This window comes from Lonchura striata, chromosome 11 (genome assembly GCF_046129695.1).
Source record: "Lonchura striata isolate bLonStr1 chromosome 11, bLonStr1.mat, whole genome shotgun sequence".
NCBI lineage: Eukaryota > Metazoa > Chordata > Aves > Passeriformes > Estrildidae > Lonchura > Lonchura striata.
The window spans coordinates 18,612,104-18,753,799 of NC_134613.1; the positions used below are offsets into that span (position 1 = coordinate 18,612,104).

At 46.8% G+C, this 141,696-nt stretch overlaps 2 protein-coding genes across 6 annotated transcripts; one reads left to right on the forward strand and one right to left on the reverse strand.

Moving 5' to 3' along the window:
* The first annotated feature begins 11,959 nt into the window (after window positions 1–11,959).
* Window positions 11,960–82,886, forward strand: CHD2 (chromodomain helicase DNA binding protein 2). Of its 5 annotated transcripts, none has more exons than XM_021530330.2 (43): window positions 11,960–12,075; window positions 14,667–14,739; window positions 15,434–15,520; window positions 19,616–19,676; window positions 24,979–28,118; window positions 28,454–28,587; window positions 41,446–41,653; window positions 44,378–44,464; window positions 50,068–50,129; window positions 51,432–51,554; window positions 51,852–51,998; window positions 52,845–52,978; window positions 53,603–53,828; window positions 54,533–54,633; window positions 55,299–55,343; window positions 55,497–55,672; window positions 56,355–56,479; window positions 57,095–57,311; window positions 57,892–57,981; window positions 58,824–59,014; window positions 60,037–60,225; window positions 60,700–60,862; window positions 61,235–61,387; window positions 61,851–61,922; window positions 63,007–63,156; window positions 63,760–63,908; window positions 64,401–64,497; window positions 65,248–65,340; window positions 65,814–65,987; window positions 66,870–67,045; window positions 68,493–68,534; window positions 69,503–69,642; window positions 70,373–70,511; window positions 70,650–70,800; window positions 72,075–72,197; window positions 72,538–72,666; window positions 73,395–73,535; window positions 74,660–74,794; window positions 75,842–76,020; window positions 76,618–76,717; window positions 77,176–77,392; window positions 77,773–78,022; window positions 79,406–82,886. In XM_021530330.2, the coding sequence occupies exons 6-43, from the start codon at window positions 28,526–28,528 to the stop codon at window positions 79,737–79,739; spliced, it is 5,490 nt and encodes a 1,829-aa protein (XP_021386005.1). In that variant the 5' UTR covers window positions 11,960–12,075; window positions 14,667–14,739; window positions 15,434–15,520; window positions 19,616–19,676; window positions 24,979–28,118; window positions 28,454–28,525; the 3' UTR covers window positions 79,740–82,886. The 5 variants fall into 5 exon arrangements, with proteins under 5 accessions (XP_021386005.1, XP_077642052.1, XP_021386006.1 ...); XM_021530331.3 differs by lacking the exon at window positions 11,960–12,075 and adding an exon at window positions 12,294–14,449; XM_077785926.1 differs by lacking the exon at window positions 24,979–28,118.
* Window positions 82,887–86,079: 3,193 nt separating this feature from the next.
* On the reverse strand, window positions 86,080–111,095 carry RGMA (repulsive guidance molecule BMP co-receptor a). Its single transcript, XM_021530329.3, has 4 exons — window positions 110,837–111,095; window positions 103,744–103,859; window positions 91,421–91,932; window positions 86,080–89,247 (listed from the first exon to the last, which is right to left on the reverse strand). The coding sequence occupies exons 1-4, from the start codon at window positions 110,848–110,850 to the stop codon at window positions 88,552–88,554; spliced, it is 1,338 nt and encodes a 445-aa protein (XP_021386004.1). The 5' UTR covers window positions 110,851–111,095; the 3' UTR covers window positions 86,080–88,551.
* Between the last annotated feature and the right edge of the window lie 30,601 nt (window positions 111,096–141,696).

Below are 141,696 nucleotides of genomic sequence, written 5' to 3' on the forward strand. Positions count from 1 at the left end.
ATTTCACCCTGTTGCAGACAGGATTAGTCACTGGTGTTCTTCATGCCGTCCGTAACTAGGGCATCGCTGCTGCCTCACTTCTTGCCCGAAGGGACCTGGGTGGTGTTTGTGCAAACCCGATTGGGCTGGGGAAAGGGTGGAGAAATGCAGCTCTCAGCCCGGGATATATTTAGTGAATGCAGCTGTGGGAGGCAGCAGGAACAAGAGAGCTTTTGTATTGCTTGTGCTCTGATGGCTCACATGCTTAAATAATCTTCTAGTTTCTTACCCATATGTTTCCTCCCCTCGGTCCCCAGTGTTTTTAATTTGAATGTAAAGTTATGCTTCAGTCAGAATACTTCCTAGAGCTTAAAAGTGAGATGTGTTACAGTGTCAGCCTTAGTACAGCACTTCATATGTGGCAACCTGCAACTTTCAAGGGCACTGGACTTTCTCCATGGCGGCAAAGGAAATTTGACTTCATCTTTTAGGGAAGGTAGTGATGTTCCAATATGCCTTTTATGTGCACTGCAGAGCTTGCCTAGGGTGGGAGCAGATCTGCAGTGCTGCTACGGCCCCTCCCAAGCAAGTAAAGTCTGCTTCTTGCCACGGCTCCTGAGCTGCGGTGCAGAGCCTGCTTTGGCACCCTGGGCACTTCAATGAGCTGTACAACCTCTGCTGGTCCTCCTGGCATCCCTGGGAGTCTGATCCAATATTCACTGGTACGTCATGGGATAAAAAAGGAGGACAAAAATAGATTTACTGACCCACTGGGTCAAGCGGGAGCAGGTTACTGTTGCTGCGCATTAGGACTAATTTGTCAGTGCTCTCTGGCAATGTTCAGACTTGCTCCCAGAGGAAAAGATCGAGGCTGAGAATTCCCTGTGCGCCTTCTTCCCTGGCTTGTTCAGTGACACACAACAAGCTACGAGCTGGCCTGCCTCAGGCTTTAAAGGCTTATAACAAATTATACTGCAGTATATTTAAAAAAATTTTTTTTTGTCTTGTTCTGATGTGGTTAAGGAGTTGAAAAAACAAGATTGGTGCAGGGTATTGCTGTCAGGATTGGTGGAGACATTACATTTGGAGGGAGACAGACGCTGCCATGGCTTCCCTAGAGCTTGTCCCACCTTAGGTGTTTTTCCACGCACAGCAGCACTGCTGGGAAATGTTGCAGTGGCACATCCCTTCTCTGGCAGAGCAGCACGCTGATCCTTCCCAGCCCGCCATGGACAGCATGGATTTGCTGTTTCCATTTGCTGATATCCGTATCGGAAATGCACCTCCTGTGGGTGGCTTTTCTCGTTCCACCACAGGCCAGCCCTGATCCTCAAACACATCCAGCTTCTTTCAAAATTGTGCGGGGTACGTGTGCAGGATATAGCTGTCCCTCTGTGATCTAACAGAGTTTCAGTAGCCAGTTTGTCTATCGAAAGTAAAAGGAACAAATGCATCTATGCAGAAATCTGTAGGAACAGGATGCCTTGGGAACCCACACAGTCTTTTCAGTCTCGAATCCCGCGGATTGCGTGCCCGGGACTGGCTTTGTTTCCGCAGTTAAATAGTTAACAGGAGCACTAATTGGCTCGGAGCGCTTCAGCCCTTTGCAACAGATTATTGGCATGCTGGTAGGAGCAGCTCCCTTCCTTCCCTTCCCCCTTCATTATAAAAACATGTACTGTAGAGAAACCAAATACCACATGGCGCCCTGCGCCGAGCCCGTCACCGCTCCCGCTCCGTGTTCAGCACAAAAACTCCTTTTATATTTGGGAAGCGGAGGGAGAAAATTCTGGAAAGGCGAGATGGTGGCGATAGCGGCTGAATCGGCACATTTATTGGCAGTGTGCAGGAGCTGGAGCCCACAGCCCCACCGCCCCACGCCCGTGCGGGGCGCGGTCCCGGGGGCTCCGAAAGCGGAGGGGGAAAGCCGTTTAATGGAGGAGAATCTCCCCGTCAGGTTTCGGCTTTGCGGGGGGCTCTCGGGACGTACCGAGGGGCTGAATGTGAAGAGAGAAAAATAAAAGCCTTGCGGGGAAAAGCTAAGCAAACAAAAAAGAAGTTGCATTTCTGTTTTCCCGAGGAGGCGGGGGCGTTTTGAGGCAGCTGTCTGCAGAGGCAGGCGCCATTTCGTGAGGCGGCATTAATGCAGCGAGAGGAGACATGTTGTGTTCGTGCAGTTCGGATTTTAAGGGTTTTCTCCTTAGTTTGAAGCAAGAGGCTTATTCATCCCGCCTTCATCCTCCTTTAGTCCAAAGGCTTTCGTTTTTTAAACTTGAAGGAAAAAAGTTATGACAAGCGAGGAAATCCAGGGAAAAGGGGGAAAGTTCTGAGGGTATCACAGTGTGCAAGCAAAATCAGGTTTCTCTCCAGGAGACAAAATATCTTAGAGGTGTACATGGTTAGAAAAATGCCACGAACAGTGCAGGGGGGATAACAAGAATGACAGCGTGGCTGTACACCCAGCCCAGGTGTGCAGGGAAAATGGGGTACATCAGGCGTGTTTTAAACAGGACTTTTTTTCCTGGTAAATAGAACAAAAATCTGACTGGTCTGTGCACATACAAAACCAGCCTTTTGTGAGTTACACGAGCTGACTTGATTTCCAGGTTTTGAGATACTAGTTTTGATCTAAAAGCCCAGACTATTGCTAGTGCTGCAGAACTGCTCTTTTGATCAAAGGAGAAAATAGGAATCGTGGCAGGAGTGAGCTCAGGCTGATGCCCTTCAGCGCAGAACTCCTGGAGTAAGCTGCAGCATTTTCATTAGGTACGGGAGTTGACTTTTTACCACTCCAGACCTTCACTTGCAAAATGCATTATAAGGCTCATTTGTTTAACAAGTCTCTGGGAGTTGGAAGAAGGAGAATTAATGCTGGCATTTGGGAATACAACTGATAGTGCTGCATTTGATTTTGGTTTCATGTCATTATTTTCTGGTTTCAGAGTCAGGAAAAGCTGCTCATTTATTTTTCATGTAGCTGTATTTTTTCTCCTGGCTTCTTAAGGAGGCAGAGCTCATGAAATGGTGCTGTTAAAGGCTTGGAGCTTTTGATCTGATGTTCAGTTTCAACAAATTTCTGTTCTAGAGGTTCTGCGCTTTGGGGAAGGCTGCACATTATGGAGATGAATCGGTGCATCTCCTAAAGGAAGAGCTACAAAATGAGTGCAGAGGGTCTCTGTTCATCTTCCTTGCTGACCCATCCTAATGTGTAGCTCGGAAATGTTGCAGCCTCTGAGGGAATATGGTGTGGGATTGGGAACGCTGCAGAAGTGCAGCACGCTTGGGTGTGGGGCTGCTGACTCCCAGGAACACAGCCATCGTTATTTCAGCTGCTCACAAAAGACTTGAAAACTTCCAGCAACAGTATGCAAATCCCAGCTATGTTTTCAAGGAGTATTAGTCATATTTAAGACTCCTCCATGTTATGTGCAGCTGAATTTTGCAAGGTCTTTGATCTCCTTACTCTGGGTCTAAACGTTCATTTTCAGTTTGTCACCTGCAAATAATTCTTTGAGACAATGATTTCTTGATTACAGAAAAGCCTCTTTGCTACCTCACGACCATTATTTTTCTTGATTGCCCTTTTTTACTCTTCTAAGGTTACATTCCATCTACAGTTTAAACATAACCTGGGTGCAGTGCACTGATCACCAGCAATAAATGCAGAAGAACTCTAGCATGACATTAATGCATATGCTTGGTTTGTTTGTCTAAGACTGTGCATTATAATGAGAAGATAAAGCATAAAATAGTTTCCATATATAAAAATCACTTTTTCAGCATATACTAATGTGCCTTTTGGAGCCTCTCAATTAGGCTATGTTTTCCCCTAAACTTAATTCCACATTATTAACAGTACTTGAGTAGACTTCAACATTCCAATTTTGGTTACAATTTTCATTCTGTTCAGTGTGTGTGTGTGTGTGTATAAATATATATATATATATATATATGTATATTCAAGAAGATAATCCTCTATTAATCTTTTCAGCAGAACAGTTTTCGTTTGTGTAGCAGAAGTCTTGTGCCTGAATGTTCATTATCAGCACCTGATATGCTAGCCTGGAGCATAATAGCTTAATAATTGGAGTTTAAGGGGAAAAAAAAGCTAGTTATTAAAGTCACAGTGTTTCATTTTTGTACATGTTATGATTGTAAATTATTCAAGCATTTGCCTTTAGCTCCTACACATATGAACTTATGCTATCCACATATTTTTCCCCCCCAAAGTGCTCTATGGCTTCCCCTTACACCCTAGGTTGGAGTATTCAAAGGTGCTGTTATTAATACCAGTAGCGTGTGTGCCTCGTTACAAGAAAATCTGAGATGGTTTCTAAATTAAAAGCATTTTATTTTGACCTATTTTTGTTTCTACTTCTGTCTCACGTTTGGTCTCTTCATAGTCAATATTCTGTTTTAGGGAAAGGTTTTAAAGGTGTACTGAAGGAGAGGAATAAGAGGTGAAGTACCTAGTGCAATTTATTATTTCTTTTGCCATTATTAATAAGAAGATGAAAGAAAAATAAGTGTTGGGGGAAATTAAAAGAATGGTGATACATTATATCTGTATGTGCAAAGTTACGACGTGCTTGTTCTTACTGTTGAAATTTAGACCTCTACTTCAGGTTTTCTTTCCCTTCTACAGACTGGATTAGTTCACTTCAGTTGCATTTTCCAAGTACTGCCTTACATGTTCATCCCTAATTCACTTCATGTGCTTCCAAATCCTTAGGACAACATTTGGTTTAGACACTAAGAAAAAACTGGAGCGATTCCCTAGGCCTAAATGTAATTACTCAGCCTTGAATTAAAAGCACAGGCACATAACTTATGTCCCATGTGTTTGGAGTAACAAGAAGAGATCAAAATCTCAGCTTTTGTCATTAAACTAAATGTTTCTACACTTAAGACACATTTATAGAGAGAAGTGATAGATTCTGGTTAGATGCATGATTAAATCTTGAAGAAAATCAATCTTGTTTTGGCCACATAGAGCCTTGTTGGGATCTTCCTCTGGGTGAAATGGCAATGCAGGTGACTAATTTTTCAGGTGGTGATCGAGCACTGTGCGTGTCTCAGCCAAAATGTCTTGTGTATGCTCTGCTGCTTTAATTGCACAAAAAGCCGTTGACCTAATTTTGTTACAGGATTGTACCAACAGTGTTTTCTACGGCTGCTTACGTTTTGTCACAGCTCAACACCTAATATAAAACTTTGACTATTAAAAAAAAAGTGCACTGTGAATAGTTTTAAGCTGAGACAAGATTGTCACCCTTACTGGGTTGGTCAGAGAGAGGGGAAATATTTGTTTCAGCATAAAAATCTCTTGTCTGCTGGTAATTCTGGAGTTTACGTGCCTGATATGCCCAGAGCTGCTCTAGATCCTGATGAGCTTTCTGAGTTGGGTGAAGTCCTGGCAGGAGCCAGTTTATAATGAATTGACTGTAGGAAGAAAATATAAAAGCTCAGGAGAAGCATCAGCCTGACACAGGAGCTGTTTTTGTTCAGGTGACATTCTAATCCAAGGGTGTCGGTGCCTCACTACAACAAAAATTGGACATCTAGCAAGTATTGACAAATACAAAGAAGTTTGTTTTGAATTATTACATAAGGGGTCTTTTATGTATATGGTACATTACAACAGGGTGATTCAGTACTTTGTCACACTGTCTATGAAATAAAAAACTATATGCTTGTAAGATTTCAGAAAAAAAAGGTACCGTTTCTTTTCCCTGCATGTGGCAATTTACTGAATAATGCATCATTTTGTCAACTTTTATATAGCAATCAATAAATGCCCTACGGTGCCACCTGCACACGGGAGACGAGAATGAAGATCATTATAGAAATAGGCTTGAAACTTGCTTGAAATAAAAATCCCAGATCTATACTTGTGGTTTTGGAGGCCTGGGCTGTTTTTCTTTTCATTCTAGAGTAGCTGTAATTTATCTTGTTCAGCCTGAGTGAAATTCCTCATGTTTGCAAGGCTAGTATGAAACTCTTTGCCTCCAAAACTCCAAGGATATTTACCAAGGAAATATAGTTGTTGTTACAATCATCATCATAACTTTCCAAAGTCTCCACTAGAACTCAAATGGAGAGTGTGTAAAAATAAAAATTTGAGCTTATAGTTAGAAATTTTTTGTCCTCCGTCCTTTGTTTTTGACGTATAAACACCTATTTGTGCTAAATCTGTTTTCCGTTTTCTGATCATATTCCTCGAACAGTTAAACAATCAAACTTTACTGGCTTTTGCAGGAAATAAGTTTCAAGGATGGTCAGGTAAATGCTTTTGGAAAGTGAGCTTTAAAAGCGCATAAGGAAATGATCATGCTAGAATTTCAAATTATGTGAAGTGACAAAAAATATTAATTTCATTGTCTATATCTTCTAAAAATTTTGCAGCTACATTTAAAGTCCAGATATTCTGAAGATTTGGCTTAAAAGTTATAAAATATTCTGACTCATTACATAACAGTTCCATAACATATTGGAAAATGGGAGAACAGTATCTATTTTGAAATGTAAGATGGGATTAGGTTCCCTTAATTGTGCGATATTTTTTGGTTTTTTTTAAACAAACTCTTGTTAAAACAATGACCACAAAACACTCCTGTGACTGCAGACCGTTTCCAGCTGGAATGGTGAGATAAAGAATGCAGCTTCTACCTTTTAAAGTGATTTTAAACCCTATCACCACGTCTAATCCTTGTATGGTTCCAGTCCTGCAAGTTTGCAGGCAGGGAACTTGATCAGTGCGGAGCAGTCCAAGTGTGTAAGCCAGGTGACAGCACCTGCCACGGTGCTCTACCTCTGGCATTACAGTCCTAGGGAAGGTGCACTTCAGTTTCTTATTGCTTTCAAAGGTGATGTCAGCAGTAAGCAGTAATTTTTTCATGTAAGGAGACATGTAATACCTTGTTAACACTTCTATGAATTCCAGTGTCTAAGTGGAGACAAGTAAAACAGTCAGTATTTTTCTACCGTGTCCCAGTCCTCTTATAAAAGTTTTCCAAGCCAAGCAGAAGTTTGTTACCTAAAAGGTGATCTTGAATAAGTAGAACATTCCATACAAGAAGTAGGGGCTAAAAAAGGGGGTAAAGAAAGAGATTTGTTGTTCCAAGCTCCAGTGGTTTACTTTAAGAAGCAATTAAACATATTATTAACCAATCACCCACATTATTGAAGTTTGAAACAGTCTAGAGTTTTAAACTCTTATAAGATTTCAGCACAGTAAGGACTACTGCTTCTTTCTGACTTTTCTTATACCTCCAGGGCTGCCATTTAAGGCAATAGCTGTGTGTTAGACATTGATCAAATACAGCATAAATACTTTGACTGAGATGGTCTCTGTTTCTTACATCTAGTCAAAATGCCAACAAGGGCTAGTTTGAAGATGATCTGTAATAAAACCAAAGAACTTCCAAGTCTCAAACCTCCTTAAGAAAAGTGGATTTGATTTCCCGAGAAAAATGTTTGTATATTCCCTAGTGGAGTTAGTATAAAGCATAATAATTAATCCTCTCACTAGACAATAGTTGCTGGTCTGTTATTTGCTTTATTGTATACAGGAACTAATGCAAAACTGAAACAGTGAGGTGTGTCGGTTGTTAAGGAGCTCTTAGATCTAAACTTTGAGCTCAGGCCACAAGATCACATATACAGTGAATATGTGCTGACTCTTTGATACATGGTGACCAACAAGTTAAAAAATTGCTTAGGAGAGACCATTAAGTCCCACAAAATACGTTGAATCCATTTCTGACTTCCATTTCATCTTTATACTTTTTATTAATAACTTACTTTCCTTTGAAAGCAGGAATAGAAAGAGCTGAGTTTTGGTTAAAATAGCTTCATTTTGAATAAATTGAAAAAACACTGGGGTTTGGCTTAGACTGAAGATTTTTTCTTTACCATATGTTTTTAACACTGATAAGAATTTGTTTCTAATTATTCATAGTAATAAATCTTTTTTTTTTTTTTTGCTGCTCACAAGGTTCATCATCCTGAACATGAGCCCCATAGAGGTGTCAGCAAACCCCCCATATTAACATAATCTCAGTTTTTGGTGTTAAAGCCTAGGAACAAAAAGGGCATATGTAGAAGTTCTCTTTATGTGTGTCGATGTGTTTGCAATTATTCATTACCGGCTGGAGCAAAAGTCTGGATTTCACTTCCAGTTCCAGACTTGGAGCAGAATGAACAGCACAAGTTCATTGCTGGAACTGTGTTTTATCCTTGCTGCTGCTGGGTTTATTGTTTGTCTTGTGACAGTAGCAAAAATCTTTAGCTGGGATCAGTACACCATAATCATCTTCACCAGTCACATGGGGAATGTGGTTCCATGCTTAGAAGGTGAATTTGTATCTACTTGAGCAGTTACTGTGATTTTAATAGTGAATTACTGAGGAAGGAAACAGAAGGGGGAAGGAAAAAAAAGCAGATTGTTTGTTTGGCCAACATATTACAGGTTATATACAAAATCTGAAAATAGAGCCCCTGCTTGATTCAGGACAAAGTGACAATGTCTATAAACACCCAGATCACAGGAAGTTAAATGCCTGCCACAAACAGCTCGCTGTGCTCAAAGGGCATTCCATATCCTGTTTGCATATTCTCTGTCCAAGTAATCCTAACTATTCTGTTTGGCCAGGAGCCTAGGAAATTTGCATTGATTTCTTCTGAAAAGTGAGAGTTTTGGTTGAAGAAAAGTTTGGTGACATGTCTCAGTATTGTTCAGGCTCCTGTTTTCTACTTCAGAAGGCAGATACAACACTTAACCATTTTGTCCAAGATTTGCCTTTCCAACCATTTGCCTTCCAATATTTGCCTTTCCATTATAGTTGCATTTCCAAAGGTCTGTGGGCTATGCTGTATAACAAAGAATAAACTGCTTCACCAACCTTTTGGTGTCCTCTGGTACCAAGGGCAGTTTGGGACAGGTGGGGAAGGCACTACCCTGTCCTTTTTATATTGTCCCTAAGGGATAATAGCATAGGGCTGGGGGAAGGAAGAAAGGTTCTAAAAGAAAATAGAGTACCAGAAAGTCAGGTTCTGTGCCTCCATCTGGCATTCCAGCCACAGAGGCAATCTCAGAAAATAGTTCCCAAATTAGTAATGGAAACATTAACTTGTGTCATTATTTTCAGACATGTGGTTCATAAAACATGGCTGAAGTGTTTGGTCTAATGATACACAAAGGAAGAGAACGTATTATCTGAAAAAGAAAAAGAAGGAATGAACTTTATAGAGGAAATTGCAGTGTAGAAATGCTGAATTTAAGAGGAAAAAAAATGGGGTAACTGCAGAGTAGGAATGAGAATTTTGTTCCACTGTTTCATTAGGAAGAGGGATGCAAAGAGTTTGTTCCTGGTAAGGAACAGAAACACCATGGCTCTGCAGAGTGACTGTACTTGTGCTCACCTCCATGCAACTACTCGGGGCTAAGGAACAGAGGAGGTCATAGAAGGATTTTCAGAGCTGCTTCAGGTCTTGGTGCCCAGGAAGCAAAAGAGCAGTGCTGGACATATTTAATTAAGATATTAGACTTTGAGTAATTTTTTGGTAACACATAACAGCAATAGAGTAACGGTCTTCCAGAAACATTTATCTATAAATGTACATGGGGTTGTTATGTTGGCTTTTCTTTTTAGAGGAACAGTCTATTACACGAGACAGTCTGGAATAGCTAGAGAAAATCAGAAAACAGTCTGAGCACACAGGTTAGGTCTTGTTCAGGCACAATCTCAGCTCTCCTGGCTGGAATCACACTACTCTTACAAAGCACTATTATGTCTAGAATCCCTGATCTCTTTTCTCCCTTTCATGTGGTTATTGCAAGTGATCACACATATATTCTGCTATTAGCATACTTGTGTTTTGGGAAGAAACAAGAGGAAGGCTGGAAATTGTACATGGATTTTCTAATTTTGGTCTTTGCTATGAAGTTTTACCATGCAGGATTGTCTGAAAATGCTGACATAAGGAGAAATGCTGTTGCTGCACCCTGCTTTAATCTGGTTCCTGCCTCATCCCCCTTTTTTCACTGCTGGTGGTTTTCCAAGGAGTACAACATCTGAGTTCTGTCTGTGCAAGTGCCTTTAGATGCAGCTATATGAGAGCAGTTCCACTGAGAGCAAGAGGATTGGCCTTTGCAAGAATCTAAATGGGAGAGAAGTTGCAAGAACAGGCTTTCTGCTATCCATAGTCTCCATAGACTAGAACTTCAATAATTCTTCTTGTGAGAGGGGGAAAAAAAAAAAAGGCATTTTGCCCCTTTTCAGTGAGAAGCTGCATTGGCTCCTTTGTACCACCACTGCTTCCTGGACTGGAGGTTCCTGTGCTGGGGCACCTTTATGTGGGTCACCACCATCCCTTCTCTGAAGATGGTAACACCTCATCCCACTGTCTACAAGTAGTAGATATCCCCTGGTATCCTATACACGAGGTCATCTTTTCTCTGTATTTTGCAAGGAAATACAACTCTTGGCTCAAACTCATAGGGATTGATTATTTTCAGCTGGCCACTTGTGGCTTTTCCAGGACTCGGCTCAGGAGAAATTTGTCAAAGTCCAACTGCGTGATCTCTAGTGCCAGACTGGATCCTGAGGCCTTCCATAGTAATTTGAAGTATTATTAGTTTAATTCTGTCATAATTACTAGGTTCATTAATATGAAAAGGAGGACTTAGACAATTTCTTTGTGCTTTTAATGGAGTCACCTGGGCAAATGAAAGAAGGTGAAAGGTGTGCATATTATTTAAAGTGACTGCTAAAGTGAAACTTTATATCAGTAAAACTGATATAATTATCAGTTCTCTCATGTTTCCTATGTGTGCTTCTTGCAGAGGAGCACCGTAACTGGGGCTGGGCATAGGATTCATGGCAGTGACCAGGAATTTAAGGGATGCCTTTCCATTTTGCTGATATCTGAAGTGGTTTCCATGGCTCTAGTCAAAATAGGAGACAGTGTCCTAGTGAGACTGGCACACCAGAGAGTTTCTAGGGTGTTGGCTGAAAAAAGCAGGATACTTAGTTTTATTTGTGTGTCTGTTTCTGAGCAGCAGTAATGGGGGACTGATGAGGCAGACAGGCAGGTGACTGGGTTGTGTGGCTCTGTGGTCCAGCCGGGCTCTGGAGCTGAGGTGTACAACAGCGTTGTGTATCCCATCAGAACAGAGGGGTTCATGGCCCCCCGACTCCGAGGGGACCCTGGTGGGCGAGCTGTCCCTGGCTCATGTCAAGGGCTGATAAGAGAGGTGGTGTTTCTGGAATGGCGGCAAACGGGGCGCCAGGAGCCAGCGCAGGGGGCTGAACCGCGCTGTGTCAGTGCAGGCAGGAGGAGGCCCGAGGCGCTGTCCGGAGCGGGGTCAGGGCTGTGCGGGCACTTCAGGTGGGACGGCCCGGCCAGGTGGGGCAGGCGGGGGGCGGCGGCCGCGCCCGCTCCCGCCTCCCCCTGAGGGGCGGCTGCTGCCGCCGGCGCGCGAGGAGGCGGCGGGAGCCAATGGGGGGCGGCCGAGGCGGGGAGCGCGGGCCAATGGGAGGCCGCGGCGCCGGGGCGCGCGGGGCCCGGGCGGGGGGGAGGCCAATGGGGAGCGGCGCGCGGCGCGCGCGCAGCCGAGGGCGGGGAGGGGCGGGGCGCGCGCGCGGTGCCGCCCCTTCCCCGCCGCAGTGAGGAGCGACCGGGCGGCCATGTTGTGCGGGGGGAGGGGAGCAAGGAGTTGAGAGGAGACGGCGGAGGCTCCCTCACACACACGGCACAAGATGGCCGGGGAGCAGCCGCAGCTCCCGCCCGTCTCCCGGCGCTGTCCCCATCGCTCGCCCCGGAGACGCCCGGCGGGCGCCCTCGGTGCCGCTCCCGGGCGCCAAATCGGGCCCGGCGCTCTGTGGGCTCTGGGGCTTCGCCGGGCGGCGAGCCGGGCTGCCGAGCGGGGCTGCCGACGGTCGGGCAGCAATGGCGCCGGGCTGCCGAGCGCTGCCCGCGCCGCTCCCTCGCCGGGCGGGCGCGGGGCCGCCCTTGACGGCGGGCAGGGAGAGCCGTGAGCAGCGCCCCGTCCTCGGGGCCCCGGGTGCCTGTCAGCGGGCTGCTCTTCGCCGGGTAAGTGCCGGAGTCTGCGGGCTCCTCATTGTCCTTTGTCCTTGGGAGGAAAAACAAAATGTCCTTGGAGCCGGGAGGGGGAGGGGGCGCTGCCTCCCCCTGCCCCCTCCTTCCCCCCCCGGCGCTGGCTGAGGGGACCCTCGGGGACCCTCGGGGACCCGTGCCCGAGACCGAGCTGGGCTGAGGCGGGCGGCGGGACAAGGGGAGCCCGGTGACCCTGGGCGGCTGCGGGCGCTGCCTGCGCCCTCCTGCAAGCGCCCGGGAGGCTCCGCACGCCCCGTCCCCGGTGCAGCCCCGGGGGGAGCAGCGGCGGGTTTGGGCTCCCCTGTGCAGCACCGAGGGCAGGGGGGGCTGCGGACCGGTTCCCCCCGGCGCCGCGTTCGAGGGGGATATCTGCAAACCAGGCTGGAACTCCAATGCAGCAGTGAAGGGAGGGGGGAGAGGTGAAGTCTGCACGACAGCATCACTGAAATGTTTAGCCCCGTGTCTATGTAAAGAGCGTTTCTTGCCCGTCGCTGGTCGGATGGGGATATGTTTTCGTAGTTTCTAAGAACAAAGACGCCATGTCCTTTTCTCTTAAAAATAAAACTTGGAGTGTTTTTTTTTTTGGTGGGGTGTTGGCTTTTAACTCTTTGTAAACCAGTAAGAGAAACAGGCTGCGGATGAGACAGATTGGTACTTTATGAAACAATAGAGAGAAATTGAATTCACTGGAGAAACAGCAATTCAGGCGCAGAAGTTTAAAAGAAAACTAGGAATTACGTGCAAATTTGATTTTGCAATTAAAACGGCAATGTAGAATCTTAAAAACTTGAGAAAAACAAAGCTCGGTCATGCCAAGTCTACCGTTTAAAGTTGGCAAAATACTACAGCTGTGATTTAGGCGACACTACAAAAAGAAAAGAGAGTTACTTTAATACGAATTACACGATAAGGAAAAGGATGAGTTTGCGTCTGACACGGAAAGCTTTTAAAAAACATTTAATGGTTATCAGGTTTGTTTTGACTATTCAGTTTACAGTTTTTTTCAGAGATTTCACAGTTACTTCTCTTTACAAAACATTTTAATAGTCATTTCGGTGTTCTGATAATTTAGAAGTTGTACAACACCTATTGCAAGACTTCCTAAAAATGCGAGTTTAAATGTAATGGCTGACGTTTGTTTTGGCTTGGCTTGCGTTCAGCAATTACCAATTTAAGGGTAAAATTGTAATTCTAAATATATAAAAAGTCCCTGTAGAAGAGCAAAAGGTAAATACTAAAAACTTCAGGTTTAATTGGAGGTTGTGTATAGCCATGTTTGTTGGATTTTAATGGTGTACGCTTGTGCAAGGTTATAAAACTCTGTGCAGATTTTAAATACTGCAGTTGGAGGTAAATCTACATTTTTCGGTACTTCCTCTGCAATTAAGAATCTGTCATTGCAACAATTGAAGTTAGCCCTTTTTTTGGAAATAGAAATACAAGTTTTAGCAACCACTGGACTTCTGTCACCTTTATGTAAAGTGTTCGGTGTCTTTATTTTAGATTTGGATTATGGTGGTTTTATAACCCCAGCAACAGTTCTGCAGTGTAGAACAGGTTCTGGCATACACACTTTGCCCTAAAGAAAGTTCTAGCTTTAGGTGGGTGTCTGCTGAATTTGTCTTAAGTATATTACAGGATAATTTTAAAATAATTTTGACTGGTTTATTTTAACAGTTGAAAATAAAATAGCAGGTAATTGTCCAGAAAATAAATTACTTGTAATTCATAATGTGTTTTATTTAATAGTTCTGCAGCGGGTTTTTTATATTTAAGATGTAGGTGTTTGAATTTATACATCTTTTAATCCAGCATAAAAACGTTTTATAAAATAGTATATTTACAGAATGATGCTACACTTAGAGTATGAAGTAATGCTGGTGATAAATATAATTGCTGCAAAATAAAATGTTATGGCTTTTCACAAAAGGCAAGAAAAGTTGGCTAGAGGTTGTGCAAATATGGTGTTCCTTGTGTTAAAAGAATATAGTTTGAGAGCTGATTAAAGGTTAAAGAAGTTGAAGGCTTTAAAACTGTATTCTAAAGGGCAAAAAAGATGTTTTTTGGGGGAGATGAAGTAACTTAGGACTTGCAATTCAGAGAAGCTGATGACAGAAGCCATTTTAAAATAACCTTGCTATCAGTAAAGGTTTATTTGATTTAGTCTAGCCTATTGCTAAAGATTTTAATGTGAAAAAAAAAGTTAAAGGGCTGAGGGATATTGTGTAATACATTTTGCAGTAAAAAAACCTTAAATTGGAATTTTAGCTCTAAGTCTGTCAAAATAAAAGTAATGGGAGACAGAAGAGCAGACTGCAGTTATTCATGAAAATCACAGATCATGCATGTTGTATGTCAGTCACTCATCTCCAGTGGGTTTTTCTTCAGCCAGGAATGTATAGCCACTCATACTTTTATTTTTAGAGTTCAGTTTAAGAGCTAGTTACTGCAATCATAAGTTTTTCCTGACTTAATAAATATCTAAAGATTGATAGATTTCAGGTATATGGCTAACGCTGCTTTTCTAAAGCAAAATACTGAAAATTTCAATACTTTGTTTTTTTCAGGTAGGATTTCGAGAACAGAACCTTATTTCCTGACCACCTTCCGGAGGATTCATTCATGCCTTATTTTTCTTAGGTAAGAATGGCTATACCTTGTGTTATATGTTAATTTACTTGTTATTTTTTTTGAAACTGGAATTTGCCTTTTTGCTACTATGCAGATGTGAAGAAAAAAAATATCTAATTTTTATATATGGAGGGGGACACATTTTGTAAATTTTCTGGACTTCTTAAAAGCTTTTTTTGCAGTTACAGGTAGACTGTCTTTATATAATGTCACATTTATGTGCTGCTTGGGTATAAGTTTCAGTTTAGTAAGGCTATTAAAAAAGTTGGTTGTTTATTTTTATAATAGATGGGTACATATATAAATACTGTATTTGGTGGAGAAGGACAGTATTTGCATATAAACTGAAGTTCTGTATGTCCTGTTTCACCAGTGAAAACCTGCATTAAACTTTGAAAATTATTTAGGTTTTTTTACTTAATGAGTTTGTAGCATTAATGTTTGGGGAAATTGTAAAATTTGTATGTAAGGGTGTAACCCAAGACTTCGGGAATTCCTAGAGAAGGAGATTTTTGGGTCCTGTTTCTTCGTTTTGGGAACTAATGCTTAACAATGATAGAATATTGGTTTTGTGCTGTTGGTAAAACTTTCGTTCATTCAAAGACATTTCCTTTACGTGTTTTCAGAAAGTTTGTCAGGATTTAAAGAGCTTGTCTGTACCTTGTTTTAGACAAACCTGGTTTTGTTGTTTTTTATCTTTAAGGGCTATTACTGGATATTGTTCTTCCAAAGATTCAGATGACTGGTTGGGCAAAAGACCTTGAGCAAAATCGTGCACTGTGCGTGCCAGGTATGTTACACTGTGTTGTTGGATTTTGTTTGTTTTGTGTTTTTTTGTTTTTTAATCATCCTGGAAACAATTTTTTCAAAATAAACATTAAACATTGAAGCTTCAGTGTTTTACCTTGTTGAATTTCTTTTGAGCTTAATGCATTTGGAAATTTTTAGTATGTATGTAACACAGCAATGTTAATTTCTCCTGCATCTTTGAAGATTTTATGGTCACTCACAAGTACAACTTTTTAACAAAATCTGCTATGACCATGTTGACATGTGGTGAAGCCAATGGATTGTCATCTCCTAAGGATATTGTCTAATCAAACTTCAGGAATGCTTTTCCTTAGTTCAAGGTATTGGTTTATTAGCAAAGGATGCTCGTAAGATTTTCCTTTTCAAGAAATTGCTTATACAATAAACTTTAAAATTCTGGTTTTGGTGTAAATTTTATTCTAAAAGCCTAAAGTGGTGCCCAGTTGTTATGAGGTATCTTGCTCTTCTTGAAGTGTAAACAAAGCAGCTTTTTAATGTTTATTTTTCGTTTTTACACTTCAGATTCTGCATTTAGGATCAGAGTAACCTTTGAGTCAGGCTTTCACCACTCTGTAATTAAAAGTGGGAGATCCTGTCTGCCTGTCTTAACTGGTTCCTTTTCACAGCTTCCCATGCTTGTGTGCTTCTGTGCGTACTCAGGACCTCAAAGTGTAAGGCGCCTTCACGAGGACACATGTGTCAGGATTCCCAAAAATACTTTTGATGATTTGCTTTTTCGTTACATAATTCATCATGATAACCAAAAAATACAGTTGTGAACCCTCACTTGAGTGCAGCTCGTTTTTTGGGGTTTTTTTTGGCTTGGATGAAGCCTTCAGTCTGTTCATAGAGACTTGTACACGCTTTCCCGTAAGCTTTACAAAAATGTCTCTTCGGGTTGTAATAAACCTTTATCTGCAGTGAGTCACTGCTGATGTGCAAGGTAGGGTTTAGATTATATTTATAGCTATTGGACATGTGCCACCATCATGGATGTCCTGCAGTAAACACAGCTAACAGCAAGGTGATATGTCAGAATGTTCCTGCAACTTCATCGTGTGGCTGTCTGATGGGAAGTGTGAGAACTAGAAGTTTGTGTTAGAAATGATCTCACACCTTAAGAATGACAGGACATATATAAAATCCCACATAAATTTTCAGTTTAGAGGGTCAAAAATCACAGATACTGCAAGTTTATTACGATAAAGGCAAGACCAGCCTGGTTCACACAAAAGTCTAATAACACTGATGAGATTGAACCTGTCAGACTCGACTTAGATTCCTGGTATTAAATTCTGAAATGTCTGAATCTGCAACTTATTACTGACCTGCTCTTAAAAAAAACCATAGAAAAGTAAAAATTAGAAAATCACAGTGCTCAAGAGAGATCTTGCGTGACCTGAGCATTTTATGATAGCTATGAAATGAGCACTTTGATCTTAACGGCCCTGCATCTTTCCAGTATTGTCCTGATACTGATAGTGCTGAATAGACATTAAAGTGAAAGCAGCTTTAATGTCCCTTTTGTGAGCTCTTCAGAGCTGCCTTTTCTTGCAAGAACAACTTGTTTTCAGCTAACAGTGGCTTCACCTTTAGGACAAGTAGATCTCAGTGGGTTAGATGCACACTACTGGGATTTAGGGAAGTTCCAAGTTCATGGCTACGCTACAGTGTGCTCATGAGGATCGAGGCAGGTCAGGAGAACCTCTCAGGTGGAGTCCAAACCCTCTCAGTAGAGGAAGCTGTTCTCTGTGGGGATATGAACCTGTGTTAAGTATTCCCATAGAAGAGACTCTGGTAGCAATGACAGCGTACGTGGAAGAACATTGGTGTGGTGATACACATAATTTTTGCCAAAATACTTTGTTAATTAAATAATAAATGCAAGAGAAAATGTGATACCAGCTCATAGCTTTTGGGTGTCTGACCTCACCTTTTGCTGAGAAAGGAGATGCATTGTGTCATGGTTAGTGCCAGTCTTTGGGGGAAGGAGCCATGGACCTATGGTGCCGGGCATGTGTTGTGTGGTAGGCTGTACTGTACTTCAAGTATCTCTAGTTTCAAAACAAAAATAAGCCGCAGCTACTGGATAACCTAGAAAAAGTAAATTCATGTTTATTTTTAAATAAAGGATGGATTTTTTTTAATCACCCAGGCTACAACAATTACAGCAAGTACTCTGATTAAAGGTTTTGACATTAGATACAGGAAATACTGCTGTTAACATGAATTTCTTTCAGCCAAGACTTGTATTTCCAAGTTCTGGTTTCTGGCTCATGCCATAAACCTGTAGCTTTGGTGATTTATTCTGTAGTTTAAGAGTGAATGTATTTTGGATGTAAAAAATTAAAAACTCCTTAAATACAGCGGTATATTCTATAATAGTGAAAAAATAATTCATGTGAATGAAATGTAATATATTATCAACATCCTCCTGCTGTTTTGACAAAACGGATTGGTTTATCCACTCACTTCCAAGAAGTGTCACTACTACTGCTACGTGATACCACTCTGACACTCCAAAGATTCCTTTTGCACAAGTGTGCTGAGGTCAGAAGAACAAACTCCAGTGGAGTCTCCATAACGCTGTCATTAGAGGAAGGTGCTTTGTGGTGACAGCCATATTAAATATTGCCCTCATTAAAGTTTCTGTCAAACTACCATAGCTGTGTGCTTGCTCTAGAACGAAAGAAAACAAGAACCAGCTCAAATGCAATGATGGATGTGTAGCTGTGCCATGAATTATTAAAAATGGCTGAGAGCTGTAAACTGAGAGGCTTCCAGTCATCAACTTTACCTGTCTTCATGTAGATTGTAGTTCCTAAGTGGCCTTTTTTGAGTGAAATGATTCAAAGGGCCCAAGTAACTATTGTTTTCATGCTTTGGGTGACTGGTGGATGCCTCATGGCTGATCAGGGTCCAGCAGCCATGTTGTGTTTCTCCTAAAATGGTGGACGGCACATCACAGAAGTTCTGTGCTTCCATTTAGTAGCAGCTGCTTGTGCACATTCAAATACATTTTGAACTATCATTAATACATTTTTAAACGTCTAAATTTCACATGCATTGGGATATTCTACGTGCTTATGCCAGCCTAGTGCTATATTTTATTTTGTAATTTCCCTTTCTAAAGGCTTTTTCCATAATAAGAGTTTGCATAAATTACACCAACAAAGAAATTACAATCCTGTTCATCCTGTATTCCTTTTTACACCTCTGGTTAGCTGTGAGATGGAAGAGAAGAATTTAGAGGATTGCACAGTATGCTGTCATTGGACAGGTTCATTAATTTTTATGTATTTGAGGATATATTTCAATGTAAGTAGATTCTGAGAGATTGCAAGAGTATTGGTTTGCTTGTATGTGTCAGGAGGATAAACTGGAACGTCTTATTTCTTGTAGTTGAAATTTACCCTGGAAAGTGGATTTATGAGTTGTTTTAGAGTTTTAGGTCTTTAATCTTGCTACCTTTGCTTAAGGTAACTATGATTAAGAATTTATTGTCACAGATTGCCAGTAGGCATTTTCAGAGTCAGATTTCAACATTTGGACCTTGCCCATACATGAGGAACTTTGAGATAGACTAGATAACTTGTTCCACATAAATGTGTTACGTAATTGTCCTGCATCCAGCAGATAGGTCTTCTCAATAAAAAGAGCATTTTATTTTCTATTGTGAAGGGTGAGTTAGTTTGCTTAAGCATGCTTCCACTTGATGCTTGATTGATCTTTTTCAAAAACTTGAAATAATATATTTTTTGTTGGTTTTTTTCCTCAATGAATTTGTGGACTGGGTTCTGAATTTCTTAGGTTGTTTGCAGGTTGTTTAATAACAGGTTCCTTAGTGATACTTTAATTTTTTTTAATAAAAATAACTTCTGTAGCACATGCTGTGAGCTGGGAGTGGTTGGGTTTTTTGTGTTTGTCGGGAGTGGTTTTTTTTTTGTTTGTTTTTTTAAATGAGGGCTTTTGTAATAAAAGCTAATGCTTAATCTTGTAGACCTTAAGGTCTAGATCTCTTTTATTTTTAAATTTATTTTAATTCAATTTTTTTAATATACTATTTTTCCTACAGATATGTTGAGGAATTGATTTACTCCCTGTAAGCAAAATAGCTGCTCTTGGTTGAAGCACTGGTAAGTTGTTATTCCTAATAACATTTACTTTTTAGCTTTTAAAAACACTTCAGCAACCACACATGGCTGTAATGTTTAAATGGCTGAAGGCTTTGGCTGTACATTCTGAAGGTCATTAGTGTGTGGCCATGTGTGCATGTGCATTTCAGAAAAGCTAAAAGGACCCTGGATCATTCCTGTGGGCTCTGGGGGAGTGAGCAGTACTTGGGTAGGGCTCTCTCCCTGGCTGGCTGGAGAACAGCTTTCAGATCTGATTGTAGTTCTGGGGGCTTCCAAGATTTGACTGCAGATTTCACTGAGAACTTCTATATCATAGTTGTGCTTGTTCAGAAGGGTTTTTGGTATGCAGATGTCTGTCTCTAGAGAGGTACTACACAAAATTCGGATAACAAATGGTTTGGAAAGTATAGTAGGAAGAACTTGCTGTACAGGCATCTTGTGTTGTCCTTATGCTTCTGTCAGGATCAGTGGGAGCCTTTGAGCAGACATTTACTGTCTCCTGTTCTACAATTGTTCTGTTTCTGTTCTTCATTCATAAAGTTCTGGCTTTGCACAAAATGATAAATGCCAGTATTTTTTTAAAATTAAACTGCTAGCTGATAGACTTGAAATCATTCCTCATATAGTCAAAACATAAAATTGGCAGGCTTGAGTAGGTAAATTCATTCAGTTCTATACTGCATGAATATAGGGACAGAATTTTTTTCCCATTGCCTTAACTAAAAGGAATTTGGTCTTGACCTTTTGTTGTCTCTGGCACAACAAAGTCACCTTTTGTGACTTACTTGGGAGTTGCTTGTGGAAATACACAAATCCTTTTGTCTTTTTCTTTGCTTAAAATGCAGACTCCTCGATTCTGCATATTTAATTAGGGCATCCATTGCATTTTGTATACGGATTAACTTTTTTATGTGAAGCTCTATTCCTGTAGTACTGTGCTTTGGAATATATGCTTTTCTTTAAGAGACAGTTTCTTTTAGTCTGACATGCTACCTGATTGAACAAGGCCTTCCTTAGGCTTCAGATAGCTTGGGAAAATGTTGTTCCAAAATGGAAATCCACTCAGTGGCTAAATGAGAGTGAATTTTAGCTGTCCCATGGCTGTGTTTGTTAGTAGAGCCCTCCAGCAGCCACTGTCTTCTGCCCTGCCTCAGGTGCTGGGAGAGAAGCTGGTTTTGTACTCCAAAGTCCTGTGCTTCTCTTCCACTCCATGGTGTGGAGGCTGATGTAGAGCCCTTCTGAAAAGGAATATGTGGTAGAAGGTGCAAACCTTGCCAGGCTTAGTCTGGCTTCCAGCTGCTTCTGGGTCCATTTAATTTTGGACCAATTTTAATTTCATCACTTGGGTTTTCAGTCCTGAAGCAAAAGAAGTAGAAAAAGATGAAGCAAAAGAGTTCATGGACTTTGAGGAATTAAGTTTTTAATGTGTATACACAAATTCAGTTTTGATAAGTAATTAATTTCTTCTACCACTGTGGTCTGTAAGTTTTATTACTTCATTCTTTCAGAAGTCTTAAGCTGTTTTTCCCACTGCAGGTGTGTGTAGAGCAGTATATTTTTTGATATGTTTCTTCTCCAGCTACTCCTCAAAACTCTTCCTATGCTATCCACTGATGCCTTCCTAGCTCCAGTCACCTGATAGAATCTCTAAACATGTGACTCATGTTCCATTTTAATATTAATCTTTGTGTGATTGCTACATCTTTCTGTGTGCGTTTTTGTTTTTTCATTGGGTTGTAAATTAGCTATTGTCAGATCTGGCTCTTTGAATAGAACTTTGAATTTTCAGTTACATGCTGAGTAATTATTCCATCCTTTTCTGGTTTATGATCCTTACCTAAAGGAAGAGGTGAATGTGATACCCTTAAATGACTTAGTTGAAATAGTTGTCTACAAAAGAAGTTATTTCAAAAAACAGTTGTGAAAGCATTCCAATGCGTGGATCTTGAAAGATCTGGTGTTGCATTCTCTGATTAACATGGTGGTTAGTTGAAGCGCTGAGTTTTATTTTTAGCTCTCTTTTTTAAGAGAAGAGAGAAAATACTCAAAAACACCAGGAGCTTTATTAAAGTTGGCATATTTTGCTTAATAAAATCTATTATTTAAAAATAATACCCACAAAAGAGTGCATTTGTGACTAAAATGACATCTGGAATTAACCTTGAAATCTGACAAACCTGGCAAATAGCCTTTCTTACCTAAAAATACCCAAACCTACATGAGTTGTGCTTTTACTGCTCTGCTTAAGGAACATGTAATGGTGGTAAAAGCAGATTTAGGGCTGTCCAGAGCACTTAGTTCCTGCTAAAGATGGTACAGAATAAAATAATGGACTTAGCTGCCAATAAAGGACGCTTCTTTCCTCCAGTGTAAAAGTTACCAGGGATGTTGTTGAGAATAAAGCCTTTCTTTAATGAACTTTGAAGTGTAGAAATTGAGGTTTGGTTTACTCAGAACCTCATTTTGTCCATTCAGCTCCCTCTGTTGGAGTGAATTCCCTTTCCCAAATAGGTCACCTCAGTTAGGAGTTTAAACCTCAGATTTCATTCTGGAATAGTTTGTAAATGTATTGGTATCTTATGCATGGGTATTGTACATGTTGGTCTTCAGTCTCACACTGTAAGGAATGCAGGGTTACAGTGGAGCTGAAATGGCTGAAACCATGGGTTTGGCCGTAAGGGATGTCTACTGTTGCTGTGATCTTTTAATACAGCAACAAATAATTCCAAAAAAGCTGAAGATAAAAACTTTGTAAACTCAGATATTTTGTAATTGTTGCCTTGAACCTTTAGGCAGGTTGGGAATGGATGGCATGGAGTGACAACATGTTACCAGTGGTTTGAAGGAAACTTTGTCAGGATTACGGCACTAGCCCGGTCCCCGATTTATCATGAGTGAAATAACAGAGCTTGGAAACCAAACCAGTAACTAGTAGATAACAGAAGCTTGAAAAATGGGTGGATGCCTAATTCATTTTACAGAAGGAATGTTAGACTTGTGTCACCTAGGAGAAAAAAGGGTTTTTCAGTATCTAACTCAAGTGTAGGATCACTGCATATGTCTTCATGGAGGAGTGTATTTTTGTAACATTACTGAAATTTCTTAGCAAAATGTGACTTAATTCATAAATAAACAAATGCTGGGAAATCTTCTAAAGCAAATGTAAATTTCAAAAGTGTAGAGGCTACTATTAATATTTTGGCCATTCTTATGGCATTCTTTTGACATATAATAACTTGGAGAACAAGAATGTGTTCTTAATTATAATACCTCATCAGTTCTGTTTACTGTTAATTATTTTACAAGATTTAAAGAAGCGTTTAAGATGAAGGTCATGGGGTTACTTGTGAAGTTCTTGGTCCAACCCAACGTAGGTGAACTGAGCAGGGAAATTTGCCCTGAAATTGCTTTTGGCAGGTCCTGTGAGTGTCTGAGGCAGAGGTCTAACCCAACTGGAAAGAGCCTTTTAAGGGTGACTAATACATAACTAAACTACCTTTTTTAGAGATGGGGGAAGTTGATGTCAGTAATTGGAGTTCTATATGTTAAGTTTATTAAAAAGAGCTAAAAATAATTTTAATGGTCTTATTTATGGGGTTTGCACTGTGTATGTATGTTAGTACTTCTGAGTGTTTGATTGTGTCAATAATGGGCAACTTTTTGGTGTCTTTTTGTTTTGATACTTCTGTCAAAGCATTACCATTAAAAAACATACAAAACTTTAATTCATCTTCAAGTGCCAAAATAGATTTGAAATTAATTCAGAGAGAATTGGAAAAAAAAAGAATAGCCAAACCCAACCCAAAGCATCCTGAAACTAGCTTAGTGTGAGGGAAAAACACATTTCAAAATATTTCATACATTGTCTTAACTAAGGATGAGTTGAATGTTTAAAACAGAGCATTTCTTTAAACTTGAAAGTTCTGTTTCTGAAAGCATGAATGTCCTGGGGTTGAATACTCCTGCAGCTATGCATGTTTCCCAGTGCAAAGTGAAATTTCCAGATCCCATATTCCACTTTCATGTGCACTACTTTCCCATTGTATTTAAAACAAGGAAGTCTATAGAACAGCATAAAACAGGACACATGGGTATTGGTGAAAGTCAGACTGGGGCTTGTTGCTCTTTCTTTGCTGTAACTGGTTATCGTGAGATGGGACTGGGGATGCTGAGGCAGAGACCACTAGGTGGCCCCACTGGTTTTTGCTGGGCTGTGGGTAATTTCTGCATCCCTGGTCAGAATCTGCCCAGGACCATCAGGGAGCAGAGTGGTGGTGAATTTGGCTTTCAGACTAAAATGAGGTTAAACCTATAAATATTCAAAAAAATAAATTGATGTTGGAGTGAAGATACTCAAAATCATGAAGACATTTTAAAACCCTTTTTGCATGTCAGCCTACAGTCAGCATTGGTTTCAAAATGATGCTCTTAACACTTAGTAACTTCCTGTACCTAAGTTTTGCATGTGAGGAGGAGTCAGGTTTTACTTGAAGCACATTGAGCTTATATTTCTTGGAAGAAGATAGGAAGATGGGAACATTTGGTTTGTATTTATCCATGTGGATGCTGGTTGTTCAGTTTGGTTTGTCACTCACCTGTGGGCTTGGTTGCAGTTCCATGATGAGTACAGTTGGAATATGGCTCAGGAGCCTTGCTAAAGGTAGTTAGTGTGACTTGTGACCATTTTTGTCTGGTTTCTGGTGTGTCCTTTCCCACCAGGAACCAAACCAGTCATTCCATTTGCTTGTGTGTTTGCTGTTGCACTGTGCATCTTTCATGAGCTGGAAAACTGCATTAAGATGGTGGAATGTCTTGTGTCCAGTCACCATCTGTCTGTAAGAAACCAGTTTTAATTGTTTTTGATGGATCTATGTCTTCGAAGAAAGGAGCTTGAAAAGTACTTAGAAGTTTTGGGTTGTTACAAGAACCTTGGAGTTCTACTAAGCAATGTCAGCTTCAGGGGAAGGGCCAGTTCAACAAAAATGGTTGCAAGAGCAAATTTTTTAGAGTTCCCACCACAGATTTCTCTAGTGGTTTAAAAATTTCAAATTGAATTCATGGATCCTGAAAGGGTTCTTGGACTTCTGATATTTTCTCTCATTTTTTAATGGTTTTGGTTAAACTTTCTTGTTTTGATTCTTGAACTGATTATTTGATACTGTTTCTGATATTGTGGACTGTAACATGGAATGAGGCATCAGTTACATGTTTAAATTTATCTTCGAGGTACAATAGTTGAATGTCTTAGTTTAAAGCAATGATGTGTATTCCAACAGCATTTTTCTTCTAATTTTTCATAAAGAATCCATTCAGATGAAGAGTGTCAAAAGGAGTCTGCGAATGAGACACCAAGATGGCAGTTCCACTGGGGAATGAGAGGTTGAGGAAATGGACTAATGCATGAGTGCTGGGATGTCTGTCCAAGAAAAGGATGTTAAAACGTGGACTCTCATGTTATTAAACCAGAGAAGATCTGGGTTGTGATCATCCTATCAAAATGGACTTTGCATTTGAATAATCAGTGACTATCCAGTGATGGATCTGTTTGAGGACTGGGTGGCAAAATTTTCCTTTTGGGCTGTTTTTGCATGACAGGCAAATTAATTTGGTGAAAGATCTGTTGCTACTGCTTTTGAGAAAATGTAATTTATAAAGTGACTTTAAATAAAAGGTTTTGGTTTATTTCACACTTTGTGTTTGTCCTTTCTGGCTGAATATTTTTTATTGAGTTGATACTGAAGTGGGTTACATTTTTGGTTGCTATTAAACTGAGAAATACTTTAGCTAAGTACTCGAGGCAAGGTAAAATTTTGTGCTATACTTGGTATCAAATGTGGTTTTCATTTGCAAATTATGTTCACTTTGCCATGACTTTCAATGAATTTTTATTCGCTGGCTTGTTCATTCAGGTGCTTAATATGAGGGGTTCTCAGTACTTGGCCTATTGTCAGGGCACTGCTGCTGAACTTTGTGAAGTTATTTTAAGATGGAATTGATACCAATTGAAGGCTGAGAAAATACAACAATAAAGGAGTACTTGAATGTTTTGTGTAACTTTTTTAGGTATGTTCTTGGGTTGTGGGTATAGAAACTTTTCAACAGATTTCCTGGACTACAGACTTCCTGAACAGTCTCTTTGGTCTTAAAATTGTTCTGTGCAAGTGTCCAATCTGCTTCACTGCTCTTGCATGTAGCCTTTGTGTCACAATACTCTGCCATGTGTTTGGTGAGAAAAAAATGAGTTCTTTTTGATATGGCTACATATGACATATTAACCTTTGCAAATGAATTCTAAAATGGTTCTAATATTTGAAGTCATGATTTCCATAGAGGTCTCTAGTGGATCTAATAATTTAACTGTGTAGGCATTTCTTCTATGTATATTTCACCTGAAACTCAAAGTTGTCTTTGTTTTGTGCTGGAGGGTCAAGATGATAAACCTGGTGCTGAGATAACCTTGAAATTATATTTGAAAACTCAAACAAAATCCTGTTCATTGTTTAACCATTTGCCTTGCTCAGACTTTTTTGGAAATACCCATTTTTGCCATGATGAGTTGCTCATACCTTTTCCATCCAGCCATTTTGGTGGTACACGCTTGCCCCAGTTTGGTTTTGCCATGTGTGTTTTTATGGTGGAGTTGGATTCTGAGACCAGTGTGGAGGGTTTCTCATTCAAATGAGTGGATTTCCTTAGTGTTATCAAAAATGCTTGGAATGGTCTTGCATTGTGGCTTTTTAATTCTTGCAGTCGAGGTGCAAATAGTCTTCTGTGAATAATTGGTAAAGTGGAATTTTTTAAAATGGCTTGTGGCATTGGATAGTTCCTCATCAAACCCCTTGTGGAAAGACAATAGATGTTGTAGGAGATAAATGGCAGGTCTGTGGAGGAATGAAAAGGAATGGTGTTGGTTCTACTGGTCAAAGCCAATGGTTTTGGGCTGTTGGGATGCTGTGTCGTGGATGTTCCAATAGAACCCCAAACTAGCCCATTGCCCCTTTGTCCCCCAGTGGCTGATGACTCTGTCTTGTGATGCTTATGAATATGCAGGATGTTCTTGTGCTTTAAGGGGTTGGTTTTAGTCTGGAAGACAACTGGTAGTCAGAATCAAGTGGTCAGGGTATTCATGGATCGCCTCTGTTCCCTTGGTGATACATCCTCTCAATTCCAGGATGTTGTGTTGGAGATGTCCATTGATTAATTTGCAGTTCTGCAGCTTGGTTACTGTGCAGCTTTAAAATTAATTTGTTGTGTTAAAATCTGTTAATGACCATGAATGGGTTAAGCAAGTGCATTAGCAATAAGCAGTTTGGTGGTGGTGGACTGGCTTGACCACATTGCCCTGGGTAGCTGGTGGAAGTGGTGTGGCTGCTGGATTTGAGTTGTTGGGGAACCACTAGGGAGGCGCTGTGGAGCTGGAGGGCAATCTCAGCTCTGCGGGCTGGCTTGGGAGCGGGTGATGCTCCTGTCCCCCTGCCAGTGCCAGCACTGGGGGCAGGGGGAAGAGCTGTTGTCTGGGGATTCTGCCACCAAACTGGGGGGAAGCTGCCCCTTGGGTGGGGTGACCCCCAGGGTGGGCAGCTGCTGCCTGCATGGCTGTGAGCTCCACTTCCATGCCTTCAAAATGGCTTGTAACAGCACCACTTCCTGTCCAGGGAGGAAGTAATTTTAGCCCAGGCACTGAAATATTTAGCAAATCTTTAAAACAAAAGGCACAAATTCCATTTCTTTCTGGCTTCCAAAGGGTGCTTGAGCCACATGGGGTTAAGGTGCCCCTTGAGCTGGGGTAGTTGGAAGGAGCCAGGGCTGTGGGGTAGCAGGCACCCTTTAGGTGGAGGCTCTCTCTTTTTTTGGTAGAAATGAAGGGGTGGGTCTATGGTACATCACCTGAGTTGTGGGGTAAATGTAGAGAGTGTCAATCAAAGGCAGAGCTCAGAGCTGGGAAGGAGCTCTAGATGGCGGCTGTGCCTTAGAGAGAGCGCGCTCAGCTCCGTGCCTTCCCCAACACTTTACGCAACTTTCCCTAACTTTCAGGCAGCCTCAGGGGGCCCCCACAGCCCCTTGCCTCTCCTAGGCACTAATCGGGGGCCGAGCGGACCTTTTTCGGGCAGAAAAGCAGCTTTTGAGGGCTCCTTTTTCGTGCCTTGCTGGAAAGAAGAAGCCGTGGAGAGAGCCCAGGTCGTTGTTTTTCCAGCTTAGAAGCCATGGCGTACCTCCATTTTTGTGCGCTCTCCTAATGAGCTTTTTCCCCCGGACATTTTTGTACTAATTACCGCTTCTTTTGCTTTATCGGCAGCATATTTTTTGGATTAGAATATATATTTTTTTTTCGTTTTCTGAAATTTGTATTTTATCGGTATAATTACAAATATTTTGGATCTGATGTTTTTCCACTACCCGAAACTAATATCGACTTGGTCCTGGCGGCGGTGCATGGATCAGGTAGGTGAGCAATTAATAATAATAATTTTTAGATTTCTGCCGTTTTGAATACTTTGATTTTCGACCGATTTGTGCTGTATTGGGATGACGCAATAAGATACAGAGATTATTTGCATCCAGTGTTACTTTGGGAAAGTTTGCAGGATGCTCCTCTCCTGTGTTTATTCTCGGATTTTTCTTGTAAAAATGATTATTTGTTTTAAATCTCCGGTTTGCCGTGTTGATCAGTGCTGTGTATTGTTGTAACAATATCATTGCAGCGTCAGGACTTTGTTCCTGATAATGAAAGCCAGTGAAACGAACTGGGACCTTACCTTTCTTTCAACTTTTGACAGTAAATACCTGGGCACAGGACTTCAAAGCAAACAGACACCCCTGACCCCCTTTTAATATTTAAGAATAAAAAGATGATGAGAAATAAGGACAAAAGCCAAGGAGAGGAGGGTTCAGTCCACAGCAATGCATCGAGGTATGACCTATCAACTTTCTTTTTTTTTTTTTTTGTAAAACCTGTGAATACCCTGTTTACTTTGACAGCCTTGGGTTACTGTCAGTGCTTAATAGAAAACATTTTACTGATTTTGCTTCCTTTTTAAGGAATGACCTTGAGATTGTTAGCATGCCACACCCTAATTTTTTTTGGTAGCAATTTCTGAAACTTGTGTTGTGACTTAAGGGCCCATGTCCTAGGCAAAAGGTACTGTACCTTTATTCAGGGCAGCCCTTGCCCCTGTATGATGTTTTTCCAGCTTTTGAATTTCAGTTTTCAGGTTTTTTGTGCTGTGAAAAATGACCTTGTCGGTTTAGCCATTGCTGCATTGCACCATTTTACATACAAGGCAGATTTTTCTTTGAAGAATCTCAGAAGTCTAAACTTTAACTGAGGGCCATACAGAAGCCTGGTGTAGTAGTAAATTATAGTAAATAGGCACAAGAAAAAGTTACATGAATGAAAAAAAGCTTATTTTAAAATATAAACTGGAAAGTGCCTGTTTGTTGGATACCTCTTACTTCAAATTTTATTTGAGCTTGTAGAACTTTGATTCTGTGGAGGTATTTTATAATATTTTTATACAATTTAACCAGACTTTCTCCTGCTGGTGATGGCATTTTGTATCATAAAATATACACTGGGACTGTTAACAAGAGACACCAAATGATTTGCTTGTTTTGTTTTAACATATTTTTGCTCAGGGTATTTTTATTTATTTTTGTCAAGTAATGAGATTGTTTAGAGATTTTTAGAAATTTAACCTTGATGTGGGAAAAGTATGAAACACTGAAAATGTTTGTTTGCTGGGAATGCAGAAGTACAATTACCAAATGGCTCATTTTGTATTTAAAAGGTCAGCTCTTCCAAAAATTGGGAATTAAACTATATGCATTTTTGGGTTTTAGTTTGTAAATATTGCTGAGTTATTAATTTTGTTAATTTCAGTTGATTCTTGGTCTGTTTCTTTTTCTCTGGTGTTGTCTTCCTGCATTTTTAACCGACATTAATAAAAAAGAACTCTGAACTGTCTGTTGTATCACATGTGCTCTGTGTGATGTTCAGGTGTTTGAATAGTATTCTTGATGTCCAGTATTTAACCTTCCTTAAGCACATGAACTTGAAATAGTGTGGCAATATATATATTGTCAAATAACTGTAACCTTTTAGTATCAACTTCGATGGTCTTCTGGGTGTATTAAAAATGAAGTAAAATTTTAAATTCTAAAATAAATATGGGTAAGATTGTTTAATTTGAAATTATTAATAACTAGCCTCAGGGATTGTTGAAGCCCATCAACAGCTTTTCTAATAATGCAGTTTAAAAACACATCAGATTTTCATACTGTGCTTTCTTTACTGTAAATGCTGCGCACAAAATATTATGTAAAAAATCACCATTTATAAAAATTACTTTACAGATTCTATAAATTGTTACGCTTTTTTGAAGTGGAGATTATCAACAAGAGCAGCAATAGACAGATTTGTTGAGGAAATTGAAAATATTTTACCAGTGTTGGAAAGGAATAGGAGCTAAAATCTGAGCCATGTAGCAGGAATCCCACAGGGGGTTTTGTCCTAAGGGATATGAGATTTGCATAGTGTCTCATGTGCTTTTGGGGTTTTCATTGAAAGGTTATTTATTGTAATTGATCCATTTACATTTAACACCTGTTGTGTGAGGTTACCCTTCTTCCCCTTCACATATTTTTTTTCTCTAAATTAACCTGCTGTGTGTGACACCAACACACACCTGAAGTGTGGGAATAATTGAGCACAGGATATTTGCAAGTGAACCCTGTTGAGCTTATTTGTGAGGTGTGAGTCAGCTCAATGTCATAAAATGGGCTTTACTTCCTGAGGTTGACCTGAAGGAGGGGAAATGATTTCTAGGAAGTAAAGCCACCCCAAAATGCACCGGTGTCTGCACTTCACATGCTGCTGAGATCAGCTTGGCATCCGTGGAAGTACCTGAACATGGAAGTTGCACAGTCCTGGTGGGAACCCTGGGTGGTGCAGGAGGTGGATATGGCCGGTGCCATTCACCTGGGCTGGAGAAGGGTGTTAAAATGAAGAAAATGCAGTTCTTGCACACCACCATAGTGCCCTCAGGAATTGACTCCTCCTTTTCCAGTTCTAAGGAAATACAAAGGCCTGTGTGGAATAAACAAAAATGCCTGAGAATTGTCCCAAAGCAGATGATTTATTCTTGGGGAGAGAGATTATGTTAACTCTTTACAGTTTGAAAGCTGAGGGTTGTACTCCTGCCTTTCCAGATGCCCAGCAACACCTGTCCTTTGTGCTTTGACAGTAAATTGAACTTGGAGCTGAGTGATTTCACGCAACTTTGCCTAAGGTAAAAGTTGCTCTGGGTCTGCTGCGGTTCCTGCTGACCCCCGCCTGTGTGCCTGGGATTTGCATAAGTGATTGAACACAATCCGCTGTTTTTTCTAGCATCTTCTGTGCTGCATGTCTGAAAGGCAGGTAGTGTGGAGGTACATCATCCATGGTTGGCCCCCATGGGAAGCGCAGAGGCCAGAGGCGGGCTGGGGCCCCCCTGTAGCCCAGGAGCGAGTTCTGCAGGGATAGCGAGTAACAGGCGTGGGATACGGAGTTTTCCTTTCCCTTGGCTGTGTCTGTTACAGTTGCTCTCCCACCTCAGAAATTCCCGGCGGTGGAACTGAGCTGCGGACCCTGCAAGGCTGGGCCAGCCCTTTCCAGCTCTGGGCTTCTCTAGCATAAAGACGTCTTTTTCTGGGGAAAAAATAGGTTGCGATGGATTAGCTCCAAGGCCATTTTCTGTGCAGACCTGGAGCTCCGCGGTCTGAAATGGCGTGTTTTTACTCAGCAGCCACCTCCCAGCGCAGGGCTTTGCGCAGCACAACACCCTCGCCTGACGTGGCAGCCATTTTATGGAGATGTCGGTGCACACCAACCAGCGTTCGGCGGAGGGGCTGGACAGGAGGGAACCGATCGCGGTTAAGCACCACCTGCCCCCGGCGCGTGGCGCTGGGAGCGGGGCCCAGCCCGTTGTGGCCGGGCAGCGGCGGGGCCGCGGCGGGGCCGGGGCGGGCGGCGCGGCCGGCGCTGTCACAAAATGGCTGTTCTTTGTGCCGCGCTGCTCGGGCGCCGCGGGAAGCGGCCGCGGGTTCAAAGGCCGCCCCGCGCCGGCCGCGCCGCCATTGGCTGCGCGCCGCGCGGGCCCCCGGGAGCGCCGCGGCCGCCGCCGCTCCCCCCGCTTCCGCCGCTCCGGGCGTGGGCTCTGCTTGCGTTCGAGGGGCTTCCATTGTAATGCTGCGAGCTATTTCGAGCCCTCACTTGAAAACAAGCAGGGCTATTTTTTTCCTGCGGATTTTTTTCTTTTTTTAAACTTCAAAAGGAATTGTAGAATGCCATAGTATTCCCGGAACATCTGTGGGTTTTGGGGTTTTTTTGTTGTTTTGTTTTTTTTTTTTTTTTCCCTTTTTAAGGAGAGGTACAGCTTTACAGCTTTCAGTATCCTTAAATCACCAAAATTCACTGTTTGCTTTCAGTGTGCCTGTTGCAACTGATTTTCTTTCAGCTGAGTAGAAACATTGAAGACATTTGTTAAAATGTCTCAAACTGTGGGTTTCAAGTTTTTATCCGGGTGATGAGTTATTTTTTAGCTGTTGTGGCCACGTGCATGTGCCGAGGCTTTCAGTTTCATTTGCACGGCTGCATTCTTCAACAGGGTTTTTTTTTTCTCCCTCCCTTTTTAAGCTTTAACCCTTTGTGAAACTGTCCAAAACCTTTTTTGAAAAGGAAAAATGCTTAATCAGTGCGGGACACAAAAGGAATAATGTGCAAGGAATTCATATGGATTGTGATGTAATCTGTGTGCAGCACAAAGGAGATTGTTCTTGTTTTGCTTTGTTACTTCTGTTTCACATTACCCTCGTGAAGGAAGTGTCTCATCTAATTACGCATGCACAATCCTGAGGCTTTCAACTCCTCTGTTCCCTGTTTTGTGATTGCTGCCAGAGATGGATACAGTATATACAGTGCTATAAAAAGAGCTCACCAACTGCAAGAAGCTACATTTAGCTGTAATTCATTGTTTTCTGGATTGTTCTTTCTTTCTTTCTTTTTTTTTTTAAAGCTTAATTAAGCTAATTAATCAAATTGTATAGATTCTCTAAAAAGCATGACTTTTGCTGAATAAAAATTGGGAAATGGGAATAAAGAGCTCACCTGGGTAATTCTGTAACCCAGTTTCTGTGGCACAGGCTGTGCTGGGGTGTTGCCATGGCTGAGGGCGCGTGTGTGCAGGCATGTTCCCAGCTCCATGAGTGCCTCCAGCCAAGGGAAGGTGACGTGGCTCAGATGGCAGATTGGAGCCTGTTCCTCTTTCTGTGTGTTCATGTTTCACCTGCCTCACTCTGAGGGCAACAGTTGCCCTTATCTGCACCTTCCCCCACTTCCTCCAGCGCTGGAGCCGAGCTGTGGCTCGGTGGTGGCATTTCTGAGAACGCAGATCCTGACTGTGCCTCGGGAGCAGCGCTGGGGCTGCCATAACCGCATCTCTGTGTTCAAACAAACACTTCCACTGGCAGCTTTGACACGGCTCAGAAGGAGGGCCAGGATGGCCCTGATGTTTCATTTCAATCTAACTTGCTATAGGGACAAACCAATTCTTGTCTTTATTATCCTATTTCACCCCTCAGAAAGTTGCTGATAGCATTAGCAGGTTACTGAGCTGCCAGACTTGTCTCTGAGGAATTTTTATACTGGGACATCTCTTAATTCAGGTTTATCAGTGCTGGTGTTGAGGAGCAGGGGAGGGTACCAGTGGCAAGTGCAGGTGAAGTACCTGAGACAGCAAGTAGGAGTCCAAGGACTGAACAGAAGCTTCTGATGCCATGGGCTGGCTGCTTTTGAACTGGAGACAGCCCAAGTAAACCTGCTTTGGGAAGGTTTGGCATTGCATCTCCCTGGTACCTAACCTGGAGGTGTTTGTATCCCCTGTATCTTGTTTCAGGTTGCACACAACAATCCCAACAGGAATTGCAATGTTAAATTAGGCTGCTAAGTTCTGGAGATGGAAAATGCCTCTAAATCTCTTCTTGCCTCTAGCTGAAATCCAGCTCAGGAAGGAGCTGATAATGGCTAGAGAAAGCTTCTGTTCTGCTTTATCTCTCCTCTCCTTCAAGGAAAATAAATACAAACAGCACAGCACTGGGGGAGGGGATGGCCTGGATTACCATAATTAGATAGAAGCAGCCTTCCAGCAAAGGATGTGCTGTTCTACTGACATGGTGTCTTACATCAATCTTTCTGGTGTGCTTTTATTAAAAGACATGTGCTGAAATGCCATGTGAAGATGCTCTTTCAGTAGGTGCTGGTGTGTATGTAAAGCCCACCTTCACATCCTATAGAGGGACTTGAAATTAAAGAAAAAAAAGCCCAGAGGAAAAGTTTACCCCTAGTGACTTGCAGTGAAGCTTTTGTAAGTCTGTCACACTGTTAATGCCTCATTTTCTTAGAGCAGGGAGTATCTTTTGGATATAATGAGACAAATGTTGCTGATTCTTTCAAAATGTGCAGCAGCTCATTTTACATTACAGCTTGTGTAGCACTGCTACTAAATTATAATTTTCAATTTTGACCTTCCTTTATATTTACCTGTGGGCTGAGATAACCTACTCTGTACTACATGACTACATGTGCTTTTTTAACCTTGACTAATAAGGGTTAAAAATTAAAAAGTTTTTAACCGTGATCTCAGATTCCTTTCTGGTATTGTGCTGGAAGTGCTGGCATGGCGTTTGATCTTGGCAGGGCTCAGTGCAGTGTGTCTGCCAAGCTCCACAGACGGGATGGGATGCTTAACGCTTCATTGCTCACCAACCTTTACCCCAGCTATGAACAAGAGTGTTGCAATGTCAAGAATCCACTGACTCCAGAACACCGACTCCTTAGGAAAAAGCCGTTTTGCAACTATTTATGTCTCTTGCAATTGTTATTGTTGGTATAGATGACTTAGTAGAATTGCTAATACGTTAATTATAGGAGTCGTTTGCATCTCTCTTATGGGGAAGAATCTCTGTACTTCACTGCAGAGTTGTCACCAGCTGAGATTTGAATGCCATGTGCTGCCTGTAAAACGTCAGGCTTAAATCTCGGTTAAAAACAGCTTTGAAGAGTCACTTGGAATAACCCCCTCAGGCCAGATCAGGCTCCCTTTTTCTGAACTGCAGGTCACTTGGAACCATAAAGGAATTTCTGCACCATCATGTTCCTGTTATAATGGGGTTTGGGTCCTAAATTCCCATATACACTCCGGGTCTTTAATCTGGGAGGTTTTAAAGGAAGTTTACAATTGTCAAGGGAGAAAGAGCACCCACTTTTTCTGTACTAATTGTGTGTGCACACTCCAGCCATCCCCATGCATCCACATGTCCTTTGCCAGGGGGATGCAGCTGCGTCCCTGGCTGTCCCCGGCGGCTGTGACGGCACAGGGACAGCACAGGGACAGCCCTGCCCGCTGTCTGGGGAAGGTGTGCACCCCCGGCTCCTGCTCCTCTCCCCGGCTGGGCGTGAGGAGGAGCTGGGAGCTGCTGACGTGGGATGTGGAGCCCGGAAATGCTTCGGCAATGCTTGGCTGCCTCCCGGCGAGGGAGAGATGGGCCCTTTCAAACCCTGAGAACTGCAATTGTTCTCCCCTTTCTGTGCAGGGAAAGGGAAGGATACTGCCTGGGAGATTATCAATGGTGCTCCTTAATCAACCAGACAGGTTTTGACTCCTTTTGTCCCTCTGCTGTTTGTTTTTTTTTTTTTTTTTCTTTTTTTTTCCTCTTCCCACTAAACATCCCAAGCATTTTCAGCCTCTGGTTTAAAGATCAGAGAGGAGAGAGTCAGCTCTCCCCATCATGAATGAATTGCTCTTTTTGCTTGCTTATGCAAACACAACATAGTGTCTTCCACCAGCTTTTGGAAAGTCAGTATCATTCAGGATAGCCCAATGTGCTTTGCTGAGCTGCAGCAGAGCAGTGAAGGATATATTTAGCTCTGCCTTTGGCATTTGGGAGTCCTGTGCTGGGGTGAGTAGCAGTGGCCAGAATAGGCTGGAAAGTCTCACAGCCTAGTTCAGGTGGGTATTTTGGATAGATACTTCTTGGGTGCATAATTCCTCAGCTAGTACAGCAGCACCATGGCCCAGCTGTGCCTAGTGCTGTGTAAATGGAATTTGCATTAACACGACCCAACCCTGCAAGCCAAGTTTGCAGGCACAGGTGGGAGAAATGTGGATTCTCCATGAGAACTTCTCACGTGCCTGTTTAAGGGGAAAAAAAGTTGCTGATCATAAAATGAGGTTAGGGAAATATTTTTATGCTGCTTTGAAGAACTTGTTTGTCATATGGAAGGGCCAGCCCAATCACCGTGGGTGTTTGCTGTGCCCCTTTAAAGCTGGCCGGGATTTGGACAAATCCTATTTTGAGTATTCAGAATTGTTTGAGACTCACTCCTAAACAGCACGAGGAGCCTGGTTGTGTTTAGGATATTCTAGTTTAAGTTCCTGTTTGGAGATCAGTGTGTAAAAGGACCATGAATAGGTATGGAGAGTAGAGGAGCAGGGGTATTTTTCTTCCTTCCCTTCCTCCCATTTCTATTTTTCCCTGCAGGAAATAAACTGGGAAAAGCTTTTTCACCAAATGACCCTTCTCAAGGTTTCTTACTCAGAAAGTCTTTGCCTTGGGAGACAAGCAAGCACCAGTCACTTTTCAGTAGACTTCCAGACTAAAATCAAGGGAACTGAAAAACTTAGGAATTAATTTATTTATGCTCAGTGTCACAATCTGTCCTTTGCTTGGCTCTCCTGCACACTCCATATGCTGTGTCTCTATGGCCTTGTCTATGATTACTGTGGTATTTGCTCAGTCCTCTGTGGTACCCCTATTATCTTCTCTTTATCTAGTGATCTGTAACTAGAACTGATTTTGTGTTCCTCTCCCTGGCTTGTTTAGCCTAAAGGTTAAATTTAGTTTAGTGCCTTTTTACAGCTACCCTGTGACTTGAGTGCACACACCAACATTCACAGTGCTTGTTTGTATTTGTAATATATGTAGCCATTTCATATATGTTTATATAGAAACATGGAATGGTTTGGGCTGGAAGGGACCTCAAAGATCATCTCATTCCAACCTCCCTGCCATAGGTAGGGACACCTTCCCCTAGACCAGGATGCTCAGAGCCCCATCCAACCTGCCTCAAATGCTTCCAGGGAATGGGGCATTCACAACCTGTCTGGGCAACCTGTTCCAGTGCCTCAGCAAGCTCACAGTAAGGAATTATTTCTTAATATTTAATCTAAACCTACTTCCTTTCAGTTTGAAGCCATTCCCATGTCCCGTCACTACATGCTCTTGTAAATAGTTTCTCTACATAATAGGGAACATCCCATTTATAGATCAGATATTCAAGGAAATGTTTAACAGCAGCCAGTCCTTATCTCAGTCGATGTGTTTGCCCTTTCTGTGGTTTGTCACGGTGGTTGTGTGTCTTTGCACAGGTCACTTTAGGAAGACAGACCTGTTTAAATAAAGTTGGAGACCTGCACTGGCTTTGCTGCTCTGTGCTTTGGAGTGAATCTCAGGTTGGTTCTGCTGGTGGGTGGGAGTGGCTTGGAGCAGCTGGCAGCCTGAGCTGAAGAGCTGTGGTGGCCCAGGAGCTCCTCTCAGGTTGAGTTGGCTCTGCCAGACACCTCTGGTCTGGACCCTGCCATGGTGCTGTCGAGGCCAGTGGGGCTGTGGGGACAGGGCATAGAGTTGGGCTGACCCAGCAGCTCCTCCAGCCCTGGGCTGCTCACCCCCTTCTCAGGGTCTGTGAGACTGGAAAAGACCCCTGAGATCATCGAGTCCAAGCTATTGTTGCATTGTCCACTCTGCAACTCACCTGCACTGCCAAGTGCAGTTTATTTCCACTGTTCTGGTTACTGTAAAGGCTTGGGCTGGGCTGGGCTGAAGCCAGCAGTGACCCGCTGTTTCCCTGCGCTGTCCAGGTGTTATCAGGAAACGCAGCAGGTCCAGCCAGTGCTGGGAACACGGGCTGTGGCGTGAGGAGGGATGGGAGCAGGGAGGGGCTGTGTCCCAGCCACCTGCCTGGGGCATTTTGGTGTCAGTGAGCCGCTGATGTGCACCTGGGTGTCACTTTACCAAGAGCACTCGTGATGCTGTTGCCGACAATGCACAGGAGTTAAATATAACGGTTCTGCTGTCATGCAGCCCCTGATCTTATCCAGCCATGGGATCATCTGCCAAGGTCCTTCTCCAGCCTTTGCGGGGTGGTTTTGCTGGTGCCGAATCCCTGCAGAGCTTGCGAAGCCCAGTGGAATGTTGCTGTTGGGATTCAAACTTGTTTAGATTCAAAACATTCACAACAGTTCTGAAAGCTGGGAGGAGCTTTGCTTGTGGGAGGGTCTTGGGTTATTAATCCTCCTTTATTCCCCTGTCTGAATTCAAGTTCTGTCCCTCAAAAGCCACATTTTAAACACTGAGGCAGAATGGTCCCAGTTAGAGCCATTCCCCAGTCAGTTCTTGGTTTCACAAATGCATATTGGGGTCATTTTTTTCAGCTGTCTCACACCTTCTGGAAGCGTATCTACTGTTTGTTCTTACTGAGAACTTATAAATTGATTTGCTGTTTACAAAGATGATCTCCTATAAAATGAAGTAATATGTGAAATATTAAATGCAAAGTCTGGAGGCTTCAGGCACGTGGTAATTGTTTTTTAAACTCAGATGCCTCATTGTAAAGGGCCTTATCACTGCCATGCAGCTACTTACTTCTTGGAAGGATCATGTCCTTCTTGGTAAGGAATGCTAGTTTTGCTCCCCTTCAAGTTAGGAGCAGGCTCTTAATTAAACCAGACTTAGAGCCTGAAGTATTTCTTGGAAACCAGAGGAATGTATTTGGCCGAGTCTTTGCAGATCTTAACTTTTTTTAGGAGTTTCTCACTTCAAGGAAATTACCAATGATCCATCTGTTGCTTTCATTTGATGTTCATGGATGTTTTTGGAGGAGGGTGGTCTGGCTGAATTGTGATTTTTTTGACAATTAATTATAGCTTATTTCTCACTTTTAGTTTAATTGAAAGTAGGTCTTGTTTGGATGCTAACTCAGGGGCGTTAAACCAGGACAAATTCCAAAAATAACTTCTGAAAAGAGGACTTAGGTCTCCAGGTATATACAGTGCTAGGCCTGATTTGACATCTGATGTTGCTAATACATTATATTCTGTTGGCAGTTAGAAATGCTTTCTGATTGTCCCAATGACAGTTAAAAAGGATTCTTTTATGAAAATAGGCCTTTCTGATATTTTTTTTTATCTGATCAACATGGAAAAGAAGACAAACACATATTTTACCTCAATAACAGATTGTTCATAAAAAAAAAAGAGTTATTTGCAACAGCCTTCAAAAGGATATAACCCCTTCTCATCTGTTTGTTTCTTTAGTAGGGGAAGCAGGTGTGCAGGCAAATACCTGCACATACAGATGTGTCTGTCACCAGAGAAGTCTCCCTCTTTTCAGATGACACAGTTCACAGCCTGAAAAAAAGAATTATAGTGTTCAGACAATGTTGTGGATAAAGCACATGAATTATGGCTCTTGATGTGCAGAGAGCCTGTGTCCCTGTGTCCTTGAAATAAAGCTTAAGGCTTTGAGGAACAAAGAGCTCCAGAGTGGGAGGACACTAATTACTGTTCTGCCTCTAAACAAATACTGTAAGAGCTGTGTGGCCTCAGCCTTGCCTGGGCTGTTAAAATTCCTTCCAGCTATTGCTCAGAAATCTGATTGAAGAAAAAACTGTCTTCCTCTTCCTCTGTCACGGGACGCCAGCATGCCTCAAGCAGAGCCTGATGCTGCCACTCACTGTTGTGCCAGCAGAGGTTTGGATGCCCAGATCCCATTCCTTTGTGGAGGCCCGTGGGATGGTGCCCTGCTGAGCCCTGCCCATGGGCACCATCTGTCCCCAGAGCGGCTGGCGTGCCATTCCAGGAGCAGCTGGCACCGCCACAGGTCACGGCTGTGGTGGACAAGGGGGACTCTCCTGTAGAGCCTGCACAACGAGGGGTGCAGCGGGACACCGCGCGTGGGGCTGCGCCTTTGGTTCTCGTGGATAGCCTCCATCCACGGACAGGGACAGGCAGCAGGGACTGGGATGGCCGTGCTTCAACTTGAATTTCCAGCCCTGCAGTGTGATAACCCCATTCCCTCAAACCCAGGCTGGCACAGTGAAACAGCAGCCACGGGCGATGGCTGTCCCCTCTCCTCGCGGAAGGCTCCGTTTGTGTCCCCTCAGGCTCGGAGGGCCGCGCTCCCCACGGTACCCCTTCCCCGGGGCAGTGCCAGGGATCCATCCCAGGATCCATCCGGGATCCATCCCAGGATCCATCCGGGATCCATCCCAGGGACCGGGCACAGCCCCGCGGTCGCAAGATGGCGGCGGAGGGGCGGCCGCGAAATGGCGGCGGCGCCTGAGGGCGCGCGGGTGCTGCCCCCTGCCCGCTGCCCGGCCACAGCCACGGAGCGGGGCTGGTGCCGGGATGGCTCCTGCGTGATCCCCTCACGGTAACCCCTGCGGCGGCGGGTGTGAATGTGCATGTGCACTTTTTTTTTTTTTTTTTTTTTTGTGTTGTTTCTCCCTTGAGTCGTGAAATCTGAGCAAAGCCTCCTGTGTGCCTTGTCACTTTTGTACAAAAGTAGAAAAAAAGAAATTAAAAATTCTGTTTAATCTCTCTGCAAAGTTTTTCCTGGCTCTTCTTTCATAGTGTTCTACCTAAGTGAATCCTTAAATATCACATCTGACAGCAGAAAGCTGACTGGGAAAGGAGTGCTCCTTGTTCTGGAAGTCTGTGGCATCATCACTGTCTTTTTGGGGTTTGAATGCTGCCTTGCCAGTGCACGTGTTGTAAGGTGTACTGAGATTTCAGTTTGCTTTTTTGGCTCTTCAAATAAAAAAAATATATATGTTGGGAGTGATTGGTCAAAGGTATTTGAATATTTTGGTCACCTAAAATAGTTTGGCCTCTCATTGTTTTGTTGAGGAGCTTTTATTTAAGGGGATACACTGGGTGTTAACTCATTTTTATATACAGATAGTAAAAAAAAATTAAAATGGGGGAACTACACTTAGTATTCTGCTCTCCCATTACTGGCTTGAGAAATTCAGTCTGCACAGCACTGGTATAGTCCTTTAAACAGGAGCCCCAGCCACAAGCCCATATAAGCTTTTTTCTTCTGCCCTGTTGCTGAATTAATTATTTTTGCAAAAAACATTATATTTAACATCACTCACAGTGTTATGGGTATAGTGCTTTTGATACTGGCCTCTTCCAGAAAGCGGATATCAGATTTATTTTGAACCATTGGCCACACTGGGATGCGGAGGAGAGCCGTGCTGGAGCAATTCCTCATCTTTGATGTAGCAGGATGATCTCCGGATGCTGCAGCTCCCACTGTGCCTTATCTGCCCTGCTCCAGGACATCCAGAGCCTCGCAGCAGAACCTGTGCTGCTGGTACTGCTGATCTTCTCCCCACCTGCCACCACTGCTTTTGTTCTGGTGATGAGCAGGACATCCTGGGCAGGGATTTTTGGGGCTGCACTCTCACCAGTGTTCACTGCCAGTCCTGGGAAGGAATTGCCTCTGCTGCAGAATGCCAGTGTGGGGTGTCTGGGCTTGCAGGGTCCACACATGCATTCAGGCTTTTCCAAACCTGTTGTTGTGGCTCGGATGTGTCTCAGGTTTGCTCCCTGCGTACTTCACAGCTGTGTCAGTGCAGTTAAAATGTAACCTCTTCTTTCTCTACCATTAGTCACTCGGCATCCGAAGAAGCCTCTGGCTCTGACTCTGCAAGCCAGTCTGAAAGTGAGCAGGGCAGCGAGTCAAACAGCAGCTCCGAGTCCTCTGAGAGTCAGTCTGAATCCGAAAGTGAATCAACGGGTTCCAAATCCCAGCAGACCCCTCCTGAAACCAAAGAAAAGCCAGCCTCTAAGAAGGAAAGGATAGCAGATGTTAAAAAGGTATTACCCCTGCTGCTCTGCATGGACACATTACTCCTGCACCCACCACGGAAGGTCAGACAGCAGGACTTCATGAAGCTGTGCCCAACTTCCTGGCCACTTTGCAGGTGGACCAAACAGCCTCTGACCTCCAGTGTCCCCAGGGGCTGTTTGGTCCGTGTGCAGGAGCCTTGCTGCTGTCACCCTTGAGAGCAGGAGCTGCTGTATTTGTGGAACAACCCCTGGGGCACCCAGTAGATGGTGACAGGGCTGACTGGTGCGAATGAGGGGCAAGTGCCTGTCATCAGTACATGATCCTGTCATTTCATCTTCTCCCTCTGTCTTTCCACTCCTCTATCCTGTCTCTCCTCAGAAGCAGTAAAGCCTCCCCATATGATACTCAGGAAGAGAGTTTGAAGTTTGTCTAGGATTTGAAGTCTGAACCACTTTGTTTTTTTTTACATCACTCTTCCTCTCAAAAAAGCATTAAAAAAAAAAACAAACTTCCATAATTAAGTCCAGAACAGGACAGTACTTCTTTGTTGTGTTTTTTTTTTTTTTTTTTCCCTGCACCTTCCCAGCTCCTCCCTAGCAATACCCCTCAGATAGTCAGGTTTTCCCTCCACTTGCTGTCCAGCAGGAAAGGGGATTGTAGGTGTTACTGCTCATGGTATCCCTCTGCACACCCCAGGCAGAAGCTGCACCTCAGGTACCTGCTTTACATGAGGGATGGAGGCATCTGACGAACACAGGGAAGTGTGAGGTGAGAAAGAAGAGCCCAAATACCATTTGGAGACAGGAACTCAGTGAGCTGAGTTCACTTGGAAGGAGAAAATTCTGGTTAGGTCAGCTTGTTTGTTTGTTTGTGGTGTGTAACCATCCTGTTGTTCTTAGCCATGGGTTGCACTGGACACAGCTTGCTCCTGAGAGTCAGTTTTATGGAAAAGGTGCTATTTGTGTAAAAGATAAGGAGGAAGGACAGTGCTTCCAGCCTGTGCTCCCCACAGACATGCCAGGGAGAAGAGAAGGATTTTGTTACGACCTTCTGCCTCCCACAAAGCTCCAGGCTGCTGGCTTAGGTAGTGGTTAAATCCTCCAGTGTTCGGACTGGCAAGGGAGGATGAGTATATAAGGCAGTTGTGGTCACACTGTATTAAAATCTATGGTCTATTGTTGATAAGTGGGCACCAAAGGAAATCTTCTCTCCCTCTGAAGGATTCTAAGAGCATGTCTCTAACAAATGTTAACATTATTCTGTGAGGGAGTGCATATACACAGGGTGGTAATTACCACGGGTGAAACATGAAAAGGTCAGGACACCCTCTAATAAGAAAGCCTCTCCCTTCCTTAATTTCTCTGTTAATGGATGTCTTCCTTAGCTAGGTCTGACCTAGGCGTGTTGATACCTCTTCCTCTTGAATAACCAATGCAATTAATTATTATATTATTGTTTGTTTGGTATTTGTCTAGATCCACCCATGAAGGCGAGGTTAATCTGTGTTAGGTGCTATTAAGATTTATCATGGAAGTTGCTCCCACATTCAAAACCCATGCCATTTAATAGAGGAAAAGACAAGTTCTTCAAATGGTTTGGGGAGCATTAAATTTGAGGGTTTATTCTTTCATGAGAATGTTCCTCAGTACTTGCATGCCCAATAAGATATACACTTTCACAGTCTGTCCGTTTTCTCATTAGTCCTTTAACAAAGGCAGAAAAATTCCAGGGCTGCAGCCTTGTATCCATCATGCTTTCAATCCCATCACTGCTGCACCTGGCAGCGTAGTTTGATTTCCTTGCTCTGCCAATGGCTTGCAGAGATATTTGAGGATTGGAGGGAGAGAGAATCAGAAGGAAATGAAAATATGTAGAGAACTAAGAGCTCTGCTGAGGGCGAGAGGAATTGCTGGTGTAGGAATTTGAGGGGCATGGTGGTGGTTTGTGTCTGCCCTGTAACTCTTGTGTCCTGTGTTACCAACACAGCTCTGCATTCATCCCCCTCAGGGCATCTGTTTTTGTGTCCCCTTCTCCTGCCCATTCACAAGAACAATTGCATGCTCTTATACACAGTGTGTTGGACTGGTGAGGGTTTCCTTTTACAGCAAAGAGCACAACCATTGCCAGCAGTCACCTCTGCAAATCCACGTGTCCTGTGCTGCCAGACCACATTCCCATCAGTGCATTTGAGAGAAGAGCCAGTGGCCACTGCCTTGCCTTGCCAAATGACAGGGCATCTTACTCCATTTGCCATCCAGACTGGGCCACAGAACTCACCTTTGAAGCTGCAGCTGGCCATGTCTCCAGGCAGCTGGTGGGGCTTTCCACCAGGAAAGGAATTATGCTGGAAGCTGTTAGTAACAGAGAAGTGCCCTGTTGAGTTCGTAGGTCTGCTCATTGCATGTTGAAGGTATTGCCTCCATTCGTTTGGCACCAGTGCTGCAGAGGGCTGGTTACCTCAACACTCTGTCCTTCAGCCGGAGAGAGCTGGAGAGTGATTTGTACCTCAGTGGAAAGATGGACCACTGTAAAGATAACACTGAGATAAACAAATGCTGCTTTAGAGAGGTGTCAAACATCCCAAAATAATAATAATCCATTTCAGCCAGTTTTTTAAACTGTCCATCTGCTGGTTGCTAATTCCCTAATGGTTTTTGTTTTATATTTTCTTAAGCCACCATCAAACTTCTCTAAAGTGTCAAAAATAATTGGGGTGAAGCAGGCCTTCTGATGGTCTGTTTATTTTGCAGATGTGGGAAGAATATCCTGATGTTTATGGGGTTAGGAGGTCAAACCGAAGCAGACAAGAACCGTCACGATTTAATATAAAAGATGAGGTAAGGAAAAAAAAAAAGGATGAGGGATTATCGAACATATAAAACCAACCAAGCCCAAAGAGGAAAGGGAGATGTCAACTGCATTGCCTTGTAAACACTAAGTCCCAGTTTGGTGCATGGATGTTGGAGCTCACAGTTGAGGTCCCTCCTGCAGCTGGATCCTTGGCCTGAGACCTCTGGAGTTAGCAGGACACTGCCTGCGCTGAGATCTGCGTGCACTGATCTGATTGCTGGAACGGGGCGTAATGCAAGTCCTGCTCTGCTGTAGGACCATCCTGGAGAGGAATCTGTGTAATTAAAAACAGAACGAGACCAAAATGCAACACAAATCCAACCAGGAATAAAGGAAAGTTCCCTGAAACACCTCATAGCAACAAAACAGTCATTATTGCCCATCCTGGAATGGATCCCACTAATAAATGCATTTGTGTGTGTGCAGCTTTATGACCCATCACTTTCTTTGGTTGAACACTGGGGAGTCTTTTATGCTTCAGCTGAAGGTGACAGTGGTGAGAGCCTGGCAGCCAAAACTTTTAATTGTTACTGTTTCAGAACACTGTTGTTTTTTTTTCTGAAGTTGTAGAAATTAGGTTCCAACTTCATTTGCATCTGATAGGTTTTCTACATGGAGCATTTCATGTACAGGTTTTTAGGAAGGTTAAGTAGCTATAGCAGAGAGGAAGGAGAACCAGAAAGAGGCATCTGTGGAGAGTTTGGGGCTTCAGGCTGGGAATCTGAAGATAAGCAGCAGACTTTGAGCAGAGCAGGGGTCCAGTGGTGCTCTCTGACTCGGGCTGTTTGTGCTTTGCCACCAAGATGTGCGTTCGGATGCTCTGGGGGACACGCGGAGGTCTCCAGCTCCTTGCTCTGGTGTGTTACTGCTGAGCCTTGGTGGCACCCCAGTGCCACCAGCTGCCCCCAGACTCCTGTGCTGGCTGTCCCGCAGAGCAGAGGTCAGGAAGGGGCTCGGGGTGCACCATTGACGGAGCTTTTGTTTTCCTTTTCAAGTTGGCAGAGGCTGGGCTGGCCGGCCGCCCCTCTGTGCGATGGCCCGGCATGCACTGTGCCGGCGACCTCACACCCACCCCAGAGCTCCGCTGCACACCCCCCTGCCCTCTTAGGGGCCCAGGTAAGTCCCTGCTTTTTTTGTTTTACAATATTACGTGGTTTTGCAAATGTTGTTTTCTTTTTCAATATCTTTATTTCCTACTACTTAAGGTAAAATTAAAAAAAAAAAAAATCTGAGATGCAAAAACTTTGCTATACCACAAAATATTGTAAAAAACAAAAAAAAAACAACCCCAAAGGTCCTCCAAATGACAATCACTGCAACTTCTGTGAAACAGCTGAAATGAGAATAATTGGAGTATGCCCTCACCCCTCTCTCCCCAAAGCAACACTGACTGGTCCCCACAGGGCAGCTCCCATCTGCAGCAGAGTCTGTTGGAGGGTGTGACATGTCAGGAGCACAGTGCAGGGGCCTCGCAGAGAGCAGGAGGAGACGGAAAGTCTTGCTCTTGGAAAACACCAAGAGCGAGGGAATGGCACAGCTCAAGCTTGTGTGGTGCTGAGCACTCCTTGCTACTGCTGGAGGAGGCAGAAACCCAAGGCACGTCTGAAGATGCTTTTTGCCTTCACAGGGTTAATCCTGTCTCCAGTGACCCACCCACTGCTTAGGACTTCCAGCACAGTGTCTGGGGGCTTGTAATTGCCTTCTTCCCTAATGCTTCTCTGCAGATTAGCAAAGAGCATGGTGCAGACAGTGTGGCAGGCTCAGAGACCAGAGCAAGGATGGATGAGCCATGGCAGCTCCCTGCGCTGCCCCTGACTCACCTGTGTGGGGGAGATGGCACAGAGGTGGAGCTGATTCAGGCTCTGGGGCCCTGCTGTGTCCTCTGAGAGCAGCACTCTGGGTAGGGTTATTTGTGTGTTAGACATGGTTACCTTCTGAGGATTTCTGGGCTCGTTGTGTAGGTGTCTGAGGTGCGATCAGGGAGGGTGATACCTCGTGGTCAATATCCAGGCTGAGCCACTGGGGAAATGAAAGTGCAGCTTTGCATAGGAGCACAGATCTGCTCAGAGGCCCAGAGCTGTCTCCAGGAACAAGAGAACGTGTGAGATTTTTAGTAAAAACACTACTTCCCCAGTTATTTTCTCTGCAGTTAATAAATTCAGCTTCAGGTTTCAACCAGGAGATGTGAGGCATGCAGAACCAGGTGCCTTTCAGAGTATTTTTAAATTGAAATGGGGGAGATTTAGGTTAGATATATAAAGGAAATACTTCCCTGTGAGGGTGGTGAGACACTGGCACAGAGTGTCCAGAGAAGCTGTGGCTGCCCCACCCTGGAAGTGCCCAAGGCCAGGTTGGTTGGGGCTCTGAGCAACCTGGTCTAGTGGAAGGTGTCCCTGCCCATGGCAGGGGGTTGGAACAGAATGATCTTTAAGCTCCCTTCCAACCCAAACCTTTTTATCATTCCATGATTCTGTGATTCTGGGCCAGCTGAGAAATAAGTGTGCCCCAACCAGACACAATCTTTCTACTATAAAAATAATAGTTTCAGATTGAATTTGGTGACAAATGTCAGTGTATTTTTTTCTGTCAGAGGGAAGCCACAAGTCACGCACCAGTGTGTTCTAAAAATACAGCTGGCTTTCTTATTCGAAAAAAAAAATTGCTCATTTGCATTTTGGTCAATGCTCTGCCTTATGTATTTACTGAAAATTCAAACACTACTGGTCTGACTGGAAAAGAGAAGTTTAGCAAACATAAAACTAACCTGGTGAGCTGAGATTCTCCAGCTTTTCTGGAGCACTAGATTTGTCCTCTGTTAAGCCTGAAATGAGCAAATCCTCACTTTGACTTTAGTCTAAAATACTTTTGGCTCTGTTTAAACAAGTCATTATCTCTCCTGATGTGAGCTCCAGAGGCTCACCTGGACCTCCTCTCCAGTGGCCTGGAATCTCCCTTTCTGCCAGCCTGGGCTAGTGACAAGGACACTCCTGGATAATCTATAGGAGCAGAACTTTGAATTGCTCTGTGTTGCTCTGCTTGGTGCTACATGTGCAGCATCAGTATGTTTGTTCTGTTGCTCCATGGCAGAATACAGTGCAATTAAACTGGTAAAAGTGTGTGAACTTTATGTGCTGGGAGAGGGAAAGAATTGATAGGAGGAGTCAGTGAGGCATGGAGAAGGAAGACTGATCCCTTCAGGTGCAGATGAGGAAATTGTAAGAGGCCAGATCCTAGTCCAGCTTGAAGCAGTGGTGCAGGAATAAGTTGGGCACATTTTGATAAGGGGGAGCCAGGCTTGTCTTTCCTCTTGGCCACAGCAGCAGCACCCCAGCAGGGCAGCCTGATTCTAGCACTGGCACTTGGGCTCTGGAGTGAGCAGTGTGACCCCAGCATCTTGTGCTGGACTGACAAAAATCCCTCTGGGACTGGGGATGGACTTTGCCAGTCTAGCTCGTGTCATCTGGGGAGGTGACAATACAAAAATTCAAGTTTCATGTGATTTCCCAACGATTTCCTGACGATGGTGGTAGGCAGACGGCCTCAGGTGCATGCTCTGGACCTGGCATACCCTGACTCTCTGGTAGTCCTCTGTGCTTCCTTAAACAAGGAATTTGCCACCAGGAGACACGAGGGAGTGGGGGGAGAGGCTGAGGACTCCATACTGGGATGGGGAGGATGTGGGAGCACAAGGCAGGCAGATGACTCAAGCTGGGGACTGGTTGTGTCAGAGGAGATAGAGCTGGGCTTGACAAGCATCCAAAACAGACAATGCTGTTTTTGAAATCTGTAAGAGAAGGTGGCTGAGCTGCAATCACAAGTTACGTTTTTCAAGGTGGAAGAGGGGAGGAAAAGTCAAGTCATTTAGAGATAATCATCAGTTTTGTAGAGACAGTGACAGAGCAGGGGGAGAGTACAGCACTGGGAAAATGGACACTAGAAACTTGGAAAATGGGATTTTGGCACAGAAGTGGAGTTCATTTCAAAGAACTAAGTGTTGTATTTGGTTTTCTCCCAGTGTGATCTCTGACGCAGAGCAGAAGAGAAATCCACCTCTCTTTACTTGTGGCTTGTCAAAAGACAGCAAAAGTAAACATGCACTGAGGGGCAGCTGTTAAAATCATGGCCAACGGGAATGAAAAAGTTTCAGAAAGTGGATAAGAGATTAAAAGAGAAAAGAAAATCTGAGGACTTTTAAATTTTGTGTGTCAAAACTGAAACCTGTGGAATGTTTGGCTTGTGTTGCAAGGCTCTCTGTGGTGTTTGCCAGGCACTTGCTTCGTGGTTGGCAAATGAGATGGGGTTTTCATGCAGGGCTGTGAAACAGGTGGATGGACACGTGTTTGTAGTAAGATATGGTGCAAAAAACTGTTATTGTGCCACATGGCAGTCTGACACCAAATCCAGGAAAGCTCATGGTCAAACATAGCATCTGGTATTTTAGTGCATTTTAGTGGATACACTGATGCAAGTGAGACAGAAGTTTTGATGGGTGGAAGGAAAGCTGGAAAATGGGAATGAAGGATGCATTTTGCAGCTCACACCATTCCACAAGGTCCTTGTGTGCATAGCTGTGTGAGTTCTGTCCAGGAGAGCAGTGGGGTTGTCAGGAGATGCAAAATGTGGTACCCATAGTGATGTGCAGACAGTGCCTGGAGCTAAAGCTGAATATTGTGGCAAAAGAGCAGCTAGAAATGGAATATTTCCAGTAAGTGTGTAGAGCAAGCAATTTGAAGGCTGCTTCTGTCATTTTAATACTTCTTTAGAAATCTCACATGGGTTTCTTCAGTTTTGTCCCTGCCTATTTGCGTTTTCTGGGGGAGGCTAAGGAGAAGTCATGTTATCTGTGTGGTGATCTGTTTTCATGCTTGACTAGTTTTTATGAAAATGGGGTTGTGTACAACCAGCATAAAGAAGTTATTTTAGCTATCTTGGTCTGTGGGAATTTGTGACGCCCACTTTTAAAATAGTACAGCGAATAGTTAGAATAGCTCTAGATATATTTAGCCAAAGAGACTTCACTGGTGGAGACTGTAGAACTAGGAGGAAGGAAAGCCACAGAACACAGCTCTGACCCAGTAAGGTCCTTGGTGACTTGCTGTGGGAGGAAAAAACCCAACAGCAAGACAAGGATACTTTTGATAATAATATTACCTTTTTATGACAGTATTTTTATTTCATTCTTTGTAGAAAATTTGTGCAGTGAAGGCAGAGATCATAATGTAATTGTTGGGATAAATTCACCCGTGGGTTTGCAATCCCTGGGGTGCTGCACACACTGCAGGTCTTCTATGATGTCTGTTTGGCACTGGGGGTTGATGCTGGTGGGTCCTGAGCTCAGGGACTTCAAGACAGGTGATGTTGTAGAGCTCTCCAGGCTTCCTGCAGGGTTTTCCTCTTCACACTGAGAGCAGAGCAGTGGGACTGAGCAGCTGAGGTGGCTGTGCTGGGAGGCAGCTGCTCTGCTCCAGTGTCCTTCAGGCTGCAGGGAAAGGACCCTGGCTCAGCCCATGAGCACGTGTTTCACTTGCATCCTTGAGGAGCCAGTCCACAGTGAAGCCTACAACTTGATTTTCTTTCTTTTCAATTAAAGGCAAGTAGCGAATCTGAAAATGAGAGCCCAAAAAGAAGACGCCAGAAGCAGTTGAAAAGAAAGTAAGTTTCTAAGGAAAGGGTTTTGAGAGGTGATGCTTTGGTTTATTTCTCAGAACAGTAGTGCATTGGATTGTTTGATAGGACTTGTCAGCATGGTGAGCTTGTAAAATAAATATTTTAGTAATACTTTGTATTGCTAAAATTGAAGTATGAATATGAATCTATAGATGAATGCAATTTTCCGACATTTATTTGTATGTTCCTGCTGTGTCTGTGGTGGAATCTGAATGAGTCAGGTTCATTTTCTGTTGTTAGTCTTTCACTTTTCCATCAGATTACTGATTCTCCTTCAGCAACACTTAAAACGGTTTAATCTCTTCTCTCCCCACCTTTTTGATAACAGAGAATAAAATCCTGAATTATTATCCTCTTTTATAATCTTCTGTTAAAACAAGAGAACTTCCATAAAGAATACTTATGGTGCCTAAGCACCATAACTTGAGTTCACTTACAGTCATATTTTATTGCCTTTTCCCATCTAGTAAGTACTTTCTAGTTTTTCCCTACACTAAAGTGGAACTATGAGCTGCCTGGTGGAGAAAATCTGAACAGAGCCACATCATCCTGCTTGCTTTCTCCTGCGTCTTGTTTTTTAACTCTTCATTTAGTTGCACCCCTCAGTGCAGGAGGGAAGGTGATAAAGCACAGGGAGGACTGTGGTAGCATGGACCTCTCCTGGGCAAGGGCAGTGATCCTTGTGGACCCTCCTCTAGGAGGGAGGAAAGGCTCCTCCAAAAGGCATTTTGGAGCTGCAGCTTTTTTCCTCGCTGTCCCCAGAGAACGTGCTTCCTTCCACTAATGTACAATGTGACTTGGCTTCACACTTGGAAACTTGAATTGGCAGGAGAATTTCCACGGCAGGAGACTTGTTCCATTTTCTGGGCTCCAAGGAGCTCATGTAACTCTGCACGTTGTGGCTCATGCTCAGTGACAGTGAGCACTTCTCTTCAAATCCTTCCAGCCAATCTCAAAAATGCACAAGTAGAGAAAGAAAAAAATCATCAATCAAAGCCCTTGCCGAGCCAGGTTTGAGCAGTACAGCTCTGCCACCAGCACATGTGGTAAGAGTTGCTCTCACTCAAGGCAATCCTGCCACTGTGTGAACAAAGCCCCAGGTGACTGAGACCCCCCCACCTCTTAAAACCAGAGAATCACAACACCGCATCTCTCCTGCATTGCACTGAACAGCCAAGGATAGAATTTTGAACTTTTTTTCCTGTAATTATGGTCCTGATGGTTTGTTCAGACAAGTATTTGTGTAGAAATATTGTTGTCCTTTGTGACCTACATTTCTGACTATAGAATTAAATGGAAAAGAGAGGTCTCTGCTGGAGAAGAGGATGAAGATGGAGGGGAGCAAGGCACCAGTGGAGAGAGTGAGCCTGAACCGAAGAAAATTAAAGCAAGAAGACCTGTCCAGAGGAGGTAAGGAATGGTTGGTTCAGTCTCTTTTTCTGCCTGTGCTGGGTGGAGAGGAAATCCCTATTTGTCACTAGTGAATTTTTTGTGCAGTATTACCTTTGTTTGTGACCTAGGGCCTAGTTACTCCCTCATCTCCCCATCTCATGCTCCAGTGAGCACTAGAACGGTTTTCATGATAGTTGGAGCAGATTAAATCTCTTAGGAGTCTAATATTTGAGATCCGTGCTTCCTTAAAGCTTTATTAGAGTGGATGTTTACATAAACCATGCTGTATTATGGCTTTGTTAACTCTTATTTTAGAACAGTGGCCAAAACTGGTGTTAAAAAGCCCCACAAAATCCAGCGTGGGAAGAGGAAGAAACCAGACTCATCTGAAGATGACGATGATGACGAAGACGATGAGACCCCCAAGAGACAAACCCGGCGAAGAGCAGCCAAAAATGTCAGGTGTGAAGAAGTGTGGGGTTGCTTGGGGTGAGATCTGGCTGGAGAAGGGGGGCACTGGAGGCCCTGTGTGTCCTGCAGAGAGCCCTGTGGCTGAGGTGTGGCTCTTCTGACAGGTTCCTGCTGGGCACATCTGGGGTTTACTTCATTTTGCCATTTGTGAAAGAGGGAATGTTTACCAGTCCCTCCTAAGAGACATGTGAGGAGGTGTGCATAATATTTCTAAAGTACTCTCAGATGAGATTAATAATTGCAAATAATAGATGAAAATGAGCAAAAGGAAGCAGCTGTGCTGGACTGGACCAACTGTCTGAGAGTGGCTGACAGGTATTGCCTTGGGACAGTGTGTTGAGCCAGGGTGGAGTAAAGATTTATCCATTCCCCAATGTACCATCTCACCTTTCAGGCAGACCCAATAAGGAACTTGCAAAGAGCCATCCAAATTATATTTTGTGGTGGTTAAACATTCACCAAAGATGAGAAGTGTAGTTCCTAGGCACCCATGCAGCCTTTTGATGCTCTGCAGCCTCCACAGAATAATCTTTCCTTCAGTAGTGGGGACTTTCTGTGTTATGGCCTTGCCTCTGCTGCAGGGATTGTTCCACCTTATGAATCATCTGATGTTGGCCATGGTCAGAAAAACTATATAGGCAAGATAGAGGATTAGTCTGGTAAAGTGTAGCTGAGTGTCTTGGGGAAAAATACTGCATGGATGACTTAATATATGTGTGTGTTGAACATGCACTGAACCACAGCACAAATGCTGGAGAAGGTGCTCCAGTCTGAGCCATTCTTGGTTGGTGGGAAGAGTCAAGGGTTTTATATCAGTTTGTTTTTGATCTTACTCAGCTACAAAGAGGATGACGATTTTGAGACGGATTCTGATGACCTGATAGAGATGACTGGGGAAGGAGCTGATGAACAACAAGACAACAGTGAAACTATTGAGAAAGTCTTGGATATCAGGCTTGGAAAAAAGGGAGGTGCGTGGCTCTGGAAGAAGCCTTTATTTCTCTTGAACTGGTGCAATGCTTTTGCAGCTTTAAAGTGGGGCCAAGGATTGTTTCAGTGCTTTTCATCTTTTCCTGCATGCCTCTTATTTACATCTTGTAATATGTAAGAGCTTTTGTAACATATAATATTTAAAATCCTAAAAATCTCTAGAGTTTATGTGCTCGGCAGCTTTCATTTAGCCTGTGCACATTTTAAAGACGCAGCCATTGTTCTGCAATTCCTGCTTTTCTCTGCTTTGAAATATGAAACAGATCTAGGAGAGTCAGTTTTCATAGCCTCAATTGACAAAGCCATAATGAAAGTAAAGCCAATGTTTTCTTCTCAAAGCCTTACAAAAGTATTTTTGTAAAACTGAATGGTTGTGGACACTTTCAAGAGGCCTTTGAATTATACTTAAAGAAAAGCTACTTATGACAGATTTTAAAAGATTCTGTTGCATGGAGAACTTTTGTGTGCCTGCCTTATAGGTTTGCAGAATCTTTTGGATGTTCTTTGTGCTCCCACAAAAGATGTATTAGAAGAGTAACTTTCTGCTGTAATGCAGTTGATGTCAGTGGTGGGTAAGAAGGGTTCCTGTGGTGTTTCTCCTGCAGCCATTGGAGCTTCCACCACAGTGTACGTGACCGAGGCCAACGGCAACCCCAGCGCCGACTTCGACCCTGAGAAGGACGAGGGGGAGGTTCAGTACCTGATCAAATGGAAGGGCTGGTCATACATCCACAGCACGTGGGAGAGCGAGGAGTCCTTGCAGCAGCAGAAAGTGAAGGGCCTGAAAAAGCTAGAAAACTTCAAGAAAAAAGAGGAGGAGATCAAGCAATGGTAGGCTTCACTTCACACAGTGATTTGGCCTTGGGCAAATTGGTTTTAGCCAGAGGTTTGAGGAGCCGTGACTGAAAATGATTTCTTCTTAGAAAGTGTGTTTCATGTGCACTCTGGTCTCTCTTTGCCTATTGAGGAATGTCCTCCCACACAGAAATTATATCTGTGGAGTGGATGGCTGGGAAATGGAGAGGACAAGGCATGAAATCCACACTATTGCCACTTCCTAGGCTTAAGAATTGGGAAGGCTGACATCCAATAATGGTGCACAGACTGACCTGGCCCAGGAGCTGCTTGCCAACTTTTAAACCCTTGTTAACTATGGGCTTCTCTGTGTGCAAGTTTTTGCATCAGTTTATGTTCAGCTTCCCAGGAGCTATAAGGGGAGCTGCAATGTCTTTCCAAAGTGCTAAAGCTGGAGTAGCAGCTTCCATCTCTATCTGGTTCCTGTTTTGAGACTGATTCTTGCATCAGAATAAGGCAGCATTTAACAGGGACACAATCTGAACATCTGTGACATTTGCTTCTCAGTAATAATTTACTATTTTAGGAAATTTAAGAAACACGTCATATAACAGTAATTTGCCCCTTGTTTTGAATGACAGAACCATATAGGAAAGTAGATTTTCTATATGCAACATCCATGAGCACTATAACAGAAACATAGTGGTTTTTTGTTTTGTTTTGAATTATTTTGTATCCAGGCTGGGCAAAGTATCACCTGAAGATGTAGAATATTTCAACTGCCAACAAGAGCTGGCTTCAGAGCTAAACAAGCAGTATCAAATAGTGGAGAGGGTAATAGGTAAGTAGAGCCAAGACTTTGATAAAGATGTGAACTAGGAATGGGAACTTTATTCCATATGACAGCAGAATGAGTGTGCAGCTCTCTCTTCTCCCCTGTCCTCCAGTATCCCTGAAGAAAACCCCGTGGTGTTTACTGTATTTCACTGTGTGATATTTAGAAATTTGGACAGTAGAAATCTAGATTTACAGATTAGTATTTACAAGCAATACAAATCAGTGACTCTCCTTGCCTGGAGTATGGGATGACACACTAGTTTCCAACAGGTTGCTGAAATTGTTGCTACTGAGTTTCTTTATCTTCAACCCTTTGGATGTGAGATATTTGTTTCCAAAGCAGCAGCATGGGCCTGGCTTTTGTAAGGTCCACTTTTCATGGTGTGGTTGAGGATGTGGTTAGGCTGCAAGGCAGCTCAGGGGTGAGATTTTCATGATTAATTAATAAAAATAAAACCAGAACTTACTGAGCACTTTGATAATATCACAGTCGTGTCAGTCAGAGGTGCCAGCACCCAGCTGCTTTGGGAATTGGCTTGGAGAGCTATGTAACCTATTTCCAATACAATTCCTGTAAAAACGTGGGAGTGAGGCAGTGATGGCCTGCCCTGCTCCCTCTGCTGGCTGTCAGCATTCCAACCCTCCCTTCCCTTCTCTCTCCAAACACAGCTGTGAAGACCAGCAAGTCTGCCACAGGACATTCAGATTTCCCAGGTAAAGGCACATTTTTTTTGGTCTCTCTACAGTTTTGCTCTGAGCCAAGACCTGTTTTGTGGTTGTCTGGGCAGTTCAGCCTGTGAACCATGCTTGTGGTTCAGCTGCTCAGCTACAGGTGCTGAGGTTTGGGCTTTTTTGCATATTTTACAGCAAACAGTCGCAAATCATCCTCGAATGACCCCGAATACCTGTGCAAGTGGATGGGGCTGCCCTATGCTGAGTGCAGCTGGGAAGATGAGGCTCTGATCAGCAAGAAATTTCAGCACTGCATTGACAGCTTCAACAGCAGGAACAACTCCAAGACAATTCCCACCCGTGACTGCAAGGTTTGCTGGCTTCTCTCCATTGCTGGGTTCCTCCAGGCTGGGGGAAGATGCAAGCAGTGGGAACATGAAGTTTTGTCAGGATAAATGTCAGGGAACATTTTCCCATCCTCCCACCTGCATTTGAAGTGTTGTTTGCTGTTCTTGTATTGTACTTCAAGCAGAGATGTGAACCCCTTTGAGTTTCATTTACTCTGTGCACAGTGAGAACGTTATGTCCCCCTGGGGAGTGGGAGGCTTAATTAATCCTTGCAAAATGCTTCCTCCTCAGAAGGAGCTGCAGCAGTTTTAATATAATTTGGATGAAAAAACAGCACACCTGGGAAAATAGGAAGCCTGCAAGATGCTGATACAATGAAGGAGAGGGACAGAAATAATGGGGGAAAAAGCAAAAGAGGACAAAGAAGGAAGTGGAGCTTGTTCTGACTCCTGTGTATTTGTGCAGCTTACTACACTCCTGGGGGTCTCAGAGCCCTGATCATAAACCACAGGGCAGCAGGCAAATCACAAGAAATGCAGACACAAGCACAGGCTAGGAAAATGTAGATGGAGGTGAAGTTCTCTTCACTTGAATCAGTGAAGAGATACACACTCTTTGCCGAATTCATAGATTTCTTTGCTCAATTTTCAGCCTTTCAGAGTTCTGTCTTTCTCTTCAGTGGACTTATGGCAGCATCTCTTCCAGGTGTTGAAGCAGAGGCCGAGGTTTGTTGCCTTGAAGAAGCAGCCCTCGTACATCGGCGGGGAGAACCTGGAGCTGAGGGATTACCAGCTGGAGGGCCTCAACTGGCTCGCTCACTCCTGGTGCAAGTATGTGCACAGCCTGTCATGTTCATCCTGTGGCTTTTTTGTTCCTGAAGGATTTGGCACACCTCCATTTCAAGTGAGGTCTTTACCCACCCTCCTTCTGCAGCTCGGAGGATTTCAAATGTTACCATGCCCAGCTGCATTGCAGACACTGCAAGCAGGAACTACCTAAAGCATGATCTTAAAAAAACCTTGTGTGAAAACAAAAAGCATTTTCCCTGTCTGGGCCTGTTCACATGGTGGATTTGGCTGAGCCTGGTACATATAAGCCCTAGATTTCCATTGACTTAATGGGAAAAATGTTTTCTGACTTAGTGTGCTTATTTACTCATTGAAGTCTTTGAGAGATGTCCTTCTAAAATTAGGCCACTGATTCCCCTCTCTGCCTTTGCCGGTTTTCCTCCAGTTGAGAGTCATCATAGTTCATTTTTGCACATTATTGTGCCATGTTCAGTCTGGCTGTCTCTGGGATCCACTTGAAATTGTTCAAATAACTGTTTTTGCACTGCCCCTCTCTGTCCTTGTTGTGGATTGCTGTTCATGTGGAGCACAGTCAATCAGCAGTGGCAGAAACATGCACTCAGACAGCATTTTTTTGTTTGTGCTCCTCTTTCTCAGGAACAACAGCGTGATCCTGGCTGATGAAATGGGTCTGGGCAAGACCATTCAGACAATATCATTCCTGTCATACCTGTTCCATCAGCACCAGCTGTATGGCCCTTTCCTGGTGGTCGTGCCCCTGTCCACCCTCACCTCCTGGCAGAGGGAGTTTGAAGTGTGGGCACCCGAGATAAACGTGGTGGTTTACATTGGAGACCTCATGAGCAGGAACATGGTGTGTAATCAGAGAGCAAAGGGTGAGGGCTCAGGGAGAAGCACTGGGTGCAGAGCAGCAGCTTGTGTGTGATGTGTGTGACACAGCTGGAGCGGCTGGTGGATAATGCTGGCAGCACTGCAGGCAGCTGGAGATGGGTGTGTGGGTGCAACTCCCTGCTGCAGGGAGTTTTCTGCTTTATTTTGCCTCTTGGAGTGAGTGCAGGAGCACTGGCTTCTCTCAGAGTCTGGAGCCAGTACTGATCTGAGTGAAACATGCAGTGTAAAAGTGTTTGGAATTGTTCAGACAATGGGACACACAAGTGTTGGGACTCCAGTGGTGTCTGCAGTGGAGTGATGTGTTCATTAAAGTCACAACAGCAAGTTAACCTTATTTTATTACCTGTGCAAGGGCAGTCAAACCATGTGTGCACTAAAACAAATTGTTCCTTGGGCACCTTGAGCTCATCAAATGACACCTTGGAACAACAGGGGTTTGGACTTGGTTGGAGTGTGTGGCTTACAGCCACACTAAAATAACAATTGTTAGCTCTTTCCTTTTGATAGCATGTGTTCAAGTTAACTTTTGTCTTCCCTCACAGATACGTGAATATGAGTGGATCCATTCTCAGTCTAAAAGATTGAAATTCAATGCACTTATCACAACTTACGAGATCCTCCTGAAGGATAAGGTGAGTCATTACTCCAAGAATGTTTTTATTTAGACTTTTTCTCATTTTCAAAGGAGAAAGCCAGTTCTCAGCTAGTGGGTTTCACCTCTTCCCTCTGTGATGATGGACTATAGCCACTATTTGCTTTTCCTTCCCAGTAATGCAAGCAAATGTGGAAATGTGGGACACATTTTACAGTGTCTTCACTCTTGTACTGCACAGTTAGGCTATTCTTTTTACATGTAAGACATCTGTCAGGATCCAGCAGTACCTGGATTTTTACCTGGTTTAATTTAGGCTTGTTAAGAGGACAAAACATTACACTGAATCTCTGGCTACAGTGTTAACAATATTTACATTTTTACATCTACAAGAAATCTGTCTGCTTAGGAAGTACTGATCAGCCCAGTCAGAGTCCTAGCAGAAAACTGAAAGCTTAAAAAAAAAAAAAAATCAAAACTTGAATTACCTGAACTTTTTAGGCTTGTTCATCTGCTCTCCTGTTCTTGCTCCAGTGGGACTGGTGCTACCCAGAGCCCCAAGGGGGGAATAAAGAGCTGGGGAAGGACTCTGCTTTCTGGGTAAAGCAAAGGAGGATTAGGATAGGTGTACTTGCTGCAGGTGTAATGAGATACAGCATGGATAATTTTCACCTTTTCCTTTCTGGGAAGGGACCCTGGTCCCCAGATTTTGTTAGCAAGAAAATCCAGTGAGGGTGCAGCCGCAAGACTGGGTCAGGACACCCAGGGCAGCACAGACTACAGGGTTTTCCTGCCTTGGAGAGACACACATGTGCAAGGTGATGGGGCCTGTCTGACCCAGCATCTCCTCAGTGCATGTGTTATTTCCTTCTCTTCCTCCAGACTGTTTTGGGAAGCATTAACTGGGCCTTTCTTGGCGTGGACGAAGCCCATCGGTTGAAGAATGATGACTCCTTGCTGTACAAAACCTTGATTGATTTCAAGTCCAACCACAGGCTGCTGATCACTGGCACCCCACTTCAAAACTCACTCAAGGAGCTCTGGTCCCTGCTGCACTTCATCATGCCAGAGAAGTGAGTCTCCTTTCAGGCCTTCCAAGGAATGTCTCTGTTCCATTCTTGTCTGTTAAATAGGCTCAAGGGAGTGCAGAATGGCAGAAATCCCTGAATTAAACTCAGTGGTGTGACAGCAATGATAGGAGAACAGACATTAGTGGGGAAAATCAAAGGTTAAATAACTAACACGAGGAGTATTTCTGGCAGCAAACTGAATGGGGAAACCTGATACATGCCTTTCAAATCTGTCTGCTGTCTTCCAGCCATCTCTAAAAAGCTAAACTTGTTTTAAGCAATCAGTTCAGCCATTTCTGAGGTTTCCAGTACACTGTGGTTCAGGCGCCTCTGCCAACCATTTCATGGCAGCTCTGGGGGTGCCGTCTGGCTGATTGTGTGTCCACAGTGTAACAAATGTTTTGTTTCCTTTACAATAAAATGAGCTATGGGCATCTCTAAAGTTAAGGCAGGTATGCCCCAAAGCTCACTGAAATTATGTTTGATGCAAGAAGAGCTGTCTCCCCCAGATTATTTTTGTTGGATCACAGAAAGAGTGAAGGAGAGGCTTGAGGTTTCCCAAGTGAAGGAGAGCGGATCTCCACATTTCAAAGGAGCTGTCAGAGGAAGCAATAATCCCAGAAGAGCCTTCAGAGCAGGGTAAAACAGTCCAGTTGTCAAAGCCGTGCCTGGGGGAGGCACCGTGGAAAGTTCAGAAACTGCTGCCAGGTAAATGCCAACAGAGTGAAATAGTGGGAAACATGGGATTTTGGGTCCTGGGAGTGCAGAGGTGCTCCACACACACCTCCTGAGTGTGGAGCTCAAATATAAGATGTTAGGAAGGTGTCTAAGCCCAGAGATCTTCTACCTTTGCCAGCAATCCCTTCAGTTAACCAGAGCAGAGTGAATCTGTTATTTTCCACTGTGTTTCCATTAAACTGCTGGTCTCCTGTCTTGGGTGCAGCAGGAGTGTATCCAAGATGTTGTTTGGTGCCATAAGACAAGAGGTATTCTGACACCTCCCTTCTCCTCCTTTGTGTTGCCAGGTTTGAGTTCTGGGAGGATTTTGAGGAGGATCACGGGAAAGGCAGAGAGAATGGCTACCAGAGCCTTCACAAAGTCCTGGAGCCATTCCTGCTGCGCAGGGTGAAGAAGGACGTGGAGAAATCTTTGCCAGCCAAAGTGGAGCAGATCCTCCGGGTGGAAATGTCTGCTCTGCAGAAGCAGTACTACAAGTGAGTCACTGAATGAGGTACTGGGAGATCCAGTAGAAATGGGCACATCTTTCTGTGGGCCTTGGCAATGTGTTCCAGTATTCTGTGCATACTGTGGCCTTCAGAGTGCAATGAGACACCATCACCTGTAGTACCTGGAGCTTCCCAGCAGGAATATGAGGTAGGGGAGTTGATATCTTTCCTTCTGGAAGATGTAGAGTGATACAGTTCAACTGGTCAGTTTTGCAAGATAGAGGTTGTGTCACTGGGGGAGTGACAGTATGCACAAAGTTGGGATGCTGTTCAATATTAAACAGTGATAATATTAATAGGAAAGTCAGGTCAGAGTTTTTAGAGAGGAAAGAGCATCCTGTCAGAGAGATGGAGGGAGGGAAGTAGACTGATGCCTGAATGCGCTATTCCTGAAGGTTTTGTTCCTCCAAGGCTCCACTCTGCACCAAGTAATGATCTGGACTTTAATTTTCCTGCCTGCAGGTGGATTTTGACAAGAAACTACAAAGCTCTTTCAAAGGGAACAAGGGGAAGCACATCTGGTTTCCTGAATATTGTAATGGAATTGAAAAAGTGCTGCAACCATTGCTACCTTATCAAACCTCCCGAGGAAAATGAGAGAGAGAATGGCCTTGAGACCCTGCAGGTGAGTGGTGTCCTTGGTCACCTCCTTTTTTCCTTAAATTCCATTCTTTTGTCTTCCCAACAAAATAGTATCTGGTGAAGCTTTATCTTCTGTGGCTTCTTCTGCAAAAATAGTTCTCACAGCTAAGCCATTTGAACCCCCAGCCCTCCACATCTACTGTAGGCAATATTTTATGGTCTTCTGGAGCAGGAGTTGTGGGCAGTGTAGGATCTGTCTCGTGTGATTCATTGTGTGTGTGGGCTCTGCTGTATAAATCCAGATGATTAGATTAGAGATGTACCAGAGATGAATGACCCTGAAAGGAGCAGGCCTGTGCAGGTCTCTGTGTGATGTACATAAGGGTGAGATCGGAAATGATGGTTATTTCTTCAGTCTTTGATCAGAAGCAGTGGAAAGCTGATTCTCTTGGACAAACTGCTGACCAGGCTGCGGGAGAGAGGCAACAGAGTGTTGATCTTCTCCCAGATGGTGAGGATGCTGGACATCTTGGCAGAGTACCTGACTATCAAACACTACCCTTTTCAGGTGAGAAACATCAGCATGGAAAACAGTGGGATCCCCTTGAAAGTGTGGAAAAAAGTGGAGGGAGCTTGAGCAGTGGGAGTCACTGGGTTCCCCAGAGGCTGGAGGCTGGGAGTACGGGTGGCACTTACTGGGTGGGATGGAACAGAGATGTGACCCCATCTCTGCAAAGCTCCTCTGCCAGGCCCCTGCTCTGGGCTGTGTCATGTGAAAAAGCCTGAGGACAGTGAGCACAGAGCCTGGCTGTAACGGGAGCTGCGGTGTCACCCTGCTCCTGAGCATCCCCCAGCCCTTGTGACACAGCTGAGGCTGTGCAGTTATTTTTAATTGGTGGCTATTTTTAACAATTAAACACCGCAGGCAGCAAAGGGGGGCTGACAACAGTAGGGCTGACAGCACTTGGGTGCAGCAGTGCCTCAGGGCTCCTTCACCTTCTCTCTTTGATCACTGCTGTTGGTTTTTGCAGCGCTTGGACGGCTCGATCAAGGGGGAGATCCGAAAGCAGGCGCTGGATCACTTCAACGCCGACGGCTCCGAGGTACCGCGGTCCTGGGCTGAGGGTTTGTGGCTGAGCCACAGGTTGTGACTGACACAGGGGATTAGCTCAGTTCAGTTCTTTTCACAGGACCCCAGCTGCTTCTAAAGACACGGATATGGCAGGTTTTGCAGCCAGCCATATTGCTTATTTGAAATATCTCACATCCAAGGAACAGGGTGGCAAGTCACATTTCCAGAAAGTTCTGAAGAGGCTGGGAAGAGCCAAAATTTAGCACTTCTCTCCCTATTGGTCTGGAGAATGAGACAGTTGCTGAGTGACTCCAGTCTGAAACTGGTTTTGAATATGAAATGACAGAGGCAAAAGAAGGATTTTAAGTGTTGGCAGGCACTTGAGTCCAGTGCTGGAGGTGAAAGTCTCCAGTGTAATAGGAGAGGACATCTGAAACCTCTCATCTGGGCTTGCTGACTCATAGTGACTGGTGCAAGACACTTGTTTTTGTGTCAGTCACCCCAGCTGTGAGAAATACCTTTCCTCACTCCAGAAGCCTGGGCTGGAACGGGATCCTTGGCTCACACAGAATCTGTGAGAGATGGTGGCTGTAGGATAGTTAACAAAAGGAAGTGTGAGGGGGAAAGGAGCAAGAATGCCATAGAACCTGCCCTTTTCCCTGTCCTGAGGACATGGGGGCTCAGGCATCTTAGCTCTAACCTGGCACAGTCAGTTCTTTGCTGATCTCACTCCTAACAGGATTCAGGCAGCAAAAAGCAGGTGTTTGCCTGCTGCCTTTGCAGGAGTCTGGTGAGCAATGTGGTCTGACCTTCAGAAGTGACTCCAAGGTGCCCTTGCCTTGAGCTGCTTGTGTTGCTCTCCCATATTGATTCATGCCTGGAGTAGCACACCCTTCACCTGGGCCAGCACTGCCTCACCCTGGGTCTGGGCATAATGACTGGTGCTGCTCAGCCTGCAAGAACAGGGGACATGGGAAGGAAATCCTTTTTCTGCTTTAAGAAGCATGAGTGCAGCAGAACCTTCCCTTTTACAGCCTTTGAATCACCACTGCTATTTTATGCCCACAGTTACAAGGTGGTTAACTCATGGATGCTTTTTATTTTTTCCTTTCCAGGACTTTTGTTTCTTGTTGTCAACAAGAGCTGGAGGGTTGGGAATTAATTTGGCCTCTGCTGATACTGTTGTTATCTTTGACTCGGACTGGAACCCCCAAAATGATCTTCAGGCTCAAGCCCGAGCTCATCGGATTGGACAAAAGAAGCAGGTCAGAAGAGCTGCCTGGGTTGTTTCCACTGTGGCTTCAGAGTGTGCATCAAAACATACTCTCACCTCACCAAAGCTTCTGAAAACATGGGCTTTTTGTGCCAGTCCTTGCTCCAGAGAGTGCTGCCCAAGGGAATCTCATTTAAAAAGTAGGAAACAAAAATCAGCCCAGATTTGCCAGATGCCAAGTCTTTCTGTTGGTTTTGAACATACCCAGAGCCCAACCCATGGCATTGCACTTCTCTGCCTAGTCCTAGAGGACTTTGTTCTTTCTTGCCTTGAAAAACTTTAAGAGTAAAGCATCCACCTTTACTAGAGGTTATTAGATATGTGAAAAGCTAGTTTGGTGCTAGTTTGAATTTAGAGTGATTGTTTCAGAAGATTTTTACTCTGTGCTTAGGCACACTACAGGATCTGTGTTAACCATCCTGATTTTAACTGGATCTCCTGAGATACAGAGAGAATGTGCTTGTTTTTCCTCTGAAAAAGCACATCTGTACATGAAGAGACAATGTCAGCAGCCCAGTGAAAACAGCTGAGGGATGCATTGCTGTATGAGCAGAGCCTGTCCAGGAAGTAGCTGTGGTCTCTTTTTGCCTCTCAGGTGAACATTTACCGCCTGGTCACAAAGGGGACAGTGGAGGAGGAGATCATTGAGAGAGCCAAGAAGAAAATGGTGCTGGATCATTTGGTTATCCAGCGTATGGACACCACTGGCCGGACTGTCCTGGACAACAACTCTGGGAGATCCAAGTACGTGGCTGTGTCAGGAGGCAGAAATGTCTGGAACACATGGCATAACCAGATTCCCCTGCTGGCATTTCCCAGTATTTATTTGACAGGGTACAGGGCAGAAAGCTAATAAATAATGGCAGCTTACACTGATTTGGCTTCTGCAGCCATTAATTTGGATACATAGGATAAAGATGGTCAGAAATTTAAAATTAGTTTTTGCTTCTGTCTTCCACCCACAGATCATCCTGGTCTGAAGGAACCTGGCTGTGGAACAGCTGCATTTTGGCAGTGACCTCAGATTCTCTTCATTTCCCCCAGTAGATGGAGGTGGTTCCCATTGTAGTCTTTGTCTGTGCTAGAGCAGGAAAGAGATTAATAACAAAGCTTTTTATAGTGCCAGGTAGAAAACTTAGTCCTTGCTTCAATTAGGAAAAACTTTGGTATGGTTTTGTGCTGTAGCAGTTCTGTCTGAACAGCTCAAAACACCTTTTCCTTCTTTTCTTCTTGCAGCTCAAATCCCTTCAACAAAGAGGAGCTGACAGCTATTTTGAAGTTTGGAGCTGAAGATCTTTTCAAGGAGCTTGAAGGGGAAGAATCAGAGCCTCAGGTAGTTTGAAATTGAAATCACATAGCAGTCTCTAGTGCTCTCCAGGTCTGCACGAAGGACTTTGTGTGGTTGTTCCTGCTTTGTTCCTGCCCTGTGCATAAGAGCAAGTTGGTGAATAGGACATGTGGGAGTCTGGAGACTCTGGAAGCAAAGTCTGGGATTGGTGGATCAGGGGTTGAGGAGAGCTTTGTTGTTAGGGATTAAATAGTAATGGTCACCAAGGGAGTCCCTTGCCTTCTGAGGGTTATTAGCTAGTGATAGCACAGCCTGCTGAAGGCTCCTCTCCCTGCCCCTTCTGAGCACTTGCTCAGCACCCTTTTTTGGTGGTTCTGAGCGAGGCAGGAGTTAGCACAGTGCAGTGAACAGGTTGCTCTCTTTTGCCTCAGTGCAACATTGCTTGACAGTTTAGCATTAAGTGTTTTGACCAGTTCTCTTAATGCAGAGAGCAATTCTCTCAAGCAACAGAGCTTCTTCCCAGGGAGACAGTCTACAGTTCATACATCTCACTGCCTGGAAATTTTCCCCACTGTTCAGCCTTGATAGTCCTTTCCTTCTGTTCTGTCACCTTATTTGTACTTTGTGGTACCACCGGAGATAATTCATCCCTGCCCTCTGGGATGGCACCCTGCAGATATTTGAACTTTATTTAGCTCATATCATCACACGAGCCTGTTCTCAAAGCCTCTTACTTCCTCTTACTTGCTGTGCCTGGCACCCTCTGCTTTATCCCTCCTTCTCCCTGACTGGCAGGAGATGGACATCGATGAGATTCTGCGTTTGGCTGAAACACGGGAGAATGAGGTGTCCACCAGTGCCACCGACGAGCTGCTCTCCCAGTTCAAGGTATGGACCCAGGCTCTGTACTGGGGTGTGGGAATGTGGCTCCCCACACACCCTGCCATGGAGGTGAGGTCAGTAACAGGCAGGAACACCTCGGAGAGATCTCAGAATGGTTTGGGTTGCAACGGAACTTAAAGATCATCCATTTCCAACCCCCCCTGAGGTAGGTATTAATTTAATTTCAGGAAAGTGGTTTTGATGGCTGTGAATAAAATGCAGAATTTACCAAATTTGGAAACAAACCGAATAATTTACAAATACTCAGCAGTACTTCTTAAACTGCACGTACTTCCTCAAAAGCTGTTAGTCCAAAGACGTGGCAAGGAGCCAGGAATGTAGTGGCATAGGGATCAATTATGGAGTAGTTATGGAAGTGTTGGCAGAATTCCTATGGAGAAAGAGTTGAGGCTTAGCAGACATCTCTGGGGTGTTCCTGCCAGGGGAGGGAATTGCTGAAACTTCTTTGCTTGTAAAAGGTTGCCAACTTTGCAACCATGGAGGAGGAAGAGACAGAGCTGGATGAGCGGTCCCAGAAGGACTGGGATGATATCATTCCAGAAGAGCAGAGGAAAAAGGTGGAGGAGGAAGAAAGGCAGAAAGAATTGGAGGAAATCTACATGCTGCCTCGAATCCGGAGCTCAACAAAAAAGGTACAACCCATCTTGAGGGGATGAGAGGCTGGAGGAGGGAGCTGCCAAAGAGAATGCTCAGGGGAAGCCTCCTTGCCATCTGAGCATCTTTCCCTCCTCCAAAGTTGGTTGGGAATAAAGCACAGAGGTAGCACAGTGACCTCTTGTTGGCACTGTGCATTGGGTCAATGGTCTGGGATGCAGCCTGAGGGCCCAGACTGAACTTGGTGCAACTCATCTCACCTTAGCAGACAAAATCAAAAGAATCTGTAGTGACCATAAAGTGCATTGGATTTTGCTGCAAATTTTGCCATTTTCTGGCTGTATCTTTTCCTTGGGCTCTCTTGCTCCTTTCGTGGCTCTTGCCTAAATCTGGATCCTGAGGAGCAAAAGAGATGATGTCTTCCCAAGTTCTTCTTTATGTAATGGGATCTACCCAAATTCAAAAGAAACTGACTGTGCAAGGATGCTCTGCTAGGACGTGGGACTTTAAGGGGTTAGAACTGTTTTATAGGGTGAGCTGGAGAAAAACATTGATGTGAAAAACACAGAGAAGGATAATTCATGTTGGATAAATCCAGATTAATTTTTGAGGTGTCCTGGTTTTCAAAATAGTCTAAGGGACTGTGGCACAAACCCATGGAAATCAGTATTTTAACATCTCTAAGTAGATCAAAATGCAATTGTAAAAGGAGGATGGCCACCACAACGTCAGCCAGCTGGGAGCTGCAAGGGTGTGCAGCCTCTCTGGGCTGGTCACATAGGCTCCTGCACCTTCAGGAAAGGATGCTCTGGTGTTGCACAGTCCATTAAATAGTGCTAGTGCACGGAGGGACAGAAGAGGTTGTTAGCTGATTAGATGAGCAGTTGTTCACTGTCCTGCTGTTTCTCTGGCACGTGCAGGCTCAGACAAATGACAGTGAATCCGATGCAGAGACCAAGAGAAGGCTGCAGAGATCATCTGGGTCAGAAAGCGAGACTGACGATACCGACGACGAGAAGAGACCAAAGCGCAGGGGACGCCCTCGGAGCGTTAGAAAAGACACTGTGGAGGGATTTACTGATGCTGAAATCAGGAGGTCAGTGCTGGGCACGAGAGACAGTCCAGAAGACAAATATAGAAATCCCATGCAGGTGGAGAAAATCCCAGATTAATCCAGAATGTGCTCACCTGTAAGCATGTCAGTGTTAGAGCTTGTTCACTGGCACAGCTTCTGTACCTTTATATAATTCAGTTTGATCCCAGCTGATGACCTTAACATTCAGATCAGTGCAGAATGGACTGGATTGTCTTTAGTCAGGCTACACTGAAGCTTGGTACGTTCTTAAAATTAATCCATGCTGTAACTGCCCTTTGTGGGCCAAGTGGATGGAGCTAATGCTGTATAACATGTGAGGTCTTAGGTGCCATGAGCTGCAGAGCTGGAGAAGCCAAGGGCTCTGGCCTTCCTGACATTTTTCTGGCAGTCATCCTGCTGATTTAAGCTCTCAGTGAAAGGCAAACTCTGGCAAAATGCCTTCATGAGAAGCACTGGTCCTGTTGATCTGAGTGTGTCAGTCTCTGAAGTCAGCTGGAGACTGAATTTCAGAACGTTGTTTTCTTCTCCTACCTTCTAATTCTTGAGTCTTTCCCAGAGATCTTTGTCTTAAAGCTTTACCCAGATGTTCAGCCAAAGATGGAAGAGAGGGAATTATGAGTTTTCCTTATTCTCTGTCTCTGAGCTGGTTATTTTTAAGCAGCAGATAACAGAGTTTTTGGGCTGTGATAACTGCCCCATAACCATCTTGAAACCATGGAGCAGGAAGGACATATTATAATATGCAATATAACAGCCATTTAGATTATTGTGATGTAGCAGAAAGGGGCTGAAAGAATACAAAATGAAAATAAGAAGGCAGAAAATTAATTAATTTAAAAAATAACCTGTTGTTGTAGCCATTGTGTCTACTCCCAGCTCAAGGCAATGTTTGATTGCAGCAACTCTTGCTCTAAAGATGTGTTAGCCACAGAAGGGATTTCCACAATAAAAATAAGACATGAAAATAAATAGCAAACCTCATCTGCAAACCTCAGTGATGGATTGAACCACATTTGGTTCTTCTGTGATGGGTTGCTACAGCCCAAGTTTTATTTACAGCCCAAGCTTTAAAATTACTAATGACATTGATTTAATGCCTCTTTTCTTCCTGGAAAAATGAAGTTAATAATTACCGACATGGTGTGAGCCAATCCTTCTATTTTTTTTTTTGCCCTACAGTTACCACTATCCTTTTATTTTCCCTCATCTGTCAAACACTCAACATTCATAATAATGTTGTGTTCTTCTTCAGCCAAGGTCACAAAACTCTTTGTGGGGGCTAATGGATGAGACTTCCCAGTGCTGAGGGATGCTGAGCTGATCAGTGGGGAATGCAAGGCTGATAATGTGACAGGCTGTAATTAATATATTCAAGCATATTTGTGATATTGGACCTACTTTTTATGGCAGCTAGTTTAGGATATTTTTGGTGTTTTTTTCTCCTTAGGTTTATCAAGGCTTACAAGAAGTTTGGATTGCCTCTTGAACGGTGAGTCCCAAGCTGGCTCTGCTCCAGAGGGGAATCATGGAGGCACATTGTGAGCACAGCCAGGCACACACTGCTCTGGGTGTGTGACACAACCTCCACAGGCAGCACAAGCCTTTCTGCCCTGCCATCAGACCCCAGGCACTGCTGTACACTCCCTGGTGTCTCTGCTGATGGGCACTGATGAACACTGGCTAAAAACCAGCTGGAGCAGTCGTGGTGCTGAGCTGTGACACAGCAGGGTCCTGCTGGCACAGTCCTGCCCTTGGGGCATTCCCACTCTGCCCAGAAAGGAGAGGGAGCAGCTGTCAGAACAACAAATGCTGCCCAAAACACTTGCCAAGCTTCTCTATGCACGTTAGCCTCAGGACTGAATTTGGAGCATCTCTCCATGCTCTGTCCCTCCTGAAGGGAAACAAAGAGAGGCACCATCCTTAAACGTGGATCTGCAGAGCCCTGGCCCTGTGCTGGCTCTGGAAAGGTCTCAGGGCTGAGGCAGAGTTCCCTAAATGTATTATAGGAAAAATTCAGTGCTTTTTCAGCTGGTTCTATTCTGGTATGAAACACAAGGCTTGCGTGTGAGTCTTGATGTTCCTGACTTCAGGCAGGCAAAAGGGACAGCAGATGGCAGCTTTGGACCATCAAATGGAGCTAATGTGGCACTGGAAAAGCCTGAGGGAATACTGGACAGTCACAGAGGGTCCCTGTTATCCCTAAGAGAGACAGTTCTCACCTTTGCTTTAGTACTAAAAAATCCACATGATTGGATCAGTTTTGCTACATCTGCACTGCAGCTGTTAGACCAAAAAAAAAAAAAAAAGACAAAAACCTGAGTTACTTCCTGCACGAACTCAACTCGTGCATGTTTCATACATTCACATTTGTACAGCACTGAGCTGTGACACAATTGAATAGGAAATGATTGAGGGAAGAACTGCTGTATCACACACAAAACTCTCCCTGTTCCCCAGGCTGGAGTGCATTGCCCGGGATGCTGAGCTGGTGGATAAGTCTGTGGCTGACCTGAAGCGTTTAGGGGAGCTCATCCACAACAGCTGTGTGTCAGCAATGCAGGAATACGAGGAGCAGCTGAAAGAAAATCCAGCAGAAGGTAGGCAAGGGGGTTGTGTGCTGCTGTTACGGTGATTTTGGGAGTGTTCCATGGAGCTTGTGAGGAAACCATTCCCGTTCTGGACAGGGAGGCCACATTGTGACTTAGAAGCAATGAACAAGAACACACTTAAACCACCCCATCTCTGCCAGGCAGCTCTCACCCACAGAGAGGAGCCCCTGAGCTTTCTGATGAGACTGGGCAGTGCCACTAGGGTCTGTTGGCTTCTGCTGGACATGGGTTTTTGTGGAGAGAGGCTGAAGTGACCAGCTTATTGAATGCTGGGCCACAAATTAAAGCAGATCTTATTTTATCTGCTCCTGAGACTGGAAATCAAGCTGGTGCTGTGCACTCCACAGTAAAGCTGAGTCCACAGTTAGCAATTCCCAGAGCTGGAATCACCACCCACTCTTTGTCTGGCTGTTCTTTGCTGTTTGTTCGGACATACAGAGTCAGGGATGGATTTCCTGCTGGGTCTGCCTGTTGCAGCTGACCAAGACTGCAGAATCAACAGCTCCAGTGTACTTAGAAGTATTTTTAAGAAAATTATACTGGGAGGTGTTTAAATTGAAAATCTTAAGTGAGTTAGTGGAAGAAAATTTATATTTTTGACCTTATGTTTGAATAAGAGGTTGCAGGCAAGGTCTTGATCACTGTCTGTGAAGTCATTTTACAGAGACACTTCCTTCTGTAAGAGTTCCCTTAATTGTTATGTTTTATTGCTGAGCAGGGAAGGGACCTGGAAAGAGACGAGGTCCTACCATCAAGATTTCTGGTGTCCAAGTCAATGTGAAATCCATCATCCAGCACGAAGAGGAGTTTGAAATGCTGCACAAATCCATTCCCTCGGACCCAGAGGAAAGGAAGAAGTGAGTTTGGCTAAGTAGGCAATGCAGAAAGAGGCTCAGGGAATTTGGATTTTGTAGTGGAAAGAGAATAGCCTGGATGTGTGGATTTGCTTTATCCTCCACAGCATTAAAAGTAGCTCGTGTTTGAAATGCCTTTAGGTACCGCCTGACGTGCCGTGTCAAAGCTGCTCATTTTGATGTAGACTGGGGAGTGGAGGAGGATTCTCGCTTGTTAGTGGGAATTTACGAGCATGGTTATGGAAACTGGGAGCTCATTAAAACAGATCCGGAGTTGAAGTTATCTGACAAGGTAGGTGGCTTTGCTTGCTGCTTCCATTGGGTCCATTGCAGTGCTCATAGCAAACATGCCTCATTTACTCCATAAACAGATGTTTATGTTTGTAACTACTCCAAAAATCATGATCAATAATAATGAGGAAAACAGTGGCCTTCGTGGAATGTTGCGTGCTCGATGGAAAGCAGAGTTGTGTCATCTGGTGGGCAGTACCAGGTGAACCACACTGAAATGATGCAGGCAGAAAATGGCAGTGCTGACATGTGTGGTTCCATGCACAGGACAGAAGAGGCTGTGACATGATGTTTCCTTGAGCATCTCACAAGAAGCTGAGTGTGAATTTCTGAGTGGAAATAATTTCTCAGGGATTTGACACTGCTTATGTCAAGGCTGGTCCGTGTTAGCTTTGAGGGTATGGTTACACGACTGGGAATGGCAGCACAGCCAGCTGGAAAGCCTCCATCTAGTTCCTCTGTTCCTCAGTCATCCCCACAAGAACAGTTTACAGGCACCATGTTGAAATGATCTGGGTTAAAAATAATCCACCATCCGTTGTGTCAGTGTGGTGGAAAGAGTGTGGAAACTGGAGCACAGGGCTGAGGAGCAGTGGGAATCTCCACACCAGCTTTGCTGCCAGCGTGCAGCATTCCCCTGACATCCCTGCTGGTGCTTTTAGCAAAGATCAGGCTCTGCCTGAGAGCCCTCCATGTGTGGAGCTCAGAAAGGCATTTTGCAATGGAAACAGCTGCCTGAAACATGCCACCCATTTTCCAGTGAAGTATGAAGCAAACCTAGCTGGCAAGCTGAGCTATTTCCTCCACAAAGTGTCACCTTTCAGCCTTGTTTTCCACTAAAAATTGTGCATCTGTGCCCCTGCTGTAGCAATGTCTCAGGTTACCAGAGTGACTGGGCTGCTGTGACCAAGCTGTCGCAAACAAATCTGAGGTGTCAAGGCGAGTGGACTCAGTTTTGCAACTGGAGGTCCCAAATATAGCTTGTAAAGGATTTTTCTCCTTCAAGAGAACATAACAAGCTTGCAAGGCTTAGCAAGCCTTAGGATCCTTTAACTTCTGCAGGATTCCAAGGGGGGGGATGCTTGCTTGATAGGAGCTTTGCCTTTGGCCAGACAGGGACAGTCTGAGAAGGGGGAAGGAAGGCTTGTTCTTGTTCCCCTAGAAGGTGCAGCATTTGCTGCCCTTTGCTGGGCTTGGAAGGGCTGCTGCTAATGTGTAAATCTTTTGTCAAGCTTTGTGCCTATGAGTATATATTTTTTTTCTGCTTTATCAAAGATACTACCGGTTGAGACAGATAAAAAACCTCAGGGAAAACAGCTCCAGACCCGAGTTGATTATCTACTGAAACTGCTGAAAAAAGATCTGGACAAGAAAGAAAACATGAAAGATGGGGAAGAGGTGAGATATGGCCTCTTAATTCTGAGGGTTTCAGGGGGAGTGATAGGCTGATGGCAGGAGACACCCTGTGTTCCCAGACATTATTTCTATGAAGGAATACGGAATTATTGTCTGATTGCTTTGTGGTATTTCTCATTTAAATGCTAATTAACTTTCTGGGTGCAAATTGGAAGAAGGGTAAAAGCTTATTACTGCTCTTACTGAAGGATTTGGGCTCATCAGGTTTCCTGCCAGCCTTCAAGACCTGCAGCTGTTTGCACAATGTTCAGGAGATGGGAAATGTCCCCAGGAAGTAGCTGTAGCTGTTTGCCTTCCCTGACTTGTTCTGTGTTTTTACCAGGGCAAGCTGAAGAAGAGGAAACCACGAGTGAAGAAAGAGAACAAGGCTCCCAAAGTCAAAGATGAACATGGGAATGAACTCTCCTCTCCTCGGCACTCAGACAACCAGTCAGAAGAAGGGGAAGTCAAGGTGAGTCAGCCCAGGTGAACAGTGGCTTTTCCAGGTTTCCTTGGGCTGTGCTTCCTTGGGAGGCATTCCCAGCAAAGCCCCCAGGAGTCAGAGGCACTAAGAGTGAATTCCCACAGGACTGGCAAACTCACAAAACCACCCATACAGCTATTGGTGTGAAAGAAGGACCTTTCCCACCTATTCTTTTAGCTCAGTGCTTTAAGGGATTTGGGGCATCCCAGAATGGCCACAAACACCCACACATCAACTCAGGGGAAAGGTTGTCTCAGGACAAAGCCTGTTGCCCTTATAAAGGAGAGAAAGAAGAATTGTTTCCCTCTCCTTTTGGGCACGTCAGCCCGTGGTGAAGCTGGAGTTTACCAAGGTCATGCTGTTGCTTAGAAAACGTTCAGTCTTTGAGTGGTTTGGCTCGTAGTCTGAGGCTTTTTGTTCGTGTGCTGATCAGTATCTACCTCAGGGGCTGATCGTTCTGGAGTGCAGCTGGCACAGGAGAGCAGGGTTGCTCTGCAGCTTGCCAGCTTGTCAGAGTGGGGCTGGTCTGGTTTTCATACCCTTTTGTCACATTTAGGGGATGGCAGCTGCTTGAGCAGGGCTCAATGTCTGCTTAAAGAGGTGTGAGGGTAAATCTGGATGGACCTCAAAAGTTGCCTGTGTTTCAAGGATGTTTTATGGAAGAAAATGTACATGAGTTGAGAGACTCCAACTTTGTGCTGTGACTGATGTTTTAGGAGGATGGCTTGGACAAGAGCCCAGTGAAAAAGAAACAGAAGAAGAAAGAGAACAAAGAGAACAAGGAAAAACAGACATCTTCTAAGAAAGAAAAGGAAAGCGATAAAGAGAAAAAGAAGACAAAAGACAAGAAAGAGAAGGTATGTGGTACTTCCAGGAGCAGCATGATAGGGAAGTCCCTGAGCAGGACAAACTGAGAGACTTAGGAGTCATTAAGGGCCCTATGTGAAGAGACATCAGTGAAGCACCGTGGGGTGAGGGGTTATCCCTTTTTCAGCCCTTCTGAATTGCCATAAAAAATAGAAAAGTCTGTATGTCCTAAAGCTTCATGGAATGTGACCAAAACTGAAGAGATTTTGCCAAGCTGCCTTTAAAGTACAGCTGTCCCTGTGACATGGATATGGTCATGCTAAGGAAAGAGCCTGGAGCACTCAGATCAAAGTTCTGTCCAGCTGTGATTTATCACAGGGTTGGCAGGTCCTTGTCTGTATTCCCCTTTAATTTAAACTCACCCAAATGACCCATGTGTCCACACCATCAAGACTGTAAGTTGTCATTGTCACTGTTCAGGACTCAACAGAATGAGTGTTTCAACATCACTGGTATGCTGGAGACTCAAATATCTCTTGAATTTTGGGTACAACTGCCCTGAGGCTGGGTGCAAATTGGAAGGGGGGTAAAAGCTTCCATAATAATGACCTGAAGTACCTGTCCAAGGAACAGGTATGTGCTACATGCCCAGTGTGTTTTGACACTAAGGTCATAAGTGCAAACGAAGAAGTTTTGTTGCCTATGTAGGGGAAAGTTTGCTTTCCAGTGATTTTTGGTATGTCTTTGACTGCAGGTAAGCCATATAGGCAAAAATGTACATGAACAGGCCATGCTTTGAGAACTAGTGATATCACATAAAGCTGCAGATCCTTGTAGACATGAGACTACCCTGAGCTCTATCCTTTGCAAGGGAGAGATACTCTTCATTTTAACCTCTCTTCCAAGTCTTCAACATTGGTTTTCCCCCATGAGTGTGACTATCGTATTCGTGTCCAAACTGTTGGCTCTGACTTCTCCCTGCTCCCTCATGGATGATGTAAAGCTAAACAGAGCCATTGAAGCTCAACAGTTGGAGATTTTGGGAGGAAAGTTGTAGGAACGGTGCCCAGGTTTAGCAACTGCCAGTAACAATGGTGTGGAGGTTGTTAGCTGGGTCACCGGGGATCCTCCATTCTGGCTCATCGTGTGATGTGTGTAATTTGTCCTTGTAAAGCCTAAAGGTGGCGAGGCCAAATCTGGAAGTAAAGGGAAGAGATCACAAGGTCCTGTCCACATCACTGCAGGGAGCGAGCCAATCCCCATTGGAGAAGATGAGGATGATGATCTGGACCAAGAAACATTCAGCATAGTGAGTATTTTCCTTGGGAAATGGGAGGGCAGTGCCAAGAACCCAGCGAGGCAGCCAGGCTTTGCTCAGATGTCATCCAAGGATGTGTTTTAGGTGTTGGGGTGTGACCCCCACCCTAGTGCCCCACAGGGGTTTCCTCTGGCTGATCTGGGAGCAGGGCAGGGCAGCCCTGGACAAGAGCTGCCCACCAGTGCTGCCAGCTGGTGACTTCCCAGTGCTCAGCTGGCAGCTCTGGGTTATGGATCACCCTGCAGCCTTACATTCCCTCTCTTGTAGAAGCCAAGGAGCCACTGAAGCACTTTCAAGCAAGGAAATGCAGGAGAGTTTTGAGGGTGACCTTGTAGGAGGTGCAGAGCTGTGTAAATGCTCTCACAGCAAACATGCCCACAAGGCTTGTTGTAAAAATTGCCTTTTAGTAAAAGTTGTCATGGCAGATTCTCCTTGGCTGAAATACCACTTCTTCAAAGCAGTTCTCTCAGTACAAATATCTGTATTTGCTGCAGGTCCTGTGGGTTTTTTTGTCTTTTTCTTTAACTTTCCTTCTGTGATGCACAAACTATACAGGCAGGCAGTCAAAAAATCTTTCTGATTTCCTATCTGTGTGCAGTGTTGATGTGGCCAGGCTGAAAAACGTGGTGCTTTCATCTCATGTCTGCCAGTTCGGGTAAAAGCAAGCATTAAAGTGACCAAAGATGGGCTTGGACAGGATTGAATTGAGCAGTCTTTCAGCTGGGGTGGCTGGTTCAGCATGTGGAGGCTTGGATACACTTCTCTGCCTGCCACAGGATCCGTGCAGGGGCAGACCATGTGTGATTAATGCTTGCAAAGCAAATTGTTCCCTCCTAAAATGCAGGGACAGTGGAGGTGGGGAGAATCTTGTCTTCTACTAATTATTGTCTGCAGCTTGTTTAACAATTTGTTATTTTATAGCTGATTTCTCCTTGCCTAATGGCCAGATAAAGCTGAATTAGCTTCTTTTCGATTAGGGCAATGATGTAGAGCCCTCTGCCAAATTAATCACTTTCTCCTCTCTGTTGCTCTTTCAAGTGCAAGGAAAGGATGAGACCAGTAAAAAAAGCACTGAAGCAACTTGATAAGCCTGACAAGGGACTGACAGTTCAAGAACAGCTGGAGCACACACGCAACTGCCTGCTAAAAATTGGTGATCGCATCTCTGAGTGCCTTAAAGCCTACAATGACCAGGATCACATCAAGCTATGGAGAAGGTGAGGGAGCTTTTTGTTTTCTTTAGTTGGTCTAGGATATTTTGAAATGGTAGTCAGAGGCTGCTGGTTTTTTTTTGTTTGTTTGGTTTTTTTGGGTTTTTTTTGGTTTTTTTTTGTGGATGGATATGCCATTTGCCTCTTACTTAACCCATGAAATCTTGTGGTTGCTGGTCCACTCAGTCTGCAGAATCACAGAATCATAGAATGGTTTGGGTTGGGAGGAACCTTAAAAATCACCCAGTTCCAACCCCCTGCCATGGGCAGGGACACAGTTCACTAGACCAGGTTGCTCAGAGCTCCAGTCAGCCTGAACTCTGAACACTTTCAGGGATGGTCTTCCATCACCAGTCTCAGGCAAATTTTTTCTCTTCAAGTTGTCCTGGTTTCATTAAAATTGATTTTAAAGCTAAATCACATAAACCACTGCAAACCTCTTTATTTTACTTTGAAGAATGTGGTTCCAGCCCTCCTGATCATCCTGTCCTGAGCTGAGACTGTTTTCCAGAGAGGGTAGAAGGAATTTGATATTGGTTTGGAAGCTGTTGGCAGTTAAACTGCTGCTGTAACACTTAACAGAAAATGTTCATGTCCTCCTAGGAACCTATGGATATTTGTGTCAAAATTCACAGAATTTGATGCCAGAAAACTACACAAACTCTACAAGATGGCTCATAAGAAAAGATCACAGGAAGAGGAGGTGAGAGCTGAAGTGCTTTCCCTTTGATTTCTGTCCTTAAAAGTTGCTGCACTGGAAGTTCCAATCCTTTCTGCCTCTTACTGTGGGTGCTCTTTGTTGTTGTTGGCAGTGTGTGATTTTCTGAACATCTAAACAGTCTGATTAGACTGATTAGACTTCTTTTTCATGTGGTATTTCTGGTCACTTTGTCCTGGCTGTTCTGACCAAGCAAAAGCATTGTTTGGTGTGGCATGTGATGTTCAGTTGCCCTGTGGAGTGAAAAGCTTGGGCACGCTGCCCTGCAGAGATCAGGTGTAGAAGCACAGCTGCCAAACTGTGCCTGTCCTCCACCAAGCTTTGTGCTGTCCTTGAGCACAGAGCTGGCTCACCTCGAAGAGGCAGGAAAATCCAGAGCCTGGCAGACAAGACCATTGCTCACAGAGAGCAGCTGAGCTGTATCCCTCTGTTCCACCTTGCAGGAGCAGAAGAAGAAGGAGGACATGTCCAACATGAAGAAGCAGTTCCGCCCGGAGCCTTCGGGCTCCAGCCGCGATTCCGTGATGTCCCAGTCCCACGTGCCCCACAATCCCCATTCCCAGAAGATCCACATGCCCCCTTCCCACACCCAGCAGCAGATGCACGGGCACCCCCGGGACAACTACGGCCATCCAAACAAGAGACATTTCAGCAACACAGGTGAGCGCTGGCAAGCCAGGAGAAACCTTCCCTTCTGACCTAATGCTCCTGGACACAAATCCTTCTGGGGCTTGTGACTGCTCAGGTTTAAAGGGGATGGGCTAGAACGTAACACTAGCACTGGGATAGAACACTGCTGGGATAGAAAACATGGTGATGTAGTGAGGAAAAGAACGTAAGAATGGGACAGAATAAGATTTGTGAGGATGATAAAGAGATAGGATAAAGATATTCAAAGGATAAAATTTGGCCCACATTGTTTAGGGAGGAAAAAGTTAAAGGGGCACCAATAGCTGTTATTTCTTGGACAATTCAGGGAAGCAAATGGGTTGAAACCAAAGCACAAAAGAGACTCAGAGGTTGCTCTTTTCTCACGGCAGACCGAGGAGACTGGCAGAGGGATCGAAAGTTCAACTACGGCGGCAACAGCAACCAGATGTGGGGCGGGGAGCGGCACCACCAGTACGAGCAGCACTGGTACAAGGACCACCACTACGGGGACCGGCGGTCGCGGGGGGATCCCCACCGCAGCTCCGGCAACTACAGACCAAACAACCTGTCCCGCAAGCGGCCCTACGAGCAGTACAACAGCGACCGCGACCACAGAGGCCACCGCGACTACTACGACAGGTGAGCGATGGTTTGGAACGACAGGAAGGCAGGAACCTCCCCTGAAATGGAAAGTGTAAGCCCTTCCCTCCAAATTGTTAGAATTTTGAAATTAAGGGGTGACGAAGACCATCCTAGGTCGCGGGGTGGCTTCGTGTGGTGGAAAAATCTCTCCTCCAACCCGTGCTTCCAAAGAAAACTCAGCAGTCTCTTGTTCGGTCTCATGGTTGTTTATTGCAAGTTATCTAAAAGATTTTCCTCTTGGGCTGCTGTGGTTTGCTCACCAGTTCAGACAGAGGCACACACCCCCCTGAAATCTTCTCTGTCCCCTGTCTTCTTCTCTCCCCCCACCCAGGGCTGCTGCTATCTTTTATATGGTACGTTACATGTTAAATGTTTATAATTTTTCCCCAATACCTACTACCTATATTAAATGGTGCCTTTCTACTCTAAACCAATCTGTGAGTGCCAACATCACCAAAAACATGGAGGTAAGGAAGAAGAAAGAGGGATGACAGGACAGGCCCAAATCCCTCCATCTTAAAACCTCTGACCCCCATGTACAAGTATTAAAACCCCCCTGCACAGCACTAAAAAATTCTTCCCTCTACTTTGTGACTACTTCTACTATAATATCTAAACTTTTGTGACTTCTTGTTCTTCATGCAAAGTTGGTAAATCATTCCATGGCTCAAACTCAAAATCACAGCTGTTTCCAGCTGCCTGCCAGGATCTCAAATGCTTCTGACCTGGGCCCAGGACCTCCAAAAATGTCTGAGGGACATTTTGAGTTCCGACAAAGGGGCTCTCAGGCAAAGATATGGGAGCAGGAATAACAGTTCTTTATTAGGGAAGAAAAAAAAAAAAATTAAATAATGCAGTAATACAAAACAACACTGATAGGGTCAGAATATGACCTGACACCCTGTGGGTCAGGGTGTTGGTAACAGTCTGATTGAAATGGTGGCTGCAGCCCTCCTGCAGTGACAGGCATGGATCTGTTGGAGCAGGGATCCTGTAGAAGGGTGGAGTTTTCCTCTGAAGGTGCAGTGGTGGTGTAGATGGGTCTGGTCTTCCTTTTGGAATCCAATGGAAAAGGCTGCCTGTGGTCTCCCAAATCTCTGATTATATCTAGATAGTAATGCTTGGCTCATTCCTCTGGGCAGAGCATCTCACAATGGGATGATGTAATTTTATCAGCCATGCAGGGACACTCACTGGCCCATTAACAGAAGAGATCTCCTGGAGGGAGGATTGGTTGTGGAAGAGATAAACTGTCCAGTTAACAGAAGATAACTGCTCCACAGATAGGAATAGAATACACACACCCATTTCCAACCTAAGGCATTGCCCTCACCTCAGTGGCTTTGCGGAGCTGATCTCCACCCATTTTTCTCTGCACAGGCACCACCACGATTCCAAACGCCGACGGTCCGACGACTTCAGGCCTCAGAACTACCACCAGCAGGATTTCCGGCGGATGTCTGACCACCGGCCGCCCATGGGATACCATGGCCAGGGACCTTCGGACCACTACCGGTCCTTCCACACAGACAAACTGGGGGATTACAAACAGCCCCTCCCTCCAGCCCACCCTGCCGTGTCGGACCCTCGCTCGCCCCCCTCTCAGAAATCCCCCCACGATTCCAAGTCACCTCTTGATCACAGGTCACCTCTGGATAGGTCATTGGAACAGAAAAACAATCCAGATTATAACTGGAACATTCGGAAAGCGTGAAGCGACCGAGAGGGCGAAGCGCACGTCTGAAATACCGGGGTTGATGCGACGGTGGCTGCTTTCTCCAAGCCAGCAACAAGAAACTCTGAACATGCTGCTATCATCTGGCTGGGTCAAGGAGGATTTTGGGGGAGTGGGTGGAGGAAGATTTTCCCTAGTTCTTGATTCTGGTTTAGATTCCCATTTCCTTTCCCCTTTTTTACCATTGAACTGGTCTGTCATGGAACCAGCCTTGCTGCCTCGTTTGTTGTTTTGTTTTTGTTTTCCTCAGTCCAATGGACCCAAGGGAGTTTTCCCCAGCCAGTGTTTCCTCAGAAGGAGAGGGCAGATTGATGCTGCTTAGGATGGTGCAGAAGGCTGTGTGCCTGCTCTGACTTGATGTTACATGACAGATGCTGCTTTGGTTGGGGATAAACTGGTTGGGCTGGGATTTGTATGTCATCAGCATGGGGCTATGGGAGGATATGTTCAAGGAGGGACAGGAAAGTCCCTCAGCAGCCAAACTTGGTTGAAAGAGGGACTTGATGTCCCTGCAGAGTGACTCCAAATGAGCTGGAGCCATGCTGGTGACAATCCATCACTTTCCTGACCACGTTATCATTTTCATGTCTTTATCCATTTCAAGAAACTGGCTCTGCTTTGATTGCTGTTGTGTTCCCTGAAACAGAAGAGGTGGGGGGATCTTCCTCCCATCTCCAGAGCTGGAACTGGCAAATCTTGACTCTGGGGGTAAGTGGGAGCTGGGAAAAAAAGGCCAACATCCTTAGCAAAGGCTTAGTTCACTTCTAACCAGCAGAAGAAATTGAAAGAAATTGTTGTGAGAACAGTATTTCTCAGTGGACAGGGCTCAGGAATTCATAACAAAACCCTTCTCTTCTGGCATGGGCAGCTTGGATGCTCCAGGAACTAACAGATGCTGGCTGGGAGATGCAAGATGAAAAGATGGCTCTGGGGATCCTGGAACTCCTAACCTGCCTGGCACTAAAGTCTCTGGGCAAATCACTTCTCTCTGTACTTCACAAAGCAGTGATCACAAACCTTTACTGTAAGTGAAAGATAAGGGATGGTAGAACAAAGTGAAATAGGAATTCAGTGGAGTGATCACTGTTAGGGAATGGTCACCTTCCTGCCAGTCAGCAGTGACTCTAAATTGCTGAAAGTACCTGCATTTATAGACCTTTTGTTTGTCTAAATTGGAAATGAACCTGAGGATTTAGCACCTCAGTGAGCAGGGAGAGAATGAGGAATTCAGGACTGATCAATAAAGATCCTTGGAGCAAATATCTTAGAGCCCAGCACGGCAGAGGGAAAAGAGGAATGTGCAGCCCAGCTCAGTGGACTTCAGGGCAAACACTCCAAGTATTCAAACCACAGCACTTGATGCAAACCAGTGTCCAGCCTGAACACTGGTGTGGTGAGAGGGGTTAGTTATGCACATCCTGCTGGCCAAAAGCACCTTGGGTGATTATTTTTCAGGTTGGAGTTCCCTGGAGACCACAAAGGCTCCTGAGCGTGGTGTGTGGGGCTGCATCACCACCCGGAGCTCAGTGTTAAAGACCAGGCAGTTCCAGACTCCTGTTAGGTGGGGCACAGAAGCTGGGCCTCCTGTTAAGATGCCAGTATTTGACTCTAATAAGCTGTGATGTCCCTTCCCCAAAAGACTGAGGGCAGATGGGTGTTCAGGGCTGGCTTCCTGACTCCAGCCAGTGCCTTGGAAGGCGCATGCAAACTGACACTAATACTCCTCCATGCAGTATATCCCTGGAAATCTGCTGCCATCACTCCTCCCCATCCTGCTGCTCTAAGGGGACACATGGAAAGTGTTTTGTTCCCCTTTTGTTTTTATCTTGCAAGATTTCCACCGAATTCAGGGCAGTTTTGTTTCTTTAGGGGCACTTGCTGCCCTGGTAAAGTGTTACACTTGTGTTTACCTTTGCAGGGCGAGCTGAAGGCAAGTCTTCCACAGTCCCCCTCGGAGGGGTGGGAGGTGTGGAGAGAGCACATTTCCCACTAAGCTGTGATTGCAGGCTGTGGTATTCAACAAAGAGGTCCTTTCTTTTCAGAGGTATTAGCTTTTAATGTGAAAATGGAGGCAGCCTCGCAGGGGCAAAGAGAATTGCTGTTTTTGTCACGGTGCGGGGCTGTCACGGTGGGAAGTTCGTGGCATGCTCGTGTAGCAAAGGCAACCAGGGTGAGGGCTGGTGCAGGAAAACTTTGGATCCCAGCAAGAGGCATTTTCTGTGTCGAGATGTGGGGGTTTCTGCTTATCCCAGGTTCCAGGCACGAGGTTGTTTGGGATTTCCTTCTTGTGCAACAGCAAAAGCTTTACCCATATTCACTGGAGAGCTGTCCCCGCTGTCACTTTAGCCTGGTGTTGAAGTCACACCATGTCCACTCACGATGGGTGAGTCTTTGCTGGGTTTTGCTTGAAGCTGGAGCAGGAGATTTGGGATAAAGTCTTCCCTGAGCGCACACACACACTCTTATGCATTTTATGTCCCCTCAGCATAGGGACCATAACCAAACACAGTCACGGGGACGGGAGTGGGATCAGAGGGAACACATCCACAGCCATAAACTTCCCTGTGCTGTTTGTGTCAGCATTGGTACAGCTCTTCCTTCCTAACCAGCTGTGGGATTCCCTCCAGCTTCTTTGCAGAAAAAAGCAGTAACTTGCTGTGGATCAATTAAAAAAAACACACAAAAAAAAGAGTTTTTCAGCCTGACCTCTTTGGAAATGGTGTAAAGTAATGAGTTCACATGGTGGAAATCCTGCAGACCAAAACTTGCTGTGGGGACAGGCAATGTGGTCCCAACCAAAATGGACACGGAACCGAGTGCTAAAGTCCTTGTGTGAACGGTTTGTGATGCACACAAAAATATTTTTCTGCTTTCACCCTTTTCCTCCCCACCTCTGCCTCCCCTCTGGGGAGAGAAGGACTCTTACTGTAAAAATACGGACTTTTAAACCTGTTGACTAAAAACAGTAATTAATATTAATTTATATTTGTGAAAGAAATGCCACTGTCCTAGTGATTTCTGATGTAAATATGTTGTTTATATAGTATGTATGAAATTTTCCTACATTGTAAAACTGCTGTACTTTTGATTCTTGTATATTAAAAAGTGTTACTGAGATTTTCAGAAGGGCCCCAGTGTGGTGTCTCTGGGGGGTCCCGTGGCAGGTCTGGGGGATGGTTTGGGATGACAGGGCCCTTTCCTGCCAGCCACATGCAAGACACCGTGGATATTTTCATTGTACAGGAATAACCAAGTTCTGCTTGCCTGCTTTTACATAGTTTCACAGTCTGGTGATAGAGACTTGGAAGCCTCTTCAGATGAGAATTTCCACCTGATCAGAAGGAGCTGTACATTCTCTGACATTGAAATCTAACCCAGATCCACCAGGATTTCACAGGGATGATGCTGATGATTATATGTTTATCCCACCTCCATGTTTTGTGGATCTCTGAGATGTGTAAATTTTTACCTTTTCAGGAGAGAATTCCTCTTTCTCTGGAAGTGTTGCTCCTGCTGCACCAGTGAGTTCTCCTGTCTGTCCCCAGCCCCTCCTGGGCAGGATGTGCCTCTCCCCAGGTGGGATGTGATGGCATCGAGTGGCTGCTTTGCTTTGGTCTTTACCCTCCACTGCTCACACTGAGGCCCACACAGCAAAACACAGAGCAGGGATTGGAGCCATTTCTCCCCAAGTTATAAAAGCTCATTGTAAAAAGCTCTTTTCACACCTGTAGCCACTGGGTCCAGCCCTTCCCAGTCTCTCTGCTGCTGAGCCAAGTTTCAGCCAAGAGTGAAATTTCACAGCTGAGTTATATGCTCCTGAAAAATGGATTTCCTAATGGAAAGAGTGACTGGCTGTTAGCCATGGGGCTCAGCAGGGAGAGGGGCTCAGGGCAGGGAGGCACAGGGGCTGCAGGGAGCTGGCCTGGGTGTTACATGCCTGGATGAATCTACCTGAATGCTTTTGATTTAGGCAGGCAGGTAAGGGACGTGAGCACCCTGATGCCAGGTGTTGTGGTAGTTGTTTTTTTACAGTTTGATCTGTTGTAATAGTTTCCCTTGAATTGGTTTGTTTTAGGTGTTTTCGTTATAAGTTTATAATGGTGCATTCCAAGTATCCCCTTTGTGCTGCCTCATAAACAAGTCCCTGACCTGTTTACCACAGAGTTTTCCCACCACTTGTCTGCCCATCATTATGTCAGTCTCCCTGTTCCTCCCCTTGTTCCCCTACATGGTTAAACCAATCCGATACACTACCCATGGCAATCAAAGTTTCTACACCCCTTTCTTTCCAAAATGTTCCCTGCCAATTGTCCCCTCCTGGCTGGAGGATTGGTTTATGAGGCTTCTTCCCTCTCCTGTGTAAACCCCATTGGTTGCATTAAGTGATTCCTCTGAGATCCCCTCATTGGTTGTAAGTTATACCCTCCCCTGAACCCTCCCCTTCATAAAAGCAGCAGTTCTCCCTTAAAACTTTGGTCATTTGTCCCCGGATCCTCCTAGAGAGTAAAAACCTCTTGGAACCCAAACTGGTGGCCCCTCTCAATTCCTTTACCTCAATCCTCAGTGTGGGACCTTAATTGCTCCTTTGCTCAGAACCCACTGCTGCCACGAGGGGCTGTGCACCCTGTGTGCACCAGCACCCAAAAATCTCCGTAGAGATTTGGGGGCAGCTGCTGCTGGTACGTTCCTAAAGGGTGTGGGCTAGCTGGAGACCACCCCAGAAAAAGGACTATATCAAGGTGTCTCCCCAGCACAGCTCAGCCTGGCATCTCCCTGCCCACACACATCCACAGCACCACATAGAACAGCTCAATCCTAAATCCTTCCCAAAATCGATGAGGAAATGACCTCCTGACCTTCCCACCTGTCCATGCCAGGCAGGTCTGGGCAGTCCCACGGGAAGGCATCATCCATAAGGACATGGTCCATGCAAAGCCATGTGCTGGCACAGGACCCCAGCCCTGCCTTGCACCCACCCCAGTGAGGGCACAGGGCTGTGCTTTACAGTGGGGCAGACCCCCCAGAGGGAGCTGATTCCCAGCAAAAAGCCCATTTTTGGTGAACATCACTGCAGTTGTGGCTGCTCCCGGACAGCTGGGCCTGGCTCAGCCCAAGCACTCAGATGTGAAGCTCAGAGCCCAGGACAGTGGCCAAAGGCCAGGGGATGGGCAGGCACAGCCAAAGTGGGGCTAGAAACCCACCCCAGGCCCCAGGTGGTGGCACTTGAACCATCACAGTGATGGGATTGGACCCTGGATCCCCCAGGGGCTGCCCCCTCACCAGCCCTGAACATGGTTTGGAGAGCAATTTGAACTTCTCCCAGTGCCACAAGGCCACCACTGCCACCACCTATGTCTCTGCACAGCCTGTGCCTGCCCCACTTACCTCCTGGGGATGCTTTGCTGCCTTTTGTGGTTAATGGGGACGGGGCATCCTTGTGCCTCGGGGGTCACCATTGCCTCACACCAGCACTTTGTGCCACTGGAACATGCAGGGGCTGCCTGCTCCAGGTCCCTGGACAGCAGGGAACATTGGTGACCTCCTGGCAGAACACTCAGTGAGGGAGACCCCTGACCCCTGCGCTCTGGGCACTTCGTAGAGGAGTGCTCAGGTTTAGCCATGTCAGCTTGAGGAATTTCATGTGGCTAAACCTGAGCTCTCATGCAAGGACTGGCAGAAGAAGTGGATTTGGCTCTTTCCAAATGCTGCCAGTTCTCTGGGCTTTGAAGGAGGGGAAGGCCAGATGTCAGTCACATCTCTGGTGCTGGGCATCACTGCACAGATTTAACCCAAATAATGTGGGTTTTGAGTTGGTGTGGGTGTCCCACCTGCCCTCAGCATCTCCCTGTATCCAGCTGCTGTGACAATGAGCACCTTCAGATTTCAAAACCGGAAAATTTAACAGAAAAAAAATGCAATTTTGTCTTTCCTCATTAGAGGGCAGCAACAAACCCAGCTGGGACAGGAGAGCTGCCCAACGAAGGGAGGAATTACCATTACCGGGTTCTACACCTCAATCTGCTGCGGTGAGCAGGGGAAGGGTGGTGGCACCCACTTGGACTCCATTGCTGCACATCTCCCTTCCCAGCGAGGCAAGGCTCTAATAGTTTATTATCTATATTTTCATCCCCATCCCCTTTTAAATTTTCTCCTTTGGCTTTAGATAAATCGAACTCCAGAGCGAAATTCTCAGGAGAATTCAGGAGAGAAATGAGCTCTCAGAGGCTCCTTCAGGTCCTTCACTGCTTTGGAGTGAATGCAGAAATGGGGCAGCACTTGCATCCAGCCAACACAGGGGGAACAAAGTGAGACCCACTCGTTTATTGTCAAAAAAACCTCAAACTTTACTTGCGTTTCTCTCAATAAATAATTTACAGTATTTACACGCGGTGACACTCCCGTGGGTCTCAGCGCAGGGAGGAGCTGGGGGGGCCTTTTCAGAATGCCCCCCTTTGCCTATGCTTTTTTTTGTTTTGTTTTGTTTGTTTCCAAGTATCGTGTCCTTCTTGGCCACACTTCACCTTTAACCAGAACTGGGTCAGACACAACCAAAATAAAGTGCTTCACTGTTTGCTTCTAAAATAGGGATACCCCAACCACCTCACACCATCAGCCACCACTGGAGCGCCCACCTGGACAGAGGGAACGAGCCACGCCAGAACCAGACTTTCCTTGGATGGAAACTGTCCCTAAACCACAGCGTGTTGTGCCGTGGGGTGATTGTTTTATAGGAAGGGGAGGTCCTAAGGGAATTCTTGACCTGTTGGCACACTGTAGCTGGGCCAGCTCAGGCAGCTTTCAAGCAGAGGGAGGCTGTGCACAGCTGCATTTAGCTGTGGGGTAAAACTCTTCTCTGCCCAGAAACAGGTTTTGGCTCTTAAAAGGTGGGTTTTAAACTTCTAGGGAAGATAAACATTTGTTTTCTCTAGAACAAAGGAAACAAAGTCCAAATCAGCCTGGCTGAGCATTAGTGCATTGGGAAATGAAACTGTCTGGTGCTGTGGTCCAGTGGCTGCTCCTCTCAGCACCTCCAAACTGTGATATCCTTATTTCAATATCTCCCTAAGCAGACTATCTGGGGCATCAGCAAACAAAGCAAGGAACAAAGTAGTAAACACATCTTTTTGTTTCTTTTCTTTCCTTAAACATTTAAAAACCAATTACATCTTTTCATCTGTACAGTCACACGAGATCAATGCCAGGGCTCTATATATTAAAGAGACAATATAAATTACATCAATTGACACAAGTTTGCATTTCTCTGCTGCTTTACAAATGGAGCTCTAGAGCTGTAAGGACACAATGAATAGTCACGTTCAGTATTTACACCAGGCTGCCTCTTGGCACCAGTTCAGACTGCCAAACCAAGCCTGTTCCCACCTCTTTTGGTGCTAGCTTGTCTCATCACGCCCAGAGACCTCCCTTTTGAGAGCAGGAGGTGCCCCCAGGTGTGACATGTGTTTTGGGGCTTGTTTCTGGGAACTTCCCCCTGAGTCAAGGTGGGGGAAAGCCACCAGGAGGTCTTGAAGGTGCAGACCAAAGGTGGTCTTGATGTTTGTTCAGTGAGCGATGGGGTGAACCACAGAGGAACATGGAGTGGAGGAGGTGGGCAGCACTAGGTGGTGGGGGAAGGAGATTTTTGATGGTTTCGAGGCAGGGAACAGACATCTGGAGGCAGCTGGGGGGGTCCTCTGCTGCATCCCGTCTCCTGGCTGAATTCTGACATTGCCCCATTTCTGATTCAAGCCCTGAAGGGCTTAAGGTGCAACTGGTCTGCAATGGGGTTGCAAGTCGCGGCCCCAGGATGGGGAGCAGAGCAGAGACCTAGCAGCAAAAAAAGAGCACCACACTCCTGCTCCATCCCAGGGCTGGGCCAGGCCGAGCCACAGGCAGGGAGGGACTGCAGGGAGGTGCAGGTTGGGTCTCCTACTGAGCAGCCACCCTGCTGCCAGTTTTAGGGGACCAGAGAGCGAATGGTGTGAGGAACTCATCCAATGCTGGGCAGAAGTTGCAGAAACCACTTGAATACTGGCCAAGTTTCTCCCATTGCCATCAAGAGTCCATGGTAGGTCCAGGCAGAGACAAGGGAGACAGGAGTAAAACTACTGAGTGAATCAGCCAGGTGAACTGGCTGAAATAGGGGACGCCTTTGAACCACAGAAAATGCAGGCCAAAGCTTGAGGAACGTGTTCTCCTTCCACCCAGAAGGTGCCTGGCACCAGCAGCCAAGCAAGCATGGGATCACTGCCCATGGGATCACTGCCCACCATTTCGGCCCTTTGCACCACCTTCTGCAACAGCAGGACTGTGGGCAGAGCAGGACGTGCCAAAAAGCAGAGCCCAGCCCCAGTGAGCAGGACATCCTGCCCTGCTGTGCTGGCCAGGCTTGGTCCTGTCTCACTGCTCCGTGCCCTCCTCGTGGGCTCTGCTCTCTGCAGACAAAGCCACGTTCACACATGCCAGTGTCACCACATGCACGGCTGGGACCAGGGGAGAGCTACAAGCAGAGTAGCTACAAGAGCTCCCCAGCACCCCCTCGAATGGGGGCAGGAGGAGGGGGAAGTGAGGAAGGTCCAGACAAGGTACAGTCCAGCAAAAACTCTTGACTGGTCCCACTGGCAGCACATTCTTCCCAGGCAAGAGCTGGGAACGTGGAGGACTTGCACCAAGAGAGAGACTGAGGTCTGAGGACAACCCACGTGGCTCTGATGTACAACCTCTTGTTTTCCAACATCCCTGGTTGCCTCCTGCTCCCCTTTCCCTTCTCTCCAAGCTGTGAAGGAGCAAACCTCTATAACAAGCACAACCAACACAAACACAGCAGTGCTACCCAGAGGGTGGGATGCGTTCCCGTGGGAGCCGTGTTGCCTGGGGTCAGAACCCGTGTCCTTTCATAGAGGTGCAGCTTGTCTTTGTTGGAGTGAAGCATCTTCACGTCCTCAAAGGCATAGTAAGCAGCCAGCATGAAGTTGACATCCCCCGTGGTGAGGAGGTCAAAGACACAGGACTGGAAGTAGAGGTCCTCCACGGGCAGCTTTTCCCTGCACTTGGCCGTGGCCGTTTCGTAGGTGAAGGCCTCGGGGGGGGCGGGCAGGCTGGGCCCCTTCCTTCGGGCACGCCCCTCGGTGGCCTGAGCCGAGCGGATGCTCTGGAAGTCAATCTGCTGGCTGGCTGGACAGCCACGGAGGCACAGGTAGAGGCCCTGACTGTCCCGGTCCTCCACGGCGTTGACCACCTCCTCCGGCATGCGCACGGCGAAGGTGAGGTACCGCCCCACCTGCCTCACCACGATGGTGGTGCCGATGTACTTGGCCTGGATCTCGATGTGCTGGCCCGACACCTTCTCTGTGATCTTCAGGCTGTTGGCCCCGTGCTTGTCCCCTCCGTTCTTGGAGCCGTCGACAAAGGCAGCGGGGAGCTCGTCCATCTCTGCCTGGTACACTTTCTGATCCACACACTCCTGGAAGCTCTTGAAGATGATGGTGAGCTGCGGGGGAGGAAAGGAGCATGGTTACAGCCAGTGATGACCACCTGAGAGCACACGCAGCAGTGGGGTGGGAGGTGGAAGGGCTGGATGCTCAGTCCAGACAGGAGCATGACCTTCAGGCTCATGGTCCTTCATCCTAAGAACTGGCCCTGACTTTTAACCCCCTAGACATGGTGATCCTGCTCCAGCCAAAGGGTGTAGACATCCAAGACCCAGAGGCTTAACTGAATACACCACCTGCATCTGCCTGTTATCTCCAGGCCCAGCACAGGAGCTTCCTTGCAGCTGGAGCTGGGTGGAGTATCCCTACTCACAGGCCTGTGGCAGCACGCCCGTGCACGCAGCACTGCCTCGCCTCCAGGGCTGGCAGATGACAGCAGGGATGAGCCCCGACTCCCTTGGAGGCGGTGGAGCTTCTCTTCTGACTCCCATGACATTTACATCCCAAGGGCTGGAGCAATTTGTTTCCCTAACCAACTGCAGACCAACAGGATTTCTCCCATGGGCTCTCAAACACGTCCTGCTCCATCTCAACCCCACAGGCACATGTGTTCAGCCTGTTCCAGCAGGATGGCCCTTCCAGGGGTGACTTCGTGGTGGCCTTGGCAGTGCTGGGTTAATGGCTGGACTCGATTTTAAGAGATTTTTCCCAGCATGCCTCCTCACCCCTGGCTGGGCTCAAACACAGGCCCCCTCCAGAGGAAGGACCTCACAGTGCTTGCTCTTCCCTTGCTGGCCTGGCTTTTGGAGGGAATACCTGGGGAGGAAAATGAGCAGAATTTGCATGTACAAAGAGAACGAACTACGTTTCCTCTTCCAGCTCTTACAGAGTTGCTCATGCACCTTCCTGCCCATGAGGGAGAAGTGGCAAAGGGGACCTCCTGCCCCGTGGGCCCCATGAAGGGGGAGACTGAGACCTGGCCGGAGCAGGGTGGGGCTGGAGAAGAGAGCAGAGAACACAAAGAGCCCCAAGGACTGAGTGCTCCCATGGTTTCCAGCAGCACAGTGCCCACAGCAGTGCTTCCCACAGCTCATGCTGCAGATCTCATGACTAATGCCTCCTCACCACAAGACTGTGAGGCAGATAAGAAGAGAAAAGGCTCAATTAAGATGGTGATCTGCAATCCCAGCAGGTCTTGGGATCCTTAAGGACCACTTTCCTCAACCCAGACTTCCTTGCAAGCTTCAGCAGGTTTTGATGTCTTTTAGCAGGTAAGGACATCAGAGCATCATTAAGTATCTTTTAGGGGGTTTATCTGGGACAGGTCAGAACCTCACTGTCAGTTCCAGCTCAGGATAAAGGGGTGACATCCAGAGCAGAGAAGCAGCCCCTGTTCTACACATGCTTCTCTCCTCTCCCCACACACAGGGAGAAGCAGAACTCCCAGACATGGTGGGACAGGACATTTTCCAAAAGCAAGAGGATGCCTCTTACTAAGCCTCCCATTTTCTTTGGCACAAAAATTGCCCTGTTAGCTTTAGAGCTTGTGAACCAGGGGCAGCACAACAGTTCCTCAGCTCCAGGTCCCTCCTGAAGCTGAGGCTGTGACACACAAGTCCTGCTGTATCACAGCAGCACATTTTCACTTGGGCTCTCTGTGTTTGCCTTGTACTTTCAGGATGTTTATTTAGTCTGTCAAAGCACCTCCAGAACAGACTGTTCCCCACAAAATGTCTTGACTAGGCTGCAAACCACAGAGACAATTAGAAGCCTGGGTAGAGGGGAAGGCAGTGTGAGGAGCTCAGCTCCCTCCAGGCTGTTCCTGCAAGCTGGAGCCTCCATGGAGGGAAGTCCTGGGTTTGCTTGGGCCTCGGGGGACCCCCAAGAGGTGCCAGCATCATTCCTAATCTGGCTGTTCACAGCAACCTGGAGTCTTAAGGTGGGAGACCTCCTAATTTGGTATACCTAGCTTGGCCATGAAGGGCCCCTGAGGTGCAGCACCTCAGCCTGCTCACTGTGATGGGGCTGGATGTGCTCAACAAAAAAACACATTTCAGTGAAGGCTGGGGACACAAAAAGGATGGAGATCTGATACTGAGGGCCATACATTCAAATTCAGAGGAGCTCTTACCCTCCCCAAGATGTGGAAATGGGGGAAGACACAGAGGAACGAAAGGCTGCTCTGAAGCCTCTCTGCCCTCGCCCACCTCTGCCCAGGGGGACAGGGCTCACCTTGCTGGTGGCGGTGGCCGAGGAGCCAGGCAGCACCGGCGTGTTGGTGACCTGCACGTTCAGGTAGTTATTGTCTATGAGCGGCCACGCCCCCTGCACCTTGCAGGTCTGGAAAGTGTCCGTGAAAGTCCTGAGGTGGGGGTCCCCAAAGAGCCCGCAGTGGGTGTAGTTGGGGGCGGCCGAGTGCTTGTGGAAGCTCTTCTCGTAGTGGCAGATCTCGGGGCTGTCGGAGCGCTCCTGGCTGTCCCCGGGGGGCAATGTCCGGAGGCGGGGCTGGGACGTGGGGCCATCCTTGGAGCAGTTGTGCTGCACCATGAGATCGTCTATGCCATGCACGGCCGAGTGGTAGGCCAGGTCTCCCCTGCAGGTGCGGGCGGTGCGGCGCGTGCAGTGCGCGTACGCCCGCAGCGCCGTGCAGAACTCCGGCGCCTCCTCCGCGCCCAGGTGGTGCGAGCCCGACGTGGCCGCCCAGAACTCAGAGTTGCACTTGAGGATCTTGCATGGAGACGTCGCTGCGGGAGGGCAGGAGAACACAAGGGGGTCAGTGCTGGCTTGCCCGCGGGTGGGATGCCCGAGTCTTAGCCCATCCACATCCTCTTCCCGCTGCCCAAACTCATGATGCCGGCCCGGCCGCGTGACAGGGCCTCACTCGCCAGATGTGACCCTCTCACATGACCCAACTCTCATGCATCAAAGCCAAAGAAACCAACAGGATCTGCCCCAATTGAAGCCAAAATGGGAAAGAACATCCAGCCTTTAGATGAATGATCATGGGGGGGAAACCATGGTGTGGAAGAATGGGACATATTCATAAGCAGTGATGAGGGAGGATCATTAATGCAATGGGGTTTGACATTCTAAGCTCTGTGCTGTGTGAGTTACTGGCCACTGCGTCCAGGCTGATCTCTACCAGCAAAAAGCTCTCTTCCTTTTCCTCCTTTATGGGCTTGGGAAAGCAGAGCAGCATCACAACCACTGTGCCCAGGTTAGAGCAGGATGGGTGCCATGACCCACCCTGCAGCACAGCCAGAGGCCATCCACCATCACCCACGCCACGCTGAGCGGTGACGGTGCAGCCCTTGTCCCTGTGCCTCTGGAAAGAAGCGGGAGCCAAAAAACCTCCTTCTTGACATCTGTGCGGCTCTGCCCAGCCCTGGGAGCCCGTTCCCCACCACGGCCCGCTGAGAGAGAACAAGAGGTGGAGGAGAAAAACCGGCACAGCAGGTGCGGGGATGGCAGCGAGCCCCCGCCTTCCCTTCCCACCCGCCTGGGCAGCGCATGGCGGAGGCGAAGCCAGAGGCTGCAGGGCCTTTGCCGGGCTCAGCCGCAGCCCTGGTGCTTCCTGGCAAGGCGGAGGAAGGCAAAGAAAATTCAGATCCTGTTTCTTCCCCCCACACACAACGTCTGCTCCCTGGGGCAGTGTGGCTTCCCTGGAGCAGACTTGAAAGCAGCTGTGCGAAAAGCACATGGCCATCGCTGAATGTCACAGACGCTGCTCTGCCCCTGCCAATTTGGAGTCTTGCTGGGTGAACCCAGGCTCACACTACTTAAAATTCATGGCATTTTCCTTCCTCTCCTCTTAATCGACCCCCTCAGAGCGCTTGGAAACAGGATGAGTTCAGGCAGAAAAGGCAGCAGGAGGAGAATACAACAAGCCCCACCATTTCCAGATGCTTTCATGGTGCCTTTTGCAAGCGTACCCATATATTCTTGTCTTGGGGCTTGTTTAAAAGGAGCTTGTGAGGGAATCCGTGCCAAAAGTATCTGAAGATTTGTTTAGAAAGAAAGTTACAAAACCCAGTATTGTTTCAGGGAAAACAGTATGTCTGAGTTTTAAACATCACAGTGCTGGAAACTTAAACAGAGTTGGTGCTGGAAAATCAGAAAGGGAGACTTAAGACTATAAAACACTGAGCAGTTCAGCTGTGAGAAACAAGGCAGTCTCCTCTCTGCTTCCAAGAAGACTGAAGTGCAAATGGGAAATGGTGACAGGTTCCTCACAATTTTAAAATTCATGTTTAATAAACTCAGATGCTAGCAGCAGCACTGAGAACCTGGGAGCTGTTTGGTCTTGGCAGCATCCCACTTAAATCTGCAAGAAGCTCTGTGGAAAGTCTTTAACTCATCATTGACCAGAGGTTACTCAACAACAATGTGCTGCCCTGGGACATAGACTCATGTTTCTGCTAAATCTTTTGCATGTATGGGTCAAATTTAAAGATATTTATTATTTCACATCCCTCTCTTGTTCATCCCAGGAGTGTGGTTTTCCAGGACTGTCATAATGGTAGGCAGGAGTCAAAACAGCACGCAGGAGTGTGTGACCAGTGCCACCACTGCTGGTTATCCCAAACCCTTGTGGCATCAGGCAATTAAAGTCATTGCTCTCCTACTTGTTATGCTAATGTACAGCTTGAGGGTGCCTTGGGGTTTCTCTCGGCAGAAGGTGCTGTCACTGCAGCCCGCACAGCCCCAGGAGAAGCTGGAGGACACATCCCTGGACACAAAGGAGCCACACACCCCACAGCTCAGCAAGGCACCAGGACGAGGCACCGAAAGCATCCCATCCAGGGAGCAGCTTGCAGAGTCCTGGCTGCAGCACTTTGCCTGCTCCAGCCCTTCAGCCGCTGCGTGGAGAGGATGTGTTTAGTAGGAACAAATCCACTGCCTCTTGGTCTTTAAGGACTTGCTTCACTAGCTTGGATGAGGAGATGCAGGCGTGAGCTGTGGCTGCTTAGGGACAGAGTGGGCTCTGCTGAACAGCCCCCCAACACCCAGTGCTGGGCACATCCTGGTGCTGAGCATCCCTCACTGCTGCCCTGCCCGGGGTCACACATGACTTTATAAGGCACTGAATTAAAAAATCCCCACCGAAGGGAGGGCAGGGAAGCCCATCTCCTTCCTCCCTGTGCCTGAAGGGGGAGCGTTCTGCTCTGAGATGTTATCGCTGCACTTTTGGCACTGGTCCCCTTCTGGCTGTTTCGCTCAGGGCCCCATATAAGGCCAGATCTCCAAATCCAGGTGCTGTGTGGTGTGTGAGCCAGGCTGCTCACGCCCGGCCTTTCCCATGGACATTTCCCCAGCCACCCTCGTGGCAAATCCCTCGTGCTGCTGGGGAGGGACCACAAAGCTGACAAAGGCTGTGGAGGAGAGCAAACACGACCCTTACCCCTCCCAAGCAGCCTTGCCTCGTCCCCTCTGGCAGCAGCTTTGGCACAGTGGTGCAGGCTCATTTGTACCCTGGCCAAGAAACGATGTTTATTCAATTTCGCATAATCTATTTTCCATCGACTCACAATGGTTCTGTTTTTCAACCACAGATGACTTAGCATGGAAACAAATCCCTCTCAAGCAGGAACACAGCAAGGCTCTCCCGGGATCTGTGAGACATCCCCAGGTCTGGGTGATTTCTCGTCCATGGCAAAGCAGCCTTCATCTCACAGACAGGTGACTTCAAACCCTCCAAGCCACCTCCCAACCCTCCCCCCCCCTCCATGATCTTCTTTCAAGGCCTTGGTGCCACTCAAACCAGAGAACAAAATTTCCTTTGTTATCTTGAAACCAACGGTTTCAGAAAGCTAAAGCCAGGGAGAAAAAAAAAATCAGAAAAGCACCTGGACTAGGATAGCCCCCTCCCATATCCCCCATTTGTTCAGGGACTCCTGATGTCTGTACCCACTGAAAAGCCATCCCGGGCGGGCTGTTTCAGGAGTTTATCACCTTCACAAAACACGGGTCTTGGTTCTAAGTGGATTTTATCTGACTTCATTGTAAGGACATAAAAAGAACCAGCGATTTTCTCCAAAGCAGTAAAAGGTCCGTTAGTAACGAGTGTGTTTCCCAGAAAGATATTTACACACTGCAATCAAGTCCCTTGTCAATCCTCCAGATAAGCTAAACGGTTTGCACTTTTAAGTTCTCGCTGGAAGGTGTTTGCCCAGCCCCACCATCAGATCTCCCTCCAGCAGCCTTGTTTCCTGCATAGCCTACCACCCCGACAGGACACGGGATAAAGACCAGCTCACAACCCTCCCAAGTCAGCCCTTTAACCAGGACATCGCATTCAGTAGGCAATGAATAAATTGTGGCCTTTTCCTGGGTTTGCAAAGCCCTGGTCCTCCATTCACCAACATCCCATGGACCACCAAACGCACACTCAGGGCTCTGGGGCATCACCCGACCCCAGTCCCACCACTCTGCCCTCACCATCGTTACGCTGCATTACCTGATGTCAAATTAAGTGTTCAAACACACGCACACATTTAACTTTAACAGCATTTAATTATCACTGCCCCCCTATCTCACTTCAGCTGGTGTCAAGTAACCTGGATTTAATTTACCCAAATCAGGCTCTTACAGAAAACTAGCACAAAACCAACATTTTGTCTATTCTCCTGTAATTCCTGTAACAAAGAGAAGTACTGGAAATTAATTTCTGTGAGCAAAAGCCAATTCTTTTAAGACTCTTGAATGCACATTCACCAGACCTGTTAATTTTAAAGTGTTCACTGCTAAGCAATGTTTTTTAATATCCTCTTGGTTCCTAACGGGCTGGAAAGTATTTCATCACCCACATGTGATGCAAATACATCATCCCGCGTTTTTCCAAATACATGGATTGAAGTGTAGATGTGCAAGCCTCACACATGCAGTAAAGGGCCTTTTTGGAGAACACAGTAAAACGTAATTACCTTTGGCCTCAGATCTGAGCACCCAGACTTAGGCTCCTAAACACGTATTTATTTAAGTAATCTAAATAAACATATTTATGCTGACACCTCAATAGGAAAGGCACGATTCTCCAAGGTGCTAAATACCAGCAACATCTGCCAGCTCCAAGGAGATGGGGGCTGCTCTGCTCACAGGCAGACAGAAGTCACCACCAGCATGAAAATGAACCCAGAAGAGTTAAAAAAAAAAAAAAAATCAATCTTATTGCTCCTTATAAACATGGCACAAGGGATTGCTTCCAGCAAGGTATCAGGAGTCCCAAGCAAAAACTGAGGGAATGAACACTGTGCTTCACGTCCAGCCCCTCGTGCTGCTTGCTGTCCCAGGGGGTGTCCCCATGATCCATTCCTCATGGTGGCCATGCTAGACCCACATCTTGATGTTCATGAGGGTGGTGAGATTAGACACAAAGAAGAGATTTTTTACAGTCAGGGTGCTGAGACACTGGCACAGGTTGCCCAGAGAGGTGGTGGCTGCCCCATCCCCAGAGATATTTAAGAGGTCGCTGCCCATGGAAGGGGGATTGGATGGGGTGACCTTTAAAGACCCCTTCCAACCCAAATCATTCAGTGATTCTATTTTATGACAGGGATCAGCCGGCGCCTTGTCACACCGGGGAGAGCAGGGAGCGGGTGGGTGCAGCCCTGATGGATGGGAGAGCAGGGAGCGGGTGGGTGCAGCCCTGATGGATGGGATGTCACGGGCAGGGACAGCTCTCCCGGGCACCGTGGGGCGAGCAGACCCAAGCGCCACCTGACCCAAGCTCGGTGAAAGGATTTGTGCAGCGCCCGGGCTCTTCCAGAGACCTCCTTTGAACTGTTAATCAAGCACAATCTTGCAGAATAATAGCCTGGTTATTATTGCCTTGTTTGCATAACAAAGAGGCCCAATAAAACTGATTTGACTGTGCTCAGAGGGGGTGTGAAAGATCAGCCCTGAGAAAAGAGCTGCAGGAATGCAGCAAACTGCTCCAAAGCCTCAACCCAGGAAGAAAGACAATGCAATTTGCCATCAAGAAAAGCCCAATAGACCAATAAATTACCCATGTGCAAAGGGATTAGATCAGGTTTCAGTTGCACTGAAGTGGGGGGAGGACCAGGAGGAGGGGACTGAAAGAGAAAAATAAACCTGACTCTCTTAAAGAGCTGGGGCTCATATTTTGCAAGGGTGTGCGTGGGGAGGTTGGCGTGGAGGGGCCACCTTCCACCCTGGGGCTGGGGTTGTGTGCTCATTTCTACTGGCAAAATCAGCAAATGCATAAAATCCAAGCAAAGGCCCTCCTTTGTGTACGATAAAGTGATTCTAGATGTACCCCAGAGCACACCTCAAACCACGCAGCTTCCTTTAACCCAGTCCTTGTCTTGCTCAAGAGGATGCTGGGGGAGGGAGAATCCAGTTCCTTGAAGTCAGAAGAGGGACACAGATGGATTTTTCTCTTTTCAGCCCATGTCAATCGCTAAATCATCCGGAGGACCTGCCATGGCCATCTCCTTTCTGTCCTCAGCACCGAGTTCACGGCCCCCCATCTCTCCTCTGCAGGCATCACAGAGACACAGGGCAAGTACAGGCAGGAAACCAGCAGAGTCAGTGTCTTCAGCAGCTACAGCACAAAGTGCTGCACGCTGCCGAAGGAGCCCTTGATCGCTCCTGTCACTTAGTCAGCTCTTTTGGCTCCAGACTCAGCCCGGCATGCTCCGCGCCAGCCAAGGCAGCTCTCCCCAGCCCCCCGGCCACTGCTCCTCCAGGCTCACCTCAGCATCCATGTGCAGGGAGAAGGGAGCAGACACCATCGGAGAGGGCACCAACCATGGAGCTGCCAGCCAGAGCAGCTCTGAGAACTACAGCAAACCTTGGGGACTTCAGCAGGCACAATGGGCTGAGAGGGGGAACCAGCACAACAGACAATGCAGCAGCAGAGTCACTGACTTTGCTCTTGAATCTTCCTCCTGGGATTCAGGCCTTAGTGCTGCCTTTGCCACAGCTGTTGAGCTTTTGCCTACTCAGAGGAAGCAGTGCCAGTGGGTGGTTCAGAAGATGCAGGTTTTACTCCTCCACGAGCTGGTGGATGGAGGATAAGCAGGGAGGGAAGCGATAAAGGCAGTGATCTCTGACTCTTCCTCTGCAGAAGGGCACTAACAAAGCTGGCTCTCCATCAGCACAATGTGCTGCAGGCTAGGAAGCTGCTCTGGAGCTGCACACCTGACTTTCCCCGTGGGGAGTGCACCCAGACACTTTCACCAACAGTTCCCAAGAGCTGGTAAATCTCCTCAGGCAAATGGTCCAGTTTAGAGATGAGGACACTGAAGGATGTTAAGGTTTTCACCCAGGATGATTACCGTGGGAAGAGAGGTGAATCTGCACTCTCATGCCCTGCATGAAGCATCACCCTCACCTTCCCCCTCAGCCACCACCACTCATGTCCCCATCCCTCTGGAGAAGCGGTCCCTGGATAAGGCCACCTGTGCCACAGTGTTCACCCCCACTGCCGAGTGTTTCAGGCTTCCAGCAGACATTTCTCTCCCCACGCCAAAGCTGTTTTCCCAGGGTGCCTTTGAAGGCAGCGCTGCCACCCACCAGTGCCCGCGGGCCCCCCAGGTGTGGCAGCGGGTCCCTCGCCCTCCTCCCCCTTGCCCAGGCCGCGGCAGGGCTGGCAGGGAATCGCTTTCTGCTCACAGGTGTGGATTCCCTCTAGGAATAATCATCCCCGCTGTGCTCTTGTGAAATTTCAACCCTTCAAACGCAGAGGTAAATGAGATACAAAACGAGGAGATGGAGAAAAGCCCGGAGCACATAAATCTGGATGAGGCAAATTTATACAATCAGCTGTCTGCCAAAAAACTGTGGCATCTCAATCAGAGGCGTTGGCTTGCGCAGGGCGTGGGGTGGCAGCTGCCCGGCTGGAAGGCAGCAGCCCCACAAGCCCATCAAGACACCTGACTGATTCTGCAGCCCCACCTGGGGATGCAGGGGACCCTGTGGATCTGTTCCTGCAGGCTGGGCTCCCACCCAGCACCAGACTCCCTCCCCATCGCTCACATCCCATGGAAGCCACAGTATTTGTTCATGTTTCACAGCCACAGACTTTCAGAGCTTTATTTATTTTTAAATGCTACCTCTCCTGGACTCAGGTTTTAATTTTAAGAAGAAAAAGTAACTTTCTAACTGGAACCCACTCCCCCAGTCCCACTGCTCCCTCACTTGTATCCCAGCACAGTGATGCTTTCTCATCACCGTGGGCTGGCCAAGTTCAGAGTCACGTCCTGCCACATGCCCTTGTCATCTCAGAAAGGGCCAGCTGGAGTGTGTCACACAGCAAGAGAAAAAGGTAGCTTGTCCAAAACCCAAAATGCCATAGATCATTACTAAGTCCTTGGGGACCAAAGTCAACAGCTGTCCAGGAAGGAGAGGAAACCAAGGGAGGAGAAAATTCTTTGGCTTCAAGTGAAGCTTGCTCTCTGCCTGACCCATAAAACCTGTACATCAGGGACAGCTCTGCTTGCTGGATGGCCAAACACTTCTGGATGCTCATGTAGTGCAAAGTGGGACTCGACACCCTTCTGAAGGACCTGCTGTCCCTGCAGCTGTGGGGACATGAGACCCTGGCCACCCCACACACCACGGCCAGGCTGTCAGACAGAGCAGCTCAGTCTGTGCCTACCAGGGCTCTGTGTGTGTCGGAGCCAGCTTGTTCTCTGCAGTGAGAGCCCGATGACTTCATCAAGGGGATGGCATCTGGTTTTGCAGTTGGCCATAATTCAATTCTCCCCCTTGCTGCAGGAATTTCAGCTGGTGGAGCAGTGATTTACTCAGCCGGGCTGCACTTGAGTGCAAAGCAATCTTGAGGCTACAATCGAACGCACTGTTATTTTGAGAGCTCACAGACAAGGGAATAAATATCCTCTTCTTTTCATCCCAGTAGCTGCCAAGTGCAGGCTACAGAGCTTTTTAAAGGCATTTAGGAGCTCTCCTCTAACAAGTGCACTCTGGATGCTGTGCATGGTCAGGCAGGACCTTGCCTGCACAGCTCACTCCTGATCTGTGGCATCAGGATGGGATTTGCAAGGACAGCCACAGGCCAGGGCACTCCCTCACCTGCCCACCACAGCTGCATCTCCACACAACCCCCATCCTCCCCAAAAACCCTTCTCAGTCACCCCAGCACACATCACTCCTGGATTCCAGCAGCCCTGAGCTCACCCCAGCCCCCTTCAAACACCTGGGACCCTGATGCTCTTTTGGTCCTGGGTTCCTACACTCCCCCTTACTCCAAGTCTGGTGCCTGCTCCAACAGGAAAAGCAAATCAGACCAAATCAAACTCATCCAGACGGATCAAAAGCCCCCATGTTTGACCTCTTTCGCTGTCTCACCAACAATTATCCCTTGGGAGCAGTAGGCTTGGCTGTGGGATCCCCTGAAGGACTGACAGGCTGAGGAGGGGCTTGCCGGGGCCACACACTGCCATGCCAGAGCCTATGGATGCTTTATGGGATGTGCCCATCAGGGAGCCAGAGGAGAGACCACAGAACTCATTGTCACTGGGGCCGCAGCCTGGCTCTCCAGGGACAGCAGGTCAGGGCAGAGCTCAAGAAGAGCCCCCAGGTCAGGAAGTTTTTATGGTTGCCCAGCCCTGTGAGCACTTTCATGTGCATATCCGACTCAGCACAGCTGTCCAGGCCACAGAGAAAGAAACCTCCACTGTTCCCATGATAAACCCAAAGTCACTCTTAACATTGCCTTGTGCCCAGTAACTAAGGGCTAGGAATTCTACAATTTTCTGTGGAAAAGATCAACATATCCACCCCATCTACAATAAAAACAAGGCGCCTCCTTCCAGCCCCACAACGTGCATTGCTGGCAATGGCAGAGAACTCCCTGTTCCAAGTACGAGACCGGCTCCAAGCTTGCAAGAAAACAGGGAAGCCAAAATATTTCCAGGTTTACGTTTGAATCCCTCCCTTCTTCTCTGCCCCGACAACATCCCGCACAGGCGCGTTCCTCCCCTGCCTCCACCTTCCCCAGGATGGGCTCCATGTTCACAGCACTGCAGGGGTTATTTTAACCTCTAAGGCCCCATCTCAATTTTGGCTTACTGCTGCCATCACCTCCCTGCTGCTGAGACAAAAGCCATTTATTGAGTACCCCATTACACCTCCAGTAGGGTTGGATCCTTATCTGGAAACCACTGCACTGCCTGGATGGACCAAGAGCAGAAAATGCCAAATTTTTATGGAAGCAGGGAGTGTATTACAGCCAAAACAACCAAGCTGGAAACAAACAGGGAAAGCCAAAGCAAACCTGAGCCTGCTACACCTGGGGCAAAAACACCCAGGGCCAGATCTTGGAAGTACAAAAGGATTTGCAAGAAAACTAAGCACAGCCTGTACTGGGAGGCACAGGTTTGGTTCACCCAGGAGATCAGGGTCTCAGCTGGGAGAGCACCCGTGAGCATCCAAGACTGGGACTTGGCACAAGCTCCAAGGAGAATTTCTACCAAGGGAACTGTCAGCAGAGGCGTGCTCTGCCCAGACCTCCTTCCCCAGCTGCCTCACGGTCACCCCGACCTACGGCCAGAGCACCCAGCCCAAGGGCGCTGGATGGTGGGGGCTGCCCCGGGGGCAGCAGGGCGAAGCCATCAGTGTGAGAGCAGCACAAGTGGGAATCCAGCCCGGGCTGTGAGTGTAGGGGGGTTAAGCAAATAAATAAATAGGGCAGGACTCAGCGAGGCACTGATCTGACACGCCGAGCACCCGCTTGGGCAGCCTCCAGCAGCCCTGCTCACCTGGGGCTCCCAGGAGGGCGGCGAAGCCTCCTTGGTGCTGGGAACCTGCTGGGAACCCACAAATTCCCAGGAAGCATGGGGCAAAAGGCTATGGCAGGGAATAAATCCCCCCTTCTCCTTACCTTCCCACCCACAAAACTTTCAAAAAAGCCCCCAGCCTGCTCCCAGCCCACGGCACGGGGAGCCCCGTCTCCGCCTGCGCCCCGCTCCCGCGGGCTCTGGATCGCCTCGTTCTGCCAGTTCTTTGCACCTTATTTGACTGCTGAAGGGAGAATCAAACAAAGCAGCCAGCCAGATCTCCTATCAAGTTCTTTCTTGCACCGTAAATCTCACAGCCTCGACGCTTTGCAACTCAACCGCTCCAAAAAGGGCGTTAAGCAACACACACGGGAGCAGCTCCAGAGTTTCCAGAAAAAAACCAAGGGGTTCAGCTTCCAGCCTGCTGGGAAGTTTCATGGGAGAAGTGAGGTCCAGAGAGACACCTCAGTGCTAAGGGCAGCGCTGAAAAGGTCTTCCTGGAAGAGGGCGAAGAGGGCAAAGATGGGAGGAAGGGCGTAAAGCAGTTATTTATTTATTTCCTACATGTGTGTGCAAGACTACTTCACCTACGGTTATGCAAAAGAAAGGCAGAGGCGATTTAAAAATTAAGGTTTTTTTTTTTTGTTTTTTTTTTTTGTTTTTTTTTTTTTTAATGAAAGCTTTACCAAAGTAAAAAGGGACAAGAAAAACTCTAAGGCTTAATCTCCCTTTCTCCCTTCGGCTTTCTCTCAATTTTTCTCCCCCTTGCAAGTGAAAAAAAAAAAGAAAAAAAAAAAAAAGAGGTAAAGAAACTGGAGAGTTTTGGAAGGAACAAATCCGCCTCTGTGGACTGGGTTTCCCCTCCCCCAACAAAAACAAGCACTCAGGGCTTGAAGGAATTTGCAGGCAGAGATCTGCCAAAAACATTGTGAAAAACTATGGGGGATTCATTGGAAACAGATGGCGTTTTCAGCTGTAATTCTGAAATTCTCCCCTTTTCTGACACAATACAAACATCGGGGCCGGGGGCGGCGGGGGGGCCGAGCCCCGCGGCGGCTGCGAGCGGCCGGCCCGGGGGTGCCGATGCTCGCGGGACCATTTGGTCGCCATCCCGCCCTCGGACAGCACAACAGCTCCCGGCCCGGCCAGGACGAGTTTTCCAAGCAAACGAGGCTGCCGAGCCCCCAGAGCCGCGGGGCGGTGAGGGGGAAGGGGCGGCCGCGCATCCCCCGCCCAGGTGCGCCCCGCGGCCGCGCTGCCCCGGCGGGGCCGTGCGCCCCTCGGTCCCACCGACCCCACATCAAATCACACCAAGGACCCCCGAGCCCCTCCGCGACCGCTCCCCGGCTCTGCCCTCCCCTCGGAGCGTGGAGCGCTCCCACGGCAGAAATTTCGGATGGAGGGGGGTTCATGCGTGGGTCACCCCATCAGTGTCCCCCCTTCCCTTCGCGGCACCCGGGAAGGGCAGCACAAGGGAACCTGGCGCTGTCAGGAACACCTCCCGGCTGCCTTCGCCGCTTTGATTTCCACCATCTCCTTCCTTGTGGGATGAGGAGCGGGGAGACAAAGGAGATGAGGTCAAGGAGAAACACCCGCCGCGACTGCTTGGGGAACGGGGAATTGGGGGTGCGCGCACCAAAACTGAGCCCCACTTGCTTATTTTAAACATGTGGCAGACTGCTGCGAGGAGAGGGAGAGGGAAAGAGGCCCAGGGACAGGGGAACGGGGGCGGCGATCCAAGGGCTGCCAGAAACACAAGGAAAAAGTCTGCAAAATAAAGAGGCTGTTCCTTACCTGAAGGGAAGATGCAGAGAAAGACAGGGAGGATTTGGAAAAGTCCCAGGGCTGTGGATCCTGCCCCTCTCCCCATACCCATCCATCCAGCTCGAGCTTTAACCACTATCCTCTCCCTGGAAGAAGAGTTTAAAAAGGAAAAAAAAAAAAAAAAAAAAAAAGGAGAAAGGGAGAGAGGAATAGGGGAGAAAAAGGAAAAAATAAATCAATCGAAAGAACTTGGGGGAAAAAAATGAAATCAAAAGCCCCACATGGCTCCGCGGAGCGCGGCAGGCACAGGCGGCCCCAGCTCCGGGCTCGGCACTGAAAGATTACACAGACTTTTTCTCCTTCTTCTCCTCCTCCTCCTCTCCTTCCCCTCCCACTGCAACCCAGCCCCAGCCATCAATCATCCCTGTGCCTCCCAATGCCTGCATCCTGCGGGGCGCCTCCTCCTCCGAGCGCGCCGCCTCCCCGGCCATGCTGCGGGAAGGGGCGGGAGCGGCCGCGGCCATGGGAGCCGGGAGCGGGGGAACGAGCCGGGAGAGCCCTGCCAGGGGCTTGGAGCCGGCCCTGGAGCCGGCCATGGAGCCGCCAAGCTCTCCCGTGCCCCGGGGGAACGGGGTGGCGGTGGTCTCACAAAGGATGGGTAACGGGAAGGGCTCTTGATGCGTGCCATCATCGCTGCTCGGTGGCACTTTGGGAGAGGGGCTTCCTTCCACCCCATCGGGTCTCAACACCCACTGTGCCTTCCCTGCCCCTCTCCCATGGGCCTACCAAGAGCTTTTTGATCCAAAGAATAAGCCCAAAACTTAATCAGTTTGGGGTAAAGGGGTTGTCGTACAGCAGAGGAGGGAAACTGAGGCAGAGAGGCTTTAGGCAGCTGGTGTGGGGTAGGGGTTGTGACAGCGACAGAGGTCTCCAGCCCGCTGGGGGATGGCGTCTCCCCAGCACATGGAGCTCCTCCATGTCTTCCCAGCCCTGGCACCATGGTAGGTGAGAGTTTCACAACAGTTCCAGGTCATTCACCCGCACCTGCACTGGCAGCGGTGAAGTAACCCCAGGTGACTCAGAAACAGCAAGTCTCATAGATCCTTATCATTAGACTGGCGCTCCTTACATGGCTGTCAGGTACCCAAATCCAGCTGCCAGCCCACCAAGGACCGATGGAGACGAGCAACAATACCTAAACTCGCTCAGGACCACCACCACTGCCTCTGCACCACCAGCCCACTTACAGACCTGGATGTTCACTGGGGGAAAGTCTCACCAATTATGTTGGTGGGGTTGTCCCAGGGTCTCACTTTGAAGCCTCCCTTAGAGACCCTCTGGGCAGTCCCAGGCAGGCAGCAACCCTGGGAGAACCCTGCCTGCTCACAGACCATCACACGCAACAGCAGCTTGGAGCACACAGGCATTTGCCTGCTGGGTTTCAAGATCTGCTCTTTTCTCCCTCCTGCAATGCTACAGCATGCAGAGGTGAAGAGAGTGGCTCTGCATCCCCACCATCCCAGGGGTCTGTGCCACCCGTAAGAGGGCTAGGCCAGGAGGAAGGCATCCACTTAGCTTGGGTCTTTTAAAAATTACCCTTGAGGGATGTTTTAGCCACAGTGAACTAAAGACTACTTCTGAATGAGGGTGCCCATGGGTGTAAGTTTAATAACTTCCCTGTTTTGGATCATTAGCTCTCCTTTGATGGTGTGTCCCCTTGCCATCCGGATGTTTCATCTTTCTTTTGGGGTTCTTATACAAAGAATAAAAGGATGCTGGTTGTTTTACACCACCTGTCTCCCAACTCTGTAAGGGCATGTGACTTTCCTCCTGCAGGTTGGTATAGGCTGGGATACTCCTTGACATTTCTTCTAATTATTCTTGGAAACCTCTTCTAGCTCATAAACATCCTTAAGGATGCCTTTTCAAGTGACCGTGGCTTAAAGTCTCTAATATGAGTTTGTCATCTCCTCCCTGTCACAGATTCAGTCTGTGATCCAGTACAACAAATATCCCATAGAAAGAGGAAGAGGAGATGGGAATAAATATCCAAGAAGCAAAGATATCTTTTAACACATATCTATTTCTCCATGAGGGGAGTGAGCCCCCATGCCTCCAAATGAAGGAGGAGCTTCTCTGGGACTTTATCCAGGCTGCAACAGGAGTTAAAACACTGCAGCTTTTCCATCTGGGACCCAGATGGGATCCAAAAATCCTGTGGCCTTGCCTGCCTAACGGAGTATCTGTCTTGGTCCTGCTGGTCCTAGAGCTGCTCTCAAACGGTGTCCACTAAAGTCAGAGGGAGCTCTGTGTGCAGAGGAGCTGCCAGAGTGGGCAGAGCTGGGCAGGAGATGAAAGCTGGCAGGCCGGATCCAGACCTGTAGCAGAGGCAGTGTGGGAGGAACGCCAACTCGAAGCACCTCTTTGTGGGGGATGTCAAACAGGGGCAAATATGTCCAAACCCTGCCAGCTGCTCCTACCACCCAAGAAGAAATGCCTGCTGATGGGATGTGTAGGCAGCTGGAGCTGGAAGGGGCCTGGGGGAAGGAGAGGGAGGGTCTGTGAACTGGGGAGAGCCCAGGAAATGGTGGGGGGAGATCCAGGGGAGGGGTTCCAGACCTCAAATCCCTTCCTCTTTCTCCCACCCTCTCCTATTGCAACACGACTTTTGCTTTTATTTCAAAATGAAAAACATAATTTCTGCTGTTATCCTGACTGATGACATCTAACACGATCTGTTTAACTAAAAAAACCCATCTGAATTACGAACTTTTAAAACCCAGCTGTTAAATAGCTGCTGCGAGGCTGCTTTGATGGTTTGACCTAAAGCACCACTTTGGAATTGCTGTTTTGGGGCAGGCTGACACATTGCAACGATAGCCTGGAATCCAGTCTGAGGCATTATAGTTAAAATAAGACCCTTGATGGAAATTCTGCCTTTGGTGTAGGGAAAACTGTACTGCCATAAAGCAACGGTCGGGTGCCCCTGGCTCCAGTTTGTAAAAATTTCTCCTTGATTTTGCTCCGTTGCATCATGCATTGCAAATGGGATTGCTGTTCTTGGCAGTGATCAAAGCAGCGGATTTTGCTGGAGAAAACAACAGATGTGTCCAAACCGTAACTTCAGGGAGGAAAAGGCCCCAAATAAGGTGTGTTTCTGAAATCCTGCTCCCCCTTACACGTTTTAGAAATAAACTTCACCTTTCTGTTTAGCTGAGTCAAAGCTCTGGACTTTAAATCACCTACTGAATCAGAGGCTGTATGAAATTCAGATCTGTGCCCTGCTTCATGAGGATATCTAGGCTTGGAAATGTGGAGTTACTGCGTTTCCCCCAACTTCTTTCCTTCTCAAAGCCCATCCAGGACTCTCTGTTGAGGCAGCGTTGATGCTCCTTGCAAACAGAATGTGGGAAACCACCCAGGGCTGACATGCAACCACTGCAGCAGCTCAGCTCCGGGGCACAGGCAGCTCCGTGGTCATCTGCACGCTGCTGCCGTGTTTGGTGTCATTGTGGAGGGGTGACATGCAAATCACAGCCTTCTCCGGGGTATTTGCAGGATGCTGGAGGAGTCACAGTTCCCACGGGACACTCAGCTGGGATCGCTGGGCTGAACTTTCCTTTTCTCTGCCCTGCGTGGCTGTGGGCTTCAGTGGGGCTGAGTGAATGTGGCTGATTTGAACCCAGAGGTTTGCAGATGAGGGCTCCCCTTACAGCCTTCCTAATGGAATCGTTCACTACCTGTAATTATATGGCTAAAACTGTAAACATGGGTATTTCTGAGGGCTGCAACTAGTAGTTAGAGGAGTGGATGTCGGGGCTCCTGGTCTGCTCCTGACTCTCCCATGAACTTTCTGTGTGGCCACTTTCCACACCACTATCTCCACACTCCTGCTCTGCCTCAGGACACAGTGTTCAACTCATGGTCTGTCTGGGATAAGCCATAATCACTCCTACAGAAAGCTAATCCTGAAATGCTCTGCAGGGATATGTGTATGTTTGGGGTGTGCAGCAAAAAGCAAACTGCTCCTTAAAGAAGGAAGAAAGGAAGTTTGGAATGGAAACCCCCAAGCTGTTGCCTGGAGAAGTTTGACAGCTGATCCCAAAATGTTTGTGAAAATAAAAGCAAACATTTGTGCGCTGAACTAAAGAAAAAAAAACTTCACTAAAGAAAAAGCCCTCTGAATAAGAACCAAAAATACCCCAACATCTTTATGCAGTAACAACCACCTCTGATATCTGCAATTAAAGTAAAATACTTTCCTTTTACTCATCAGTCAATTTTTTATCATTTTACAATTTCCCTAACTGACCAAGCAGACGCTGTCCCTGAGCTGTGCACCCAAAGCTGCTGAATACTTATCCAAACCCCCTTCCCTGCCAATGCTTCCTTGCAGGCAGAGGAGGAAAATATCCCCCTAAGATCTCCTTAGTGCCCTGCACTGAACTTTGGCATCAGTTGGATGGGGCAGGCAGAGGGGATGACACAGAGCTGGGCTTTGAAGAGTGACCCACTCCTGCATAGCGAAGTGCAGAGAGGAGTTTGTTGGTTTATCTAAATCCTCCTTCCCACAGCTGCCCCTGTGAACATCAGCCTCACCAACCTGGCTGTGTAAAAAGAGGCCATTTGTGAAAGGTGGAAAATAAAACTACAGCTTTGTGCACCAGAAAATGAAATGTAAGAACTCTTTGTTGACCTGCATCCTTGCATCTGCAGATTAACTGATTATCAGCAACCCCCATTGAAGTCACAGTGGGTAACCTTCTCTCCTCAAATTGCCTGCTCCAAGCCCACAGCCATAAAAATCACCTCTGAATGCTGAAAAACAGCCAGGCTGCATAAGGGGAAGGGAAGAAGGGCTGGTGGAAAACTTAATCTTACCCATGACAGAAAGCAAAACAAGTAGGGATATTTTCAGGCAAATAGAGTTCATAACTTTTTTTTTTTACTTGTAACATTCATTTGTGTCTCTCCCTTTCCCTTGCCTGCAAAGCCCTGGGGGGCATGAGGCCTAATTCTACACATGGGAGCATGTAGCCATCCCTTCTTCAGCAGGGTTTGGAGGGCTGGCTGGAATTCACCATCTGTGTATTTAATTTTCTGTAGGGAGATGGTCCTCCTGGCCCAGTCTCCTCTTTGGGGTAGATATCAAGTAATATCTCTGTGGTGAATCTTCTTCACATCTGGGCTCCCCTCTAAGCAAAAATAGAAGATGGGCTGGGAGGTTCCCTAGAGCAAGTTCAAATGGCCAAATGTCAGCTCAGCAGAAAAGATGGATAAGTCTGAACTGCCAAAAAATGTTCAGAATCATAGAATCACAGAATGGTTGGGAGTTGGAAGGGGCCTTAAAGATCATCTAGCTCTGATTCCCCTGCCATGGGCAGAAGAATTGCAGAGTGCGTATCAGCAGAGACAGAAACCAGTCTGTGTGATGGGACAGTCTTTCTCTGCTGCTTTTAAAAGCTCCTGACATGTCGAGAAAGTGCAAACATAGCTCACTGATTCCCCTCTTCTGACTGACAGGTCAGCTAAGGACACCTCTCAGTCCTATTTAAAGGTGGGAGATGGCATTGAGTGTTTGCAAGCCTACATCTGCAGCCCTTTGAGCAAGGGGTGTTTGAAGGATCCTCCGGAAAAAGCTCTGTGAAACCCAATCAGCTTTGCCCTTTGCCAGGTCTCCTTCTGCCAATTCGTGGCAGCAGTGGCCAGAAATACAACCCAACACAAGATGCCTTTCCTGCGTTCTCAGTTGTGACACACTGAGTGACAGTGACCTCAGCCAATTTAAAACTTTGACCTGAATATCTGAGAAAGAGACATTCCTTCTTATGGGGAAAAAAAAAAACCCAAAACACCCAAACCCAAACAACTTTAATCCAGCACTTCTCTGAATATTTTGGCAAACAAAAATGGGAATTTTTCTGAAGGGGGAGCATCTTGGAGTTTGCACTAGGAGTCCTCCCAGGTGTGCCTGGCTCGGGGCTGGGCTGGGTTAGGGTTGGGCTGGGATTAAGGCTGGGACTGGGGCTGGGGTTTGGGCTGGGACTAAGGCAGGGCTGGAGCTGAGCTGGGACTGGGGTGAACTGGGCTGGACTGGGATTGGGCTGGGCCGGGGCTGCGGCCCCACTGGGTGGTGCTGTTATCCCTGCGCCGCCTGCGAAAGTATCCAGTTTATAAAATAAATGCAATCCAACGCCGCCTTAAACCACATGACATAACAGCAGCTTGCGAGCTCCCATTAAAATCTCAATTTGGGGAAATTGATTCTACCTCTGAGCAATTGCGATGCAATTACTCCAACAGGCAGCAATCAAGAATCACATCAAAACAACACCAAACTTTCATCTCCTGCCTCACAACCACCACCACAACAAAAAGCACCTGTCTTGCAAACGCTGCCCGGTTTCCATAAATATATGTAATTTTTAGGACGGGCAACGTGCGTGTCCCAGAGTGGAAGCTTGGACACGGGCTGCTTTAGATGGTGCGTTTGAACTGTCCTGTCTAGGGGCTTTTTTCTGTCCCCACCCGTGTCCTGGAGGAGGTTTTGGGCTATTTTCGGGCTCAGGACATCAGGAACGAAGTCGCTGCCCCTGCCCTGCCACACTCCAGCTGCCCATCCTCTCCCTGCACACAGATGTGCCCATCCCAGCCGTGTCCCACATCTGTCCAGCTGTCACCCCCCACCTCGGAGCTCGTAAACCCCCCGAGCACTTTGCAACCAGGCGAGTTCAGGGAAAGCTTTGTGTCCCCGCTCCGGTCTCGATAACCGCGATCAGCCCCGGGATGAGCAATCCGAGGGAAAGGGGGAAATATTGGGGAGGATGTTTACAGTTCTCATCAGTGGTCTGCGAGGAATTACTCGATTGACTTAGCGCAGCAGGGAGCAGCTTTAGTGGCAACCATCAGAAGGGAGGATAAATGAATAACCTCAGGCATGCCAGCTAGAGCCGAGCCGGGCAGGGAGCGCTGGGCAAGGGAAGAATCGAGGTTCCCTATAAAAACGGGCGGGGAGGGAGAGCCAGGAGGGGACCGGGAGCCTCAACAGGTCCGGAGGAGGAAGGGCCATGCAGGGAGCCGGGGGACATGCGGCCGGGGGGTCCCCAGCCCCCGCCCCGCTTACCTTGGCGGCCGCATCAGCCTCTCCAGCCCCGCGGGGGTCGGTGCAGGCAGCGGCGGCTTTTTTTGTAATTTTTTTTCCAGGAGGGGTAAATCAAACAAAAATAAAAAACGAAATAAAATAAAACCCAAACGAAATAAAATAGTAAAAGCCCCCAAGGGCCGAAGTGGGGGTGGCGGGGGGGTGGAGGCCGAGGGGCGCGGGCAGCCCCCCGCCCTGCGCGCAGCCCCGGCGGGGTGCAGGCGGCCTCGCTCAGCGGGACGCGGGGAGCCGCATCGCCCTCCCGGAGCATGTGAGAGGCAGCGGAGGAGATAGAGCCAGATAGGGAGGTCCCCTCCCTCCTCCCTCCTTCCCTTCTCCCTCCTCCCTCCTTCTCTCCGCGCACGCTGAGCAGCGTCGCTCGCAGGGAGCGGCGGAGGGAGGGATGGAGGGATGGAGGGATGGAGGGATGGAGGGATGGAGGGATGGAGGGAGGGAGGCGCAGCCCCGCGAAGGGGGGGCTGGGGGTCTCCGCTGCAACACCCCCGACCCCCAGCACCCTCTCTCCATGTGCAGGCACACAGGAGTGGGGGACGTGGAGGAGGATTTCAGGGTTTTCCCGGAGTGGTAGGCATGCTCCACCTGCAGCAGGAGGAGATGAAGGGGAAGTGGGGTTTGGGGGGCACCCCCCTCTCCAGCCCCTGGGGAATGTGTAGGTGACGAGAGCATCTTTACATTGATGGGGGATGGTGACAAATACTGGGACTGGGGGCGGGAGGACAACCCTCAGCAGAACTGTGTGGTGGAGAAGGGATGGAGACCCCAGGCTGCCCTCAGAGCCCCTCAGTGGAGTCGCCCACCCCAGCACCAGCACCCAGCGTTGCTGAGAGCTGGGCAGTGTGGCAGCTCGCCCTCAAGTCTCCCCACCACTCCTGGTGAGAGGCTTGTGGGGGCTGGTTTTGGCACGCACAGGTACCAGGGCAATGGGAAAGCTCTGGGTGCGGGGCTGTGCCAACACAAGTGTCAGACACACAATTAATTACTGCAGCCCCAGAGCCACAAACGCTAAATATGCTGTCGCCGTAGTGCGTGGATAATAGCAGCTTTTTGCAAAGTGTTTCTTTCTCCCCTTTCTCCTCTGTGTGCAAGAGACAGCGACTGCAGAGAGCACACAGCAGCTCTCCACTGCTTGATTAAGTCAGCAGTGAAGACAAAATGTGCCTGTACAGCTCAGGCTTAAGGAGGGATTTGAGTGTGTGTAAGGTACAAATTAGAAAATGGATGTGATTTAATCACAACAAATCTAAACAGCCCTGCTACAGAAACCTTGCCATCAAAGAGGACTTTCTCTTAAATGTGGGCACAGTGAGTGTATAGTCCTGACAAAGGAACAACGTGTTTGGGGATGAGTTATTAAAGCAGGAACAGAGAGAAGACTGGGGAAAGCCTGATGTATACCAGATAAGTTATCAGTTATAGAAGGAGCGGCTTCCTTCCGTAATAATTATTTGCAAATCAGTCCTCAGTTCTGGATACTGTGGTGTCTGGACACCACAGCAGAGACAGCAGCTTCTGTCAGGCTTGGGATGCTGCACAGACAGGAAACCAGGCACAGACTGCCTGGGAGAAGGTAAACTGCTTGTTCGGAGGAGCCCAAGTGAATGCAGCAGACAAAGAGGAGGGGGAGAAGTGATGGCAAGCCCAGGCCTTCCTGCAGGTGTGCACAGTGGGTCGGGCAGGAGTCCCAGGCTGTAAAATACTGTACACTGGAGCGTCACTAATCCCAGCTCTTGGGGACTGTGCCCCTGCAGGCTGGGGGGGCATTGCCACCGCAACCACGGCAGCTTTGGCTGTGCTGGGGAAGGGCTTCCCTGAGAAGACAAAGCACGAGACAGAAGAATGCTAATGCACAGGGCGCTGGGGTGCCTTGGTAACAGCAGCAGAGCATCGCGGCGGCAGCAATTGGTGCTGAGCCCGTTGCTGTTGGGAGCCAGGAGCCCAGAGCAGGGAGGCTCCAGCAAAGCACAGCTGCATCCGTGGGAACGCTCAGAAGTCTCCGCTGGCCACGGCCCCCAGCTCTTATCGGCGCGCCCGTTAATCTTTGGCATCACAACAGGAGTTGGCACCTCCAGTTCCAGGTGCAAGGTGCACGTCTTTGACCTTGCCATTTCCTCCATAAACACCCTGCGAGGTGTAGGAGCAACAACGGCCCTTCATGGGCACCTTCTGAATGAGCTTAGCCCCTGTGGTGACAGCAGCACCCAGCTGGCAGGGCAGTGGTGAGGATGACTGCGGGTCCTGGGGCAAGAGAAGGCCTCCATGGGGGCTGGGCTATTGTCCTTGAAGGGAAACTCCAAAAGTACTGATGTAAATTTGGTCCCCATGAGTACAGTACAGCCACGATACAATTAGATCCAGCATACTCAGATTTCCCTTTTCTTTGCTTGTCTGATGAATTCCCAGTTTAGTGCCTGTGACCAGTTTCTTAGCCCTGGAGATGAATTTGCCACTCTGCCTGTGCAGGCACCTTCCTGGCCACAAACCAAACAAAGCAAATAGTGTCAGCAGAGTTTGTCCTCCCAGGTATGATTAAGACAATGCAAGTGAACAGGCAGTTAAGGGAGGAGCTTGGCCATGGGAGAAGAGGAGCAGTAGAACAAGAGCCCTTATCAGGAGGCAGGTGGCTGTCCTGAGAAGCAGGAGGACTCATGTGACCTGGGGAATATTGATGGGTTGGGACATGCTGTAGAATCACAAAATGGTTTGCGCTGGAAGACACCTTAAAGATCATCCAGTTCCACCTCCATGCCAGGGGATATGTTGCAGAGATCACAGCTCACTGACACTGATGGAAATAATCTTCAAGAGTTTTTGGGCATCACCAGGCTGACTTGCAGGTGCAACTGAGAGTGTGAGACACATGAGCTTTTCATCTGCCATTTCCATCCATGCATGAGGATTGCCTAAACCTATTATTTTGAAGGCATTTTCCATGCTGCAGCTATCTTCCTTGACCTCTAAAAGATCTGGCTGATCCTGATCTCAAGATGAAAGATTGCCACCTCACAGGCTGTGAACACCCGTCTGTGAGATTAGGCCCTGAATTATTAATACAATCAATGACTACCTCTTTTCATCCTGGAAGAGGCACAAAGGAAAGCTACGGGGGCCCTGAAAGGGAGGGAGGATTCTCGAGCAAGGGGGGAAGAAGTCACCAGTGGAAACTGGTTTTCTTTGGGTGGAAACGCCTCCTGTGTCTGTTTTATTTTGGAGGCAGGAACAATGGCACCATTCAGGAGGCGACAACCCAGCTGTGTTGGTAGGGCTGATGGTGGCACTGGGAAACCTCCCATGGGGACTGTGTCCCCAAGGAAGGGCATTCTTCCTTCCTGCCCCTTTCCTGCATTCAGTGCATCATGGGCTGCACTGAAATGGGGGCCCAAAGAGCCTGAACTGCAGAGCTAAAGCATGTGGAGCCACCGAGGAGGGGAGGAGCAGGGAAGCAGGGACGTGTTCATCCTTCCAGTGCCACACAGCTACCAACACCTACTGTCACAGGTCAGACCTGGCCTGCAGGCAGGTGGCAGAGCCTGTGCTTTGTGGGGTGGAGTGTGGGGTTTCTTCACCATGGGAAGGTTGTGGATGTCACCAGACTGGAGGGAAGGATGGACTGCAAGGCCATGCTTTTGCTGCCTGGAGCACAGGAACCTTTCCTTTCCCCTCTTCCCCGTGGAAGCTTCAGTGTGGAGGTGTTGTGACCATGTGCTGCTGGGTCTCTGTCCTGATCTTTACACTTTTCCTTGGCTTGAGCCTGATTGACCTATTAGGGACATTTTGGTGATACTGGTTCCCCTTTTCCTTTCCCTGCTGCATTTGGGAAGAAGGTACCATGGCCCCATCCTCATCCAGGACCAGAGAAAATTCCCCAGTTCTGAGCCCCACATAGAAAATGAAGCTAGTTGGAAACCAAAAATAAAATGCTATCTTTGCTCCATTTTTCAAGAGGTTAAAAAAAATTATTGTGCTAGTGAAGCTATTCTTTCTGGGTAGATAATGTAAAGCATTACTTCAGTGCTGGCCAAAATGTCTGAGAAACATTTTTTCCCCCTTCCTTTTAATTAAAATTCATATTAACATTGCAAATAAGATAAGAAAGAAGTGTTCAGTTACAATTATATGGCGCTTTGTGATCACAAACAGATTCTGTAATCCCTACTCAGGGGGTTTCAGAGCTGAATTTAGCTTATTTCAGAGTACAAAGTTGAGCTCAGCCAAGACTGCTCTCCTACTCCGTATGATCCTCATCTGTGCTCTGGTCACACGAGGGACCCATGGCAAGCCAGGCTGCACAGCCAACAACATCCCACAGATGCATCAGCTGCCCTGGCTGGGGACCAAACCTCCTTTTTGTCTTTGCAGCTATTTATTAATATTCTTCTACCTATTAGTTTGAAACTGATGCTTGCTTCAAGTATCAAAACCTATTACTGGTTCAGTTGCAGATGCTGATGGGCTCATTCCCAGAGATGAGCTCTTCACTGTGGCTGAAAGTGAGCATTTATGGGCTCTGACCTGGTCAGTGTTGTCTTGTCCTAAGTAGGGCCATGGCCCATGGGCAAAGGCAGGATCCTGAGCTGGTGGAAATACTCCTCCTCCCTCACCTGTGCTTCTAAACTCTCTGACCTTAAAGTATTTGCAGCAGGCATGGGAGTAGTCCCCTGGTTCAGCATGGCCATCCTGTGTTTAAATTTAGGCACGAGTTGAAATACCTGACTGAGAGCCTTGGAGTGCCATTTACAGCAGAGCAACCCCCGGCACTTAATGGACTTAATAGAGCAATGCAATCCACAGCAAATGTGAAATTCAGTGCCAGGCTGTGCATGGATAAAGCTACAGAGAGATGGACAGGAGTCAAGTGCATCTGGGCTTCTGGAGAGCAGCCCCAGCTGCTCATGGCTTCTGCTGCCATTCCTTGACTTGATGTCACAAGATGGAAAGAGCAGAGGATGGAAGGTCAGTGGCAAGAGGATGCCCTCTCCACAAAAATAGTCCTGTGCTGTGCTACAGAGCTCCAGCTCCGTTTCCAGGCAGCTGTTAGAGAAACATTTTTACATCGTTATGTCTCCTAGAGAGATCCACAAGAGGAGCTTAGGGAGGCATTAGGGTTTTATGTGAGTTTAGGTTGCAGTTTGCAAAAGTGCTTTGTTCCTAAAATGCTGATTAGGTTTGCTGCAGACACTGGTGTGTTAGAGGCAAGTCTGGCTAGAAGGTGAGGAAAAAGTCACCTGCCAAGCAATTTGGAGAGCTTAGGTCTCCCCAGATAATTCAGTTCTGTCAGGTGACTTGTGCAGGACACCACCAGAAAAATCTCCAGTTCAGAAGGCTGCATCTGGAGAGTGAGCGGTGAGGCAAACTTAAACTAAATTGAAAAGTTCAGCCAAGGATTTTGGGGTTTTTCTGAAGAGATAGTGTTAACTTCAACACCAATCACTAGAAATAAAGATTAATGAAGGTCTGAGCTCCAAAAAGCAAAGGAGCAATGTAAAGGGTCTCAATACCAGCAAAATGGCATGAAGACCCAAAAGAAACATTAAATAACTAATACGAATATCTGAAGGCACTTTAGACCTTTCTCCCCATTTCAAGATATGCACTGCAGGGAGATTAGCCAAGTTTGAGATTACCCAAACCCTTCTGCCCCACAGGGCTGATGTCCCCCCTCCCCGGGACCTGCCACCCTCCCCTGTGCCGCTGCTCTCACTCCCTCCTCTCCGGGGGAATACAAATTGGGCAGCACTGGAGCATATGGAGGGGAAGAATGCTCAGCTGTGAGTTTCTGGGATGGGTATTATACAAACCCAGCCACCAGCACGTCACCTTTTCAAAGGCTTCAAATCCGCTACAAATTGCTTCTGAATGACAATGGGAATTTCTCACCCTTCACAAAGCCCCCCGTATTAGCATCTTTATTGGAATAAACTAGCTAATTTCTGCAGTCGAAGGGCTGGTCTGGAGAATCCGTAATTCTAATTAGATGGATATTCATCAGCACCCTGATGCTGGCGGGGTGTCTAGTCCAGCCAGGGGCTGCCACCTGCCCAAGTGTGGATCAGACAAAGGGAAGGGGAGCGTTCAGTCCCCGGGGCCAGCAGCAAAGCAGGACATTGCAGGGACCGAGGGGTCCTTGTAATCCTCAATTTGTTCTTTGTGCCATTTGTTAATTCCCAGGCACAGGCTGGGGAGCCTGTACTTGCAGGAATAATGATAAATCTGTGCCCTTCATCATCCCTGTATGGCAAATAAACCTATAGCTAGGCCAGGCTGACTGACTGTGGCCTGACTGAAACACTTTCGGAGTAGAGGAGGATTCAGTCTGTCTGTCTGTCCATCCTGAATAACTGCATAACAGCTTGTCATTAAAATCAGCATTTATCTTGGAGAATGGCTGTGGGCTTTCTCAAAACCAAGGGCTGATGCCTTGCAGTTGGCAGTGGTGCACAGATGAAATTTCATCTTCGGTGCTACCAATAGATTCCATAAAGAGAAAGGAAAGAGAGAAGAGATAAGCAAAAACCCATAAACATAAATACCCCAAAGCTACACCTCAATGATTTTGCAGGGAAGCAGAGCTTATTTCTCACTATACATTGAAAATGTGAAGACTTGGGAGCATTTTTCCTGGATGTGTGCTTCCTGGAGCATGAATTAATTGGGCATTCACTGGCCTGGCTCATAGCCAGGATGGCTCAGGACTGTCCCAGGACTGTCCCCACAAAAAATCCTGATCTATAACCCAGGTACCAGCCATGCAGTAGTAATTGCAGTGTCATCAAGAGGGAGAATGAGTGATGTGCCTTCCTGCCTGCAGTAGGTATCTTTAATCTCTCATCTGTTTGGCCAGAAGTGGCTCAGATCAGTTGCATTCAGTGGCTCTCAATGTCAGCAGGGCAATATTTTCCCTTTGTTTTTATGTTAAACTCTTGGATTTAACCCATGGGCCATGGCTGCTCAGGAGCATTGAAGTCTCCACGGTGTCATTTGTGGGGACAGATCCTTCAGATTTTATTCTCTTACAAGGTCAGGCTTGGTGGAGGAATGCTGAAAATGTCTCATCTCTGTGCTGGATAAACACAGCCTGAGGGCAAAGCAGGGCTAGTTTTGACACTTTCTGTCTAATTGTCAGAACAGTGAATCCCCCCAGATGTGCAGCATCAGAGGCAAAGCTGGTGGCTCCAGAGTCCTCAGAACTGAGCCTCTCCAGTGTGCTGTGGACCAGGCAGAGCAGCAATGCCAGGCTGCTGTCCCCATGCTTCCCCGTGGATAAATCTGTGCCCGTGGTGTATCCTGAGAGCAGCTCGCTGCCCTTCCCGCAGAGCACCAACCACCCAGTGTGCAAACCCATTCCTTTCCCTGCCTCCCACCCCTCCCAGGGTTAATGGAAACAGGAGATGGGCTGCTGAGATGCCGGTAAACAAGGCTCAGCTGCTGAGGGGAGAAGGTCAAAGGACAAAAATGAGAACAAGTCTGTGCTCAGCCCGGCTGCTGCTGCTGCTGACACCTGCCCCGGCCCCAGGATGGAAATTGCTGCTTGACTCTCCCTTCCTCCTGTTGAAGGTCTCACCCTTCATCCAGGCTCTGTTCATATTTCAATGGATTTGCCTGAAGTTTTCTTCTCCCCCAGGCCAGTGGCTGAAGGTCCCATGGATGTAAATTGTCTTGTTCTGTTTTCTTCTGAGATGGGGACACAAGGGTTCCTGCTGAGGAGGAGATTTGACCCAAAATGTGCAGAGCAGTGAGGTTTGCTTCCCATCACCCAAAAACTGCCAGGTCACCCCTTGCCTGAAGCAACACCTTACACAGGCAGATTGTAGAGCCTGGACCGTGGTGCTGCCTGCTTTGTGATCATGGGTGAGCTTTACTGCAGACTTATTTATGCTGGAAAAATTATATTTGAGAATATTTTCCCCAGCCACTGATAGGCAGCCACTGCTGGGGTGGGATGTGGGAGCCTTGATATGGGCTTTCCTATCCCTTGCCAGTGCTCCTATCCCAAGTCCCAGGCATCTTTCAGCAGTGCTCTGGTGATGGGATTAACGTGCATTAGGAGGTTTTGTTCTCATCTCTCCCTGGGAGGATCAGATGCAGTGAAATATCTCATTTTGCTGGTTGCTTTTTGAAAAATGTGTGGTATGTGTTAATGTTAGAAAGGCAAGGTCAAAGGAACAGGAAAACAGGACACAGGGCTGGAAAAACCCTTTTAGGGCAAGGATTTTGGTCCATGTTATTGTAGCCCTGTTTGCACTGTTTTAGAAGCAGTGCAGTTGTTTACCCCCAGCACATGTGCTGCAAGGCTGTTCCTGGATCCCAACTGTTTCCTGTGAAGAAATGTGGAAGAAAAGCTGCGGATCTTGTGTCACTTGTCCTTCAACAAGAGAGCGAGCCCTGTGCCAGCTCAGCACAAACTCCATCAGCTGCACCTACAGGAGTTATCCTGCCTTGGGAGGTTTCTGCTCTACTCAAGAAAGACAAGTCATTGCTGATATTTATCCCAAAATTTTTCATTGACCATTTTGGCTAGAGGAATGTGAATTTGAGTTTGAGCAGTTTTGGCAGAAATCAGCCCTGAGAGGAGGCTTTCTTCCGTTTATAGAGAACACTGATGGCATGGTTTAGGAAGGATGTTGAAAGTATCAAATCCAGCTGAAAGAAGCATCCATGTGAGCAAGTTTAAACACCAAAAGCCATTCAGGCAGCACTGGTATGTTGCTGCTGGCATCAGGTACAGCTGCTAACTGAGCCCTTTGATGGACAAAGTGTCAGTGACATCCCCACCACATACCTCCTGCATGCTTGATCTGTGACCCATTTCTCTTTGTGGGGCCAATGCCCCCAGCTTGACCTGCTTGAGTCAGAGTCAGCCTGAAACTGTTCCTCATGTGGAAGCAGAAGTGCTTTTAGATCAGCTGCCTGGGGATAATTTATACCTCTGGTACATCAGAAGTGTGGAATTATACATCTATATTTCTAGGCACTTGTATGGTACCAAGAGCTCTGGAGAATTCCCTCACATATTGCTTTTCTTGGCTTCTCCCTCCTGGAGTTCATCCTCCTTCCTGGCTCACAGGAATCGAGAGGTGTCCAAAGAGGGTTGCACCTTCCTCCAAGCAGATGTGACACAGCAACAACCAGAGGTGACCACTAAGGGCACCGGGGCCACACACCTGGAATGAGTCCCACACTGAATGGTACAAGCTGGGGGGTTATGAACCCTTTCAGGACAGAGATTTCCAAAGACAGGAGCGTTTCCCAATGCTGCAGTGAAATCAGTGGTAGCAGTGGCAGAACCATTGTTTTTGTGGTGAGGAAAGCATTGTGTGGCCAATGCCAATAGAGTGTGATCCAGCTTCCTGGAAGAGTCTTTGAGCAATTTGTCTCCCTTTGGCTGTTGGCACCCTTCTCCATTCTGTGCCCTAGGGATTTTAGCTGAGCTGGTGTGTTTTCAAAAGGTCTCCAAACCCAATGCAGCTGTTGAATCAGAGGTACATTTGCCAGCAATGCCTGGATTCAAACCTGGCTAGGAGCTCTGTCCAAGCCATCCTGGACCAGAGCTGTTGGCCCATCAAAGTCAGCAGCCATGGATGGAGTGGGTGAGCTGCTGAAGTGATATTGGCTGATATTTTGGCTGCCAGGCTGGGGTGGGAAGGCACAGGTTTTATGTTTTATGAGGGATGAGTCTTCTCTCCCCAAGGCATGAGTGTTGTTGGCTCCAGCTGCCTCATGCTGGAAGTTTTAAAGGTTAGAGTGCACATAGAATATTAGAATATCCTGAGTTGGAAAGGACCCACAAGGATCATTGAGTCCAGCTCCTGGGACATGGGACACTTGACAGGTGCCCCTGGACATGAGTATTGAACAGACCCTTCTCCAACATTTCTTATAAAAGGAGCATATTTTGTGTGTCTTTTATGTTCTTCAGCCCCACAAATCCCCAGCTACACCATGGGACCAAAGTTACCTGGGGTGAACAGTTCTTGAGGGGATGTGACTGGATCTGGAACAACCCAACAAACCACACAGTTCTTTAGGAGATGAAAAGGAGCTGGTGTTCTTGTGGGTGTAGAGTACAGTCCCTCCCAAAACCCTCTGAAGGCAGATGAGGCACTAAAGGGCATTTATCCCAATGCTGTGATTAGCAGCCATGACTCTGCTCATGGGAGATTTCCATTTACAAAGTTAATAATGCACTAGTAGGAGGCAGAAGGCAACCAAAGGCTGACTTTTTCAGCTGTTAATTATCAAGGTCACACTGCATTTATGTTGGATTTCCCTGTTGTTGTGTTTTAATTTCATTACAGTTATGTTTGTTGGGATAGAATCACAGGATGATTTGTGTTGTAAGGGACCTTAAAGACCATCCAGTTCCAGACCCACCACCATGGGCAGGGCCACCTTCCATAAGATCAGGTTGCTCAGGATATAGCTGGGATGAGCATGGATGAGCATTGAGAGAATTCCCCATGCAGAACAAGAAATTTTTTCCTTTCCCCAGATAGGCAGTTAATGCACTGCTTGTTCATAGCAGCATATTTCTGGAAGACAAGTAATTTTCTTCCCTTTAAAAGGACTTGGGGAAAAAGGACCATCATTTCCAGGCAGAAATTTTTCTAAGGAGGATATTTTTGTGCCTGGCTAAGGAGAGATGTAAAAAGGTCAGAGAAAATTAAAATCACATGCTCAGAACATTTTGGGGCAGGTGTTTTTCCTAAGCCAGAATTTAGTATTTGGAGGGTGTATCCCGGGACTTAAATTCCTCCTGAGATTTCACCTGTTGCAACAGTACAACTGGAAGGGTAATATTGTAATGATTTCATTCCCCAAGCAGCCTGGTTCCTCTGGACCCAGCTCAACAGCAGTGCTTTAAAACACTGCAATTTCTGCAGCTCTCACAGCCCTCAGGCGAGCACTCCGGTCTGGTCGCTGCATTTCACTTGGCATGTAGGCTACGGATGAGGAATGCACAGAATTTCCTTTTCCACCCTGTCAGATCCTCTGTCTCGAGCCTGGCCCGGCCCCAAGAGCACAGCGGATGCAGCTGGAGAAGGGCAGGTCCAATCTTGCTACTGAGCCCCAGTGACACTTAAACTCCTGTACTGAGCTGGGCTGGGCTTTGCTAGGCTGGGCTGGGCTGGGCTGGGCTTGGCTTGGCTTGGCTTTACTAGGCTGAGCTGGGCTGAGCTGGGCTGTGCTGTTCTGTGTGTGCTGTGCTGTGTGAGCCACCAGCAGCTGGAGGTGGATGCGATGAGTGGTGGAGCATCAGCTGCTGCCTGTGGAAACAGCTTCTTTGTGAGGGAAGAGGGGTTTTTTCCCAGGCTGGAGGAGGTGATGGAGCCTAGAGAAAAAGGAGGTGGCCTTGAATCTGAATGAAGGTGTTTTCCTGATTTTGCATCTTGATTTCTCTGTTGGTGTTGGGCTGTGTGAGCAGGTGATGGGACCGCAGGCTCTGCCTGCTGAGGGTTGCTGCCAGCAGCTTTGTCCCAGCATGAAAACTGGCCACAATTAATTGTGATTCCTTAGTGTCAGCAGTAGTTGGGAATCAATATCAAATAATGAGACCAGTTAATCCCTTGTGTTGCTCCAAAAAGGTGTTTAGGAGGAGCATTGCTCTTTGGGGCAAGCATTTCTTTGTGCCACTGGTGCTCTGTGAGACTGAGAGGCTTTCCCACAGGTCTGTTGGCTTGGCCTTTGCTGCAATGGGGGCTGTAAATACAGGATCAAATTCTGTCTTATCTCATCCTTAAAAATTATTTTTCTTGGCCTGGGATGGAACATTAACTGGCTTCTTTCCTAAAGCAGCTGTACAGCAAAGATGGGATTGAATGAACCTCTTTCCCTTGAGCTTAGGAACAACTCAGGATGGGTAGAAAGCTGCTATTGCATCACTGGTACAAAAATAACTATAATTCACACCATGTACAAAGATACCACAGTCTGATTACTGCCAGCAATGGCTGTATTGGTCACAACTCTCTTTATTGCATCAGAAAAGCAAGTAATACCCCAAGGATGTTGCTGAGAAATGAAAAAGGGGTTTTAGTTTTGTTTGGTTTTTCCTTTTCATTTTTTTTTTCCAGTGGAATTATCCCAGCAAACGGTGTATAAATTGCTGGAAGAAAGTCAGACTTCAAAAGATATTAGAAAGTATTCCTCTTCCTCCCCAGACTATAGATTTCCTTTATTAGAAGAACAGTGCCTCGAAAATAGCTTGTAATAAAATTTGCTGTTTAATTAGACTTAATTTAATTTATGTATTTAATTTTGCTGGAATGGTTAAAGACTACTGATGTTGAGGGAATTTCCTTTTGTTTTTCCTGTGTATTTCCTTATCTTAGAATTTCTAGGACTGTCAAATGTTCTCTTCTGGTTTTGCTAGGAGGTCTTCCTTAGCTGTGTAGAGGCAAGTTTGCCTAATAATGTTTATTAACTTAATCAAAATATTAACAAAGACGTCTTTTAAACAAAGTGCTGGCTAGGCACTGGAATGAAATAACTGTTAACAAAACCTATGAGTTTAAACTAGAAAGGAACTTTCTGCATTCAGCTTTGTGTTCTTAATGGTGTCATTATTTTGCTATTTAGTAACCATATAAAGCTCAACTCTCACTTGAATTTTTTGCATGCAAAATTACAGAGAAATGAAAGGTAATTTCTACAGAGAAGTGTTTCAGGCTTCTCTCACCAGCAAAAAGAAATCTAAACTTAATCCTACATATTGATGTTTCTGGCCTCATGGCCAATTGGGCTGGATTTAGTTTAACCCAAAGCAATCATCAGGTCACGGTGACTCTGGAAACAATTTTTTTTTTTTTTTAAGCTGAACTACTTTGTTCTTGTCTCTTCATTCCAGTTGCTATGAAGCAAAAGGCTTCAGTTGTCTTTTCTCCAGAGATTTCAGCAGCAGCAGAACAAGTGCCGTGCTAATGAAATCCTGTCTTGGCTTAATCTAAGGAGGGATTTGGGATAAACTCTGTTTGTTCAGTGACCCCCCAGCACAGAAGTGCCCTGGGGATGGCTCAGGCTGTGGCATAGACCTTTGGAGGGCCAGCCTGGGGGCTGAACCCAGGCAGTGCTGTTATCCCCAGCTCCTGGTGCTCTGCTGCCTGTCCCAGGGATAGAGTGGAGGGGGAAGGTTACTCTGTTCTCCTCTGCATCACTGGGAATTTCTTGGTGAGGTGATCAGCCACCAAAGCAGTGCCTTGTCACCCTGTGCTGGGGATGCCAAGCACTGATGGTGAGAAGGAAGGATGCTCCCATCCAGCTGCTTGGCAGAGCACCCCAGGGCCCTGAGCCACTTGTGCAGGCTGTACATGATGTACCAAATTGTCTGCAGCAGGCAGGGAAGGGCACCTGACCAGTGTGTGGTGTGGAAAACTCCCTCCCAGGCTCTGGAGCACGTTGCAATGCTGCAGGATGTAGAAAATGGACAGCATTTGAAGTGTTTCCTTATAGGATAATCAGAGGAAGTCATTGTATTAAATATCCATTTGTGTCATTAGCCTTTTATTTGGTGCTTTGTCCAGACATCCTGTTTGCTTCCCCTTGGAAGTAATGAATGTATTTCCCATGTGCCGGGTCCGATCCAAAGCTCCGATGGAGAAGCGAAGTGAGCTGGGTCCAGTCGTGCCCTCAGCGGGGAAGGACATCTCCAGAGTCACCTCATGTGAGGAGTTTTGGATAAACACACAACAGTGGTTATTGGTTGTCCTTAAACCTCACTCCAGCCCTGCCCAGAGTCACAGTTCCCTGCTCCCTGTGCTCCAGGGAAGGAGTTTCTGGCATCTGGGACCTCATGCTGCTGTGGTGGGACATTGCAGCAACATCACTGGGTCATCCTGACTGGCCCAGAGATCTGCTCCAGCTCCCAGGGTGCACAGAGCAAAGGCTGAACCATAATTCTCTACATGAGGAGGTATCAGGTGCAAAGAGTTTTGACTGAAAACTTGGAAAGTTTACACTCTACATCCCTCTCCCTATCTCCTTCCAGTTCTAGCTGAGGAAGTTCTCACCACCTTTCAGGCAGGCAGGATCAGTGTCCAGCTACTTGTCTGCAGTAATTGCTTCATACCTGCTGCCTTAGCCATCCTCAGGAGCTGAACCTGGGATCTCCCCAGCTGGCAGCAAAAGCCACTGTTTCTAAACTGGTGTCTGGGAAAAGAGACAGAGGTTTTGTATATGGGGCTTCAAGGAGAGGGTGTGACATATGCTGATGAGTGGAGTACAGCCACATCCAAGGTGCACCTTAAATACCATGAGGAATATTGTGCCAGCACATGGGATCCTGCCCAACAAACAGCTGGAGGAGCTGCAGAACCCCTGAGCAGAGTGAGGAGTGCAAGAGAGAGGGAACCAGCTCTCTTTGTGTCTCTTTTGTGCCGGGTTGGGAAGGGTTAACCAGGGAAGCACAGCCCCTGAGGACCGGGGCTGTTGTTCTATGCAGATTGGCTTGTTCTTGTTCCTTCTATTGATCGCAATCACTCAGAGCTGTGCCTGTAACAAACTGCCTTAAATCACTGCAATCATAATAAGCACACCTTGGTAAATAATGCATGAGATGGCCCTAAGCCTATATTCGTTAGAAGGAAGGTGCACATGGACCTTGGTAATAATCAGGGCTGGAGATGGGGCTTGGCTGGTTGGATTGAGATGTAGTAGCTGCTAAGGATGAGCCCTGAACTGAGATGGGTTTCAGGAGGGCTCCCCAGCCCCTCAAGATGTTGGAAGCATAGACAGGCTCCTTTTCACATTCATGAATTTTGCACGAGATATTTAAAATGCCTCCAAGGTTCACAGTGTAAGACAGGTTGGGCGGAAGTGGGCTTGTGGCAAGTCTCCAAACAGCATAATAGCAAGGCATCACAATTAATAGTGTTTAATATACCTTAGTGACAACAAAGCATGCAGTGGGTAACAAGTTTTGCTGTGAAAGCCTCATAGCCAAGTTAATGGTCTGGATATTAGAAGCCTTTGTTTTAAAATGCAAATTAAAAATGTTTCGTTTTCCATTTGTCTTGAGGGGTGGTGTTAGAATGTGGAGCTTCTTTAGGGCAGTTTTGCTTGGGCTGGGGGTCAGTGTAATGCTTTGGCCAGACCCAGAGCAGGGCAGGCTTGGGTGCTGTAGCCTTCATTAGAAGGTTCACGGGGCAATCTGCAGGAAAAATTGGTTATGCAGTAATTTCCACCTCCTTTTCATTCTGGGGAGATGACTTTTTTGTTTGTGCTAAGTGGCAATGATAAGTTTGGCTTTTGTGTGGTTAGAGGAGGCTGAGGAGGAGGCAGAAACATTCCTGGTTGTATCAGACAGCTGCGGATGGTGCTGGGTCATTTCACCCCATTACGGTTTCTGGCAAGTGAGTATTGAAGGGGGTGTGAGGGCATCGTGTCTCAGCGATGACTTCATTTGGCTGTCTAAACAAACAGCCGTTCCTCTCCAGGTGCAAAAGGTCTTGTATTTGTTTTTTTCCTTCCATGAAGGGAAAAGAAATACCTAAAGTTAAAATAGCCCCAGTGGGTCGTGTCTGCTGGACAGCCATGGTGGTCCCTGCTTCCTGCAAGGCAGCAGTGATGTGAGCAGGGTTCTGAGCCCCCGTGGGGTGCTTGCAGGGACAGATGGGTGGGTTCAAAAGCCCAGAGCCCCCAGTTCAGACCTTGTGCTCACGCTGGTTGGCTCTAGGCTGTCCGGAGCCAACGTGCAGGTCTGCTGGGAGCACCCACAGTGGGCTGTGTAAGGTCTGAGCTTGCACAGGACATGAGGGGCAGTGGTCACTAAGCCCCTGAAGGTTTGTGCTGGTGGAGGGACGAGCCTCTGGTGTGTTTGATCTACCTGAGATTAATTGGCCTCTCCTGGAACACAAGTGTGGGGACTGATCTTGTGCAAGGTCAATGAGTCTGGCCTTGAAAATGGGTGAATCTGTCTGGTAACTCAATTTGCAGCCCACTTCCAGCTGTCCTCCTGCCCCATCCTTCACTGGTACTGGCACAGAGATTCACAGCATGCTTTCAGTTGGAAGGGACCTTAAAATTCCCCTGTTTCCATTGTCCCGCTATGGGCAGGGATACCTCCCACTAATGCCCCATCCAACCTGGTCTTGAAAGCTTCTGGATGTTTACCTCACCATGAAGCAAACCTCAGCAATCCCACTTTTCTTGAGGTCTGGAAGCAGGAAATTTAGAAGTGCTGATAAGTCTACTGTCCCTGTAAAATGTCCTCTTGGAGAATGCCAGGAGATCAGCTGGTTTGGAAGAACACCTCAGCTTCACTTCTTCCTGAACCAAACCAGAGCACTTCATAGCTGCAAATAATGTAAAATTATGTCAGACCCCTAAGTAGGCTGCATCTTAGATAAAGTTAAAACCACATCCCTCTTGTTGGCAGTCACTTCTTAAACTTTCATTTAACTCCTCTACCTTCATCTCCAAAGCTGTATTTTTGTCCTTGATACTGTTCCCAGAAGGCTATTGCAAAAATTCACAGCTGGTGGCTATGGTTAAATATAAGGAAGAATAGCAAAAAAATTTCCTCTCTCAAAGTACATTTCTGAGTGCCAAGCTCAGCCTTATCTCCAGGAACAGTCTGAGGAGCTTGAGATGATTTTGGAGTTCAGTTTTTTTTTTTTTTTTCCCAGAATCAAGTCTTTTTGCTTCTTTCTGATGTAATTAAATAAATAAATCCCCCAGCAGCTCAGCCCACATAAAGCAGAATTCCTCACAGAAAAGTGATGATCCTAGCTAGTTTGTAGTTAAAGTATATTTCTTCCTATATTTTTACCTGCCTCGTTCATCACAGAGAATTTTAGAATGAAAAGACAGAAAGGGCCAGCAAATTTTTAGCTGTTCCAGTTGGACTGGAGAAGAAAGATCAGCAAACCCAAAGAAAGTAAATGGGGAAATATTTCCCAGCCTGCCTTCACCTTCACATCCTTGGGTGCTGCTGGCTTTGTAGTGGCAGTTTGTTGTTGAAATCTGAGGTATTAATGATTCTGAGACTGTAAAAAGTCTCTGTCTTTCTGCCCCGCTGCCAAAGAAGAAGCCATAATTGGTCTGTGCTGGTTTCAAGGTTGTTTATTCTGTTGATCTCTCACATGTTCTGCTGCCCTGCCCAGCTCTGTCCTGCAGGGCAGCGTGTGGGGCTCTGCCCTCAGTGGGATGTTACAAACATTAAATACCAGAAACTCCCTGGGCTGGATTTACAATAACGTGCCAATATCTGTCACCTACGTTGGACAGTGTGTCCCCAGCCTGAACCAACAGAAAAATGCCAACACCACAGTGAGACATGGAGGGCATGAAGAAGGAGAAAAAGGACAAGACACACCCAATTTCCTACATCTTGTCCCCTTTGGACCCCTAATCTCGAATCCTAAAATTTTACTTTCGCACCTGTACCACACTTAATTATTACTTATATCAAACACTCAGAGCTTGTAATTCATCCTGTAAGATTGAAAACTCTTTTCCATGGGCAGAGTTCACAGACAGTGTCTCTGGGGGCTCTGTCCAGGGGGTTCCTGACCCCTGCCAGGGTCCCAGACCTGCCAGGGCAGCCAGAGGGAAGCCCTGGATTCCCACAGTTTGTAGCCATGAAACTGCCCATTTGGCCAGGTTCCCTGGAAGTGGAGCCCCAGCAGGAGATGCTCTGCAGGGATGTGGGATGTTGAGTGTGGTGCTCAGCACTGTGCTGGCAGGGAGGAACACTCAGAGCTGCTTCCTTTGGTAACCTGAGCCAGGGTTTGAGGCAGAGGTGAAAGGCTGATACTCCTGCCTTCCTCCTTGCCCCTGAGCCCCTCTTCTGCTTGGTTAAAGGGATGCTCTGAGTTTGGGGAGTCGCTCCTGCAAGCAATGGCTGAAGGGAGAGTGCCCGGCTGGGTGCGCGGGCAGGGCGAGCGGCCGGCGCTGCTGCTGGCTCTTTGCTCTGTGATGGGCAGCAAGCAGGCTGCAAAGAAATCTCAGCTCCATCCTGGACAAAAGGAGAGGATAATCAACTGGAAAACTGGGTTCAATCATGGGCTGGCTGCCCTCACCATTCCCAACCACCCCTCCCCATGAAGTCTGTCTCACAAGGAGATTTCTCTAAGGTCTCAGCACAGCATGCAGAGGTATTAGGCTCATAAAGGGTTTCTTATTCACACAAAGTCCTGTGGATGCTGTGGAAGCTTGCACAGATTGCTTCTGGGCGAGGCCACAGTCTTGGAAGTAGAAGGGGTTGGGATGTTCTTAAGGCTGGGAAATCCAGGCTACAAAAAAGAGAGAGGTAGTTAAAGCCCATAAATAGTTCTCAACTAATGAAATTGCTGGGTAGGGAAAAGGGGAAAATAGCTCTTTTTTAAAGCAGATGAGGCAAACATGCCTCCCAACATATTTTCTGCTCATAAAACTCAGCCTGGGTTTCTAGGTAACTAGTGAGATACCCCAGGGAGAAGCCTCTAAGGGCTTCCCACAGTAGCCAGCTTTGAATAACCAAATGGTGGCTATCAAGTTAATTTGGTACAGGACTTGGCTCACCCCACCCCAGCTCTCCTGAGACTCACTTGTGTATAGAGCAAACCTGAAAGCCTCGGGGTCCTTCACCCACTGCTTGGATGCAACATTCACCAAGTTCAAGAGTAAAAGAGATAATTTTTATATGACCCAGGCTGACTTTCTGTCTAGCTCTGCTGAAATTAGAGTTTTCTTCTCTGTCTGAGCTCTGTCCTGGCTCCTGGGACTGCCCAGCCTCTCACAGAGCCACATCCCTTGGATGGCTCCTTCACCTGCTGGATCAGGATTCAAATTCTGATGGACATTCAAAAGGTTCTGATCCCACTCTGGATCTTACTGTTTCTTTCTTCATGTTGTTTGACTGCTGAATTACTTTACTTCATTTTACTTCTAAATTGCTTTGTTTCTAAGCAGCTGTTACTTTCTGGAGCTCAAATTCTCTGCTGATCTCAGACTCTCCTTCAGTTTTGCCCACGGTCTTGCTGTGCATTGTAATGAGGCAGTGAGTCAAGTCAGTATCAAAGGCATGGAGAGGTTCAGATGGATGGATATTTTGTGATGGATATTTTTCCTTGCTGGCCATGCTTTTCTTGCAGGACCAGGTTGCAAACAGTGGGAGATAAATAAGAAAAAGAATTCTTTCCTTCCAATGTGAGCAATGGAGTTGGGAGCGATCAGCACTTTTATTAAAATTATTTTGAATGTTTCTCCCTGACTCTTTGAGATATTTGAGTTTACCCCAGTCAGTGGAAATAAGCTGTCAGATCCCAGCTGAGATTTGACATGAGCTGAGGCATTAAAAACAATTCAAACTGGATGAACATTTGGCTTACATGGAACATTTTTACCTATTGGCTCCTCATCTTCACTGGATTCAGACAAGTTAATTCAGTGTGTGAATGATTAAGGGCTCTTGCCTGTCATAAACTGAGTCCTGAATCCAGGGAAACCTCAAATGGCAAAGAGGGGAATCCAGGGGGGTTAAATGCACCAGTGCTTTTTGTGCACAGAAACAATTTAAATCTAAAGAGTAACATGTTTTATGTGTTAGATAGCAACTATAGAGAAAGTAAAGAGGCAGCTGATCACCACTGTGATATGAGAAAGTCTTGGGCTGCAAAAGGCACAGATACTTTTCCTGTGAGCAGGCAGGGGTGCTGGTAGGGACAGAGACCCTTTACCCTTGTGCTTGGATTTAGTATTACTCATATGCCCGTGCAAACAGGTGGCCACACAGTGAAGGTGCCAGGAGAAAGGTGAGCTGCTGATGGGTGTGGGTAGGTTAGGAGGGCAGAGATGGCCTGTTCCTGCTTCCAGAGAACCAAGCCACAGGCAGGATGGCTTAATATGACTGCGATGAAATCTGGTGATAAGTGCATTAAAATGCTTTTCTACAGATGCAGAGGTCAGCTGTGACTATAAAGGCTGAGAAAATCCTCAGTGTTTCAGGATTAATTAACACAATCTGCCAATCCCTGCAAACACAAGCTGCTCTCGTGTTTGCAGAGTAGAAGGGGCTGTAAATGAAACAACAAACTTGGGCACTGACAAGTGAGGAGATTGTTGTCTTACTCAAAGCTTCAAAAAGATTGCCTGGTGAACGAGTTCCAGACCAGTCTTGCCAAGCCTGGGGCTGGCCAGTCCCTGTGGCTGGCACAGGTGCAGGGCAATGCCACCAGCTGCTCTCACCTTTCCAGTGCCCTGTGCTGTGTCCTTCTGCTCCTGCTCCTTTTGCCCCATGGCCAGTTTCTGCTGTCCTTGTCCCTGCTCCCATCACCCACTGTCAGGGCAGGACAGGTTTCACTGCTCAGGACCTGGCACTGCCTCCCAAAAGCCAAGGATGCTGTGCTGTGACTGAGCCTGTCTCTGACCTTTCTTGCTTTGCTACACCTGCTTTCCCTCTGCCTCTTTGGCTCTTGGCTTGCCTGAGCATCTCTTGAGCCCAGATTGGCAGTTTAGTGCAATCCCAAATTATTGTTTTCTGACCAGTTCTAACCACTGAGGCATAATTTTCTAGTTCACATGATAGTTTGAAGCCCACAGGAGCTGTTAATGTCTGTTCAGGTGTTCAGCAGAGGCTGACGTGTGTGGGGAGTGGAGGACTGTGTGTTCTGTACATCCTTCTCGCCCCAAAGCTGTTGTTTTTATCTTCAGATCAATTTTATTCTCCCTACTAGACACTTTGGGAGGACAGATATAAATTAAAAGCAAATTATACAACCTGATACCATCAGTCAACAGACACCTATCTCTGCCCACATATCCCAAATAAATGAAACAACCATCACATCTGACTGCAGACTATGGAAAAGCTGAGGGAGAGGTCTGAAGGTCAAAACACTCAGACACTGTATCCATCATGTGTTTGGGCATATTTTGAATAGTGCTGCATCAAGCAACTGTCTCTCTCTTTGTGGTTGTGCTTGGAAGCCCTGGCTGTTTCAGGTGACAGCTACTGGATCAAAAAGCAGAAGTGGTGGCATGAAATTCCCTTCAGAGGGAAGATGGATGGTGTGCATTTCTGTTCAATGCATGGAGGAGCTGATGCAGTCTGGAACTGCTCCTGCTGTGGGGGATTTTCTCTGCAGGTGCACAGACCTGTGGAGAGTGCTGGCAGCCAGGTGAGGGGGTGCAGGACTCCCAGCACCCCTTTATTTTGGGAAGAGGGTGCAGGATGCCACTTTCCTTTGCACTGGAGCCCTCCTGCTCCCCAGGAGCTCAATTCCAGCTGTGCTAGAAATCAGGGTTGGCAGCATTTTGATCAGTGAGAGATCCAATGTCTCTGGATCCATCCCATGGTGTGCACTCTGTCCATCCAGGCATTCACCACTTCCTCCAGCTGCAGCTCAACTTCACCTGTGGAAATACATTTCCCTGTTAAATCCGTGCTTGCAAAGCATGCACAGAGTCCAGACATGGAAAGCCAAGTGCTCTGGGCTGTGCTGCAACCAGCTGGGTGCTGTTTATTGCCCCCAGAGCTCTCTGTAATTGCAGGAGCAGGGCAGGGCTGGGCTGCAGGCTCCTGTTTCACGGGAGGCAGATGAGAACAGCAGTTTTGCTCTCACGCTTTTTTCCACACAAGGATTTTGTGTCTCTGCATGAGATACAGGTCTGGCTGCTCGGTGTGAGCTCACAGAGCTTGGCAAGAGCCCCTGTCCCCACTTCATCCCTGCCCATTTCCCCATGGGCAGTAATGGGGTAACCCCTGCGATGGAGGGAGGCTCCAGCTGGTGTCCATAAAAGAGAGCCAACATTTTGTTTCTGTTCTCTGCAGAGCTGAAGAGGTAATTTTTCCTCTGCAAACCCACTGTTCTAGAGAAGGGTGAGGCCGGGCCTGTCCTGATTGACTCTGCTCTCCCATGGTGGCAGGTGAGGCATAAAATGAGGAATTTGGAAGGGGCTAATGGAAGACGAGAGTGAGCCCAGAGGTGCAGCTTGAGGGGCCCATGGAGTAGAGACCTTGAAAAGTGTGTCCTTGGTATTGAGGACAGCCTTCTCCATGGTCTGCTCTCCATTGGTACCTGCCAAACTTCTCCATTCCTGAATTAGCTGATTGCACAAGAAGCTGTCATTGTCACAATTTCTGGAGATGGCATTCCCTTCCTCACATTTGCTCCTGGGGCTGTGCAGGAGGGTGTTTCTTCTGCTTGGTAGAGGAAAGCATCCAAGCTGTGTCTCCTTGGTATTACTGCATTTCCCAGGAGCATCCAGCTTGTTAAATGCCATTTCCCCTGGTGTTAGGAGTTCTGGAAGCTGCAAGCAGCAAGATCAATATCTTTAACTGTATCATGAGGACTTCTTCTGGGAAAAGGCAACTGTGTAAGGAATTGTCATGGATGCATGAATGAAGTGTTGAAAATCAGATGAGGGGCAGAGCTTAGAGGGAAAGGTGTGTCTCTGGGTGTGCTGAAAAGAAATGTTTTCTCCAAATTGCTCATTAAAAACCGCATTTTAATGTCCCAATTCAGATCCTGTTTATCCCAGTGCAATCAGGAGGAGCAAGGCTCGTGCCTGGGATGTGGCAGTACCCAGGTGGTGCAGCAGGAGGAATTTGGGAGCAGAGGCAATCCCTGCCTCTAGGACTCCTTACTGTGTTGGAGCACACAGCAGCTATAACTGAGCTCAAAATCTGCCCCATCTGAGGGAATTTTGCTGTCAGAATTGAACACAACGCCCAGCTGCTGAAACTTTGGTCTACCTGGCTCTGTCCATCAGTGAGTCAGTCCTTGGTGTGCTGCTCTGGAGATCCAGTAACGCTGTGTTGGCAGATTTTCCAGGCAGCTCATGGGTAGTCATTCACTCTTCAAAACCCTCATGTAATAAGTTAGTAGCAAGGCAGCTTCCAGAGCTGTGCTCTATTCCAGCCAGCTAGAAATTACACTATTTTCCAACTTCATTATTACCTCTGTTTTTTATTATAGCATCATTATAGTGAGAAAACTGGAAAGGAAGTGGGGATTGTATAATGCAGGAAATAGTGAATTAATACCTCTACCATATGATGGAACGGTGCAGAGCTGTGACTGTGTCAGGAAAATATAAAGCAAATAAAGATCATGCTGGCTGGGTGAGGATGGGACTTTTCCACTTGCTCAGAGGAGTATTAAGTTTCAAAAAGAATTATTTCTCAGAAATGCAAGATCTGCATTTTCTCCTCTCATGCACGTGCTCTTGCTTTTGATTAAAGCCATCATAGGGATACTGAATGTGGAGAGGAAAATAAGCTTTTATGGTATGGAGATGGGCTTTAGCACATCAGCAGAAGAAAGCTGATTTATTGCCTGAGAAATCGTGTCAGGGCATTTTAAGGAGAGGGCTACGTATGGTTATAACAAAGAATTGTCTATTCCTTATCATGTGCTTCTCCAAGGCTAAATCCTGAGGAGTGTTTATTGGCTCTTGAGCATTTATAACTACTGGCTTTGGTGGGCTGGGATCTGAATAGGAAAGTGCAGCTTGTGACAGCCAGGAATGTAGAGGGGTTTGTCTTTTTTATTCTGAAAGAGTAGGCAGTACTAAATAGTGCAAAAAATCTTTTTATTCTTATCCCTGACACTTTTTGAATCACGTTTCAGGCTCGCTGACCTTACAGTGACATACACAAATCAGACAAACAACCTGCTATTTGCTGTGTCCCCCTGAAATTTCTGTTGGAACATGGAAATTCACTGCCATAATACATGGAAATGGCTTTGCCTGCACTTTCTTTCTGCACACGCTCGGCTAAAAGCCTTTGTAAAATGTACCCCTAAAAAACCCATTTTGTTTATAGCAACACCAGCAGGTAATTAAATCCTCACATGTATCATTTTTATTTTGACACTGTCTTTGGAGAAGTGCAGGATTGCTTGGGGTAAACCAGCCCTGCACACAACCTGTGTGTATTCTCTGGTGCAGTTGTCAGACCTCAGCAAATGTTCTTTTATAACAGCTTGTTACTCCCCTCGCCGGGCTGCAAAGAGATGCAGCTTTTAGAAACAATTTCTTATTTATGTATCTCACAATCATTCCAAAGGCCTGACAGCAACGGGATGAAGATGCCACTCAGCTGAGTAAATGCCTTCAGAAGAGCTGCAGGCAAAGAGGGGAGAGCACAGATATCAGTTGGGAAGCATCAGTGGGTGAGGAACTATGAATTTTGGAGGATAAAATCCGGATTATACGTTTCTAGAGGCTCTTGAAGGTTTAAACTCTTTACAGCCTGTTGAGAGCAGAATGATCCCTGACTTCCTGCGGGGAGGCCAGCGCAGGGGTGGAGGGATGCAGCTGTGGTACTGGCCTGGAGCAGCTGGACAAGGCTGGGAGGGAGGCAAAGAGGAATTTTGCATCACCTGAAAACGCAGGGAGGAGGTGGGAAGGAGTCCCCAAACCTGCAATGAACCCCTGGGAAAGCAGCAGAGCTTGGTCTCATTCCTGCTGTGAACGGGACCAGTGCAGAGAGCTGGGGCAACCCCCGGCGATGCTTTCAAAGTCCAAGAGTTATATAGGAAAATTATGGGATGTGAAATAAAATACTAGGTGATCGATGAAAAACATACGTTTATTGAGATGTAACAGTCAATTGCATGGCTGTTAAAACAGCTATAACTGCGTATTAAATAATCTGTTCAGCTGGTATTTATTTAATATAATCGCAGCCTATTAAACCTGAATTAAGTACAGAGTTAAGTGTCTCTGGGACACACAGCTGAAAATGATGCCAGGAACATTTAGTGTTGCCTGAAACCCTTTGTGGAAAACTCCCACAAACACGGACTCTGCTGAGCTATCCTTTGCTTGATGGGGGAAATAAAAGATGAGATTTTAAATTTTGACCTGGACTGTGGGAGAAATATCTGCATCTGTCACCTAGACCCAGACTTAATGTAGATGCTTAATTTCTTCAGATCAAAAATATTTGTGTGACATTTTGGAACTGCTCCTTTTCAGATTTTTGTATGGTTTATTTTGCTTTACTTGCACATCTTTGCTCCCCTGATTGCCTGATACTTATGCAGTTATTCACACCAGCACAAAGTGAGTCCAAGGTAAATGTAAAATTCTGCTAAATCAACACAGGATTTGCTCTGACCTGGCTGGGCTTCCAAATGAGAGATGTGGCTAAGGAGTGGCTCACACCCTGGAAATACGAGGTCGGAGGACTCAACTCCCAACAATTTTCTTTTTTTCTTTCTGCCAGCTCCAGGGTTTGTGCCCATCTTGTGGGCTCAGGCCATGCTCTGGTTTGCTCCATGGGTGTTCCAGTGCTGCTCTGGAGTCAGCTGGTGCCAAACACCTCGGAGCAAGCACACAGCAATACCTGGGATGAAACTTATATCTGTCACTTTGTGGAATTGCTGCTAAACCTATCCTGGGTTTGGGTCAAATTTTTGCTTATTTTATGGCTCTTCCTTCTCTTTTTAGTGACAAATGAAACCAAGTGAAGACTCTTGTCTTTCAAAAGAAATATCCAGACCGAACGCTACGTAAACTGCGTATGGTGTGCATTATAGATTTATTTTCATGAGAGCTTGCAAAGAAAAAGTGCTGAAGTCAGGGCAGACCCTCACTCATTAACCCTCGATGCCAGGGCTGTCTGTGGTGTTTTATGCGCAGATCATTTGTGTTTCTTTTACAGGACTTTGTCTTTCCCCAGCTTCCTGAGCCAATCTGTCATTTCACCATTCCCGGGGTGTGGAAGAGCTGTGGAGAGCTGATGGCAATTTATCCTTCCCATCAGAGACTGTGGCAAACACCAGCGGAGAGGAGGCAAGCGAACCCACGCCACCCTGCCTCCCAAAAATCTCTCCTGTTTTACAGCCGGGGCGGAAAGAAGCGGGCAGATCCCTGTTCCTACAGAACCTGAATGTCTCTGTGTAATGAATGGCACCGCCTCAATGCCCCTTCCCCTCTCTCTGGCTAATTATCCCGTGTTTAACAGGCAGACAAAACCCCGCTGCACCTGCACAGCCTCGGGAAGCACAATGCCAACAAAGCGGCGTGGCGGGGACCCCACCGCGCTGAAAGCCCCGCCAGCCCCTGCAAGCGCTGCTTAGAAAAAGGATAAGAGAAAAGGGAGGGAAAAAAAAAAAAAGAAAAAAAAATAAAAAAGAGGAAAAAAAAAAAAAAAGAGGAGGAGGAGATTCGCTCGCTTGGACTTTTTCACTATTGGAGAGAATGGGTGAAAGCCCCACAAAAGCGGCTTAATAAAGAGGAGAGGGAGAACAAGGCGAGAGGGGAAGTGCAGGGCAGGCTGAAAGGAAGGAGGGCTTTCCAGGTTGTATTGTTCCTTCGCCCTCCAGAGATCCTTGGGCAGCGTCTCAAAAGCCGTGGATGACATCCAGTTGATTGGTTTTGCCGCAGTGTTAGGCTGGAGAATCAATGTGTCCCTGTGCACATCCCTGTCCACTTGTTAGGGGGACAAAACGGGTCTCATTCATGGCACTACAAAGGGGGAGCTCTGCTTTCATGTGGTGCTGGATGGCCCCTCACCTGTTCCTTTCCTTGGGAAGAACTGGGCGAGGTATTTTTGGATGCCTTTTTGACCAAGTTCTTCCTAAAAATCGCTGCAGTTCAGCAATAGGTGAAGCTATGATTTTTTTTTTAAATACAAAAAATTATCTAATCACTAGAATATAAATAATTTTTTACTTTCCATACAGAAGTGTAGACTTGTTCCTCCCCAGTCCATACGCATACGAAAGGAAACCTTATGTAGAACCTGTGTTTTTTTATGGATGGGTTGGATGACTATTTGGCTCAGTTTTAGGGCACAACTCTTAGAAAATGCTGCTGCCTTGCCATAAATAGTGGTTTATGTGCCACGTGGGGAGAGTCAGGCCCCCAGGCTGATGTAGGGCAGCTCAGGAGGGAGCAAAGTGGGGTGCATTGCTCACAGTCACCTGGGACACGAGGGACAACCTGAAATGCCACAATTTTTAGTGTGATAGATGAACTGAGCTGCTCTCTCAGGAAACCTGAGAGAGCATGGTTAAATATCTTTCCTGAGATTGCTGAAAGGTGAATGTTGAGGATGGCTGCAGATCTCTGGAGATTCTTACTTCCAGGCCAGCCTGGCCATATCTTTAGTCATCTTTTCTTGTTATTATCTGTATGGGGTGGAAATAATGGAGGCCACACAGCCCAGATGAGGTCCCAGCTCTGTTGTGCAAGGCATTTCTCCTCGGCTGAGTTAGCACTCCCTGACCCACAGTTTGGTGCAGAATTCCTGAGAGAGCTCTTACAGGGGAGAGTCTGTTCCCTGTGAATGAGCTCACTGATGTAAGGATTCACTGCTGTTCGTGCTGGGGAGGTCTGGGGCACCCTGGGCACACCCACATCCCCTTCACAGCATCCCCAGGAATGCCAGGCACGATGCACACGGGCGGCTTGTGCGTGACTGACCAGTCCTGGGGTAGGCTCTGGCATCTGGGCCTGCAGGGCAGCCAATTAGGAGATTGCTCATAAGAGTAGCAGCACAGTCATTAAGGGCTTCAGGCATAACGTGGCTGGTCTCAAAACACGAGCAGAATACAGGCAGGCTTAAGTAGGAGAGTGATCAGAAGGTCAGTCCCAACAAGAATCCCTAGGAGTGTAATATGCTGGACATAAATTAGTATCATTAGCTCAAACACCTCAAAATGGGAAGTAAATTACTTCAGACACTCAAGACAGATGGTATCCATGCACCAGGCAAAGAGCCCATCTCCCAGAGCAATCCCAGTTCCTCCCTCTCCTGTGGGCTGGATGGCAGCAGGGAGATGGGACTATTGCCTGATGTGAATTCACTGGAAAGCAGAGAAGGGAAGGGGCAAAGAAAAGTGATTTTCACATGGGAACAGATAATTTTTCTGGAAGTACTGCTTCAATTCATCCAGAACATGAGCAGCAGAGAGGAAAACTAGTTCACTAACCCAGTCTCCTGCTGCGTTCTCCTACAGTGATAAAAATATGGCTGGAAAATGTCTGTACTGTTTATTACTTTGAAGTCAAATGTGCGCCGGTTATTTTCAGAAACAAGGGAGCAGAAATGCTTTTGGCTGGCTCTGAGTTGTAAGGTCACGTGACAAATTTCCCTTTCCCTGTCCCCCTGCTTTTATACACACATGGGAACGCCGACATGGATATTTTCACTATATGTATTAAAAGTAGACCAGACCTTGGTGTGCTCTTTGGAGTTGCGTGGAATGGGAATAAATCAGAGAGGAGAGCAAGGGAGAACACGCGCTGCTGCCTGGCAGCTTGGGTTTGCTCAGGGCACCACAAATGAGCAAGACACGGCTCTGGAAGAGACAGGTGGATGCAGACCAAACCATGTGAGCCTGTGGGTTTGAAAGGAGATTTAAAGGGTGTTTAGGGAGTAGCTGGGGGGTTCAGCACAATGCTGATGGCTTCAAGTAGGGAGAGGTTTCATGGCAAGGAGAGAGGAGAAGAAAGCTGATTTCTCTGGTTTTCATGGCTACAGGGTTTAAGAGGGGCTGCAGCCTTGAGGGACTCCATGGAAGTGGTGGAGAAAGAAAACAACTGGGCCAGCCCTCTGCCTCGTACAACCTCTTGGAAGTGTCCCAGGGCATCAGCTCCAAACAGCCAAGCAAAGTAAATCCAGACTTTTAAAGAAAGCACAAGGTTAAAGAAGATTATGGAGCTCTTTTGTTTCGCGCTATTTGCTTCCTGACCCTTGTGATTAGATAAAAGGAAGAAAGCCCTTGAAAAGGTGACTTAGGTGTATTCAGGGCCATGGAATTAGAGCTGCTGTTCTGACAAGCATGAGATTCTGGACCTAGCGCTTAGCAGAGGGCACCAGGGACTAATCCCCCACCTGATGCCACCAAGAGCAAGGCAGCTCTGCCTGGTGCACCCCACAATTCCAGATCTCCACCTTTCCCTCAAAAAGCTGGCGCTGTCCTGTCTGTGACAGGGGGCCAGGCTAATTGCACGGCCCCGGTGCTGGGGGCAGCTCAGAGCAGAGCTCCCCGAGAGCTCTGCCTGCTCTTTACACTCATTCTCGTTATCCTTCCCAGCCGGGATGGATGGATGGGCAGCCCCGCTGCCTCCAGAGGGTTTGTGCACAGACCTGGGCGCTGGGAGAGAGGAGAGCTGGAGCGGGGAGGAGGGCAGAGCCTGGGCTTCTCTTGATTGAGTGTTAATGGGTCCCAACTGGGAGATAGGCTCAGCTGGGTGCCAATTACCCTAATTGATAAGAAGCTCTGATGGGAGCCTTGGAGGAAGCTGGCTCCTCACCGAACTTACTAAAGGGAGGCTGGAAAAGGAAATAGCTGTTGTTGGAAAGGCTTTGGTTATTGATTTCATTTTTCTGTTGTTGTTGTTTGCTTGGTGTTGTTTGTTTTGGGTTTTTTTTTGGTCAGGATTTGGAAATGTGCTATTAGGCAAGTGGAAGAATTGACAAACAGAGCTAAGAGAGATGTGTTGTGGGTTGAGTTTGCAATGAAACAGGCAAAAACACCCAGAAGAAGGTTTCCCAAAGGCAGGTAAGAGAAGGGAGCCTTAGCAGGGCTTCCTGATGGGTGTCTGCTTGTTCAGCTACTTGTAAAGAAAAAACAGAGCTGCAGTTTTTTTCTTCTGCTCTGGTTCTTTCCCAACAAGTGAGTGGGGCCGGGAAAGGACTGTGGAAGCTCAGGCTGTGAGGAGGTGGTTCTGTGGCTCTGGTTCCCCCCTTGCTGGGGGCAGCTGTGAGATGCAGGGCTGGTGTGATGGAAGGTGGGGACTCTGCAGGAGCATCTGTGCAAGGGTGAGGGTGCCTCTTGGAGCTCGGGGTAGCTCTGTACTCGCTGCTGTGGCAGGCTCTGTGTCAGTGTTGTGTGGGGAAAAGGGGTCAGGGAGAGCAGCTTTTTGTTCTGTGTCTCTGGGCCTGCTGGCAATGCTGATGTGAGTGATGGCTTTTGCCTGATGGTTTCCTTCCTCCTGGGACCTGCTTATTACCGTTGGAATAGATGGAAATAGGAACTCCTGGTTGTCTTGGAGGCAGAGTTAACCCTTTGTAAATAAGAAGGAAACTGAGGCATGGGGAGGCTCTGCACCAAAAGCAGTCCAACAAGCCTAAATTAGCTCTGCTCTGCCAGGTAAATTCAGACTGTAAACACACAAGCACATCTGGTGCTGAAGATTCTTTGCTGTTTATTTCACTGCTGGTTTGCTGAGAATACCTGAAACTTTTCCTTTGCCTGCCAAGCTGCTCCATGGCCCTGACTCTATGGAGAGGTGTTACCTTTGGTGCCTCAGTCAGAGCCCTTTAAATCCTTCCCACAAAGGGTTTTCCTTTCCTGCAGGAGGAAGGAGTGCAGCAGGCATTGCACAGCCTTGCTGCAATGCCAGACACTGGTAATAACCTCATTAGAAGATCCCCTCTCCATCTTTCTTCCTCTCTAGGACCATAAAGCTTGCAGATGTGAAAGCAGCTTCCAAGCATGGCTCACCTGCTCTTTGCAGTGCTTGGGCTTGATGCAGCTCCAGGGAGCTCTTTAGAAAGCCCTGTAAAAGTATCCAAGGGAGGACTGGATGTTTTAAACTCCTTGGATAGGGTTTTCTGGCCCAGGCTTTGTGAAAGTTTTGTTTTTCTGTGCTCAGCCAAGGTACCTGGGCAGACCAAAGGCGTGTCTGGGTCTGAGGCTGTGTTTGTGCTCATTAGTACTGGCTTTGTGCATTGCACTGGGGCACCTGACCTGCATCACCTTTGCCACGTGCAGGACTTGCACTGGTTTTACCCTGGTGTGCTGGGGAAGCAGGCACAGAGGGAGCTGGATGCTATTTAACACAACACAGGCACCTAAGCTGTCAGAATTAACCTGACAATATTTTTGGAGCTGGAAAAATGCATTTTTGTTGAAACAGCACATGACACTATTTTTTGTTTTATT

What these genes read in the sequence shown, in the direction of transcription:
- RGMA (XM_021530329.3), bottom strand. An exon ending in TCTCTGCATCTTCCCTTCAG is followed by an intron (nt 91,933 to 103,743) that starts GTAAGGAACAGC and finishes GCCCTCCCGCAG; the next exon opens with CGACGTCTCCATGCAAGATC. An exon ending in CGGCCACCGCCACCAGCAAG is followed by an intron (nt 89,248 to 91,420) that starts GTGAGCCCTGTC and finishes CCTCCCCCGCAG; the next exon opens with CTCACCATCATCTTCAAGAG.
- CHD2 (XM_021530330.2), top strand. Translation starts at nt 28,526, where the DNA reads ATGATGAGAAATAAGGACAAAAGCCAAGGAGAGGAGGGTTCAGTCCAC. An exon ending in AGATCCTCCTGAAGGATAAG is followed by an intron (nt 57,982 to 58,823) that starts GTGAGTCATTAC and finishes CTCTTCCTCCAG; the next exon opens with ACTGTTTTGGGAAGCATTAA. An exon ending in CACCGCGACTACTACGACAG is followed by an intron (nt 78,023 to 79,405) that starts GTGAGCGATGGT and finishes TTCTCTGCACAG; the next exon opens with GCACCACCACGATTCCAAAC.